General features: G+C 38.8%; 12 protein-coding genes, 2 non-coding genes and 1 pseudogene across 32 annotated transcripts in view; 7 read left to right on the top strand and 8 right to left on the bottom strand.

Moving 5' to 3' along the window:
* The first annotated feature begins 14,396 nt into the window (after positions 1-14,396).
* Positions 14,397-21,823, top strand: LOC104427976 (mitochondrial import inner membrane translocase subunit TIM44-2). Its single transcript, XM_039307617.1, is given in 15 exon segments — positions 14,397-14,978; positions 15,062-15,168; positions 15,917-16,000; positions 16,143-16,218; positions 16,566-16,610; positions 16,701-16,815; positions 16,847-17,118; positions 17,224-17,292; positions 18,170-18,234; positions 18,499-18,567; positions 18,665-18,737; positions 18,857-18,961; positions 19,875-19,946; positions 20,048-20,110; positions 21,283-21,823. Coding segments are annotated over 15 exon segments (1,485 nt in total). The 5' UTR covers positions 14,397-14,840; the 3' UTR covers positions 21,415-21,823.
* Positions 21,824-25,593: 3,770 nt separating this feature from the next.
* On the bottom strand, positions 25,594-27,670 carry LOC104434839 (11S globulin seed storage protein 2). The gene is made up of 4 exons (XM_010047698.2): positions 27,370-27,670; positions 26,876-27,165; positions 26,103-26,585; positions 25,594-25,983 (listed from the first exon to the last, which is right to left on the bottom strand). Exons 1-4 carry the CDS (start codon positions 27,668-27,670, stop codon positions 25,594-25,596), a joined length of 1,464 nt encoding a protein of 487 aa, XP_010046000.2.
* A 2,279-nt stretch (positions 27,671-29,949) lies between these two features.
* On the top strand, positions 29,950-30,735 carry LOC104427987. Its single transcript, XM_010040992.3, has one exon. It carries the CDS (start codon positions 30,017-30,019, stop codon positions 30,602-30,604), a length of 588 nt encoding a protein of 195 aa, XP_010039294.1. The 5' UTR covers positions 29,950-30,016; the 3' UTR covers positions 30,605-30,735.
* A 1,381-nt stretch (positions 30,736-32,116) lies between these two features.
* Positions 32,117-36,506, bottom strand: LOC104427996 (pre-mRNA-splicing factor SLU7-A). The gene is made up of 10 exons (XM_010040999.3): positions 36,314-36,506; positions 35,645-35,808; positions 35,432-35,544; positions 34,524-34,955; positions 34,198-34,333; positions 33,803-34,102; positions 33,394-33,610; positions 33,041-33,144; positions 32,590-32,658; positions 32,117-32,490 (listed from the first exon to the last, which is right to left on the bottom strand). The coding sequence occupies exons 1-10, from the start codon at positions 36,327-36,329 to the stop codon at positions 32,413-32,415; spliced, it is 1,629 nt and encodes a 542-aa protein (XP_010039301.1). The 5' UTR covers positions 36,330-36,506; the 3' UTR covers positions 32,117-32,412.
* Positions 36,507-36,527: 21 nt separating this feature from the next.
* Positions 36,528-37,276, bottom strand: LOC120290572 (annotated as a pseudogene).
* Positions 37,277-44,857: 7,581 nt separating this feature from the next.
* On the bottom strand, positions 44,858-44,929 carry TRNAQ-CUG. The gene has a single exon. It is a non-coding gene; the product is annotated as a tRNA-Gln (tRNA).
* Positions 44,930-47,508: 2,579 nt separating this feature from the next.
* LOC104427999 (protein root UVB sensitive 2, chloroplastic) lies at positions 47,509-51,729 on the bottom strand. Its single transcript, XM_010041000.3, has 10 exons — positions 51,595-51,729; positions 51,351-51,503; positions 51,165-51,253; positions 50,978-51,062; positions 50,754-50,813; positions 50,577-50,670; positions 50,350-50,447; positions 49,969-50,148; positions 48,137-48,259; positions 47,509-48,002 (listed from the first exon to the last, which is right to left on the bottom strand). The coding sequence occupies exons 1-10, from the start codon at positions 51,604-51,606 to the stop codon at positions 47,577-47,579; spliced, it is 1,320 nt and encodes a 439-aa protein (XP_010039302.2). The 5' UTR covers positions 51,607-51,729; the 3' UTR covers positions 47,509-47,576.
* A 5,291-nt stretch (positions 51,730-57,020) lies between these two features.
* Positions 57,021-59,079, bottom strand: LOC104428000 (inorganic phosphate transporter 1-4). The gene has a single exon (XM_010041001.3). The coding sequence runs from the start codon at positions 58,906-58,908 to the stop codon at positions 57,322-57,324; it is 1,587 nt and encodes a 528-aa protein (XP_010039303.1). The 5' UTR covers positions 58,909-59,079; the 3' UTR covers positions 57,021-57,321.
* Positions 59,080-67,816: 8,737 nt separating this feature from the next.
* On the top strand, positions 67,817-78,722 carry LOC104428007 (putative lysine-specific demethylase JMJ16). Of its 11 annotated transcripts, none has more exons than XR_005548404.1 (10): positions 67,915-68,353; positions 69,386-69,463; positions 69,604-70,062; positions 70,136-70,324; positions 70,593-70,748; positions 74,711-75,079; positions 75,243-76,176; positions 76,478-76,613; positions 77,503-77,543; positions 78,139-78,454. XR_005548404.1 is itself a non-coding variant. In XM_039306620.1 (8 exons), exons 1-7 carry the CDS (start codon positions 68,066-68,068, stop codon positions 75,996-75,998), a joined length of 2,295 nt encoding a protein of 764 aa, XP_039162554.1. In that variant the 5' UTR covers positions 67,915-68,065; the 3' UTR covers positions 75,999-76,042; positions 76,478-78,454. The 11 variants fall into 11 exon arrangements, 2 of the variants coding, with proteins under 2 accessions (XP_039162554.1, XP_039162553.1); XR_005548401.1 differs by having other exon boundaries at positions 77,503-77,561; XR_005548406.1 differs by adding an exon at positions 67,817-67,908 and having other exon boundaries at positions 68,129-68,353; positions 76,478-78,454.
* A 2,406-nt stretch (positions 78,723-81,128) lies between these two features.
* Positions 81,129-81,201, top strand: TRNAA-AGC. Its single transcript has one exon. It is a non-coding gene; the product is annotated as a tRNA-Ala (tRNA).
* A 5,558-nt stretch (positions 81,202-86,759) lies between these two features.
* On the top strand, positions 86,760-92,246 carry LOC104428068 (vacuolar protein sorting-associated protein 2 homolog 3). Its single transcript, XM_010041069.3, has 11 exons — positions 86,760-86,917; positions 87,045-87,089; positions 89,149-89,183; positions 89,281-89,331; positions 89,445-89,549; positions 89,638-89,709; positions 89,862-89,933; positions 90,032-90,112; positions 90,485-90,520; positions 90,611-90,666; positions 91,970-92,246. Exons 1-11 carry the CDS (start codon positions 86,881-86,883, stop codon positions 92,019-92,021), a joined length of 642 nt encoding a protein of 213 aa, XP_010039371.2. The 5' UTR covers positions 86,760-86,880; the 3' UTR covers positions 92,022-92,246.
* A 2,970-nt stretch (positions 92,247-95,216) lies between these two features.
* On the top strand, positions 95,217-97,547 carry LOC104428078 (multiple organellar RNA editing factor 3, mitochondrial). Of its 2 annotated transcripts, XR_721945.3 has the most exons (5): positions 95,217-95,695; positions 95,807-95,904; positions 96,143-96,208; positions 96,320-96,657; positions 96,855-97,547. XR_721945.3 is itself a non-coding variant. In XM_010041077.3 (4 exons), the coding sequence occupies exons 1-4, from the start codon at positions 95,313-95,315 to the stop codon at positions 96,580-96,582; spliced, it is 810 nt and encodes a 269-aa protein (XP_010039379.1). In that variant the 5' UTR covers positions 95,217-95,312; the 3' UTR covers positions 96,583-96,914. The 2 variants fall into 2 exon arrangements, 1 of the variants encoding a protein (XP_010039379.1); XM_010041077.3 differs by having other exon boundaries at positions 96,320-96,914.
* A 14,908-nt stretch (positions 97,548-112,455) lies between these two features.
* LOC104428127 (serine/threonine-protein kinase 38-like) lies at positions 112,456-121,361 on the bottom strand. Of its 5 annotated transcripts, none has more exons than XM_018868193.2 (14): positions 121,123-121,361; positions 120,448-120,896; positions 119,546-119,720; positions 117,771-117,854; positions 117,451-117,692; positions 117,131-117,338; positions 116,851-116,930; positions 116,544-116,628; positions 115,309-115,440; positions 115,102-115,215; positions 114,933-114,983; positions 113,680-113,764; positions 113,185-113,241; positions 112,456-113,039 (listed from the first exon to the last, which is right to left on the bottom strand). In XM_018868193.2, exons 2-14 carry the CDS (start codon positions 120,675-120,677, stop codon positions 112,969-112,971), a joined length of 1,614 nt encoding a protein of 537 aa, XP_018723738.1. In that variant the 5' UTR covers positions 120,678-120,896; positions 121,123-121,361; the 3' UTR covers positions 112,456-112,968. The 5 variants fall into 5 exon arrangements, with proteins under 5 accessions (XP_018723738.1, XP_010039446.1, XP_039163441.1 ...); XM_010041144.3 differs by having other exon boundaries at positions 114,933-114,980; XM_039307507.1 differs by having other exon boundaries at positions 116,544-116,547.
* A 9,753-nt stretch (positions 121,362-131,114) lies between these two features.
* LOC104428152 (urease accessory protein D) lies at positions 131,115-134,170 on the bottom strand. Of its 2 annotated transcripts, none has more exons than XM_010041156.3 (8): positions 133,995-134,170; positions 133,853-133,918; positions 133,512-133,586; positions 133,321-133,365; positions 132,879-133,112; positions 132,512-132,594; positions 132,218-132,386; positions 131,115-131,486 (listed from the first exon to the last, which is right to left on the bottom strand). In XM_010041156.3, the coding sequence occupies exons 1-8, from the start codon at positions 134,109-134,111 to the stop codon at positions 131,364-131,366; spliced, it is 912 nt and encodes a 303-aa protein (XP_010039458.1). In that variant the 5' UTR covers positions 134,112-134,170; the 3' UTR covers positions 131,115-131,363. The 2 variants fall into 2 exon arrangements, with proteins under 2 accessions (XP_010039458.1, XP_010039463.1); XM_010041161.3 differs by having other exon boundaries at positions 131,115-131,477.
* Positions 134,171-135,953: 1,783 nt separating this feature from the next.
* Positions 135,954-141,957, top strand: part of LOC104428172 (serine/threonine-protein kinase 19) — a 7,042-nt gene continuing 1,038 nt past the window's right edge. The window contains exons 1-7 of one of the 3 annotated variants that reach the window (XM_010041178.3): positions 135,955-136,286; positions 136,376-136,449; positions 136,534-136,614; positions 137,521-137,613; positions 137,830-137,949; positions 139,670-139,741; positions 140,587-140,664. In XM_010041178.3, coding sequence (XP_010039480.2) covers positions 136,073-136,286; positions 136,376-136,449; positions 136,534-136,614; positions 137,521-137,613; positions 137,830-137,949; positions 139,670-139,741; positions 140,587-140,664 — 732 coding nt within the window. In that variant the 5' untranslated portion in view covers positions 135,955-136,072. Of the gene's footprint in view, positions 136,287-136,375; positions 136,450-136,533; positions 136,615-137,520; positions 137,614-137,829; positions 137,950-139,669; positions 139,742-140,586; positions 140,665-141,957 lie in introns of all 3 variants that reach the window. The other 2 variants (XR_721960.3, XR_001984259.2) reach the window with 2 other exon arrangements.

Here is a 141,957-nt window from a genome sequence, read left to right as displayed (position 1 = left end):
CACGAACCAGAGCCCATTCGGGATTATGACCAGGCAACAACCATTCATTTTGACCGTAAGTGCCTCAAGCTATTAAGAGAGTAGCCCACCGGCATATAAGTTCGTAAAGGCATGGCAAAAACAAGCGAACTTGGCATGGGCATGTCTACATAAGGTCTTGAAGCATATGAACAAGTGGGCTGATAAGAAACCACAGCATGTGGAGTTTCAAGTTAGGGACCTGAGGCTAGCTAAGTTACACTTGGTCCTCTAGTACTTGGATGTGCACAAGAGCTCATCCATAGCTACAAAAGACCATTCCGTGTGTTGCAACGGGTTAGAAAGGTCGTATACAAGCTGGATTTGCTGTCAAAACTCAAAGTACATCCAGTGTTCCTTGTGAGTATGCTCAAGCCTTTCCACATAGATGAGGAATACTTGGGTTGAGGAGAATCACAACGAGCATCGCTTGGAGCAAAAACCTCGTGCAATCAAGATGTCGAGTGTATTATGGCAGACCGAGTCATACGGAAGAAGTATTACTGCTTAAGAAGGAGTAACTAGTATGATGGAAGGGCCTTTCGAAGAGTGAAGTGAATTGGGAATCGTTCAAGACTCTTTGGCAGTTCAAGAAGCATATCAATGCATTCCATGTCAAAGACACGACGAGAGCGTCGCTCGAATAGGTGGGGGAGATTGACATGGCTCGATAAATAGGCATGATCCAAGATGTCCAAACAACGGGTCGTGATCCATATAAGAGTAAGCCCATGATCAATTCACGATCAATATGAGAATAGTCTCGTGATGTCACAACCCCCTTTACTCAAAGGTTGGGCTACGGGTTATTTTTGTGACATCCCAAGCTGTGTCGCCTTCCTGAATTCATTTATCTTTCGTCTATACACACGCGGAAAGCATGAACTTACAAACAAATCCCGACAACAATCAATATGGGAACATGAGATACAAACATACCAACATACTGGTATATTACATAAGCAGTGATGATTACAAGCCTATCTCACATACAAAAGGGGCTTGGGGTATCCCTATCTCTGCTACGGCAGGTAATAACCAAAATTGGGAACCCTTATCTTACTACGTAGAGCCGGTATATCTAACTTAGTCGGATCCCTCGGATGGATCCATATCATCGTTGTCGCTCAAATTTGGATTCGGGTTGTCAAAGCCTCGGAATGGCCCTATCCAAGTATTTTCATACAACCTACACCATGCTTCGAAATGCATCGGAACGAGCTCATCCAAGCCTTTTTCCATCCATATGATGGATGATATCTTGCGATAAGTAATGTTAGTATTTACGTCGAATACATCTGTCATAATAGTTTCTATTTTTACAGGGCAACCAAAATGCATAGCAAACATAGTTCTAAGTACATGTAAAAGAAATAGGGGTGAGTACTTGGAATACTTAGTAAGTATAGCATCTGGCCTTTGCATAGAACATCGATTCATTGTCAATACTAGTCAATTATTTCATGAAAATCACGGTGAAGGCAAATCAATTGGAAGACGCAACCAAGCTTCAAGCACAAATGAATGACAACTCTTGCAATCATCTGTACATATGATGCATGTCCTGAGCTTATGCACTCTAGCCTTTCTTTCTTGCTCATGCATGCCCTAAGCTTATGCACTCTAGCCTTTCTTTCTTGCTCATGCATGCCCTGAGCTTATGCACTCTAGCCTTTCTTTCTTGCTCATGCATGCCCTGAGCTTTTCTCTTGTGCTCGAGACTCGAACCCAAGTCCTCCCGGAGCCATCTTAGGACTCAAACCCAATTCAATTCGAGCATTTTAATCAGGCTTCTGGCTTTTTGTTGGCTTCTAGGACTAAAACCCAGTTAATATGCTCGGGACTCAAACCCAAGTCTTATGCCAACCTCTAGGACTTGAACCCAGTTCTTGCCAGGAATTTGGGGACTCAAACCCCATTCTTATCTTTTCTTATCTTTGCTTGAGCACAAATCCTTTCTTAACGGTGTACTCAAGTCTTATGCACGTGCCATGAATTATGCATTTTGTACTCAAACATAATGCATGTGCCATGAAATCATGAATTTCTTCATCAATAATATCACGAACGAGCCTAAGCCCAAAGCTCTGCTTGAGTAGCAAGTATGGAGTAACCCTGCACCAATCCAAGACGTGAACTTGGTACGCCTCAATAGCAAATCACATCTTATGGCTATGGGCGAACCTCTTGAAAGCTATGAACTGCAACTTTGTTCTAATCATACAAGAAATTCAAGAACAGGAACAAGTCATAGAATACATCAAACATCCAAGAATTAGTTGACCTACCCTTGGCTTGTTCGCAAGAGGATTTTCTAGAGTCAAAGACGTCTCAAATGTTACTAAAAGAAGGGAGGAACTATACTTACTTGGATGAAATGTCGAACTAAAGCTTGAACTACACAAGATGGGTGGCTTTACTTGGTGGCCGAAAGAGAGAGAGAGCGTGAGGAGGGAGAAGGGGCGTTCTAGAAGGAGGGTGGAGAAAATGGAGGGTAAGTAAAGAAAATGGAAGTGCTTCTCCTATTCATAGCCCTTGGAGCAATCATTACCAAGCCAAGTGGTCCTCTCCAATGTTTCCAAGTGTCCCGCTTACTTTCCTTGGGTGGCAAGCCTATTAGTCCAATAATTGAGGCATAAGGAATGAGTTGGAAGGCTAAAAATGCTTTGCTTGGAAAATCTAGTTCTTAGGCATTATTGATGATGGCCCACTTTTCGCTTTTTCATTGGCCCACATCTACCCCGCATTTAATGAAGTCCAATGATGATACTACTCTAGATTGTCAACTCAACAATTCTAGAATATTTGGTCATTAATAAGGACTCGTGTATCATTCTCCTATTGGTCCATGTGTATATCGCTTTTTCTAGAACTTTCAAGGATATTTTAGACGTAATCATGAAATTTGACTTTTCAAATGACAACTCACCCCTTCATTTATTGAGGGGTTTCTAGAGATTTCCTTATTTTGTCATTTTCTCCATTAAAAAGATATTCTAGAGAATTCTACCATTTAAATTGATTCCGAGGTCGAGAAAGAGATCATTAGGTACACCTCAAAAAACTAAATCACGTACACTCGAGGTTCAGCCGCCACGCCCTGTACTCGCCTAAATTGCCCCCTTGGAGAGTCGGTCGGCCTAAGGGGTCGATTGTCATTTGATTAATTCAAGGCCAATGCTAAGGCTACCCATGGCCTAACACTAAGCCAAGGCGTCCATGGACCTTAGAATAAATAACGGAATAGTTAGGTCTATCCTTGGGCTCATTTTGGTTGGTACTCGATCCACCCGTGCGGTTCATGGCCGATGTATTATTGATCCATGATCGAATATCACCAATTGAGAATCTTTTCGATCACTAAGAATTAAATGGGGAGTGATGCATTTTTTTATTATTGGAAGACAATTGTTTTTGATCGATTACGGATCGTTCGTGTATCGGTGCATAGTTGGGCGGAATCACCCGCGGCCGGGTGCTATGATCGGATGTGACCATCTGCTGATCCAAAATCATCCCATGATCAATTCTCGTGATCCAAAAGTCATCTTATGGGTCGATGATCCGATCCCGCTGGTATGGTCAGTAGGTCAATCATGACCGACACTTGACCAATTCATGGTCGATTAGTCGGTCAGACCATGACTGATCCTTGATTCCTTATCAATCGAATTGATTAATCCCATGACCGATGGCTCATGGTCGATCCTCACGGGGTTAGAATCGAGGGTCTTACACATGATCCATGCGAGAATAAGCCCATGACTCTTGAGCTTCCATGTCAGACATGGCGAGCAACCCCTTGTTTCCCTCTAATGCATGACCCTTGGACTTCCCCAGGTTTAGTGCCTCTTAAGCATCCTAGTGTACAGACTATGTAATAATTATGGGATTCAAATCCCACCATTGGATCAAGATAGAAATCAACGGTTAAGATTAGACTCACACTTGTATAAATAGGGGCCCTTCCCATTACTCGTACTATCTGGTTCAAAAGTTAATACAATTTGAGCTTCATTATCCATACACAATATGTAATGACCCGGGCCCCATTGTATAATATTGTCCGCTTTGGACACTGAGTCCTCATGACTTTGAAATGCGTCACATAGATTAGAGGGACCTAAGCTTTATAAACTAGCCCTAGGACTCCCCCTAAGCGATGTGGGACAGGAGACGCGCCCCCATGCTTGGGCCGTCACACTCTTCCCCCTTGACAGCACAGCGTCCTCGCTGTGGCCCCACACGCGGTCAGGAGTCGGCTATGATACCATTTGTAATGACCCGGGCCCCACTGTGTAATATTGTCCACTTTGGATACTAAGTCATCACGGCTTTAAAACACGTCACACAAATTAGAGACACCTAAGCCTTATAAACTAGCCCTAGGACTCCCTGCTAAGTGATGTGGGACAAGAGACGCACCCCCGCGCTTGGGCCATCACACAATCCTTATGAGTCGAGTGTGTGTGTAAGGTCTTAAGAGAAATCCTAAGGTCGCATGGGTAGGGAACGTCGGATCGACCGACCTATGACACAAGTCTATCTTGTTTAATCAAGTATATTGAGTAAGACACCATTGACAAACACCTAATGGGGAAACCCCATGGTTTGATTAAGCTTAAAGTGAGCCATTTTTCCAAAGAAGGGGTCAAGAGTAGACTTGGTTCAAAATAAAAATTTAAAGTGGCCAAGTTAGGTTGGAAAAAAAGGCATGAGTTTGTCAGTTGGCCAAATGTTCATTGGCGTACATTTTCCAATAACTTAAACAAGGGCAATTTTGCATAAAATATGCAATTGGGTAAAAAATGAAAATAAAAATAAAAACTCAAACTGGTATACTTATGAAAAATTACTCCAAACTAATTTTTTTACCACAAAAAACTCAAACTAGCACATCTGCGACAATTTTTCTCAAAACTAATCTTTGACCACAAATAAGATAAATTTACTCTTTGTTTGTTTGTTTGTTTTTTTTTTTTTTTTTGGATAAAAGTAAGGAATATATTTGGGAAAAGCCAAAATGTACAAGCGAAATGACTTCAAAAACTTGCACTCAAAATGAACAGGCTCATTATGAGTGGAAGGAAGCTGTGAGAAAGGCCAAACGGCTACAACAAAACACCGAAAAAGAAAGCACCAGGCGGCAAAAACAACCGCCAGTCAAAGGCAACCAACAAAGACTAGTAGCTTAGACAGGCGGTTGAAGTTCTCTAGATGAGAAGATAATGGGGTCTAAATCTCAAGAGCGTTGCAGCCTTCTGTTTCTAATGAAGTCCTCCACATTCCTGAAGGTGAGAACCTTGTCCTTGATGACTCGAAGGAGGTGCTTCTTCATGGTTGTAACAGAAAGTGTCTCCCCCCTGAAGAGAATATTATTCCTATTTTTGCAAATGATATGGCAAAGTGCACTAAAAGCAAATCGAGCAACACACTTAAAAAACTCCTTGCCCAAAAGTAAGGTTATGGCCAAATGGATATTTTCCTCCTAAGATTTGTTCCGCTAGGGAATGTTGCACCTAGCCACCCAAAAGAAAGCCAAACTTGCTGTAACGTGACACTAAAAAAAGAGATGATCTATAGAGTCAGGTATGTCATTGTAAAAGGGGTAGGAAGCAGAATCAATCCTATCATATGACAAAAGGAGAGATTGAGTAGGAAGCCTATGCTTGGTGATGAGCCAAAGGTAGAATTGGTACTGAGGCAAAATGGCCTTATTCCAAATTAAACGATGCTAATTGACACAAGCCTTCTTCCACCTTAAAGCCTCCCAAGCTGAGCCGACCGAGAACACGCCCAATGAGTCCTCAGACCAACAAAAACGATCCTAGCTCCCAGACAAGGAGGGAAAAGGCGAATCCCAAGACTTCAACACTAACCTGAAAGCCTGTCCATCGTTAGAAAAGAGATCTGCCACCGTGGCCTATCGAGAGAGATTGGAATTGTAGATGAGCGAATCTAAGAAATATAAGTTTAAAGGGCCCCAAGGGTGCCAGTTGTCAAACCAGAGTGACACTGATAGGCCATCCCTTATCCTCTAAAAGAAGTTGAGCTGGATTTCTATCTTGAGTTAAAGAAGCTTTTTCTAAGCCCAAGAGCAAATAGTCAGCTTCTTAACAACCTAGAAATTCCTCATTTTTAAGAAGGCCAAGTGGACCCACTTGCATCATAAGGACTTCTTATATGAAAACAAATTCCATATATGTTTGAGCATGGTCGCTTTGTTGCACTCGCGCAGTCTCCGGATACCAAGCATGCCCTCTACTTTAGGGAGACACACATTCTCTCGGGAGACCTTGGCACCCCCTTTGCCCAACTTGGGGCCTCTCCAAAGGAATTGTCTTAGAATACGCTCAATTTGATCCAAAACTGACACAGGAAGAATAAAGACACTTGTCCAATAGGCCTAAATGGCATGAAGAACTAACCTGATCAATTGTAGGCACCCAGCAAAAGACAGAAAATGATGGGTTCGGGATTGTACCCTCGCTGTGATGCATCTGAAAAGAGTAGCACAATCCGACTTTCCCAGCCTTGACGTGATAATCGATACTCCCAGGTAACGGATCGGCAAGTTCCCTTCTGGAAAACCAAGCTCCGGGAGTATTTAATCCCTTAGGGAAGGCAAGCCTCCAGATAGGAACACCTCGCTCTTTCTTGAATTTAGCTGCAAGCCACTCCAAGAAGAGAAGGTTTGGAGTCCTTCCTTGAGGAGCATCACAGAAGGTAGGTGTCCTTCGCAAAAAGGAAAAACATCATCTATAAAGAATAAATGTGAGAGGGAAGTAGGTCTGCACCTCCAAAAAAATCTAAAATCCGGGTGTAGCGAGCATCTCTCAAGTATCCTAAAAAGCACCTCCATAACCAAGGTGAATAAATAAGGAGATATGGATCACCTTGACGCAAGCCATGCCCACTAGGAAAGAAATCATGAAGCTCCCCATTCAATGCAATGGAAAACCGAGGTCTCCGAACACAAGTCATGATGAGATGCACCAGACGATCAGGGAAACGGAAAGTAAGGAGAACACTCTCAAGAAACCGTCAATCCACGGTATCATAGGCCTTTTTGAAGTCTACCTTAATTACACACTTAGGAGTATAAGGCTCCAAATGGAAGTTGGAAAAGAGTTCCTGTGCCAAAAGGATATTATCCCTAATCCACCGTCCTTTAATAAAAGCACTTTGAGATGGGCTCACCAGATCCTTCAGCACTAAAGCAATCCTATTTGCCAACACTTTTGTAATAAGCTTGTAGATAGTGTTGCAACATGCAATAGATCTGTATTCGTCAACGGAAGACGCATTAGGAACCTTTGGCACCAAAACCAAAATGGTTTTGTTGACTTCCTTCAAGAGTCTCCCCGAGGTGAATAAATCCCTGACGGCTGCCGTTACCAACTGACCAACCATCCCCCATTTCTCCCTGAAGAACTCATCTGTGAAACCATCCTATCCCGAGGCCTTACCCCAAGCTAGAGAGAAGAGAGTGTCTCGAATCTCGAGGTCAGAGACAGGTTGAGCAAGAGAAGAAAGATGCTCATTGTTGAGTTGAAAATGAATGACCTCCTGGATCTCCGAAACTAGAGGTGCTTTTGGCTCCAACCGAGGCAAGAGGAGGTCCTGGAAGTATTCCACAAAGTGTTAATGGACTAGCTGCGGCTCAGTAATTTGGTTACCCAAGGTATCCATTACAGAAAGAACTCTGTTTCTCATCTGTCTCTTAATGACATAATGATGGAAGAACTTTGTATTCCAGTTGCCCCCCTTAAGCCATATGATCCTAGCTTTATATTTGAAGAATGACTCCTCCTGAGAGCAAAGCTCCAAGAAGGTACGGCGTTGAGACTTCTCTAGCTCCGCAAGCTCATCACTTGTAGGATCTTGAAGGAGGCCAAGCTGAGTCCGATTAAAAGCCTCCCTCACCTTAAAAGTCTTGACGGAAATGTTACCAAAAGAATTTCTATTTAAGCGCTTGAGCCGACTTTTCAGGGCTTTCAATTTGCACACAAGCCTAAACATAGGTACCCCTACTCCCAGAGCCTCCCAGACTTCCTTCACAATTGCCTCAAAGTTTGGGTGCTTCATCTAAAATCAAAGAATTTGAAAAGCCTCCTCCAAAACACCGGGTTCTCCACTTTGACTACCATAGGAGAGTGGTCCGATATCCCGGGAGCTAGAAAGGAAGCCTCCGAGAAGGAAAAAGTTTGACTCTAGGTAGGGTTTACAAGAACCCTATCAATCTTTCTTGCCTTACTAAAAGCCCCAAAAGAAGTAGACCAAGTGTACCGAAACCCCACATATTTGAGGTTCTCTAGTTCTGCCTAATCAATACACTGACTGGACTCCTCAAAGCACAGCAACCAAAGGTCTGAACCACCTAACCTATCAAAGGGGTCCTTAATAGCATTGAAGTCTCCCATCACAAGCTAAGACATATTCTGATGAGTAGAACTCCTAAACACAAGGTCCTCCCAAAGCGGTCTTCGAGAAGTGAAAGAGTGCTTAGCATAAACAATAGTAATGTAACAAACAGCTCCCAAATCTAAGCACCTGAGGTTCCCATGTATCGCTTGGTCCAACACCGAGAAAACTTCAAAGAAAACCAAGGAGGGATCCCATCCAGCCCAGATCCTTCCCCGATGAGAGTGATCATAATTAGCCAACTAGCACCAATTCATCACCAAATTCCCTTAAATAGAAGAGAAGCAATTCTGGGGTACTTTCATCTCAACTAACCCAAGCAAAGCTAGCCGATTGGATGAAACTAGATTCCGAGCTTCTGCTTGTATAAGAGGGGCAACAAGGCCCCTAATGTTTCAGCAACCTATGTACATATTTACAAAAGAAAAGGGAAGAATGAGATTACCTCCTTTTGGAAGAGCTGTGCCAAGTGGAAGGCGGAGCTGCACGGACCGTTAGAGGTATAGGATCTAGAGCCAAGGTGAGAAGCTTGTCCTGCATAGTCTCAGGTCTTCTGTTAGCAACAGGAGCTTTTGGAGAGGGGCACAGAGATAGAAGGTCCTCATCTAAAGAGAGTCCCTGATTATCCGAACCCTCGTGGTCCTCAACCGGATTGGACAAAGCCGGCACGTCAAGTTCCGTAAGGCTGGCAATGTCCTCCGAAGAGACGCGGGAGTCAACAACCTACCTTTGGGAGATTTTGGGCCCTCTATGAGCTTTACGAGTATAGGTAGAGGCAGGAGACAGCCCCTTCTCCACAGCCACAGCCACAACCTTAAGCTTCAAAGAACGCCATTCATCGCTGGAGCTGACTTGGAAGGTCGAGCTAATGTCCAACCGGGGGGGGAGGCTTCTTTTTCTTCCCCGTAACCTGCTTCCAAGGTTGTTCCGGAATAACAGGACCTCCCGAAACAGGACTGAGAAGCTAGGCTGGGTCTGAGGAAGCAGGGGCAGCTTAAGTCTGTACCTTCGACGCCACCTGAGGAGAATTGGGAGCGATCTCACATTTGTGGCTAAAGACTCCACATTTGAGGCATTGTGCAGGCCTCCATTCGTATTCCACAGCAATTGCCCTCGAGACTCCATCCACATATACTTCAACCGCGAAAACCCTTGGTTGATTTGCATGGATCTCAACACAAACTCTTGCGAAGGAGATCGTCCTCATACCTTCCGTGCGCTGGTCCACATAAAGAGGCGTGCCAACAGAACTAGCTATGGCACTAATCGCCGAGGCAGACCACAAGTCAAGAGGAAAATTCTTGAGTTTTATCCAAATCGGAACGAAAGCTTGCTTGTCCTTTTTCAATTCCAGAAGCGGCTTCCACTGCTGTAAGATGAGGAGTGCCCTAGCCATGGTGAGAGGTCCCTCTTGTAATATCTTTCTACGAAACAATGGGTCTGGAACATGAAAAAAGAAGAAACCTTGGTCATCGGCCAGCACATCAACTAGCTTAGAGCCCCAAGTATTCTTCAAAGCTTGCTCGGTGAGCTGAAATGGGAGTCTTTTCCCTACAAAGTAACCAACCAAGTACTCATTCCACTTGGGGTCCACAGCTTGTAGCACCTCATTGGACAGATTAACAACCGGTCTATCCTCCACAACGGAAGAAGAAATATAGGTCAACTCGTAACCCTTAGCTGCCAGCCGCGCTACATTGGCCTAAGACTGGGCTTGAGGAGGTCTCAAAGAGCTAGCTAGGTTGCTCGAGGGCCTCTTAGTAGTGGCATGTGCACGGCTATAGCCCCTAGACCGTCCTACACGAGATAGCCTGGAGTGCGGGCCACGCTCAACACCATCCCCAATCGAAAGAGGGCCCTTACGGGACAAGAGGGTGGATTGGCTTTCCAACAGGTTGGGAGGCTTCAACACGTGGGGGGGGAGCTAGGCTCCTACCACTACTAGCACCTATGCGAACCTCAGCTGAAGATGATGTGTGATGGGGTGAGTGATTCAAGAACGGAAATGTTTTAGAGGCGATTTTTGTGGTTAAGTGTATGGAGTAGTGTATACGGTGAAGAAACAAAAATGAATAAGAAAAGATAGAGCGATCTCATTCCAAGGTATAAAGGCCACACCACCAACCGAGGATAATGATTGAGATCTACGAAGCTCACCACCAAGGCCTAAAGCTTCCACCAGCCAAGGATAAAGGACTTCGGGATAAGAGAAGCTCACCACCAAGGCCTAAAGATTCCACCAGCCATGGATAAATGGTTTCTTGGCTCACCACCAAGGAGTGATCTACGCTCCAAGGATAAAGAAACCGAAAGGAGTTATCCACTCTCCAAAGGAGTTCACTCAAGTAGAGGAAATCTCACCATTTTCATTTCATCAAATTCGTATCTCCCATACATTGGATAGTTTTCCCTATTTATAGGAGTATTTTAGCCTTAGGAAATATTAAAAACAAACTTTAATGACCTAGGAATTTAAACGTTCGACTCTTGAGCTATATAAAAATAAAACACCTAGGAACTTAATAAAAAGCCATTATTAACACGGGAACTAAATGCCTTTAATCTTCGACCTTCCGCATTCTCGAACCGTTAGCTTTCCGTGTTCTTGAACCTTTGGCTTTCCATATTCTTGAACTGCATTCATGAACCTTTAGCCTTCCCAAAATTCAAGCTCCTTTCTTGATAATAAAATAATTCTCCTGAAACTTCATCAATTGGTCATACAAGACATCTAAAATGGCCTCCTATTAATAGTAATCGATATACCATAAAATACCGATAAGTAATTAACATTATTCATTCAAAATGATCCATCGAAGCACATAATGTCCAACTTCTTTATTAGCTTGGATAAGCATCGATGGTTCTAAGTTAGTCGATAGAGCTACGTTGGATGCTCTCGCATAAGAAAAAGACGCCAACGGTGCAACAAAACTCTCCAACAACCCAACAACAGCCACTACAGTACAACCATAGAGGAGTCCATACTAGGGCTAATGAAGGATGAGGAGAGGAGCTTACGAACCAGCTCTGAACCAACTCGAGCAGAATAGGGCAGCTCGTCAAAAACCAGAGCAGCAATGAATCGGCTCGGGCCATGAGTAGGGCAGCTTCAAGCTGCACTTGGGGGACAAAGCAGAAGAACAGAGCGAATCTGCTCGGGTCGCAAGTAGGGCAGCTTATAGGCCACCACAGCCCTTCGCCCAGCCTTTGAACTTACTCGAGTAGAACAGAGTAGCTCGCGAAGAACTAGAGTAGCAGCAAAACAGGCCGCGAGTAGGGTAGCTTCGAGCTCCGCTTGGGGGACAAATCGGGAGAAGTCGTCAGTGAAAAGATGGAGGGTGGCCAGAAGAAGAGACCCTTCAAAAATTGGAGCGAACGGACAGCTGTAGCACTCGGAGCAAGACGAAGTGCAGTCGTGATGAACAGTGCAAAATCACCCCTTATAGAGAGGGAGATGAATAGTGTATAAATTACTCTTGGTTACTTTCTATTAAATTAATATCAAGAAAAATCCTAAACCAATACATTTATGATAATAAAATCTCAAATTAATATATTTGTTAATTACTAGGCGCCATCCAACTCAGTAATTGGATAATAAAAGTTAATAAAAACTAATGGAGTGTAAATTTGTTACATGTATATCAATTTGATGTTTTTAGTTAATTTATGGTAAATTTGTCAAAAAAATATATCAGTTTGGGGGGGTTTTTTGTGATATTAATCTTATTTGGGACAAAGTCTACTTTTTATCTTTTTTTTTTGAGAAAATCATTTTACTTCGAGTACTTACATGGAATTTTCACTTAGATTGTCTCTATCTTAAGCGGCTTAATTGTATGTTTATTGTTTGTCTGTCCTCTCATCATTTTATCTCTGGTTTCCTTTCATCGTGTGGTTTTATTAGTTGAACAAAGATCCTTGTCTACATATTGGTACAGTGGAAATTAATTACAAAAAGAAGGCAAAACAAGTTTCGAACCCCCAAACAGCTCCTTTTTTTTTCTTATTGATATTTGAAAATTTTATATTTACGTAATCAAGTTCGTCAACTTGCAGAATTTTTCTATTAATTCTACTTCCGATTAATTAGAGGGGACACCTAAACCGATTCTGGCAAGAGTCCAATATGGAAAAAAATTTATCGTAGTGGACTACCAATTAATACGTGGGACTAAAAGTGTTAAAGATGAAAATCACTAAACTAGCGTAATGAGATCTCTTGGCACAAATATAGAACTTCCGATCTTCCAATTACTCCAATAAACGTGTAAGCTTCATTCGACGTAGATTTAGAGCCAGAGATACGTGATTAGGAAATTTAGACAAATTCAATGACTTGGTTAATTACATTAAAAGTTCAAGAATATAATTGAAAAATAAGCACAAATTTAAAGATCAAAATAGAAAGGGATAAGTGTTGGAAGTTACAACTTTGTCACGAAAATGGCATTTAGCCCTAAAACTTGCAAAAAGCGCATTTAAGTCCTAAAACTTGTCAAATTATTTCAAATGAATCCTAAAATTGACTCCGTTAGCATTTTCCGTTAAAAATGCTGACGTGGCATTTTAAATAATTTTTATCTTCCGGGTGTATTTTTTAATTAATTTTTATCCATTTTTAAAAAAATAGATTTAAAAACTAAAAAATTAAATTTATTCTTATCTTATTTTCAACAAAAACTAAAAAGAAAAGTTTAAAAATTTATTTTTAAAATTGTTTAAAAAAAAAATCAGCGCAGCCTTTCTCTCCCCCGTCGCCGCCGCCGTCGCCACCCATCGCCGGGAGGGGCCGGGCGACGTCGCCGGCCCCGGGCGAGGGTGGCCGAGCCTCACCGGCCCTGAGCGAGGGCCGGCGATCGTCGTCCGCCTTGGGCAAGGCCTTGTCAGCCCTCGCTCGGGGCCGGCAAGGATCGCCAGATCTAAGCGAGCCTCGCTGGCCCCCGTGAGGGCGGTGATGACTCGCCCGGGGTTTGACGGCCACGACCCTCGCGAGGGCCAATGGGCCCAAATCGGGGCACCCTCACGTAGCTTTAGCGTGGGTGTCCAGTCCGGGCTCCGCCGACCTCGCGGGGGGGCAAGGATCGTCGGCCCCCGGGCGAGTCATCGCCGCCTCACGAGGGGGCCAACGAGGCCTTGCCCGGGCGGCGAGCGATCCACCGGCCTCGCCCGGGGGCGGCGAGGCCGGCCACCTCGCCCAGGCGCAAGAACCGTCGCCCGACCCCTCTAGCGATAGGTGGCAAAGGCAGGGGAGACGAGCTGCTGTTTTTTTTTTAAAATAAATATTTTAACTTTTTTTAAGTTTTTGGTGAAAATAAGATAAAATGATTAAATTTGATTTTTTTTATTTTTTAAATCTAATTTTTAAAAATGAATAAAAATAATTTAAAAATCCACATGGAAAATGAAAAATTATTTAAAATGTCACGTCAATATTTTTAACGAAAGAGGCTAACGGCGTCGATTTTAGGACTCGTTTGAAATAATTTGATAAGCTTTTTTGACTTAAATGCACCATGAAGTTTGTGACCGAACGCATTTTCGCGATAAGTCAGAGGATTTTAACACTTATCCCAAATAAAAATATAGCCGAAAGAAATAATAAATGACATGCAAAATGGTATGCACGATACTAATTGCTATTATGAATTTTATCTTTAATGAGGAAGAATGAATATTAAATATTGTTTTTTTTTTTTTTTGGTAAAAGGTAAGAATATATATTAAACTTTGGGGAAAAGAACAAGAACAAGAATTCGGCACCGTAACTCACACTTTAACTGTGGGGGCAGGGAGAGTGTGAGATAATGCTTAAGTTGTTCAGTGAAGGATTCAGAAACATATGAACAATCGAATCTTCGTGGTGGGATGGAAAGGACATAAAGATAAGAATTAATTTGCTCACTTATCACCCTTCCACCGTTTTCATTGCCCTGTGTTTCAATATAAGACATCCTAGCGGAAGACCTCATCGGCGAGAAGACAAATTTTTGCCCTCCTCTCCCGAAACACGAAGCACATCCTTCTCGGCTCGTACCTCCGACCTCAGCTCCCTGTCCCCAAATGTCCAAACCCTAACAAACTGCTCCGACCGACCACCTGCCTTCGCCGTTGGATGCCGCCTCGCCACTCCGGCCGCCGCCGCCGCCGCCGCCAATGACGGGGTCCTCTCTCTCGGCTACCCAAGTACCTGTGCCAATCGAATTTCCTTTAAAACTTTGGAGGAGTTAGAAATTTGGGGCAGCGAAATAGCTTCCTATCAAACCGTTCTTGGGCGCTGGTGCGAAAAAATCCGCAAAAGGCTTCTCCGATTCCTTCTTTCGAAGCAAAGCAAAATCACATCACAAGAGAGGAGAGTATAGCTCACAATTCTCGACCAAAGTCTCTTCATTCTAATGGCCGCCAAGAAGCTGGTCCGAGACTTGGTGCTCTCGGGACACCCTCTTCGTCTCCACCTTAGTTCTCAGGCCCAGATTTTTTTCCTTCTCGAGCTCTTTCTTGATTTTTCTCTCTATATTTCTTGCAATAGCCAGGTGAATTTCTGGGCTTTTATTCCCTTTTCTCTGTATTATGTAATTCTTTTGATGTGGGGTTTGTTAATTGAATTGTTGTATAGGCTTCGAGTTCGAGGTTGAGGTTGATTACAGCAGGTGGGCACTCGTGTAATCGTCGATATAGCGTGTTTAATGAGTTCTCTAAGAAAGTTAAAGGCGAAGCAAGCGGGTATGCCGATTTTTAGTACCTTCACTCCTCTTTTTCTGTCTTTTCTTTTTTCTTTTTTTGGTAGTAGAGACGCTAATAATGAAAATGTTCGCAATGCATACCGAAAGGATACCAATGACGCCGACCATTAATGAGTAGTTTGAACGCTAGGAGCGGTCTGATAAGGGACTGCTCGGCTGTGCTTTTCGAGTTCAATGCTCTTTCTACTGTTAAAGACTCTTGCCCCGTTTTTATGCCCTTTGGTTTTATCGTGGTGTTGGTTCACATTTTAGTCTCATTTGCTTCTGGTAGCTTGTAATTGGAGATTTAACATCGCTTACAATCATATGGAATTAATCTGTAAAGTGTCCTTTCTATGGTTTTATAGCTCAAAACACGCGTAAATGTTTGACCTTTTTTCTTTTGGATGAGCTCATGATATATTGATTTGCCACCATGGAGCTATTTCCTTTAATTTGCCGTGAGATTCTACGTTTGGGATATCGAGATGCAGATATACCATTTGAGTGTCATATAGATTGCAAATACAGAAATGGTGAAGCTTCATTATATTGTGCATATGTTTGGGCATATCAGTTAAAATAAAGGAGCAAGAACTAGAGATACTTCTGATGTTGTCTGCTTCATTGTTTTCGGTACTTGGACTTTCAGACAAATGATATTGCTTGCCTTTATAATTTATTGGTGTGTTTGGTTTCCTTGAGAGGCTTATTCATGTTAACGATCTTCTTCAATCCTTTGGTCATAGCAATCCAGAGTTTCAAAAGTCAGTGAAGCAGCTAAAAGAAAAAGCAGAAGAGCTTAAAGGGGTGAAGGAGGAGCTTAAAGTTAGGTAATTTGCAAATCTGTTGGCTGAAAACCTTTCATTAGCGAGATTGTAGCCCTCTTAACTAACCATCTGACTATCCGAGACATACTTCTTGTTTGGTTGAACATCTGGATAAAGAGCTAAGGATGTAAAATGGCTTTTGCAGAACAAAACAGACAACTGGGCAGTTGTGCAAGCATGTCGATGGTGTTTGGACAGAGGCTGAAGCTACAGCAAAGAAGGTCTGAATATTTCTTTCCTTTCCTTTGCTTTTGGGCCAGAAGATGGTCTGAATTGATTCCCTTGGAATATGCCCTGGTCCTGGAAAGGTTATTGAAGCAACAGACTCTCAAAATCTAGTATAGTATTTTCTTGTTCATTAAAGTTGATGTATTTAATAACTATGAACTTGATCGTGTTTTCTTGGTGAGAAATTTAGTATTCACAAAAGTTATACACTTGGGTACCTGGTAGGTAATATTGTGTTTCTGTGCAGCGATTCTTGTTTCTCTTCTGTTATGTCTGCTATGTGGAATTCATTAATATTCTTTGGGGTTTTTGGTTTTCTATAATATTGCATTATCTCCAGGTTTCTGCCAATGTGAGGGAAAAAATATCTTCTGCAACTGAGGAGGTGTGGTTGCTTTATCCATTGTAATCCTGACAATGCTTACTTATATGCAAGTGACTGTTTAGAGATGTTATCTTTTTGTGTTGCGTTTAGGTCAAAGAACAGTTGGGGATTGGGAAGCAAGAGGAATCAGCATCTGCGAGTGGTTCAGCAATACATGATGCTCACGCCAAAGGTGGAAATGAGGGAAAATCAACAGAAGAAAATGCAAGCAGGCTGGTTCTGGTGATAACACAGAATCATTTTTGGCAAATACAGAACAAGCTTCTTTTCCTCTTCTCCTAAGGTCTCGTCAACTTTCCAGAAGCTGAAGGGAGTAAAGGTTGTTGACTTGGCAAAGCAGGGATATGATATTGTCAAGGATGAGTTGAGTGGTAGCCCGAGTAAGAGAAAGCATATGGAACATGCGCCTACTACGTCAACAGTCGAAAGAAGTACAAGAACTGATATAGTTGTTCTACCTTCTAAGCAGTCTCCGTGGAGTAAAAAGTGGGAAGCATTTAAAGCGAAAGTAATGTTATTTTACTAGTTGTTATGCATGAAAGCTGTTTGCAGATTTAAAGAATATTACATGGGAGTAATCATGGTTCTTAAATCTAATGTTTTCTTTTTGTAGGTCAAAGGGCATCCCATGTTCAAGCGTATTGGTAACGTGAGTGAGCCAGTTGTAATGTAAGGTCAGGAGGTACGCGCCAAAACCTTTTGTAAATCTTCCTTGGAAATCTTTACGCTCATTGTCAGATGTCTGTTCCATAGGATTGACTTTTTTGGGCGGAAGCCTGCTTTTAATTGGAAGTTTTTTTCTGGAAAAGCATATGTTGTTTTAATCTGTTGACCTTTTCTTTGTTTGATCCTCCCTCTTCTCATCTGATGCAATATCACCTCACGTGTATGGAGAGAGAAGGAAATTTTTTGCTAATTAGGAGATTTTATATGGTAGTGCTGCATTGATAGACCCCTTAAGTCACTAGGGATTTGTGAATGTGGCTGAACTCCAACAGCTGCTCAAATATTTCATCTGGACATTTGCCCTTCTTTTCTTTATTCAAGGACATCATATATATGCAATTGTTACTACAGAAAGAGTTGATATGGTTAGTCACAAAGCCCCACTGAAGACCTGTGATATTGATACTTTGAAAATTCTTACTCAGGTTAATTTGCATAAATTAGCCTCACCATTAGTGAGTAGTCAAGTGCTTGCTCCAAATCCAATGGATCTTGTATTTGATTCACAATGTCACAAATAACTTTGGAGCCATACCCATGACCTATGGTTGAGTGGTTGAGGGTTACTTGGAGAAGTTTTTCCAAAATGCCCCATGTTAAATTGTCTCACCCATTATATACTGAATTTAATTTTCTGGTTCTCTGGTTACAGAAGAAATAGTATCACATGTTTAACTATGTCCAACTTTGCTTGATTCAATAGATTGTCACATCTAGTCATTATCATGTTGTTGCTCGGTATATGTCTTCTTTATATAAAAGAAAGCAAGTTATTATATTAAACATTATTTGAACTCTCAACCATTTTGTATTATGCCTGTTTGACTTTGCAGATTGCAGAAGATATGCGGGAGAGATGGGAAACTAGTGACAGCCCTGTTGTGCATAAAATTCAGGAGTAAGTTGTTCAAGTCGCTCTGTCTCTCCCCCCCTTTTCTTTTCTCTTTTCTCTTCCTGCGGTTTCTCTGCTTCTTCTTATGCATGTGTGAATGCACACCAATGTGTGTGGACTCATGTGGTGGGTGCACTAACCTGGCCATTACAAGTGCACACTAGACAGCAGCACATAAATACAAGCATACTTCATGTGCAAGTTTGCAGTCCTTGTTTTGCGTGTCATAATTATAGCTGTTATTCTACTGATTTTTATCTTTTTTAACAGTCTCAATGAAACTATCTTTCAAGAAACAGATGCTGCAGCATCTATGAAGGAAATACGCCGGCGAGACCCGTATGGTCACATTCCTATTTTTTTGTGGTTTCAGTTTCACTTGGTTCTCCTGTCAAATCATAGCTCACTGACATCTGGTGCTTTGCTTGTGGGCTAGATCTTTCTCTTTACCAGAGTTTGTGGCTGAAGTCCAGGAAGTAGTAAAGCCTGTGCTTAATGCTTACATTAAGGTGGATAATGAGAAAATTTGATTTTCCATTCTTTTGTATTCCTTGTGATGGATTCTGCTTAGGCCATCTGAACTTCAGCTACTTCTATTCATCATCATGTTTGTGTTTGCTTTGTGCAGGGAGATGTTGAAACTTTAAAAAAATATTGTAGCTCTGAAATCATTGAGAGATGCAAAGCTGAGCATGGTGCTTATCAGAGCCATGGCATTTTTTTCGACAATAGGGTATGATACAAGGCACATCTAATTTTCTAAGTGAAGTGTTTACTCGTTTACTCTAGCCTCTGTGAAAGAGAATATTAGGAGAAGTTGCTGACAAAATTAATTGATTTTTTTTTTTCTCAATAATTTCCTAGTTTCTCTTATGGAGTAGTAACTGTGTAAGTCATAGATGTCAGAAGTTTTGTGAGAACAAAAGGAGAAATGAACACATTGTGTATATGCAAATTAACTGCAATGTGGGTTAGTTATGGAGGCACCCCGCTTTCTATTTAGGTGCCAATACAAGCTATTTTACTTGCACTCGGGTATGGTTGTCTGACAGAGATATATCCTGGTTTCTAACTCATTTATGAATTTAGATGGTTAATATGTTGAATCGGCATATACGTGTAATATATACCGGAATCTTTGTGATTTTCTGGGACATATTGTCATTATTCTTCAAGCTTAATGATAAACATTGCATAATATTATGTGTCTCAAAATGACATGAATGATTCAATAGTTGAATTTTAGATGAAGCATCTCACCACAGGCGTGTCAAGCTCATAGAATAGTCGGAGTATACAAATATAACACACAATCCATGATCATTACATATCTTTATGTGCTTTTTGCTGGTTTTGAATTCTGATAGCCGCATCTTTTGAATTACTGTATCGCTCCATTATCTCTCTTTTGCAGTTTTCTTTTTTCACGTTCTTACTTTTGGTATGGCAGAGCGACTTGATTACTTTGTCCTAGCTCTGTTTTCTGTATAGTTGGAAGCAGTTATTTTTGTGTTTCCTATTTTTACTATTGCTATTAGATATTGCAAGTTCGTTTGCTGGACTATCATGGTTTGTTGGTTCAGATTGTCACATTCTGTTGTAGTATATTTATGCTTGTTCTAACTCTTCAATTCTATCCCGAGCAGATTCTGCATGTGTCTGACGTTGACGTAAGAGAAACAAAAATGATGGGCACTTCACCAATTATCATTGTCGGGGTATGATTGTACTCTGCTACTTGTGCTGTTGCACGCTCGTTATTTATCTGTAGGAGCTTCTTATTTACAAGCAAAATCTGACTGATTCCCCCCAATGGCAGTTTCAAACTCAGCAAATATATTGCGTATGTGACAAAAATGGTGCCATAACTGAAGGTGGCAAGGTAAGCCAAACTTTTGATTGGATGAGGCCAAGTGGTTAAGGAAAACCATTTTTTGTGTTGAATACAAAAAGGAAAGCTAAATCATTCAGTCGGTGCATGCTGTTTTCGCAGTTGCATGTGCCCTCATTTGGACAATGGTTTCCGTCGTGTGTTAGTTTCAACTTTCATGAAAGGGAATTATGGAGCAGCATAGTTTTTACTTATTTCATGAGTTCTGACAAAAGGTTTTGATTCCATAGTCCAAGGTGTAAGAAGTGAATGGAGAAGGAGAAGAGGGAGAACACTTGCTTTAGTATTAGGACTTGTGCCTAAGAATGTATGAAATAAATGGCTGAATGTAGTTTGCCCACATTTATGTCAGGTTTTGCATAAAGATAAGAGATTAATGTGGTTTTAATTTTTCCAGAGTCTACTTCCACTTTCAAACGTCCAAGGAAACTTGATCTTTATTGATTGTCAATCTTCATTCTATGAAGATCAAATCCTTTGTGTGTGCTTTGATTCACTAATCTCTCTTTGAAGGGGAGAAATACGACCTATATGAGAGTACAGAGAGATTAAGCTATTAGGTGATCAGAAAAAATATTGATAGGGATATTATGTTTCACATAAAGTGGCCTATTTGTGGTTAGTCTAACTCAAATCCTCACTGAAATCTAGTGATGCTTTTGTTACTGTTATAGGCTGAATTTTTTAACATGTAAAATGTCTCAATAAACCAGATTGTCTCGATATCCCATGATCCACGATCTTGCTACAACCAGGTTATCTAGTTCTTGGATTGGCCTGTCCTAACTGCAGAATCATTGATTCACTGTTTTCTTCTTTTTGAAATTCTCCTCCCTGTTCCTGATGATGACATGTCAGTCCGACTGGATCAATTCGAATCAAGTTCTGACATGAAGATAATTTTGCAGCATGACTCAATGAACTATGGAGCCACACTTTTTAACAATGACATGCATTCTTTCTGCCAAAAGTGTTGCAAATATTGATGTGCATGGTTTAGGCATAAATCGCTTTGTCACCCTCTTGTTGTGTTTGTCAAGGGTATGTAGCCCTATTGACGTTATGTGCCTGTTCAGTGAGAAAGTACACCACGATGATCTGAAATGTTATGAAGAGTAATTGCATGTCTCAGAATGTAATCTGATATTGGTTTGTGTAAACAGGATACGATACACACCGTCTACTATGCTTGGGCTATGCAACAAGTGGATCCGGAAGAGCTTGGGGAAGGTGCTATCTTTCCCATCTGGAGGTTAAGAGAAATGCAACAAATCGGCGTCCAAGCTCTAATATGATGGTTCTATACTTATTTAATCATTGATTAAGGACAGGCATGATTCCTGCGTCAGAGTAGATTGATCAGTTGCTTATTCGTATGGTAATGAGTTCGATTTATTGCCGAGATCGGGATAGAAGCTCATCCAGTTAGGATATTCCCTTTTTTTCATTTGGGGGGTTTTGATATCGACGGGCTGGTGCCAGTTTTGAGGGATTACCGTTAAAGAAAAGAAAGTGTATTTTTTTAATGTTTCATCTCATGTAAAATAAATCTGGAAACGATCATGAGAATGATCGGAAAGTGGTATGGTACTGTTTCCATTGATTCTAACTGTCGTACCTGCATTGTCACTTCTGATAATGTATCTGTAGCGGCGTGCTGTTAGACTCTATAAATCCTCATTTAAGCAAAATTCAGTTCCAAGACGTTTGGCTCTTGATGTTTGATTTAAGTTGCAGCGTATTATTGTACGGCTCCGGCCTCTGGGCACTTGGCATGCCACAAGCATCGAGCCGTGAGTAGGCTGTTGATCCTGCTTTAAGCGTCTCACAGTACCTCGCATCCAATTTTATGCTATCTGCAAACTCGAATTGCCTCATGCGGTTTCGATGTTTCTTTCCCTGTGCGCTCGTGTTTGGTTTTCTTCATTGAAAGTTAAGTTTAGTTGTCACCCTACATGGTCTCTTCAGTCGGAATTTGGGGAACAATTTGCTCCGCCGCAGCAACTGATGTATAAACAGTTCCTTGCATGCTCTCAGTATAATTTAGGGAGCAATTGGTCTGCTGCAACTGGTGTGTAAACAGAATTTATATTTTCCTACAAATTAAGAGAATTATCTGTAATTTCCCTTAAAAACCGAAATATGTACAAATTGGACTTCCTAATTATTGGTAGAGCAAAAAATTTTAAGGAGTATTAGTGAAAGCCCATCACTTAGGTTTACTGCCTTCGAACAATAAAATGATTAATAAGTGCTTTTAGAGTTGAAAATGATTGATTCTACAACTTGAAATAATAAGTAAAAAAAAGTATATTTTCATTATTGACGATAATTTATAATTTAAATATTTTTGTCAAAGATAGAAATAATTTTCATCATCCAATTTATGTAAAAGATATAAGAGGATTTTCTGTGAAACGGAGTCTTTTGATGAAAATCATCTCTCCACCCCAAGAAATGTTTCTCTTAAAAAAAAAAATTCTCTCATACCATGTTAGTTAGCACTTAATTCTGACTCTGAATTTTTGCATTGGTTTTTGCATGTATGTCAAAGTTGAAATATGGAAGGATCCACGGAGAGGCATGTCCACATATTGCTGGAACTCCACTGGCCGAGATCGGGCCAAGGATCTGAATTAGGTTGGAAAGAAGGCTCGTGATTTCTTTGATCTTAAATTTGTTGATACTAATTGGCTTAACAAGAAAGGAGAATTAAAGTAGAAATAAACCAATCGAAGGAAATTTTAGAGGAACGGACTAAGGAGGAAAACTCCCTTTTGCACTTGGAGTTCTGACATCAAATACGATCTATGCTAGCTTTTGGAGAAAGGATGGATACTTGAAAGATACGAGGAAGTCAGTTGAACGATTTTTTTCATATTAAAAATCGACATATTAAAAGGCACATAAGCATGATTCAATATGTTAACGATGAAAGGGTTTGATTGACTAATCATATATGTCAAAGGACTTGATTGGACAAATTATAACTTGGAGGACCAATTGTGGAGTTATCTTTAAATTAAACCAATTTCTACACCTTAAGGGTAATTTTGTCATTTAAACGATACCAAACAATGAAAAACGAGTTCACACTTTGAAACTGTTGTACTCTACTTGACGGGTATGAAGATTTGAAATTTGTATTGAAATTATTCTTTGAATATGAATCTTCGTGCATTCATCAAATTGAGGGCTAAAATTGAAATTTCATATATGTTTTCATGATTTATCAAATAATGCATGAAGTTTCGTAGGTTTATTTTTTATTTTTTAAATAGGTTTAAAAGTTCATTTGAAAGAAAATTAAGCACATCACAAAAATAGTGACTCTAGGGGGTAAAAAGGGCAATATCTAAATTTTTAGCATCCAAAACATAATTATCTTCTCTTCATATATTAGTGCAATATTCCACGTACATCGATGCGTAAAAGTATACAAAATTCAGATTGTGGCATGGAATGTAATAGAGGTCAAGAATTGATCCAGAAAGCCAAAACTGTAATACAACAATTTTGAATCCATAAACTTTAAGGAAGCATAAATTAATTTTTACAATCCATAATAATTTTGCTTGGATGTATATCACATTTTACCTCAACTTATGCAAATAACCATAAAAGTGATTAATAATTAATGAGTGGACTATATATAGCATTCCATACTATTGCAAAGAATTCAAGTAATTACACCAAATTTATACTAATAAGAATGAACTAATCAAAATCAAAAGAAGGTATTAAAAAGCATTTCATAAAAATTTAAGTTGAACAAACAAAGAGGTCTCATAAATAGTGATATTAGGATTATTAAAAATATTTATTGACATATTTATCAACCTAAAAGTGTTTATAATTAGGTTAACACTCGTGGTTGTGCTTCACCCTAATAGCTTGTATATTAGAAACTAAAAAGCCAATTAAACCAAAAGTAAATGAAATTGTGTCGAGTCATTAGGTCTATAGAAGTTGGATTTATGATGGAAATTTATGGTCTTTATTGATTCATACTCCAGTCTTATGACGTTTTTAATTCTAGGAGTGTGGTTGTTGAATTTCTAATTATGATTAAACTAGATATAATATGGAATGAGATTATAGATTTTATTATATTCATCAACTGTTTAATAAATTGTAGTGATAAAACCTAATATTTCCATATTCTATCTTGTTTATTATTTGGTAGTTGTTGTGTATCAGTGTAAATCACAAATATGCCCTTATATGCTGCTCATGAAAAAAATACCATTCCTCATTTTTATCGTGATCCATATCTAATGAGGAAAAAAAACACAAAACATTTTGTAGAAACTACTAGGTGAGATAAGAGCAAAATCATCCAAGTCCCCATGGTATAATTATTTTGGAAAAAAATATATATCATTGGACATAAAAATCTTATAAAAATCTTTTAGATTTTTTTTTTTTTTTAATATTCTAGTTAGATTCCATTTATATCAAATTTTATCATATCCTAAATAACAACCAAACATAGAGTAAGACATGGCTTTTATCTTAACTACCAAATATAACCTATGAGTAAAGTATAAGTTAGTGGTGGTTGTTAAGTTATGATGATTCTTGACATTCGATTGTTTTGAAATAGTTTTTCTTGATAAGGGTTAAGCATGTGCTTGTGCTTGTTGTGACTTTTAAGTGTCTTTTCAATTTTTGTTCTTTACAATTATTTATCATTTTTTTTAATAACCAAGAGGCACCGCCCCCTTTTTAATTATTGTTCTTCAAAAGTAATTATCACTTTCTTAGTAACCAAGAAGCATAGGTGCAAACGCCCCACATGAGAAACCCTGTAAGTGTCAGACCTTTTAAATTTGTGATATTTGAACAGGTGAATTAAAAAAAAAAAAAAAAAGTGAACTCCTGACCCCTAACCCGACTAAACTAATACAAATTGCTTTACTCCGAGACCAAAATGGGCTAAATTAATGCCCTGGAAATTTTGTTTTAACATAATTTGTTTAGACCAAAATGGGCTTTTTTGAATGCCCTAGAAATTTTCGTTTTAACATAATTTGTTTAGACATGACTCCTTTGACCGCGGGCACGATTGGCACCCGACCCCTCTTACTCTTAGTTCCGTCCTTAAATATATAAATTTGTGAATTCAAAAACAGATATTCGAAACTACAAATTTCTCATCTACTGTGTGCTAGCTCAACTTAGAACAACTTGTCACTAAAGTGCACATTAAATAAGAAACAAACCCTTTTTATCATCGGAGCAAGCACATCTACACATAGAAAAAAGGCCACTTTATTTTTATTTGATTAACCCAAAAGTTTCTCATAAACATGCTCTTAGCTCTCTTCTGAATCCCGCCTACAATTTAACCTTCTCTTACTCTAGAAGAAGGATTTTTTGCATTTCAGTGACCCTTTTTACTACCCTACCATACCATAATTTAACCATAACCTTCGTGCTGCTTAGGCAACGAAATGTACACCGTACTAAAACTAAGACATGGACCGACTCTGGCGGCTCGGCGACAAGAGGAACGTCTGGTGCTCGCGGTTGTACTTAAGCTCCTGAGCGTCCCTTGGCGACATCTGGAAGGAGTTGGTGATGACTTGGATAGGGAGGGCCCTGAACACCGAGGTGTAACCCGCCAGCGGGCTCTTCATGGGCTGGCTCGAGGTCTTGAAGGAGATCCACTCGAACCCGCTGTTGCCTGCCCTGATTATCGAGGTGAAGAACTGCGGGATCACGAACATGCTGCCCTCGCTCGCCTGCTCGTCGAACACGTTCTGCCCGTTCTGCCCCACGATCTGCACGTGCGCGTCGCCACGAGTCACGTACACGATCCTGTGGTCGGTCATCGACCAGTGTGGCGAGTACAGCGCATTCTGCAGCACAAAAGATGGGAGTTAACTGGACTCTAATTGTCACTAGGCAACGTGCTTGATTTAGGACAATGCAGAGAATCTAGTAGTATGAGTCGCATAATCCACACGGGTCTCGTTACCGGAAGAAGACGGCCTCGCTCAGCGCTCATGTCCATATAACGCAGGATTGGGAGCTTGTGCATGTTGACGATGTTGACCCGCCCGGCCTGCCTCGAGAAAACGTCGGCTTCCCTTCGGATGTCAATGTTCTGCTTGATCTTCATGGTACAGAACGTCTCTTCGAACCCGTTTTGCGAAGTCAACGGCCCCCTTCGTCTTCGCATCCTCTCCTCCTGCTCCTCATCGTACTCCTCATCGTACTCCTCATCCTCATCTGGGGCTACCACTCTCATCTTCTCACGGACGTTGATCATGATTCCCCTGTTGCTCTGCTGTTGCAACTTCTGAGCTATTTCGATCGGAACGTTGAAGGACTCGGCGAGGATTTCGGTGTCGAAGGCTTGAAAGATGTTCTGGGAGTTGTACCGCCCGCTCTGGCGGCGGCGGCTCTGCTGGCCCTGTTGGCGGCCCTGCCCGCCTTCGCCTCCAGCGAGGAAGAACGCCTGTTCAGTTTCTAAAGGTCAGCCACATGCTAATTGAACAAGGTAAGTCTGTGACAGGTCGAAGTAGAAGTATTGCCTTATTTCCATTTCTTTTTCAATAAAGTGGATATAAAAACTTTTCCGCCCAACTGATGTCAGGTAAGTCCTGTCCACGTAAGATCATAGATAGTAGTGGCCGTGATTTCGTGTTAATTTCACAATGCGTACATGCATTTCCAAAAATTAGATTCGAATACCTGTGCATGCAATTCAAATGGACATAAAATTTGGGAATGTTCATTAGTCATTACCCTCAGTCTTTGATCGAGCTGGTTACCCTGATTGTTGAGGTCGACAACGGAGACGGCAATGAGTTCTTCGTTCCCGTCGTTGTGGCACCAATGAAGCGCACCTTCAGGGATGGCGATGATGTCGCCCCGGCGGATCCGGTGAACCTTCTGGTGTTGGTCCCTGCTTCCCCCCTCCCCTTGCTGGCCCTCTCCTTGCCATCTCCTCCCTCTTTCGCTGCTGCTGCCAGAGGATTGATCCGAGTGGTATGTCTCGGCACATCCTGGGTAGGTTATCCCCAGCAATCCCCTACCTGCTTTCGACGTCAAATTTCATGACATATAATTATACCAAGGAATAAGGACATGCAATCCCAGATCATGAAAGACAAATGGAAAACATTAATTATTAGTAAAAGGTTCCAATTTTATGATTAAGCACTGCTGTTGGATAAGATGGTGTTTCCTCCTTTGCGGTGGTCATATGTGGGAATGTAATACGTCACTAAATCGATGACCTTGCTCAATGAAGACCAAGCGAGGGGCGTTGATGAACTCGGGCAAAAAGAGCGCGTTGGGGCGCAGGACATTGCGGATGGCGGCAACACCAGCGCACTGGAACTGCTCGTCGTCCTCAGACCAGAGCTCGGTGACGCCGCCCTCGGACTCGATGCGCTCGTCTGGCTGGGTGGCTCTGATCCTCTGGAGCCTGCATTGCTGGGCCTCGCTGAGCCCGGCCGTGGCGTAGCCCTTCCCGAAGGCCACGTGCACGAGCAAGCAGAGGGTCGCGGCCAGGAAAGCTAGTCTTGAATTAGCCATGGACGTCGATGAGCGAGAGAGTTCAAGACGAAGACGAAGAAGAAGCCCAAGAGGGAAATAGTAGTAGTGAGATGAGAGATGGTTGGGGGCGAGAGCGGTGGTTATATAAGGAGTGAAGTGGCAGTGTGGCGAACCGGTTCTGCATGTATTCGCATGGAGGATTGTCGCGATGCCGAGGGAGCGAAGCCACATTGCAATGGGGTTGGAGAGCGTGGGGACTGTGTGTTTATGTGTTGGACATGCATGGCGTTCTTGGTCACGTGTGGTAGCGGCGGCGGCGGCCTGGCCTTTGCGAGAGGAGTGCGAGTGTTGCTGGGGAGAGAGAGAGAGAGAGGGAGAGGTTTTGGTCCTGACATTTGTCTTGGTCACTCTTCGATTTGTCAACTGTCATGCAAGAGACTTTAGGCCTAATTAATGACATTCATATGCGTCACCTAGGCTTTGATTCCATTGATGTTTCAGTATTTCAACCATTTATTGATTAATGTACTCGGTTGCTAGTTTTTTCCAAACGGATCACATCTATATAAATTGACTTTCAAATGGTTGAAACATCATAGGAGGGCAAGAATGGTGGTAGAAGATCCCCAGGGAGTCAGTAGTGTCCCCATGTACTACATCCATCTAGTGGCTTCACTTAATTTAGCTTTTTAATTTGCGCACAACTTGTTCTTATCGAAGGAAATTTCTTTCGACGATACCCCTGATTAGTGGGTTACAACTTATTAGATATCTCGATAATTCACATATACACTAAAAATTATGATGTATGTGATATTCATATTTATAACCATTAATTACAAGACTTGGAAAGAAGGAAAACATGGTGTTGCCCGAAATATACAACCCAAAAAAATCCAAACTCTCTCCTTTCTTTCTCTGTCGCTTTCTCCTTCTCTTTCATACTCCTTATAATCCGTTTGGTTGCAATAATGAAATACAACTACAACGTAAAAGTAATTATTAAACTATAACATAGTGAAATCGTAATAGTTATTACACCGCGTTTGGTTTCATGAATAATATATGTGATAAGAAAGAACAATATTAAAAATCCCAATATACATTTACGATTAAAATTAGAGGGTATATAATAGTAACCACTTCAACAGTCGATCAAGATTCATTAGTATAATACCCCATTTTAATAATGGAGATAAGATGATGCCATATTAAAGGATTATTATTCAAATCGCTATTGACGTATAGATATCCTTTAATAGATAAATGGAGATCTCCGTTTCATTCATTCCCATTACAATTTCCTAACATATGAACAAATCACTATGCCAATTACATTTTCCCAATTATTTTCTTGCAAACGAGAGTCCTCAGTCCATTTTACTCCATCATTGCAGCATTCAGTTCCACCATATCAAGGTCAGAATCATGATAGCAGATGGAGGTTGCCACTCACAATAGGGACAGTGGACCGGAATATAAAATACTCAGAGGCACCATATACATTTAGATAAGGATATTCCAAGGATATTTCATCGGCTGATTCTAAATTCTCCATCTTGATCTTTGCATATGTACAAACAACGATATGAGTAAGCGAGCTTCATTTTACAGATTGGGCATCCTACACATGAATGGTTAAGATCATATGGATCTCACTTCATATGACCAAATCACCCTTATGAAGTGGGTTTACCTAAATCAAGACCACATAATAATTGTACTGAGACGTGCCTCAACCAGCAAAATGCGTGCGTAAATTTCATTCGTGGTCAGTGAAAAATTAGTGACGTTTTTAAACTGCCAAACGCACTAAATTTTCTTCAATTTTCTTTTTGGTAATTGTAGCATATTAATCGGTTTTTGGCCGATTCTTCAGCCAAACAACAATGTGGCATCCAAGTGGCATCCAGAATACTATATACATGTCCATCGCACTGGCAATTCGCTAGAAAAATTGTCGAAATTCGATCAAAATGCATCAATTGCAAAAAGAAGAGTGAGGTTTAGTGGTTCGGCAATTAAAACAAGGTTCTACGATTTCAGTGATCCAAAAGCTATCACTGGAGACAGAATTACAAATTCGAAGCATCTTTGTAATCTAGAAGGAAGGACCAACGGCACTTTAAGTTCGGGATATGAAGCCATGACCAAAGTGGGGTCAGAAATCTAGCGTTAGAATCAAGCTGATCCACGGAATCACACAGCGTAAAACCTAAGCCATCCGCATAAAGTCTGCAGTCCCCCGCCTAACCCAAGAAAAACATTAAAAAAAAAAAAAACCTCATACGTCATACCCAATTTCTCGTTATAAAGAGCCCGTTTCTATGCACTCCCAGTCCCAAAACCAGAGCATCCGCTCTTTTCTTGGCTCTCTCCTTGCTCATGTCTTGCCTGAGTCTGAGTTTTCCGCCTCCCAAGAAGGCGTGGAAGATTCTCACCTCCAAGCTCCAGCGGAAGCTCCCCAAGCTCCACAGGCCAAGGCCCGTCTACAAATTGCCGAAAGCTGAAGTTCTCACCGCTGCTTCTTCAGGAGCCAATGAGCCTGTCATTGTCGTGAAGCAACCCCGTCGACGGCACAGGCAGAGACCTCGGCGCGTCCACGCACCGGGCATTTTCAACGTTCGGCATCGTGTGTTCAAGAAGCAGCAAGCGCACATGTTTGTCGATAAGCTCTTCAAGGAGCCTCTGGAAGGGATCTTAGAGCACCGTTGCCTAGACACTCTTCCTGTGAGGTATATGCCGAGTCCCAACAGCATCGCTACGATCGACTGCTCTGCTCCAGAGGCAGGAAAGAATGACGAGGATCGCGGCGGCGAAAGTGGTGCAAAGACATGTGAAGCGGACGACATGTGGGAGTCGGTAGGGCTGGCGTCTCCGCTGACTCACGGGATTGATGAGAGAGCCGAGGAGTTCATATCCAGCTTCCGAGCTGAAATGGAGCGTCAGGAGAGGGTGGCACGGAGTTTGTAGTTGATAAATTCATATATTTTCTCCTTTTTCTTCTATTTTTTTTCCTCCCCTTCTGGATTTGTGATTACTGTCGTCAAGCTCAGCCTTCTGTTGTGTACATACTTTGCATAATAGAGCCTGGATTTCCAATACACCACAAAATCAAGCATGGCCTGAATTTGGCATGAATTAGCTCGTGAAAATAGCAGGCCTCCGTTCCTCAATTCGAGTGATGTCCAGGAACAATATCCACAGACTGTTCAGAAACTTCTGATCGAAACAACAGCTGCGAGGAAAATTGAAGTGCACAAGCTGTCTGTTTTAGAGGTCAAAAAGGCCCGGCCTGGCCCAACCCAAAATTTTCGGGTATTTTTGGTTTGGGTCTCATTATTATTCAATGTTTTTTTTTTTTCTGATCACATCATTATGATTCAATTGAAAGATTAAAAAATGTGTATTGTAATAGTTTCGGTTCGGTTCTGGTGATAAGCTGAGGCGAGTTGTAACACAATTACTTTATCAAGACTGAGTTGAAACTAAAATATTAATTTGCGACACTCTTCTCTCACCCCGAACAATTCGACTCCTTCCACAAACCTTAGAAGACGAGGGCCGTGACGATTAGAATGGAGTTGCGCTTTCAGGTCGAAAAGCTAGATGATGTTGGGTGCTGGAGGATGTTGGGGTGGCGTCTGCAGCGGAGGATTGAGATCTCGTGCTTCATGTGGGCGATGAGGACGCCCTTCAAGATCTTCTCCTTGTCAAAGATCTTGATGGCAACGCCCTCGCTGGACTTGACGTTGCGGGCGCGGTGGACCTTGGCAAAGGTGCCACGGTCGAGGAGCTTGCCAACTTCATAGCAGCTGAGGAGAAGGGGCTGGTTGTCTTTCCAGGCATTGGACCCGGCTATGGTTGTGGGGGGTGTTGCTGGCGTCCGCCATGGATGAGATCTCGAGGAAGAATGGGGAAGCAAGGGTTTATGCTGGAGAGCACCAGCGATTTGTCATTCGAAGGCGATGGTGATTCGCTGTTGCGGGGTCTTCTTGTTCTCGTTTCTTCTTGTTGGGCCAAAAAAAACTTGAAAGCCCGAATCGATTCGCCCCACCCCGACCTGTGTTTTCAGTTCGAGACGGATGCGATTCAGGTCGCGTTTGGGTCAAAATAAGCACACAGAGCCCCTTTAGTTTGGCTCGGGTCGCGTGAAAACTCAGCTTGAACCGGACTGTTTACATCCCTAGCCCATGCCATATCCATCAGGCTCAATAATGGGGAGACAACATCCAAATGAAACGGGGCACGGACTTAGAAAGGCATTGCCTTTTTCCTTTTACTCCAAATATGACCACTATTCTGTTCGGAGCCACGTAAGTCGATATAGAGGCGGAGAGAGTAGTAAGTGTTCAGGAAAAATGGGTCTCTTAACGCTATGAACTGGACATATTCCTGGTCAGGTTCGGCAAAATATCACCACAAGTCGCGCAGACAAATCAAAGGAGGTGAAATGAGGCACCATCCAAACACAGGAAAACAAAGGAATTGCAACTAAACAAGACTTTATTGAATACATCACCTTTCATTGTATCAATAAACAAACAAAACAACCAAAAAGCATAAGAATTCCCCAATATTCAGCTTTGTATTCATCCTGCAGCAGAAACAATTGCCACAAAACATAACTCCCAACAGATGCCACGAGGCTGGATTCAATACAGAATACTAGGGGAACACACAAGCATATGGTTATTTTGAGGCACCACAAATGATCACATAACATCGATAGCGTATGTGTTCCGGGTAGACCAGCTGACTCTTACATGCTATCTATCTACCTAGCTTAAAAAGGCTTTCATTGGATCATCATGGTGTACCTTCTTCATCCGATACGCCTCCATCTCCTCAGCAGTAACCTGCAAGTAACAAGTGATTGTATCAACACATAAACCACAAAAAATTAGAGTGGAATTCCAGTTCTTCTGTGGTACTCCAAAATAGAGAGAAAGGAATACCTCATCCTCCCATCTGACATTGTACTTGCGCTTCCTTTCATCTTTCTCTTCTCGCTTTCTTATATCCTCCTGTAAAAGTGAATCAAACAAGAATTAGCAGAATTAAACAAGGACTGTCCATGACTGAACCATCGCCTTCCCGCTGCTTCCCAAATTAGATGCGTTTGCCATAAATCAAACTCCTAACGTTCTGTCACCTTTCCCCTATTATTATACTGAGCCTCCCCTCTGCAGTACGTTATACACGACTAAACTAAAAACTAAATTTATTCTGAGCAACAATGACTAGCTACCCTCAATTTCATTGTCAACTTTCAATGGTAGCCAGACTCCAATATTGTATTTGTTGATGATCTATATGAATTCGCACTTCTTTCTTTAATTATCAGTGGGAATAGGTCGGAAAGGAGAAAATAAAGAACAGACAGAGAACTGAAAATGGTCTAGTTACCTTCTTAAGTGCTTCAGCAAGAAGTTTCTGGTCCAACTCCAAATCATCAGGGACATCAGTTCCCCAGGTAGCCAGCCTCTTCTCCTCCACTGGGGCAGCTACATCTGTTTCCACATTTAAGCGGTGCCAGAGCAAAAATCAGCAAAGTGGTTATAGTATCAAAATTCCACTTTAAAAAAAGATATTACAATGGCCATGATCAAAACAAATCAAGCGACCAAGAAGCATCTGATAATTTTTTGATCAAAACAATCAACAAAGCTGACTGAGAAACGTAAAACTGAGGACAAAAAGTTTTTTCCAGCAAATGATCCTCTAAAGGCAGAAAAATTCGGGTGAAAAAGTGGACTGACCTTCTGTGGCCCCTTTCCGAGCAATATTTGATTTCATTAGTTCATTTACTGCCTCGGCGGCTTCAATTCCGGCAGCGCCCGTACAGTAGCTATTTCTGATAGTCTGTTTGCAGCACTTGTAGCCCCATTGATGATCCTTCCACCATGAACCCCAAACACAAGTGTGGTTATTAATAAAAACATCCTCCTCATACTTGCTTCTGGGCAGTGCTAACTCCTGAAATAGCAAAAGAAGCTGATTAAGTACCTCAATACTGTCGCACATATTGGTTATATCCTTATGATTCAGGAAAAGCAACCCCAATATTGTCAAGGAGAATGAAAATGACATAGCCAATTAAGGTGGAAAGTTTTAGCATCTTTCATGATTGAATTTGACAAATAAGAAAACCTTAACTAGAAACCCCACCTGCCCCTTAATGATCCTACCAGCACGATCATATTCCACTTCTCTCTCACTCTGTCCCAAGAGCAGCTCTCTTGGGAGCTCTTCCTCTGCAGCTGCATTGCCATACCTCTCCAGAATGGTATCCTTTGTTTGATACTTCAATTTTTCCTTAATAACTTTATAATTCTTGTAAAGCAACTCAGCTTGAGATGGCGCTGATTGCATGTGGATGTCTTGCCCTTTCTCAAATGCTTCCCAAGCATGTATATTAAGCTGTTTAAATTCAAGAGCTTGACCACTATTCCTGTATTGGTTATCACCCTGAAAGTAAGAATTGATTGATTAGTAAAATATTTATGCCTCAGAAAATAAGGAAATGAGCTAGAGTTACTGCCAAAAAACTTCAAAGAACTTACCCCATAAAACTTCTCATTTGGATCAGCATCTGGGAGGGGATCCTCACGCATGGACCGAGTTTTAGGATCATAGTGAGCTGAATTGACATCTAGATTCAGAAGGTACTTTGCCGTATCCTCCCGAATACGAAGGTTCCTAACAAATAAATCAACTTAGTACTGTCCAGAATATGATAAAGAATTGGGGGGGACTCATTCATGTACACTTCATAAATCTTCAAATAGTCACATAGATACTAACAGTTTAAGAAGTTTTAGTTGTTTACTAATGTTCCTTAAACATTGAAAGAAAGAATGCTAATATCAAAGCAAACTGATCCACCTACCTAACAGTTCCAGTACTTCCACCACCTGTTGTGCGAACACGCTTCTCAACCTTTGCAAAGTCCATCTGCTTGCTTTCATCAACCTTTGCCTCATCCACTCTTAAGTCGTCGTCATCATCTTCCTCCTCATCATCATCTTCCTCACCATCCTCACCATCCTCACCATTTTGGTTATTGTTCTTCTCCTCTAATTTCTTCAGCTGTTGTTCCTTAAGATATTTTCTTCGAGCGTTATCCCTAGCTTCATATCTCTCAATCACAAGAGCATAGCTTGACGCGTCATAGCCATTCCACCGGTCTCTCTTACCATCATAGTCAAGCTCAAAGGTCTCTATCTTTTCATCAGGTGCAATGTGTGTGTTTGTATATTTGGCTCCCACTTTCCGGGGTCTTTCCATGCATGCTTTCGAATCATGAGTCATGGCACCACAGCTGCAGGAGTCAACGAACAATTGCAATTAGCCACCGTTTTCCAGCTAATAAGGGTACAAGACAAGCAAATTACAGTTGACAATATAGAAAAAGGTAAAGGCCATGATCAGATTAAACTAAACACCATGAGGGACCAAAAAACCTCATGATTCTCTTCCCCATTGAAAACCAACAACAAAAGAAAATTGAGAACTAAAATAAGTTTCTGAAGAACCTATATTTGCACTTTGTTAAGCCATAAAAACACAGGAAAAAAACTACAAGCTTGCTTTTTGTAGATCCAAAGAGGAGACGAAGTGCGAATAAAGAACTGAAAATGTCAGCCCATGAACCTCCTCAAACATTATTATAATTAAGTCGAAGAAACAGTTCATGGTTTGTGACTCTATGGACTTAAACAAAAGGAATCCCCTAGACTGGCTAGGGGGGTGTGCACCCACAGAGAGAGAGAGAGAGAGAGAGAGAGTCTTCCTTACTTCTGGCATGCACCTTTCCGGTACTTGTCAGCCTGAAAAATTTTCGCGCCTCTGTCGTACCAAGATTTCGTGTAATTTGGATCTGATTTCCATTTCCTTTGATGTTTCAAGCTCTGACAACATAAGAAACATAAGTCCATTCAGCCTTTTCTATCATACATAGAGTCATAAGAACATCTATAGGAAGCAAGAGGAAACAAAAATTCAACTTACAGGTCTCTCGGCATTGAGATACCATGGCGCAGACGACATGTACTGCGGAATATGAGGATTAATTTCCTTGCCATCTTCATCAACCTCAGCTGGAGCGAGTCCGGCTTTTCGTGCTTCTTCCAATTCAATCTGTTTCCTGTGGTCCTCCCTAGATTTAAAAGCCACTGCAGACACCATAACATAAGAGCTGCCTTTAAAAATCAAAGCAACATACGATTTAATATCTTCTAGCACCAAAAATCCTACATAAACCTACTCCATCATTTGATCAGAATCTGTTCTCTTCATCACATGCTACAGAACTTATTCTATTTAAAAGGCACACGAGTGTCAGAAAAACATCATCCCATCAAAAGCCTGAAGGGCAAACAGTTTGAAGCTTAGCTCGTACAATCGATACACGTATTCTCCAATTTAAACGGGAACGAAAACGCAACCCTGCTGCAATCAAAGGAAAGCCGCCATTGAATTTCAGCGACACGCAAACCAAAACAAGGCGAAATCAACCAACACCACACAAAATAACGCCGGAAAAGCTCCAAAACAAGACGATGATCACGGCGCAGAAGAGCGAAGCGAAATCGAAACAACGAAATGGGGCGACCCCGAAACAAGAAAAGAACGAAATCAGGCATGACGTTAGGAACAATTTAGGGTTTCGAAAGGCACCAGAAGCCGTCGCCATGATTTCTCGGGTGCGAACTCAGCGCAACACCGCCGAGGAAAGCCGCAATCGGTCGAGCTCTTAGCTGGGTAGGAAGGGATTCAGAGAAAATCCAAGTTCCGAGATGGAGCGATCGAGAGAGAGAGAGAGAGAGAGAGGAGCCGATCGTCTTTCTCTTGTTTTTTTTTTTTTGATTGATGAGATACGCGTCTGAGATGGTTAAATACCTTTCTGCCCCTCAGGTATCCGAATTGGCCAAAGAGGCTGACAAAAAAATCTCATGTCATGGAAAAAGGATCGTAATATTTTTATTTTTCAGTTAGATTTTCGTATTATATACTTTTTTAATTGATTTAATTTTTTCGTTAAAAAATCAACAGAAATGTTAGTTTGGACATTAGATTACTCTTAAGTGCCCCAGTGACGTTCGTGTTACTATACGTGACAATTGAAAAAAAATCAAATCCAACCGAAATTGAACCGAACAGAATATGAATCGCACCGATTTCGATTTTTCGGTTTTCAACTTTTGGTTTTCAGACTCAAAATGCGTCACCTGCTCTTCGATCGCCTCGATCTGCCGCACGTACTCGTCGAAGCCCCCGCTCTTGGACTTCAGCTGCTCCACGACACGAACACCCTCAGCCCCGACGCCACATCGCCGAACCCCACGTACTCCTCCGCCACTCTCTGGTTCATCTTCTCCACCAGCTCCAGCTGATTGTTCGCGCCCTGGACCGCCCGATCGGCCGACGCAAGGCACCATCATCCGTCAGATCAGATAACCCCACCGATCGATTGCGGAAATCTCGAGGGAGGATTCATTCGTCGCACGGAGTAGAAAACCTCGAGGAATTTGAGATGAGGACAAGGGAACGAGATCGAGGTACCTGGAGTTTGGATTTGACCATCGTGGAGAGGTTGAGGAAGAGATCGTTCAGCGACTCGGCGAGCGCGTCTCCCTCCATCGCCGTCCCGTCCGCCTTCTTTTTCTTTTAGCTTCTAATCGTCCAACCCACTACCCAGCACTGGAGCTTCCGACGGAAACGGAAGAAAGTGCAGTAACATTGCCATTGTTATTTCAGTTTGTCGCCGTCCCTGTCACCATTGTCGTCGCTGTCGCACCTTCAAGATGAGAGGAGACGGGAGAGAAATAGGGTTGGCCCTTCGCCGGTTTGGTTAAAGATTCTATTTTTCGATTTTTTCGGTTTTTTTTTTAATTTTTGAATTATTTTTTTGCCACAAGTGGACAAGAAGGGGAAGGAAAGCTACCACCGGTGGAGGCGCTGCCACCGTCACCACCGATTAGGGACTGTCGTCTTTTGCCAAGCTTAGGTGAACCCAATGCAAACGCTTGTTGCCACCTTCATGATCACCACGTGGCCACTTTTCTGGCCAAGGATGATCCAACCTTATAGGCAGTCTCCTTGGTGGCAAAGAAATAGCCGAGAAAGCCAATACCAAAGATCGGCATTCTCTCTCTTACACTTCGGTTTCTTTTTTTATTTCTGTATTCCACATCGGCAAAGAGTTGGAATAGCACGATGATGTACCATGACATAGTGTTTCATCGATTTTATTTCACCAAACGTTCTGTTTTGATTTTATTACGGGAGATTCAAGTTCCATATTTAATCCGAAAAGAGAATGTCAAATGAAAGGATAAATTTTATTCTCAACTTGTATGTACAAACTTGATAATTGATTCTCCAATGACCCAAAGACTAATAGCTTCCAAGGACAAATTAACAAGTAGTAGCTAGATACCCTACACTTCAAACCTAAATTATGTCGGAATTTAATTTATGACACAACTTGTTTTAGGCGTATAACTAGAATTTAATCAAAAACGATACCCCTAAATAGAAAACACAACGTCGGAATTTAATCAATCGATGATGCCGAACTGAATAAAGACACATGTCAAAATTTAATCTACGATAGGAATCTTGAAAAGCTACAGCTAAAATGCAATAAAGTAAAGATATTTGTTGTGTTGTTTAGTGGGCTCTTTGTTGAACAAGTTGCAGTATTTATAGGGTGAACTGGTAGCCATTAGTTAGTCACTTTCTTGGCTTGTCGTCATTGCTTGCTTAGGCAGTGAACCTCGAGTTCGTCGATCTCAAGCTCACACTCTACACTCTTGCTTATCATTTTTTTTTTATTTACTCTATCTGCAGGTTGTACATTACTCAAAAAAGGGTTCTTTGTTTTTTTTTTTTTTTTGTTAGTCCTATTCTATTCCTATTCTATACTCACTCTCAGATTTTTGTCCTGCCTTTTGCAGGGCGTGTGTGGCATCCCAAAATTCAAAGTCAAGCCATAAGGTGTGTTAAACTCTCTAATTAAGTAATGAAATTTCCTATGGCTTATGCTTTAGCCATTAGTCTTTTTAAGATTATGTGATTTGTGCTTGTGTTTATGAGAATTTAAATTTGATGGATTAATGATAATAATCTATGATTGGCCATGCACTTTATAAATTAAATTTCAATAAACAAAATGTCACAAGACTTTGGCCATGTTGAAAATTAAAATTTAAAAAAATATTTATAGAAGAAATTCAAAAAAAAAAGGGGGGAAAAGTCAATTTTTAGGTTGGGCCTTAGGCCCATTGGCCTAAGCTTTTAATGGGCCAAGCTAACCAGCCCAATGGAGGCCCAAGAAGGAGTGGTCGACCGGCCACAAAGGAGGCCCAAGCCCAAGCCCAAATTCAAGGCCCATTATGCATGCAATAGGACAAGTGGCACAAAGGAGAATGCCATGCATTGGCTAGTTTAAAGGCATGTGATGATTGCTAATGATGGGAATTAGGGGGGATAAAAGGGAAGAGAGAGAGAGGGGTGACCGGTTTTCCCCATTCGGCCGAGAGAGAGAGTGAGAGAGAGAGAGATTTCGAGAGAAAGGGAGAGTGACCGAGAGAGAGAGGAGGAAGCTGGCCGATCCGTCCGTCCGTGTGCCGCCGTGCTCGCCGCCTTACACCGTTGACCGACCGGTCTAGAGGCAAGTGGGAGTCCTCTAGCTGCTCTTGCATGTGTGTATGTTACTTGCATGTTGAATTTTTGGGTATTTAGGTGAGAAAAACCGAAATATGGATGGTTTGTGTTTGAATGTTTGGCTGTTTTCGCTCGAACAGTGTGAGTCAGGATGTTGTGTGAGCTTGCATGCATGTTTAGAGTCCGATTTTGGCTTCGATTTCTCATGAAAGTTGTAGCTAACATCTTGAACTATAACATACTAAAATTTCGTGGAAAATTATGGATATTTGAGGGGTTAAAGTCTCATCCTACGGAGACCTCAGATCTGGAAAGATTTTACTGACCTTTTGTTGGATTTGTGGTTGCATGTTGGTTTGTGTTAATAATCTCTCTTCAATCTCTTCATGAAAGTTGTAGAGGACATCTTAAAATACAACATACTCAAATTTGAAGTGAAACGAACAAGTATAGCCTAGTAAATCGACTAGATCTTGAAGACGGTAATTCTGGAGATGTATTTTGGGACACCCGAGACTTCATGGACCTAAATGACGACCATAATCTGGTTATTTGACTTAGATCTCTTCATGAAACTTGTATAGGACATCTTTATGTATAACATATCCAAATTTCAGAGGAAACTAAAGAGAATAGGTAGGTTAAAACTCAATATTTCGGAGAAGCTTGCACTGGACGATGCGGTAATAGATCCAGAAGCTTCGTGAGACTGTATAAAATAATCTAAAAATAATATGGCTTGAAGTCTTCATGAAAGTTGTACGAAAATATCTTGGCTATCACTCAGTAAAATTTAGTAATTTTTGGAGGCCGTATGGATATTTTAATCGAATTTCTTCGAAAACCATGCATTCTGGTTTCATCCGAAAATCATATGATGTTTTGTGAAAATTGTGAGATTGTGTAAAATTCTATTTGGCCATGTATTTTGCATGTAATTATCATCCTATTGGCTTGTTTGATAATTGTTTTAATTTTTATAATTTTGGGAATTTATAGATATTAAATTTAATATTTATGAAAGTGGCAAAAGTTGAAATTTAAAAATTAAAAAAATAAATAAAATGGATTATTTTATTGGCCATAAATTCCATTAAATTTATTAATAAATAATTATACATTGTTGCATGTATGATAAGGTCTTGGTGAGTGCATGACATTGAATTGAAATGCATGTGTGAATTCTATGCCAAGTATGACTTGTTTGATGTCACGTCATATGCCATGCTAAATTAAGACTGAAATTGGTAAACATGGATAATGGTAAAATGAGGAGATGGTTGTGGTGGATGATGATTCCCGGATTGTATTGAGATACAAGGCCGGATGATCCTGGGAGATTCAGGATACCCGGAATGTGGGGGGCTGGAAGCCCTGTCGGAGGTCTTTGCCCGAAGGGAATGCCTCGCGATGCTAGGATTGGGGTGCGGGATGCCCGGCCAGGGAGTGTAAATGCCGGAAGCCCTATCGGAGGTTTCTACCCAAGGGGAATGCCTTGTGATGCCGGTTGGGATGCGAGATGCCTAGAATGTGGGGGGCCGGATGCCCAGTGGCCTGGAATGGCTGAATGCCAGAGGTTTTTCTCGCATAGGATGCGAGTGTATAATGTGAGATGAAATTGATGATCCGATGAAGGATGATGTGGTGATCAAATTAAAAATTAAAAGTGGAAATTGAACCATGCATGATATGATATGGCATGATGATGATGATGATGGTATATGATATGGCATGATCATATGCATGATGATGATATATGATATGGCATGGTGACATGTGTGATATGATGATGCCATGATGATGATGACGTGTGTGATATGATGATGCCATGATGATGATGACGTGTGTGATATGATGATGTCATCATGATGATGACATGTATATGATTATGATAATTATGCATGATGGTATGCACATGGCTTCAAGGTAAGTAATGCTTGAAATGCATGTATGACTTGTATGATGTATTGAGTGGTTATTGGATTTCTTTACCTGCTGAGTGGTTGTACTCACCCCTTCTAGGGACCAACATTTCAGATTAGCAGCATGCCGCTCCCTGCCATCACACGGGGTGTATTTTATGGTCTACCATCCGATGTAGAGGTCGAGTGCGCAAAGATTTACTGTCCCTCTGTTCCTAGATTGACTTTTATTCGAGTGCGCTGTCTAGTGATGTACGACGTGGGCCTGGCTGGGGGCCCTGTTATTCAGGAGTTCATATCCGTCTATGTTCGTCGGGATGGAGCAATGCGAGGGATGTTACCATTGCCACCGCCTGATGCACCGGATTGGGTGTGAGGCCCGTGCGTGACGAGTAGGAGCTGTTTCTTTTTGGATAGTTAGCCAACACTTATGATGGGGGTTGTGCACATGTGATGTAGAGGATCGAGGGTTCTTTTTTAGGTTTTAGGCTGGACATGGCTGAGTCCTAGCTTTTCCTTTTTGATGTACCGACCCAAAAAGAAGTCCCATCTTGAAAGTATATGTAAATAAAGTGTCATTGCTTGTCTATAAAATCATAATAATTAGTGGTGTGTATTGGTATCACGGTTGGTAGGGGGAGAGATAGTGATGTTTTATTTTGCTTCCGCTAATGAGTCGCTACTGCCAGGACCGTTTTGTTTTTTAAAAAAAAAAAAAATGTGTCTATGAATTACGACGCTTCTTCTAAGGAGAAAGGTAATAAGGTGTAACATTGGCGCTGGTGGCGACCTACGAAGGGTTCGAGGTGCCACATCGTGGGAATCGAAATCCACTCATGAAACTTACGCGTCCCCACCCCATCCCTCTCTGAGAATGTGGGGATTTGAACCCCTCACCTCCCCCTTCTATATTGGAAGGGTGGCTACTGGGGCGAATCCCAGTGGTTAAGGGTTCTTTTGTTTATTATAACATTAAAAGATGCAAGGGAATTCTTACCTTTTACCCAAAAAAAAAAAAAAACATGTAGGGGAAAGAATATGATAATGGAAAATTCTCATTAGATTGTACATTTTTGCTTATTTTCTCTTTTGCTTCTTTTTAAAATCCATACAAATATTTTTTAGAGTAGATAAGCATTTAGTGACAATGATGGAACAAAAATATGAAGCAAGTTTGCTTAGATTTAAAGGCAAGTTCATATTTAATGGATTTATAGGTTAGTAAGCGATGCATGCTTGAGCGATGAAGTTTTAGAAAATATTTTCCTTATCGAACACCGAAAAATATTTTCCAAAACATTTTCAGGTTTTAATCGAACACTAGAAACTATTGTCATTTTCCTGGAAAATGATTTCTGGGAAAATATTTTTCGGAAATGGTATTTTTTTCGTGAAATGAACGAACCCTTATAAAGGAAGTATTTGGTTTTGATGTTCTGATGTATGCCTTTTACTATCCATATTGTTAGTTAATGGTTGGGAGATGTTTGTTTTGCTTCCGCTTGCATATAATCAAAAGATAAAATTAATGGGTCGGCGACTCATCCTGAGATATCGCAATTCCATGACTAAAGAGATCGAGGGATGCCGCGCGCTTGAGGATTGGGGCATGACAACATTAGCCTCCCAGTATAGACTCATCACTTGTTTATAGGGAGGAACTTATACGTAGCAGAGCGGGGCTCATTGAATTAGTTAAGGGTCTTTAATTATCCATAAACACATGCCTAGGAATGTGGATGCCAAAACTAGGAAGCTTGGTAGAACAAACTAAGAGTAGTTTTGATTTTCATGCACCCTTTTTCTTTCGGGCGTGTCTGCTTATTGTTATATTATCTAGTCTTCTCATGCTTTTTATGCTGCAAGATTGAGGTTCGGCGTGGATGCAATTGTAGCTTTGAACGGGACACTGTTGTTGGAAGAATTAATCCAAGCCAAAAAGGTTATAAGTTTTTCTTATTAAACATTTCCTTTTATTTACATGGTGAATGTAGTACTTTTTTAGGATCACAATACCACAATGACAATTGGATCTAAGTCATATAATGTTGATTCTATTGGACGCGCATTTTCATATCTTCAAGTTGATGTTTGATCTTCAAGTTCATGAATTTTGTGCTCTTTGCACATTGTTGTTTCAGGTTTTTGTTTTTTTTTTTAATTTAATTTTGTTGCTCGATCTTTTGAAGATTTTTTTAGCTGATATTACCAAAGGCAAAAGGAGAAAAATTGTGCTGAAAAAAAAAAAAGAAAAAAGAGGAAAACGTAGAAACCTAACCCTACCCAACCTGACCTGAATCAAATTTTTGATGTGGGTCTAATGTGTTTCAGGTTGGTTCGGGTCGGGTCATAGTATGTTACCCTTATGATTCGGGTCGGGTCGAGTAACATCAAAACTTGACGCAATCCGACCCATTGACACCCCTAAAATTTACCTCAAACTAATCTATTTGACCACTAAAAATCCTAAATTAATATATTCGTAACAAATATACCATATGTTATTTGGATTAATATCACAAAAAATCACAAAAAATTTGTAATTTCTCCAAAACTAATACACCAATCAATTGACACATGTCATTCAACTTAGTTTATACAGAACTTAATATAGGGTAAATTGATCACAAATGCATCAGTTTGGAATAAATTTACCAAAGGTATGCTAGTTTTGGATTTTTGTGATTAAAAAATTAATTTGTGGTAAATTTGTTACGAGCGTACTAATTTGGAATTATTAATTTACATATTTACCCATTGATAAATTATCTATAAAATAACTAATTGACTATGTAATGGAAATTACAAAAGGAGAATAGTCGGTTAAAAGTTGAAGCTCTTCTTTGTTTTATATACTCGTATAGATGTGATTGGACGGTTTAGAGGAAACCCATCGATATGCTAGTGAACTTGTGAAGGATGAATCCGCAAGTGTGCCCGCCGTGATTTAAGCCTGTGAAAGGTGGCTATTACATATTCAACTAAGGTTGTTTCCACGAATTTATTTGATAGATTCAATTTGCATTCGAATTATTACAGAAAAAGATTCTATCAAAATCAATTTATCTCACAGTGGAGAAATTGAATATGCGCCTTATGATATTTTTCTTAAGTGTTGAAAATTTTCACATAAATCTTTCGAAGTGAATGAATGATAATGATGTATAGCGGCCTAGATGCTAATTTCTCGAAGGTGGTGATTTGGACTTGTTATTAGGTCATGTCTTTTGCGTTAGCTTTCTTCAGAGTCTACATAATCGTTTCCTTTGATCTTCTTTACTTGTGTGTAACTTCATACCAACACTCCTCAAAAGAGCAATTTAAAAAAAAAAGAACAGTAAAAACACATCTTCTAAATTTAAATTTTCTGTTCTGCCAAAATAAAAAAAATGTATATGAATTTACGTGTTCTTACTTGTATGCTATGAACATTTAAGCGGAAGCGTGTGAGCACACAAGTAAAACTTTTAGCATCGATTATGTACCTTACTTTCAAAGAGAAGAAAAAATAATTAATAAGAGCTCCAGACGTCTCCTGAGAAACAAAATACACAAAATTATTTTGTTTTTTATGCTAGCTTTACTCCCGGAAAAAAATAAAAAGAATATATCAGTGCGTAGAGCTTGAAAAAGGTTCCACCGAGATTTGAACTCGGGTTACTGGATTCAGAGTCCAATGTCCTGACCACTAGACCATGGAACCAGGCGATGGAGGCTCTTTGGACCAGCTTGTAAATCAATTGATTTAGTTAACGAGAGTTCCGATCCATCCTCGCCAAATCTCACGTTCTCAAATACTAGTCTCTACTTGTTTCCTTCTTCAGATCGAAGCCATGAAAAGATTCTTCACGGTTGCTCTTTTCACCTCGGTTTAATTAAAACTCTTTTTTGCACTCAAGTCCTTCACCTGTTTCTCGGCATGCCCAACTGCCATTTTCTAATCCCCACAACTGAAGTTAATCTAATAGAGCTTTTCCCTTCCTATACGGACTAGTCATATCGCTGACTCAAAACGAATGCGCAGCAGCGCCGCTGATGCATTTTTATAATCCCAAACACACGCAAAGCAACTAAACTATATAACCTCAATTATATCACTAAATTAAAACGCGGGTGAAAATTATTCCACATATCCTTGACGGCTTGTATACGACGGAATTGTGTCCATAGGTTTAATACACTATTATAAAAAACAAACTGGTCTTCTCCTATCTCCTCGAGATGCCACCGAACATGGAAAATAACCCAACTCACAGCATATGGCCCACAGACGAAGCATGATCCAAGACTGATCGGATGGGGTTGTGTCATGCATCGAGGGCAGCCCATGAGCAGCCCACGATAAATCCATGAACGACCCATGATCAACGCACAATCGGCCCATGCGCAATACAGACAAAAGCCTGTGACCGTTCACTTACTCCATGTCAGGAGGCCCCGCTAGTCTTGCCCTTATTTCTGACACACGCCCTAGACTTTCCCAAGGCCTAGAACCATTGAGTAGCCTAATATACAAATTTGTAATGATGATACATGTTCAAACACAATTGTTAGATCAAAGAGAGGATCAACGGATGAGATGAGACCCAAACTTGTATAAATAGAGGTCCCTCCCCCTCATTATGTTTAGCTCGTTTACAAATAAATACACTCGATTCTTGTTCATACGACCCTTGCGTTTGTGCGTGTGTGTGTTTGAGGTTGACTAAAGATAAAAAAAATCCTAAGGCTACACGGGTGTGTGATCAACTGGAAACAACCAACCCGTGACACTATCCTCAACAATTTAGCTATATATGAAAAAACATTATATTATACAGGAATGAGCTAATTAGGCAATAAGTAATCCTCTACCTCTACCGGTGATTAGAAATGCAGATGTATGTAAAAATAGCTTATTCAATAAAAATCAATGATTAATTTAACACAGTAGATATATATATCCACTTAATTCAATAGATAAACAATATATATCCACTTATCATAATAATCGACACACATAAATCATATATAACACATTAATATACCTTGCTGCTGAGCAGATATAATCTTTTGCATAAGACCAGAAATGTATAATGGGACAGGTGCACATGCATAATCCCACCAAAGGAACATCGATATCACAGCACAACTATGAGAAACTATTACTCAATATCATATCGAATACCATAACAAAATCCAATATCACACCATACTTTTTTTTTCTTTTTTCAGGAAATACATGTGTTGAGAGTATGAGGAGGATGAATTTTGAAAGCAGCCATAATAATCGATAGACAACGAGGCGAAGAGGGCTGCTTCTTGCAAGCAACTGGTTTTAGTTGATAGCACACATTTCCTTGATATATTTGTTTTTGCATGTGATTTTGAGCTAGCATTCTTTTTTTAATGTTGTGGTGTAGTATCCAATGTCTTTCTTCTCTAATATCCCAAAGAAATATGGTCTACATACGTTGCACTGTACATTGAAATCTTGCCTCCGGTCATTTTGCTGCTTATGTAAACACTTAAAGCTTAGTCTATAATAAGCGGGTGATTATCTTTTTCAGGCTTCTGCAATTCCATTATGCAAAATATAGAGCTTCGTAGCATCTAATAGGGACTGAATTGGTAAATATCTTTGCTGCTAATCTGAATAAGAGGAATGCCCGTAAGAGGTAAAGGGGTCTTCAGGTATGGAGTTGGACTTTCTAAAATCATAATCTGAATTCTTTATACTCTTCCTCTCTTTCAATAATTAACTTACTCAAGCATCAAAGGACCAATTTGAGCACTAGTCCCTGAATCCTTAACCCAGATTTTGTGTTACAGATTAACCTCTTGGAGCTGAGCTTTGGTTGACAAGGTGGAGCCTAACTTTCATCCTCGAATGGAAAGCACGCTTACTAGTTACTTGGGATGACGATGGTGCAATTATTAAGGAACGAAACTTAATTTCCTTTCAATTTAACAAAAGATGAGACAGCTAGAACTGCTGGCGTGGTTCTATTTTTCTGCCTTTCTCCTTTGGCTAATTTGTCGCTGATGTATTCCTACAATGCCCACGAGACCTACAGAATTTGGAGTCAAGGAATCTTTGTTTTCACCTGTTTCTCTCTCCTTTATATGATTCAAGACAAATTTTCCACGTTTTCGGTCTTCTTTATCTGATAAACACAATTGAATGCACAACCATTTCTTATTTTACTCCATATTTCTCTTGGCTAATTTGGTCAATAGCACGAACGAGCAAAGCAGCTGTAACTCGTTTAAGGGGGAAGACCCAAGAAAAAAGGAAAAAGCTGCACAGTAAAGAGGACGCGGCAATTATGCAAAAGAATATGATGTATACCATCAAAATAACAATAACACTACCATGCAAATCGACTTCCTGTTCCATCATGAAATCGATCAGTATGCCATCCTTTGGCTTGTACTTCAGCTAAAAACGGGGAAAAGATATCACTCATCTTCAAGTAAGCATCTTGCAAGACTTGCGTGCTCATCTCATGAGAAGACTTCTCCATACATCCAACATACGCGGCAACCAACCAACCCCTCAACGCATCTTCACCAGTTGCATTGTGCTCGAGGACCATGTCGATCCATTTACTGCCACGACTTAAAAGAAACTTCTCCTCCGGAAGTTTTTCCTTCCACCCGTTAATCTTTGAAGGCCTAAAAACATCATGTAAGGCTCTTCCAACTTTCACGTTCCCAGCTTCTTCTATGAGTCGCCCAGGAAAGAGGAGATCTTCCCGATACCGTAAATCAGCTGGGCTCAATACTTTTCCCGTCTGTATCAATTCAAGAAATAGAATTCAGGAGAAAAGAATTAAATGGATAGTCTGTAACTTTGGAAATTGAGTGATGTTAATTCATAACAATCTAATGAATTAGCCAGTCCAGACCACATAGCTTAGGATCAAACCTTAAGAAAGTCGGCTACAATCATAGCAGTTCTCTGTGGATTTAATGAGTTCACTGGGGTAGCTCGCATCTCTTCAGTGACACTATATATGTGAATGGCAGAGAGGAGAGGTCCTGCAAGCATCTGCAAGAATTTCGAAATGATTTCACTGATATGAAAAAAAGAAGTTAACGACTGGTAAACTAGATGCATTCATTTGTCTTAAAACTGGTAAGCTAGATGCAGAAACTTAAGTGATTTCTGGAATTGCCTGGGACTTAGGAATTTAATCTGCATGAGAAGCTAAACCTGATAGTCTTCCATTAACTGAAGCAAATAGAGCTCTTTTGGAGATGAAGATACATAAGTACGCTTGACCTTTTCTGTCATTCGTTTTGGATCTACATGTCTGAATGATTGTATGTGCGAAAAACAGAAAGAAGGCAAAGCAAGTTCCTTAATGCACATCAAACCATTTTTATTTGAGTATCAAACTTTACTCAAAGGAGTAGAAGCAGTAGAGATAGCTCCAGGACCCATAATTGAGGTATTCAATTAAGATACAGGCATCGGACACTTACAATTGTCAAGTAGACCTCAAATTTCAAGAGACCCTTCAAAACTTTTTATCAAGTTCATTTAGGAAATGTACCAAATACCAGCAATGCCTAAACCTGACTGATAACAGATGAACTACAGACAATTTATCGGTAGAACACATGAACAGATACTGGAGCACTAATTTAAAATATATTTTGACAGAATTTCACAAGTTCAATAACCCCTTAGTTCAACTTATCGTCTGTATACATGACCTAACCATACATCTTGGGAATTACAATTCAAATCTCCCAACTCTCCAACAAGTCCTATTAAATCTGATCCAAAAGAACCCTTTTGGATGAAATTAAAGATAGAACATTCGTCATTCATCCTAAAGTTCACTTTAGTTCTGTCAAGAAGTTGCTGTTATAGCATACTAGACTTACTGAACTTTTGGTTTCATCAATTCCAGTCTTGATGTAAATAGCATACTAGACTTACTGAACCAATACCTGGCAAATAACACTGTATACAGGGCACCCATTGGTGCCATTTAGAATTAAACTTTTTTCCCTTATTGATGAAAAAGGGCAAGCTGTCCCAGGGATTTGGCAAACATTGTGTTTTTCGAAAAAAAAGTAAAAGGCTGCTTTTTTTTTTTTTTTTTAATAACTGGACAGATATTTGAATATGCAAAAAGCAGCTATTAATAAATGGCTGAGCTACGTCCATTTGTCAGTGGGGGCAATAAGAAGACAGAAGTACTTTTAATGCAAGAGTAACTATGCTCTCAATTACAAACTATGGGTCTGATTTTTTTTTTTTAAATAAAGATTTTGGTCCGTGTTTCACAACTTTCACATGCAAATTGAGCTAAATTACAACATTGTTACATAACCATACATACATTGCAAGCGAACCGACACAATTTGACTTATCTATCAAAGTAGATATTGATAAACTAGAAAGGGCACAATAATCCAATTATTTGGCACATCCAACAGATTCGATAATTTTACAAAAACGAGAATCAACATGAGTTGATTAAGAGGTTCAGGTACCAAAACCTCAATTTTCAATTACTTCTGTTTCTGTTGAAGTAACTAAAAGTTGAGTGGGCTTATAGCTTGAATCTTATTTTTTCTTTTCTTTTATTGCAACTTAATTAAGGGGGGCCAATTGCACCCACTCATTACATGCTGCCAACAAAAGCCTCAGACTGCATCCAATTTGCTCAGAGGATCGATGCAACAATATAAACAATGAAAGAAAAAATATTGTGAAAAATCAAGCTCTTGTAGGCACTATACCTTTCCTTGCATTGACGAACATATTGTTGATGCTAGCTGGATGCCTACACCTAAGCCAACAACGTTAAAAAGAGTTGAGATAGCCTCCCCTTTAGCGAAAAGGTCACTGAGATTGCCTTCTTTAGCAAACGAAGAATAAATTGGTAATCTCGTTGCTCTTGCTGCCACAACTGCCATTCCCTATCAAGTCATGAAGCAGAACCTGAATTTCTGAAAGAAGAACTAGATGCACGAAAACAACTGGAGAAACTAATATTCAGACATTGCTTGACTTGCCATGATAGAGATCATTCAATTCTTTTCTACAGATGCTCGTTAATAAATGATACCAGAACATATAGAGAAGTCTAAGCACTATCTGTTAAAGACAAGTACATGTACCTTCGCGAAGTTACCAAGTCCGGCCATCTCAAGGAAAAGATTAGGACATAGGGGAGAAAGAACTTCCATGCCAGTACCAAAATCATACAGCACATCAGCTGCAGAGACAATTTTACAAATGAGAATATCGATCAAGTTGAAGATGGTATCACCTTGTTTAAAATATAGAAGGCACTAATGTCACAATAGTGACACAGGAGACTGATATATCCTGCCAAAATACAAACCTAAAATCCTCCAACGCTTAGGCTCTGAATCCATTCTAGCACCCAAATTGCTGCATATAAGCTTTCCCACATGCTGCATCCCATCCTTTAGAATCTGTGTCGAGAAAACATATACCAAAATAATCTTCAAACACCCCAACAGGCCAAAACTGGTGCCACTATATGATTATAACTTACCCAACTCACGACAGTCGCTTGAGCCGGGGTAGGCCTCAATCCTGCAGCAAAGAGAAGGGACTGCAGAGGAGTTAGCACATAGAAAATGGCCTCCCACAACATATGTCGGTCCAATGTAAGTATCCATTCTCCAAGTAATGCTAAAACTCGCAAATATGCACAAAATCACCAAAATGGAACATGCCATCAAACTAGGATGGTCTGTTCAGGCATCGCAGATAGACCTGAGTTGATAACACGGAGAGAGCAGCACTCGAGAGGTGTTGCAGAGCCCTGAATTGTGTGTACCTCAAATAACCTTCGTTCACACTGTATAAAATCAGAATCGAGAAAGACATTTTACGATTAGCCCAAGGCAATCTTCCTCTTGAACAGTGAACAGAAACAAAATCAGACCCTTTTTTTTTTTACCTGTAGGGGTATCCTGAAGGAAAGAACTTGTTCAGAAAGGAATCGACCACCCTATGAGCAACGGGCCTCGAGTCATCGAGCAATTTCACCTGACATCCATCCCCACATGTTTCACGCTCCGAATCAGTCGACCGTAAGAACAGGCACCACCACATTCAAGAAGAAATTAGCGTGACCACGACTTACGGAGAGTTGACCATCGGGCTCGAATTGGAAGCGGCGAGAGACGGAATCTGAGGTCTCGGTCCAGTGGACGGGGCCTGCTTCGTGCCATCTGAGCTGAAGCTGGGGCTGAGGCTGGGCCTCCCCCGCCGTCTTCTTCTTCTGCATTATCTTGTCCTGATTGAATTGATTTCAAAAGAATTTGCGACGGATGAACAATGGTTCAGCAGCGTAGATAGAAATGAGAGAGGGGGGCAAGGTTATGTACCAGCAACTTCATGAGTTTTCCCCAAGTTGTTGGGCTCGGGATTAACCTCCCCAATTTGCGGGCAGGCGGTGATTGAAATTGGAAAAACCAACCGAGGAGCCGATGAGGTTTTGAAAGAAGGAATGTCGGAAAATTTCTCGGTAATGAAATATATAGCGGTGGAAAAACGACCGGACCCATAAAAAAAAAAAAAAAAAAAAAAAAAAAAAAAAAAAAAAAACTAACGGGTAAGGTAAACAATCCAACCGGCTTGACCTGGCTCGAGTCATCCAGCCTAAGGTTTTGACGAATGGTTAGGCGGACGCGGATAACCCTCTTTTTTAGCATAGACCCTCTTTAACCTTAATGTTTGCATCTCGGCTTCCTTACTTATTATTTATCGAATTTAATTTAGAATAGCCACTAACTTTATTCTAAGCTAGGTTAGAAGCTGGACAAAGGGCATGCAAGACTACCTTACTTCTAGGAACTAGTAATTTTGAATTGAGGGATTCGATTAAAACTAGTTTTACTTAAAGCCCATTATTAGTACATTTTCTCTTTTAGTAGAACATTGTTTCATGCAATTTTATTTCGATCTTGCGAAAAGTACCAAAAAAGTCATAAACCTATTCAGTTTTAAACTTTTCAATTTGACCAATTCAGTTTTAAATATTTTAATATTGGTGCCAATTCAGTCCATCCCTAATTTTTTTGGCACGTAGATGTCGGCGCTTTGGCCGGACTTGATGTGGCAATTTTTATGATTTTTAATGATTTTTCGAATTTTTAATTAATTTTTATTAATTTTTTTTCTTTTTCCTTTCTTTTCGCTTTCTTCTTTGCGGTTGTCGCCGAGCCTCCGATGAAGCTCGCCGGCCACTGGGCGAGGGCCGCGAAGCCCTTGCCTACCGCCAGCGAGGGTGACGGCCCTCGCCCGGCCTCTCCCAGAGCTTGGCTTAACCTCCACTTTGATGTTATATAACTTTGAAGACGATAGTAGTCTTCTTTTTTTTTCCTTTCTTTTTCCTTTTTTTTTTTTCTCTAAAGACAATAGTAGTCTACAATGAGCACGTATGTACAAATAAACTAAAAATGTCAAAGAAAGTCACAAGGGTGAATGGGCATCATACTTTGTGACTTTCAAAATGGCTGGCACAAAGGAATCTAAGGATGTGTTTGGTAACCATTTTATTCCGGAGAATAATTTTTATGAGAAATGATTTTTTATTTTATTTTTGCTCTCGGGAATAATTTTTTAACAAAAAACGCATTTGGTAACTTACCAAAATTTCTAATCTTGGATAGAAATACATTTGGTAAAATTCTTAGATTCTTTTTTTATTTCTTTTAATTTTTTTTTAATTTTTTATTTTTTTCTTTTTCCTTTTTCTTTTTCTCTTTAGCTAGCTGGGCGACGTCTAGTATGCTCACTGAAGGCTAGCCTAACCCCAGCAAGCCTCAGGCTCACCTTGGCCTAGCAAGGCCCGGCCTTGCGTTGACTAGGGAGGCCGAGCCTCGCCGTGGCCATGTGAGGCTCAACCTTGCCTAGCCAGGTGAGGCCAAGCCTCGCGCAACCATGGTGAGCCACGGCGAGGCTTGAGCTAACAAGCCTCATCGTGACTCGATGTCTCCTGAGGCCGGCGATGCTTCGGTAAGGTCACCGGCCTCGTCGGCTGTCGCCGACGTCGGCCATGGCTAAGGCTAGCGACCGGCAAAAGGAAGAAGAAGAAGAAAATAGAAGAAAAAATAAGAAAAAGAAAAATTGATTCTAGAAACTGTTTCCAAAAACAAGAAGTTACTTTTTTCTATTTCTTGTTTTTATTTCCGAGAATAAAAGTTTTACCAAACACGTTTATATTCTTTTTTTATTCCCCAGAATAAAAGAATAGAAATTTTTGTTCCGAAGAACATAAATTGTTTTTAACAAACAAACACTAATCAGCCTCCTCCATATAATTAGGAGGATGTTAAACGTGCTTCATTTTTGACATGAATGGTCTTGAAAGGCAGGTGCAGTCGATGCTCAAATCACCCGATACGATTGCCCATTGCTTGATCCGCCGCTAGCCTTGAATGTGAATCCGCTGTTGATTTTTGAAATTCACTCTATAGAAGTATGAAAAGAATGAGACAATCTCTTACTCTTTTTTTCTTTTTTTCTTTTTTTTTTGGGACCGTAGCAGACAAGCTCTTACTTGATGGCAGGCAAAAAGAGGGGCCTTTTTTCGGTCATTCACGTCCTTCCAAAAGAGAACGAGCGGAGTGGAGCAAGTAATCGAGTAATAATCCCAATTTCCATCTTGCTTTTCGTGAATTCACAGCTTCTCGCAACAACCTGTCCTCTTTGGCCTAGTTTGGTTGGGCATTTCACTTTCGAACTCTAAAGTCCCTTAGTCAAATACAAACGTGTTTAGTTTGTTTTTTTGGGCAAGATGCAATTGTATCTCCAAAGCTGCGTATGACAAAATTTCTGAAACAGAAATTGATTTCTGACCAGAAATCAATTTCTTAATTTCTATTCCCTAGGACAAGTTTTGAACAAAGAAACCTATTTGATAACGACTCAAAATTTCTATTTATAAAATAGAAATCCATTTGATAATAAAACAAAATTTCTATTCCTAGAAATAGAAATTAATTAGATAACATCATAAGAAATCCTCAAATATAAAATAATAGTCTAAATAATACTAAAACAACATAGGAAATCCTCAAATATAAAATAATAGTCGAAATAATACTAATACATTACAAAAGTTGAAAATACAATTTCATGGAATTTCCGGCATATTATTATTCCTTGCCATTTTATTAGCAATTGTTTTTCTAAGCGTATTTATTTGGTTTCCTTTATCGGTCAATGTATCGTTTGCAAGCTCATCCTACGTAGGTTTAGACAAGTACCGCAGAAGCATGAATATGGGTGCCATCAATGGCACCTACACATCATTGTCATTTGATCAAAAACTAGTATTATACAAGATTATCAACAAAATAAAATTAATGGTGTAAATGAATATATGAGAATTCTACCTTAAAGTAACGTTTATGGTTAGGAATCAATCGGGGGAAGTTCGGTTTATTTTGATTCTCTAATTGAATTAGTTCAATTGCTCATCCCTAATTTCTTTATTATTGCTCAATGAACCTTTAATGATCCTTGCATATCAAAGAGAGAGATTCTCTTGAATCTCTTGCCTTCGAATTAAAATTCAAGATTGTGTAACAATCTAATTATTTTGATTTTGCAAGAATTTTGAATCCATAAAAAAAATAAGGTTAAATTTCTAGACACGTTTTTTATTCATCTATTACGTAAGAACTTTTTCTTCAACTAGCCATGCGCGTGTCTTTTCTAGGAGGAAAAAGCCCCATTGTTTTTAATTAAGCATTTAAGAACTTTGGTCATTTTTTTAAAATTGGGAACCCATTCGATTGCCTTTCATTCTAAAAAGGAAGTTATAAAAAAAAATGAAAAAAAATGCAAAAAAAAAAAAACACGAGCAAAATAAGAAAAGAATTAGCAATAATTTGTGAAGTTGTGGTTATGAGTGAATTAAGTTAGCAAGAAAGCGCAAGGTTCTTTTATATGGTTTGATTTCAGATTCGTGAAACCCGATTTTTAGAAATCTATTTCTAGAATAGAAAGAAATAGAGAAATCAAATGCGTTACCAAACGGTTTTGTTCCAAACCTGTTCAGGGAAGAAGAGAAATAGAGAAATCGAGAAATAGAAATTTTGTCATGCGCGCCCCAAGTGGCTCTAAGGGCCTTTAGCCCAATGTAACTCTAAAGGTACTTTGGGAAGTTGTATCTTCGGAATGCAAATCCCCAGTACTGTTCATCTTCTCCAAAATCATCGCACACCACCGCACGAAGAAGCCGACCGAAGGCCGACGGCTGTTGGCCAAGAGGTTGTGCGTGCCGGCGACCGCCGCCTGAGGGTCACCCGACCTCGGCAACCGTCGCCGGACTTTAGGCGACGCTTGGGTCGCGCGGCCCCAGCAACCATCTAGGGGCCAAATCCAGCGGTATGACCGCTAGATCAAGCAATCCGATGGCGAGACTTCAAAAAAAAAAAAAAATACAATTTTTTGTTTTTGTTTTTGTTTTTTTTTTAATTTAATAAAAGTCGTTTACAAATACAAATTTTATTAAACGGTATTTTGATCAAAGTTATTTCTCAACGCAAATTTTACCAAACATTATTTGCATTTTGGAAAACCTCATTCTCCCAAAGGAAATTGCATTTTTCATTCTCCGAAAGCCAAACCAAGTGGGCCATTTGTCAAGCATTACAAGCTACAATAAAATAAATGAAGACATAGCTTAAAGTTTGTGGAAAATTGTGTAAGTATGGCTTGTAAAATGGTATGTTTGCTTCTACCAAAAAAAAAAAAAATGATGTTTGTTTCATTGAAAATTTTGGAATAATGGAAAATATTTTTATCAACATTTAAAAAAAAAAAAAGAAAAATAGTTAGTTTTCATTTATTTTATATTTTAGGAAATTTTTTCCCTTTTTGTCAGAAAAATAAAATTTCTTCCCATCTAAATTGATTGTTTTCAGTCCATGGACAATATCTTCATAGATCAATTAATTTTTTTTTCATTCAAATACTGAAAACTCGGAAAATAATTTTCCGAGAACAGTTTTTTTTGTCATGAAAGTTATGAGGAGAAAGATGCATCGATCTCCCCGGACCATAAAATCACAAATGTAATTATTGCACAAGAAACTTCTAGAAAATGAATGAATTGACATCGACCAACTTGACAAGATCATAGAGAGTGGGAAGCATTGCCGGTGCTAACTGCTATGTTTGAAATTGGATTGACTGGAACAGGATTTTCATTTGACCTGTTAGGTTAATAAGAGAGTGCTTTGAATGTGATGAACAAAGTCGTTGAATGTAGGGAGGCAAAAACTAGTAAATTATGGTTCATAACTAAATTACGCTAATTGGTTGTGAAGGTAGTATTTTAGTTCAACTTTGATTTTCAACATGGGCACTATTGAAACTTCATGATTATTTTTCACTTGCTGTAACTACATTTTTTCAATTGATAATAAGATTGCATTAGATTTGTAAAGTACCGTGAGGTTCATATATCTCGGATTATAACAATACATATGAGAAGTCACCTCTAACAGTTTTGGCCAAAACTCTGGGAAGTGAAGACCCATTCGAATGCACTTTTGACATTTCCAATATAGATCCCACAAAAATAAACATAGATCAAATTCTTGCACATCTTACCAAAACTAATCAGAATTCACAGCACCGAAGAAGGTACTGACAAAACATTCCTAATTCAAGTTTTGCTCAGAAGTCTTAAGACAAGTTTTATAGAAGTCCATCTCATTGCATAGTTCTACGAAGCCAGTAAAACCCACCAACTCTTTCCACTAATATGAAAGATCATAGGAGATTGAGACTTGAATAGAAAATAATAATGATCAACGAGGGGCCACAACTGAGCCATGGATTGGTTACACAAGATCACGCAACTGGCATCAGAACATACACTTTCTTGACTTACAAATATGTAATACAAAGCTCAACCACTCCAAAACGCAACTCCCCCAAATGAAAAGGCCAAACTTAAAGATGAGGAAAAAAAAAAAGAAAAAAAAACCTCAGCTGCTAAAGGAGATCAGATGTTCAAGACATTAGAAACTTTAAAAGACCTGAAGATTTGCAGGATTATTTCCGACATAAACTTGACTGTGTCCGAACTAGATCTAGGACCTCGCCTCCTCCTCTGCCGCTTCCTCATTCTCTCCAGACATCTCTTCCAATGACTTGCCCTTGGACTCAGGCACCAAGAACGTAAACAGGAGACCCAGGAAGTTGACCACTCCCAACAAGATGAGCGAGTTCCGGACCCCGATGCCTGCCGGGTAGCCTGCATCCACCTTGGTCTTGTCCTGGTTCTGCGCCAGGTACAGGAATCCGAATGCACCCACGATCGCCCCAAGCTTCCCTGCTGCCGCAGATATCCCGTGGCAGGTCGACCGCAGCCTGGCAGGGAAGATCTCTGCCGGGACCACGAAAGTGGTGGCGTTGGGCCCAAAGTTGGCGAAGAAGAAAGTGAGTGAGTACACCACTACAAACCCGATGCGGTTTTCCTTGTGCGTCCAGTGGTCGTATGGGATAGCGAGTGCGAACATGAATATCGTCATGAAAGCGAAGCCCATCAGCTGGATGGCGAAACGCCCCATCCTGTCAATCAAGGCCACGGTGAACCAGTACCCAGGGACGGTGCTGCACAGGGCAATAAGTGTCTGCGCCCGCGCAATCCAAAACACCTCCTCAATTGCGTTCATGGTCTTCGCCCCAGGGATCCACCCAATCGCGCTGAAGATATCCTTCTGGAACAGGTTCTGGCTGTAGAATGCAATGTCGAGCAGGAACCAGGTGGAGGTCGTCCCAAGCAGGTGGAGGCCATGGCGTTGGAGGAACTGCTTGGTGAACAAGCCAAATCCACCGGCCTCACCCTGGGTCAGCTTCTCGATCTTGCTCTGCTCGGCCTCGATGTCAACTTGCAAGACCTTGGACATGTCCGTTGCGGCCTGCTTGGCATTCTTAGCCACGAGGGCAGTGTAGCGGGCGGTCTCCGGCATCTTCATCCTCCAGTAATAGGTGAGCGCCGCCGGGAACGCTCCCACCATCAAGACGATCCTCCAGAGATAGTCTGCCTGTGGAACAGTTGAGCCGAGCGGGTCCACCTCATAAGCCGGGGCGTCATACTTGACCCTGAAGGCCGTCGACGCAATGATCGCGAAGACACCACCGGCGAGGATCCCGAAGCCCTGCATGGCAAAAACGGCAGCGATGAAAGCACCTCGGGTCTTCTTATTTGCATACTCAGACATGATTGTGGCTGACAAAGGGTAATCACCACCGATTCCGAAGCCAAGCCAGAAGCGGAAGAAGCACAAGGTGGCCATCACCGACTTGGCGCTGTGCCCAAATGAGAGGCCCGAGGCGACGGAGCATATGATCATGAGCAACAGGGTCAGGCCATAGACCTTCTTTCGGCCCAACTTGTCACCGAGCCACCCGAAGAAGAGCTGGCCGGCGAGGGTCCCACAGAGCGCCACACCATTGACGGCTGCCGAAACATTAGGAGGCAGAGTGCCAGGCTTTGCCGCGCCATCGACATGGTAATAGAGGCGGCCGAGCAACTTGGTGACAAGGGAGATGCAGAACAGATCGTAGGCATCGGTGAAGAAACCCATCCCGGCGATGATGATCGCGGTGAAGTGGTACCATTGGGTCTTTGCCACATCGAGGGCGTTGAGGACTTGCAACTGTTCCCCCGCCATGGCCTTCGACTCTCTCCGCTCTCTTCCTCTGTGAATAATAATTTCAGGATCGACAAGAAACAACTATGAGCACTTGCACTAACCGGCCACAGATTAATCATGTTTAGTCACAAGCCAAGAAGAGAAAGATCTCATTTCCATATCTTATCCTTACATGCCATCACAAGCCAAGAAGAGAAAGATCTCCTTTCCATATCTTATCCTTAAATGCCATTTATCAAAAGAAGAGAAAGATCTCCTTGCCATATCTTGTCCTTACATGCCATCACAAGCCAAGAAGAGAAAGATCTCCTTTCCATATCTTATCCTTACATGCCATTTACTTCTTTTTTATACGCGAATCCAAATCTGCCCTTTCCATCACGGCAATAAAGGACGAGTTCTTGATCTCCTTTCCGTATCTTTTTTTTATTTTTTCTCCTTTTTAAATATTCTTTCACCGAAGACAAGTACAATCACAGAAATGATCTCTAACGGCGAAGAAAGAATGCCCAGATGACTGAAATATCAAGAATCTCATGTTTCCAGAGTCGTAGGGGAAACGACGACGATACGCAACGACAATGTCATTGAGCTTTTTTCTGGCGATACGAGACAAACCAACCAAAATAAACAAAAAGAAATTATATGCAAGAACAAACGCGACAAAGACCGGCGTACGGAAACGCACGAAGAGGATACACGTGCTTATAAGATAATGATTCGTATTCGATCGAGAGAGAGAGAGAGAGAGAGGCTAACCTTGCTTTCTGTCTGGAGAAATGATAGAAAACGACGGAGGGAGAGAGAGCGAGAGGGAGCGAGAGGGAGATTAAACGTCAAGGTTTTATTCAGGTCGATAGCTTTGGGTGCTTCCTTTTGGGATGAGATGCGATGCATTTATATGCAAAACGAGGTTTTAACAAACTTGGGAATCTCCACAGTATATTCCGGCTCATTTTCCGCTCTACCGTATTGGGGACTTAATTTCTTTTTTTAGATAATAGGATATTCGAACATTCCTATTTAGATTATTTCTTATATAAATTCCGTCTGCACACAACAAGTAAAAGGTAAATCCATATGATATAAAGCTTGACAATAACATCACTTTCAGTAGAAGATGTTGGCCTCAAAATTTCGCCCACTCAAATTAACCGTTTAATCATTTCTAGGATACTAGCAATCGTCGAGAGGCTAGCGCAACAGAGCCATGATCAGGCCAGGGGATTGTTTCCTGAATTGGTTACAATTTCCCCCGCAATTAACTCTTCCGTTTTATTTACATGAAACGGGAGCTCCGATAATCACGGCATTTGTTTAAGGTCCTTAGGCTGGACCAATGGCCAAATGAACTCCGGCGTAATAACTTTATGCCTAGAATATTTGAGAAAAGATTTACTATCAATATTTACAAGGGAATTAATTATTCTCCTTATGATTTTGGATTCGGATTTTGTTGAGAACATTTTAGGAATAAAATCATAAATGGAGATTAAACAATACTAGAGAGCACATCTCCAAAATTGCTCGGAAAGATAGATCAGTGCACAAGAGCTGACACAACCATCATATGACAGTTGAAACAAAGCTAAGAAAAACATATAAAGGTCCCATCCATAAAATGAAGCCTCGACGTTGACTCGTGGGACTTTTCGCTATTTTTCTCCCTTCTTTTGAGACAAACAGGTCAAAGCAAGAGCTGTACTTGTCAAAGGACGGCAACCTGGGCCAACGGAGGTCAAATTTCGATTTATTTTGTCCGGTTGGTGCTACTAAACCTCGGACTCGCAACAAAAAGGAATAGGGGCCACTGGGCTCCGAATTTTTTAAGTTTTTAGGGAATGAATTTGGCATATTCCTACCTTCTGGAATTCCTTAGAGGTCAATTACTATTGAAATGGGAAATGGGAAATGGATGTTTCTTCATTTTGGTTTTCAAGATTATAAAGATACATATCCAAAATTCCCAACATAGTTCCTTGATCACAATAATAACATAGTTCATGAATTATTCTAAGAATTGGCCATGTACTAGTCATGGATTAATCAAGGGAATGGTTGTGGACCAATCCAATGATTATGTTGATGGGCTCGGGCTGTTCGGTCGATGAATGACTGCTCGACTATCAAGGTTGATCAACAAATGGTCACTCTCACCACGAATCAATCGATAATCATGAATCGATCCAAACGGTCATATCCGGTCAAGGGTGATTTTGCTTGGTCATGCACCGATTATGTAGCATCGACATGAATATGCGATATAACATGACACAACACGCTAACACGACACACCGATACATCATTCCTCAAAAAATAGAAAATTTTAATATGTTCCGTCACATTATATATTAAACTTATATTTTTAGGTATAAATGCACAAATAACTAAATAATAATAAAAGGAGCCAATAATTAATTTATACTAAAAACATTAATCCTACATTATTAATATCGTTCATTGTTTTAATTTGACAAATTCAACTACATTCCATCACAAATAATCCATAAAATTTGAAGAAAAAAAATCCACATTTCATTATTAAATTTAAAATTCAACAATAAGAAAAAAAAATCATACGGGCATACCATCACACGATTCATTTCTTATCTTTCTCACTAACCGATGTGATGCCCATGAAATATGCAACAACTTATGCCATATGCCATCACGTCACCCACGTGCCTCATATTATATTATATAAAAGTACCACCCAATTTTACAAGTCCATGGCATATAAGTCACTCATCAAAGTAGGATTAGTCATTGCAATTCAACGTAATTCATGAAATTCACTTATCACATGTCATCATAAACTATCCAATAATTCATCGCTTGTTAACATAACACATCACACTTTACATATCATACTTTAATAACCTATCACATAATTACTTATTGATAAACCGTGATAACCCATCGACTTAAAATATGATAAGCCATCGATGAAAACATGATAAATTATCGACGAAAACATGATAAGCTATCGACCAAAAAATGATAAGCTATCAACAAAAATATGATAAGCTATCGACAAACATATGATAAGCTATCAAGATAACCTATCGGGACCCTATGATAACCTATCATACAAAACCCATTTATCACATTAACAAAACATCATTTAGCCTTAATTTAGCTCTAAACTAACTCCAAAATGCAACAACAACCCTATTCAAGGGCTAGAAAGCCACTCACGCCCAAGTCCTAGCTTTAAAAAGCGTCGGGGAAGGAGCAACAAGATCAGACAGTGGTTGGGGCTGCTGGTCACGCCTCCAAAGCTCCCGTGAGTGGGTTGAACGGCGTCTCGAGCGGTTGCATGGCGGCAACCGGCGGAGGTGGGTGGTGTTCGGTTGTTAGGTGGGTGGTGTTCGGTTGTTGGTGAGGGAAATATGAGGAACAATGAAGAAGATGGCTTGAAAATGAGATGCAAATGGACAAGGGGTGGTTCAGTTATGGCAAGGAGGGAGAGAAAGATGAACTTGAGAGCCAAAGTGTGAAAATGAGAGTGAGGGAGAGGTATGGGTGTATTTGGGGAGAGAGGAAGAGCAACCCACACTTGGGTTATTGGATGGCCAAGATTACATCTTGCCATGTCCCGTCCAAGTTTAAGGGCTTGGATCACTTCTTACTTTATTTTTTGCCCAAGTCTCATTAATGCAATTTAATGAACCACTCATGGCTAGGCTAGAAGATAGGCTAGGTAGGCTTAGACTAGGCCATGGAATGACATCACCTTCCCCATCTTCAGCACATGGCTGCCCCTTCCTAGCTCCTTTCCATCTTGCCATTTTGTTTTAGTTGAATGAAAAGGCAATTTGGTCATTTTGCCAAGATTGGGTATTGTTCATGTACATGGGGTGCATTAAAAGTCAAGATCTTGCATTGAATGCTTGATGGACTTGGAAGACCCATGGCCCCACTATGGCAGCCCACCTCTTGGGCATATGGGCCTTTGGGCCACCCATTTAGGCTTAGGCCCATTTGGGCCATCCGTGATGGGCTTCGGCCCATGGGCTGCCTAATCGTGGGCTTAGGTCCATTGGGTTGCCCAACATGGGCTTAGGCCCTCGCCACGACTTGTTTCCACTTATCCAAACTTTTGCATCCCGCCGATGAAAAATTGAGTTTTCATCTCAATGTGGCATTTTCGGCATTTTCGAGGTCTACCAAACCTTATTGTAATCCTGTTTGAAAATTGGATGCCCATGTAATTCCATTTTGAAAATTGGGGTCGGTTTGTGGATGTCGCAAATAGTGCACATGAACAGTAACTTAGCATCTAAAAGGCTTTGGTTTTTGTGGCAAAATGGAGGGATATGATTTATTCTTGCTCCCCAAGTTGGAATGGAGGGCAAGATGTGTTCTTGCTCCCCAAGTTAGGACGATAAGTCAAAGAGCATTAAAATGCCAACTTCTTCCACAAGTTTTCCTCTTTTTCCATCATTTCTCTCACTTTCTCTCTCTACCCCTCCCTTTGGCTGACTTTTCCTCCATCACTCTCCCTCAGCTCATACCCATTTCTCTCTCTTTTTCCCCCTTGGTGTTGATGGCCGTGAGCCACCGTCCACCGTTAAGCATTGGGCTACCCTTGTCACTAGATCTCGCAGTACCGTCCTTCCCGCGTGTTGGCCGCAAGTCCCAAGCCATTGCCGGACCTCTCTCAAGTCGTGTGCAACTGTTCCTTGGCTATTCTAGCCTTTCCATGGGCTACTGACTGCCGATCAACCACCACCGCGCATTGTGGAGCTTCATTGTGAGCCGCCACCATGTTGTGAGCCTTGCCGCGATCGCCGCCACTTGCCGTGGCCTAGTTTTGGAAGCGAGTAGCTTCCTAACCCTTGATTAGAGCGATAATTGCTCTTAGGAGTAGAGTTAGGATTGGTTTATGGTTAATGGTGATTAGATTATGTGATAAGTAGGTTAAAGAGTAGGTTAAAGTGACAAGTAGTGGTTTAAAAGCTATCGCGACAGCTGATAAGTGGATGCGATAAGTTATAGTTTGATGTGATAAGTTATCATGATAGGTTATCATAAATGTGATAAGCTATAGTTATAAGTTATCATTGGATACAATAACCTATTTTAAAGATGTTACATGCCTAGGCAATTCAAAAGTTGAAAAGGGCAAGCATTCGTAGCATTCTATAATTATAAGTAATGAGAAACTATTTTGAAAGGTTATGCTAAGTTGTTCGATATGATATTGTCATTGGAAGCGACTTGTAATGTTATCTCTTGTTCTATGTGATATTCTTTGTTATTAATGGCAATGTTTTATATGTGTTCATTAGAAGTACTCTTCACACATATGTTCATTATCCATGATCAATCAATGCGTGAGAACATTCCGAGCCTCCAAGACGGGATATACAGTGGTTCTTGGACGTGCATGGAAGCATGTCGGGTCAAGTCTCTCTCTTGGATTGGCGATACTAAGGCATATTGTTCCTAAACCGAGTTTGGCGATACTAGAAGCATGCCATGATGATCATGTCACAACGGGTCGGTCCTTCTTGGCCTTGGTGCGATATTGAGATGTATTGTTCTCGAGCTAAGTTTGGTACTAGCTAGTGATCATGTGATGACGGCTTGGTTCTTTCTTGGTCTTGATGTGATTTCAAGGCGTATCGTTTCCGATTCGAATTGGACTTAGGCAGGTGCTCAATGTATTGTGTCAAACCACGGACTCTCATTTTGTGCTCGGCATATTTTATTGGTATAATTTCAATAGATCATGAGACACACTCCGCCTAGCGCGCCATTAGGGCATTCATACTTGGCTAAGGAGAAATAAAACAATGGGTTTGAGTGATGGTATGCTTGTGTAATCACATAAATGCCCTTATGCGTATGATTATGGGGGGTGATGGTTCCGTCTTGATACGTATGATTATGCGGGATGATGCCTTAAATAAGTTCGGATGCCCCCAAGTCAACAAGACGCTGTTCGCGAATGGATTTCGGAACGAAACTCCTGAATGGAACGCAGTCCTAAGGCGTATGAATACACGGGATGTTGCCGTGCTCAATGGGGCGAGATGATGCCCGGTTACGCCGAATTACTATGAACCTTGAGTTGACCTTGGACCTTGAGCGGCCGTAATAATTTGGACATACTTGTGTGGAAAGTGCATGAGATTTGTATATGATCAGGTCTGGATTATTGCGTGGCACGAGCGCTTGACTATATTATATTGGGCAGCATGGACTTGAGGATAACATGATAGTATGGGATGCCATGATGATCTTGAGACATCAACGTGTGTAAAGTGCATGCATGCTTAATGCATATGATGAGAATCATGCCATAGTCTACACATGTGTAGCATAGATATATATGAGTTACATAAGAAAAGTGCATGAATTAAATGTCATTTCAGTGACCTATGTGGCACATGCATGCTTTGATCGACCCTATTTATGAATTGAGAGACATGAAGAAGTCCCGCATGTCAATATTCGAGTCAGAAAGACACAAATAAGGTTTGTAAGCCTTTGATTATGACTCATGAGATTTTAAGTTGCATAGGGCTTGCTTATCCTAGTAGTCCTTTGGTGCATAGGTAGGCACTTTCCCAAGATGCCACCCATCCTAGTAGTGCACTATTTTAGGCTTGCTTATCCTTCAGGTTCAAGGGCACCAACTAGCTTCGGATGTTCAGTCTTAAACCATCCCAAAATCTCTTTGCCCTATCCATGGAATCTCTCCTGGTCCTTTCTCTTGGTATACTTGGGTTATTCATCTGACGTGTTCACCACGATTCCTAAATAGCCTTTAACAAAAGTGAAGGATGCAAAATTTCTTTATTCTATTTATACTAACTAATATGAAAAAAAATGATTGATTAATATAAAAAGATATGAAGAAAAATGCTGTCCTCAAATCATAAAAAGAAATGACTGACCAATATCTAAGGTGATATGTCTTAAATAATTTCATTAATTATCTTCTTCTTCTTCTTTTTTGCATTAATTAGCCAGTTAAAAACACATGATGTTATTCAATTTTCGTTGTTTAACCTTTTGGTTATTGAGACCTTTCTCAACTGTTATTGATATTTATTTTTCCTAATATTTAAATTTCGGTTGATTTATTTTCTCCATATCCTTTTTCCATTGTGATGATAATATAGATTTACTCCTTAAAAGTAACAGGCATGGTACATGTTGAGGAAAAATGTAATTAAACTAGTTTAGGATTAAGCATATTCTATCCAAAATTTGGGAAGTTCATGCTTTGTTTGTTTTGCGGAAGATAAATGATTTGAAAAATAATTTCCAAAAATGGTTGCTTGTGTTTTTTCCAAAAATTACTAAACAAAAAATATTTTAATTGTTCAAGATAATGTTTCTATATAAATTGTTGTAAAAAATGAAAACATTTTTCATTAACTAAATATTTTAAAAAATGAAAAAAAATTAGAAAAATATTTTTCTGGCACTTGGATAAAAATAGAAATATAGCATGTGTAGATATCATCATGTCATCCTTATAACAGTAGATGTCTCTTTCCAATTTTAGACAATGTTGACCATGTTGATTAGCACTCTTCCTTTGTTTATTCTTTAAGTCTCTATGACGGGTGATGATCTTGATCGCTAAGTTTTGAAAGGATTGTCTAGCTCAACCAAAATGTTTCATATCTTTAAATTTTAAGAAAAATTATAATCCACAGGCTTAGTCAAATTGATTAGAATTTTCGTAAATTTCATGGATCGGAAAAAACGCGAGCTAAGGCTCCGGCCGGCCGTCCAAACATGTCAGGCAAAGGATGATACTTAACGTGTTGGATGTGTCTTTATTTCTTTTTTCCTTCCTTCTTTTTTTTGTCTTTTTTTGCCTTTTTCCGCCGTTTGGCTTCGTCTTCCTCCTTCCTCAACCGGCAGCCCCTCTTCCTTCGTCCATGCTTTACCGTTGCCATCGGCTAGCTTTTGCTGCCGCCAACATCAGGCACGGTTCTCTTAATTGGAATCGGAGCACTCGTGCCATCATTCTAATTATTCAACTGGGTTTTAATGCATGACATTGTAACAAAGGTTTGATTTCCAGGTTCCTCAATCGAAGTTTGTCTCCCTTCATCCTGCAACGAGGATCGCCTCCAATTTCTTCTGCTAGAAATTTGCGTTGATATTGTCCCACTTTCATGCACTGATGGTAGTTATTAATTTACGACTCATGTCGAGAAGGGCGACTCCACTTGCTATGTTGAAGTTTATATTCTAGAAATTGTCATTGATCTAAACATTTTCAGGATAAGTTACGTAGTCTATTATTTGTTTGAGCTCTATTGCATGATAAACTATTGTCTAGAAAGATACATGATTTCGTGCATTCGTTAATCCACAACCATTGGCAATCTCGTGCATTTAAAGTTAATTATTGATTCGGTATGTCCGTATGACTTGATCCTGACCATTAATAAATGGTATGATACATCCATACGACTTGATCTTGACTAATAATTGACAGATATTCGTTAATGGTGATTATGTTTCAACCTAAATTGCCTTCCTTCGCTCGACACAATATCATAATTTGGGATGCTTCATTGAGTTTATAAATAATGTACATGTATGTACACACATTAGAGAATAGAACATGTATTATAACATCAAACTAGTGATGAATTTTTTTTATTAATTAATTATTTCAAAAGATATAAATTATTTTTTTTTAAATAATTTATTTTTTTTCGTAAATCCATCTGGTTAAATAACCCATCCGTAAATAGCTACGTTAATTGAGTGTATCTCTTTTATCGCAAAGATTGAAGGTTCGAAACTCATAGTTGTTAGCGATTTAAGTAGAAGTTCAGCTTGGTGATATCTTTGGGCTAGTCTCTCTCGAGATTTAAGGGTTCGACGCTTTGATGCCATCCGGGGGCACGGGGTTTATAAAAAAAAAAAAAAAAAAAACTGGCTAAGTACGACTCGAGGGTCCCCATTTTGCTACTGTTCTTTTGAAAGTTCTCTTTTAATTTCTGGGACTGCTCAGGCGAAGCCTCCGGACCGGCGGTATGTTCATTTTTCTTCATTCGCAAGCTCGTAATCCCGAGCTGTGTTGCCTCTTTCACTCTTTGTTATTACAATTCGAGCTTCTCATCGTTCGTGTCGTAGGCGAATGTCCCCAATTTTCAAAGTTTTTGAGTAGGGATTTTGGGCTAGTTCGTGAATGAATTTGTGCTGGTTCGTGTGGGATCTGAAATTGAGATCCAACTTCAATGGCAATTGGCAGATGGGAACGAAACGTCCGAAACCTGAAGACCTGTCGGTTCCGCCGGGTTTCGCGTCTCTCACATCCTTCCTTCTCAAGAGGGCCCAAGAGGCGGATGCTGAGCCTGCCGTCGCACACGCCTCCACCAATCGCAGACCTTGGGTGCTTCACCATGAGAGCGGAACCCGTCACGGTGCACGAGATTCCGACTCAGCGAAGCACGAGGCGGAGGCGGAGGCGGTTGTGGTAACTTTTCGTTTCCCCTTAGGCCTCGTGCTCGGAATGGCCTTCGCGTTGTAGTCTGTTGTTTGTTTACTTTCATTAGACCCCTAAATCATGTTATCAAGCATGTGGAGTGCAATGCTCAAGTTAAATAAGCATGTTAGAGAGAGAGAGTATGAGGGCAGGAGCAATGATGGAGACTTGGAAAGAGCTCGTTTGGTGAGGGAGAACAAGTAACGTGGATGATTCCGTGGGAGGTTAATTACTTTAGTAATCTGGTTCCTAGTATAAGAATGTCGCCAAACAGAAGTATGGTTCATCAGGAATTGGATTTCATTTTCGAAGTGAATCAACAAGGCCTTTCTTTCGGTTGAGGCATCATACCAGTCGTCACCTTTGAGTAATTATACTGGGTCTCCTCAACAAAGTAGTACTTGGTGCGGAAAGAAGTTTTTCACATATATTTCTGTGAAGCAAGGTTGCTGTAAAGCTGTCTTGTTGCTATTTTACCTGAATAAGCAACTGCAAGCCCTCATGGACTATGAATTGTCATGTAATTTTGCCAATGTGAATTCCAGAGGTTCACAACTTGTGTGGTTCAAATGAGAAAACTGTTGCTCCCCCGCCTTGAGGACTTTGCTCTGGTCCAGTTCTTTGTTCATTATTAGAAATCCGTAATCTGTTACGGGTTTCAGATTCTGGATGTTCACTGACCTTCACTCGAAGTTCAGACAGCTGAATGTTGAACCTGTTTCTTTTCTCCCAGACTGATTTTCAATTAAAGTGTCAGTTCAAATTTGAACATCAACTTTTTAACAGGCCAGACTCCAGAGAAGTTGATATGATGCTAGCTTGTGAATCTTTTGGGAGTCGATGCACATTTGAATTCAATTGCACGAATAGAAATATTCCCTCTAATTCGCTTGGTTTTTCTACCTGAGAACAATAATGGATATCTGTCTTTATGTTATTTTTCTACATGTTTGCTTATTTTGCACTATTTGACTTGGAGAGTCTGAAACTAGTTTAGTTTCCTATCTTGCTGTTCTAGAACAGGTACAAGCTGGAGGGGATTCTGAAAATGCAATAACTTGTATCTTTGAGGAGGCTCCTGTTTTCCGACCGACTGAAGAGGTAATCCTTCTAATAAACTCTAGGCTGATTCCAGAAAATGTCTGTGTAAACAATTATAGTCAAGGGGACCACTAGGTTCCCCTGTCTAACCCACTGTCAAAATTTGGGTCATTTTAGACTTTTTGGAATTTGATTACCAGGAATTCAGCGACCCCCTTGCGTACCTGACAAGCTTACACCAGAGAGCAGAAGCGTATGGGATCTGTCGTGTTGTTCCTCCCCCTTCTTGGAAGCCTCTGTGCCAATTAACCGAGAAAAACATATGGGGAAGTGCTAGATTCAGGACTCAAGTACAACGACTAGATTTGCTGCTAAATACCCATTTGCCAAGGGAAACAGTTAAATGTAATGGAAATGCTGACTGTAAAAACCAAAATATCTTCACAAGGCACCCTTGTGAAGATGGGTGCCTTTGTACCGAAGGCATTCAATGGGAATGTGGTCCGGAATATACTCTTGAAACTTTCAAGAAATATGCCGATGATTTTCAGGAAAACTATTTCCTGAAAAAGGATTATGATATGAAGTCAGATGATGATGTGCAGAATATTGAGTGTGAATATAGACAGATCTGTGAGAATCCTACCAATAAAATTGAGGTAAAGGAAAGATAGCAATTATATTGACTTCTTTGTTTCACTTGCTACTAACAGGTCTCCTATGCTCTTGTAGGTGTTATGCAGCGATGATTTGGATTCTAGAACTTTTGGCAGTGGATTCTCTTCTACCTTTAATTCTGGGTGGAACCTGAATGATTTACCAAGGCTTTCTGGTTCTCTTCTTTCTTTTGAGAGCTTCAGTACATGTAGTATTTTGGCACCTAAGCTACATGTGGGTATGTGCTTTGCAACAAGTCTCTGGGTAAGATTTCAAAGCTTCTTAATGCATGTTAATTCGTTTTTGTTCATTCTCACTTATGCAATCCTGCTGTTGTTATATTATAGCTTCTAAACTTATATGGGTTTTCCTAGTCCTGGATATTGTTTTCTCGGTGTGCTCCTTGATATTTGCTCGGTTTTGCATGTTCATTTCTTGGCTGTTATTATTGTTGACTCCTCTTTCATGCTAATTTATCCATGTCTTTTATATATTGTTTATGGCCTGACTTTGCCGCCAATGTTGGAAGCAGAAATGTGAAGAACACTGCTTATATTCAGTATGCTATACGCATATTGGTGCTCCAACAATTTGGTACTGCATCCCAGACAGATATCGTGCTAAGTTTGAGGCCATTGTTAAGAAATATTCCATGGAGTTGCTATCCGTACAGCATGGGTTAAACGTGGTAAGTACCTATTGTGTAAAGTATCAGAAATTGGTGGTTATTTCATATGTTTGGTAATGATCACTTGGGTCACTAATACTGTCGCCCAATATATTGAAATGTCGAAATGATTATCAATCAATGCCCTTTGGGTTTCTGGCCAAATGCTGACATGTCCACCTACAAGATATTTTCATTATAGATGACATGCGGTGTTGCTGCCAGCATGAGTTGAACGTGATAAGTACCTATTCGGTATTAGAAATTGGTGGTTATTTCATATGTTTGGTAATGAATATCACTTGGGTCACTAATATCTGTTACTCAATGTATTGGAATATCGAAATGGCAATCAATTGATGCCCTTTGGTTTCGGCCAAATGCTGACATGTCCACCTACAAGATATTTTCTTTATATAGATGACATGTGGTGCTGTTGTCGTTTTGAATTGGCAAGAGAGAGAGAGAGTAGTGATCACTACAATACACAACAGATTGTGACAATTGAATGATTGTTTAATGTTTAGTGGTGATCTTTGCCATACAATTTGAATTCCATGGTGATAATGGAGATTGGTGATAATTGAGAGAGAGAGAGAGAGAGAGAGGTGATCACCACCATATGCAACAGATTGGTGATAATTGAATGATTTTTTAATGTGTAGTGGTGATCTCTGCCATACAATTGAATTCCATGGTGACAATGAAAAATGACCTAAGGTGGAACGACCTTTATGGGAGTTACTGGGTATTTATATTGTAGATACTGTGCTTCTACTTCCACCATCAGCCAAAACCTCTTCACTTTTAGGCTGAACTTTTGTCTCTGAATCAGCAACTGTAATAAGAATGCTTGGCTCCTATATGTTTACCAGTTCGTCAGAATTAGGTTGAAGATCTCGTCTACTCTTCAAGAGTTTTAAGTTCTCTTGATTTTGAATCTTACTCTTCATTTGTTTCACAAAAAATAACTTTTAGGAAAATGTTTCTCGAATTTTCGGATGTTTGTTTCATGGAAAATGAATTAGTTGGTAAAAACATTTTTCATTATGAGAGAAAAGTCTTCTAAGATAGGAGAAAATGTTTCACTTTTGAGAAAGAGGAAAACATCTTCACTCACTTTCTCTTATCTAACACCCATGTTAACCTTTTCATCTTTCTTTATCTTTTTATTTTCTTTTTTCAAAGAATTCAAATTTTTAAGCTTTCTTTTTTTTTTTTATAAGTTTGGTCGCTAATCATGATGACCGGCCACAGGCAAGCCTCAACTTGAGGCTTGCTACTCGCTTGATCGGCGATGAGCTAGGCGAGTTGCGAGCCGGGCTTGAGCTCGCTACTTGCCCGATCAACGGTGACCTAGGGCTCCAGGCTTGTTGCTTGTCGATTTGGCTCACTGCTTGCTAATCTAGCGAGTTGAGGCCGCCACTTGCCAAATCAACGATCCAATTGAGTGGTGAGCTCGAGCTTGCTTGCCGGCATTAGGTGAGCTTGAGCTTGCCTTAGGTTGATTGCTGGCCATTGCCGTGGCTAGCAACCGGCCGGAGAAAGACAAAAAAACAAAGAGAAAAAAAAATTAAATTGATTTTTATAATATAAAAAATAATTAAAAATTATATTTAAAAAAATAAAATTATAAAAATTATTGAAAAGAGTGCATGAATGAAAAATTTTCCTTACCGAAGCAGTTGAAAATACTTCTCACTTCTTTTCATGTTTCGGCCGGACATTAGAAAATAATTATATTTTCTTGGAAAATGGCTTTTTAGAAAACATTTTCAAAAAACATCATATTTTCCATGAAACAAGCCTTAATATTATTCTTTGATCTATTTTTTAATACATCCAACTACACTTCTTGTGCGCTATGTGTATTCTCTCAACACTGTGACATGCTTTTGTCATGAAGATAATTTTCTTGGCTACGGAAGGGCCCGTGCGGTGTCTGACAAGTGGAGTTCGTCAGGTCAGCGTTTCTTCTATAGCTATTCCATGAAGAACAATACGGTGAACACTTCTTCGTGCGAGATTCTACCACGCCCAGCTTCGCTCGGACGTCTAGTCCATCAATTGTGACAATAGATCTCTTTAGGCTCAATAACTGAGTTTCACCTACCATGGCCTCGTCAGGAGAGTAGCATTAGCTCTCAACCAATTTGTGCATGGGAGGCTAATCCCGCATTCAGAGCTCCTAAGTGATATGATCTTTCTATTCTAGAACTCCTAGTACCAACCATCTTGACGCCACTCCCACGGACCAGTTATATTCGTTCTTTTTGCCTCCTCACTCTTTATTCGATAATTTCAAGCACCACTCACAAGTGTCACGAGTACGTAAGGATTCACGGACCGTGATATTCTCCCTCACTCAAATTCGCAATGCCCTTGTTGTAATTTGTTCCGTCGCTTCCTTGTGTCCCTTAATCATTGATGTGCCACTTTTGGGATTTTACATTGAATGGTCATGCTCACCCAACAAAACAAGTTTTGCTTCATTGGTAGCCTCTTTTAATTTTAGCTGCTTGGCCATTCTCGGTCACCTGTGCTTTCTTTGGCAAGTGTGGTATTTTTCGTTAATCGCATCTTTTTGGTAGTACTATTTTTGCCTACTCAACTACTTTGACCTCAACAGACCAAATGGAGGTTCTTTCTTTGTTGAGAATGTGGTAGTATATCTCTTTTTCAAATTCACTGATCCATCCAGAAACGTTATCCCTATTCAAGCGAGAATTCAGTTCTTCTCAATTCCCTATTGGCTCGGCGGGGAGTCGACTCGTCCTAGTACTCTGCCATCCTAGGAGTAGAGAGCCAAGCTTTGTTTGAGCATCTTTTGCCTTGGCCATTTACTTTCCGCCCACTAGGATCGGTACCACTTGTACTTATTAGTTCGACCTGCACTAGAGCAAGAAGTTCGATTCTCCAACTCACTTATTTATTGGAGGGTTTTTTGCTCTGATACCACTTGTTACGGGCCGACAATTTCCTTGGCCACGGAAAGGCCTGTGTGGCGCCTGACGAGCGGAATTCGCTAGGACAACCTTTCTTCTATAGTTGTTCCACAAACAATACGATGAATGCTTCTTTGTGTGAGATTCTACCATGCTCAGCTTTGCTTGAATGTCTAGTCCTTCGAGTGAGACAGCAGATCTTTTTAGGCTCAATAACTAGTTTTGGCTTGCCATAGTCTCGTTAGGAGAGCGGCATTAGCTCCCGACCAGTTTGTGCACGGGAGGCCAACCTTGCCTTCAAAGCCACAAATCCTCAGGAAGACAAGCAGCTGTATTCAACATACACACCCCGCTATGATTAGTCTAAAAGCCAATTCCAACTAGATTTGACCCTAACATCCTAAGAGCTGCAATGGGGGACTTCAACTTCATCAAGGAACAAAGAGATTTGCAAAACAGAAAGCACGATGGAGGATTTCAAAACAATGCTAGCAACCCTCGGTAAGACATAAATCTAGTGGTTTCTTCACATGGACAAAAAGGTGATATATATAATTTTTATCTTAAAACTCTTAGCACCAACCGTTCCTGACGTTATTCCCACGGATAAGTTGTGTTCGTTCCTTCTGCCTCCTTACTCTTTACTCGATAACTCCAAGCACCACTCACAAGTGTCACGAGAACGGAAGTGTCACGAGAACGGAAGAATTCACGGACCGTGACACTTTCATCTACTTAGACAACCTTTTAGCATCAAAACAAGACTTACCAATTAAAAAATTCACGTGCTGTTCGTTCTAATATTGTTATGGAATTGTGAAGAACGTCACAAGAAGAGTGATGTGATTGTCGGCACATTGTTGTGTTAAAGTTTATGTCCTAGCTATGCTTGTGGGAAGTTGAGTGAATTATTTGCTACTTCTTTTAACATTTCTTTCATTCTTCATAAAGTTGGTTATACATCGGAGAGATGTGTATAGTTACAATACTACAACCTAAGTGTTTGATTGATGTGTAAATTTGTAATATTGGATGCAGTTTTCTCATATATCCCCATCAACCCTGAAAAGCCAGGGTATACCTGTCTACCGTTGTGCTCAGAATCCAGGAGAGTTGGTTGTTATTTTTCCAGGGGCGTATAAATCAGGATTTAGCTGTGGATTTAACTGTGTGGAATCCGTTAATGTTGCTCCTCTTGATTGGTTATCTCATGGACAGAATATTGTTGAACTTTATCGTGAGAAACGGAGAAAGACAATGATTTCCCATGATAAGCTGTTGCTTGGAGGAGCTAGGGAAGCTGCAAGGGCGCAATGGGAACTTTTACTGTTGAAAAAGGAGACTGCAGATAACTTAAGGTGGAAACATGCATGTGGAAAAGATGGGATCCTGGTCAAAGCACTCAAGGTATGTAAGTAAGATTATTTTTTAAAGCTTGTGTGGGCATTTGTTTGTGTGGTTAATAACCAACTCCTTTTGTCTTAACTTCTGTGGTGCACTTGATTTATTTTTTAACAAAGTCAATGTGCTTTTAATTTTGCTTATCAGCCTTTTTCTTTTCTTTTTCCAGTCACGAGTAAAATGGGAGAGTCTAAGGAGAAAATATCTTTGCAACTCTTCACAGTCAAAGAAAATGGACCAGAACTTTGATGCTTCAAGTAAGAGAGAATGCGGCATATGTCATTTTGATTTGCATCTTTCTGCAGTGTCCTGCAAATGTTCGAGGGACAAATATTCATGTCTAGATCATGCTACACAAATTTGCTCTTGTGCTTGGACCAATAAAGTTTTCCTGTTCCGCTATGAGGTTGGTGAGCTGAACCTCCTTATTGAAGCTTTGGAAGGGAAGCTCACCGCTGTGTACAAATGGGCCAAAGCTCTTGGGCTTGCTTTTAAGACTTCCACAGAAGATCTACTGGTGAGTTCTGTTCTTGTAAGCAAGTCCACCTCAGACGCTGAACCAACTGATTCGGGACAAAAGGTTAGCACAAGTGCAAGCATCACCTCTAGAGCTCACATCAAGGCTGAACTGAAAGTGCATTCACACAGACATATCATCGGTGTTCTATCTGAAAGTGCAAGTGTATCAGTCTCCTCGGACTCTGAAGATGAGATAACTAATTTTGTATCCCATTCTGGGGTGAAAGCTGCAGAATCAAATAATGATATGGCATCAACCAAACAAAGCATTGTCGACAGTCCTACTTCAACTGTGAAGAAAGCACCTTCTTTTGGCAAACTGGCACCTGGGAAACTAATGGCAAAGGATGCTAGATCTTGTTCACCACTCAATGTCATTGTGTTAAGTGATGATGACAATGACTAACACATCTTTGGTCAATCAACTGTGCTCTTCCAGAAGTATACATGGTCTGCATCTAAATGTTGTGTGTTATAGTAAACTCTTTTGTTATACCAGTGTTGGGTATAGATCATGCCAAAAGAAGTCTTGCAAGAAATGTTTCAGCTAGTCTTGTTTATAGTCTGCAACTAAGTGCAAATCTGTAAGTATAAAATGCTTGAGATTTTTTTTTTTCTAGAGTTTTTATATTGTCACTCTATAATCCTGGAAGAATGCTTATGCCTTACTTTTTTCTTCTTTTGTCTTGAATACTCATGCTTTAGTTATATACTACGTCTGTAGTAGGCACCTTTTGGTAATAGCTTACTCCCAGCTTTGTCTTATTGTTGACAAGTACCTTTAATTGTGTATTCTAAATTTCTGGTAACTTCCACCATCTTATTGCACTATGTTCATCAAATTATATGGTTGATATCATACTTGGGTTGTGGTTTTTGACACAGGAATTCTAGATATGATAAAGGTTGAGGAAGTTCATGCCAAGAAACTCCTACTACACCTACCAATTTAATTGCTGCGATATTGGATGATTTGCATGTGAAGATTCGCTCATGAATCTTTGGAGAAGCATATCAAAAGGTATGAGATGTTATGGAAGTAAAGTGAGGAAGAAATTATTATGAAATTGATGAAGGAAGATGAGATGGTGTATTATTGAGGAGTGCTTAATAAAGTGGAGAATTAAAAATTTGACGATAGATAGAATTGATCAGATCTGTCCAAGAATCGCTAAGAGTATGGCATGAGAGATGGTACCTTACAAATGGAAAAGGTTTGGTTGAGTAGTCTGACATTTAATTTGGACCCGACAGGTTTCATGCTTAAACAGAACATCTCTTAATAAATGTAATCTTAGATACCCTGTGATGATAGGAGTCTTAACTGATGAACAGGACAGGGAGGCTTCATGCATTGATGGAATTAGTTTAGTCAAAAGTGTGGTTATCCCATGTGATAAAAAGTTGGGACCCTGGGATTACAGGATATAGTGTTCGAAGTTATGCCAATCATTGAAGTTTCTTGAATTTGGTCAGTATTTCTGGCTATCCATTATTGCACATCAATCGCTTATGCAATTAATAAGTTCAAATTGCCTTTTCTTTGGCAGCATGAATTGCAGTAGTTAATAAGTTTTTTGCTTCAACTATATCAAGAAATTATTGCATTAACTATTTAGGCTATCCTACTTTAGTTTGGTTACTGATGGGCCACTTTCAGATTGTGTGGCTGTTTTTCCCATAATCCTTCTCTCTGTCACTGCTTCATCACACTAATGAATAACTGATATGTTTCTTTGGCCCAAGAATTTCTCCTATTTTGGCAACATGACCCAGAGTTATTTTCTTTTGTGAAGAATTTTCTTCTCTTGTAGTCAGTTCTTCATAGGATGCTTTAGAGAATGCATGAATTGAAATCTTCATTGAATTTTATTTTTCTCTCATGCTCTGTGTTACCTTATGATGTACAGGAGTAGCTGTGATATTGAATGTTCAAGAATCAGTCCTACATGTACAAATACTGACTGAAGTAATGGTTTTGCAAATTATTATTATTATTATCAGTAGTTTATTTTAATTTTTTTCCATTTGCTTAGCAGCTTCTGTTAGTCTTTACTCTCATCTCAAATCAAGTTTGGGTTGGCTGGTCTGCATGTGCATAGTGATGCAGCCAACAAAATCATTGATGATTTTTTTTTCAAATATTGCTGTTTCTACCAATATCGTTTTGTTTATGATAGACTTTGCAACTCAAATAAGAGCCCTAGAAGGATTAAAATTGGGAGTACGATTTAGAAGAGTCGATAAATATTGTCATAATTCTCTCTCCAAAAAGTTGAAAAAATGCCAAATTTTGCAAGTATTTGCTTTGGGATCGTGTGATGCAATTTTTCTTTTCATGTGATGCTTAGGAAACTTTGGGTGTGAAGCCTCATTATTCTTTATCAGGCAACTCAGCGGTCCTACATCATAAAATATCCGGCTAATCCACAGAACACTTGCTTCTTCATTTTGGTTTTGCTCAACATTCTAGCATCTCATTCTCAATTCTTCTGGTATATATAAATTCTGCTGAAGCCTGTTTTAAGTTTGCTTCAATGATGCAGATTATGTTCTTCTCTCCCCAAATTAGCTTGGACTGTTGCTCCTCTTTGCCTCATATGGTGCATTCGGAAGGATTATAATACAAGACTCTTTGATGGATTCAAACCTTCTCTTGACTCCATCCTTGCTAATTAAGTGTTAATGACCTTCATGTTCCAATCCTTTGGGAATAGGGTTAGCCTTATTACTTTTTCTTACTGTTCTTGTATATTCCTGACGTACTCAAAACAGTTTTTTTCTCTCAATAGAAAAATTATCACTTTACCAAAGAAACAAGAGCAAACATTTTGACTTTCGACTGGTTGAACGTTTCCAGAATTTTTTTGATCTTGTGCTTTACATCTTAAAAGGCAGCTGTAGTTATACCTGGTTTTTCTGGGTAAAATTGTAGGAAAGATTGTGTTAGCAAAAGGCATCAATTTGTGCAGGATACAAACTTCATTGGATTGTCAAGATTTCTAGGCTTGTAGGCCTTCCTTTGGAGTGACATTAATGATTATTGTAAGTTCTCATCCAGAGTTTATTTATGTATGTTTATGTACATCACTTCTCTCTTGAATCCAATGAGTATATTGACCTTTGTTTACTGGTCATAGTCATTTCGCCTTTCCTTCACTTCAATATCTCTCCCGTCTTGCAATCTAGGAGTTCACATAATTTGATACATTCAGTTGAGGCCTTGTGATACCGTTTTTCTTGCATTTTGATTTTTTCTTGTCACGCCCTTTGAATGAATACAAAACATGCAACTGCTTGAAAAATGGTTGCCGCTATTCTTTCCTCCAATTAGTATGCGTTTGGCTTCAAAAGGGTGTGAACGCCTTGTGAAAAGCGAAATCCTTGTTATGAAAAGTGAAATCGTATTCTTTTCAAATATTTTTCAAATATTCCTAAATGGAATGCTTCATGGATAATAGGCAAATTCGATTGTTCTTTTTCCAAACAGAAAATCCTATTTTCACTACTTAAAGTTTGAATAAGAAAGAACCTCAATAGTTATGGCAATATTAATACAGATAATGTGATTAAAATAATAAACAATATATGTAATTAGCATCATAATGTGAGTATTAGATAACTTGAAGAAACACAAGTACACATTCAAAAAGTACATAATCATCTTTGAGCAAAATATACAACAATTGAGTTGTATATTTTCCACATGATAGCGGCCATGATAATATTTTTCAACCTTCATGAATTCATCAATTTTGGGTGTATGAATCATTAGGATTAGTCATTTCTCCACTATACTATCATGTATCCATCTATGAACTAATATATAATAATTTCTTTTGAGAGTATGACCACGTATTAGAATATGAGACATCTCATCATTATACGAGACTAATATTTCTCAAATCTAATTAAATGTGCCACTTTGGCATTTACAATTCATTTGAATTCTTAAAACTCTGTTCTATCGGGAATATCAAGAATATATACTTTACTTCTCATTTACACTATATACATGTAATTTTAACTTTATTGACAGATGTAATTTATCATTAAAATCACATATCATACCAATTACATTACTTTATTCATTGATACAAGTTAAACTTTATATATATTATCGATAAGTCATACTCTATACAATATTTATGTGATGACATACCTATAAATCTGCACCTATATAATCATAGAAAAATACAAGAAAACATGCAAAAATGCACTAAAAATATACGTATTTAAGGTACCGTAAAATCATTACATGTAAAATAAATACACCATAAGGTATAGCATCATCATATGAGCATGTAACCACCAACCACACATCGATTGGAGCCTCCATACTCTTGCACGCACCACGCATGTTCATGGCACGTGAAGCACACATGTGGGCCAACTTGAAAGCCTTGCTATCCGATTCAATCGGTGGTGATTCAACCAATTCCCGATTTGACCATATGGTCTGACTAATTGATAGGTTCGGTCAACGCTAACCTAGTTTGAGCAGGTCAATGGGTCGGATCTTGAGTCAGGTCATAGGGTCACTAGTTAGGTTGCCGAATCGGGTCGAGTCTCTCAAGTCGCCAGTCGCTGACATCATGATGACGTCAGCCCTGGCACATTTGTTGCACACGCCAACTTTGTGTGAAGGCACGTGGCCATGTGTGCTCAACGTACAATGACACGTGGCCATGTGTGCTCAACGTACAATGACACGTGGCAACACGTGAGGGTGCGAGCAGCCTCCTCCAATGGTGTCACCCATGGTTTTACTTGTCTTAATGAGTTTTTTCCATTTATATGATTAAACTTAATTTTTGCTACACAAAAAATCGCAAAAAAAGGCAAAAACTATACATCCGTGTGATCTATGAAGGCTTTAATACCACATGTAAGGCGCAAAAATGCACTTTATTTGAACCATCGTATAGCAACAATCCAAACTCAAGAATGGAGTCGCCTGTCTGTTTTGCCTCTTTGTAACTCCTTCTTTCTTTAGCTATATTATTATTACCTCTTACAAAAAAAAAACAATCCAAACTCAAGAACATCTTCTCTACTGCCCTCTATGTTACTAGCTTAATGAGATGGCCTCTCATCCTTAGCTCTTAGGAAACGCTTAGAGTTAGAAGAGAGATTTGAACACTATCTATATAGTTTTTAAATAGGCATTCTCATTGTGGGTTGGGCTCAACTCGGCCACACTAACCAATCTCAAATTAGACTACTAATTAAGAAATCTCCTATTTCACATTAGACCAACCTGGTAAAACGATAAATTACAGTATTAATTAATGTAGCTCACATTAACTCTTATATATTTTGCTTCTTAAAGAGCAATTTCTTCATTTGTTAAATGAGCATTCTAAGTGCTATTATTTTGACACGACGTACTATATAGATTAACCTAGATTAATTTGAACAAACAATTCGAGCGACACCGTTATTTTTTAATAGGTTTAGGGTGGAATAAATCTCCGTTAGTTGTGCGGCTTCGTATTGTATGGTCTAAATAAATATTAAACAATGAATCCGTGAAGGGGATGTAGCTCAGATGGTAGAGCGCTCGCTTAGCATGCGAGAGGTACGGGGATCGATACCCCGCATCTCCATTGTCTTCCAAGTTGTTTTTCCCTTTATTTTCTCTTTTCATTTCGGATCCAATTCACATGAGCCAGATCCACCCCTGTGACATTCCCCTGGGCTCGACAAGTCACTGGGAAACGTGTGCCTCCATTCTCTCTCTATCACATACACATTTTCTTTTTGTTTTCTATATTATTTCCTCTCCCAGAAGAGCAGCAAATATATTACATTTACTCCCATGGATGGTCATCAAACTTCGATATACTATCGGTCGGGCTGGGACGACATATTTACTGTTGAGGCTTAAAATCTTTATTTGGATCCATCCATAATTAAAGGAAATAGTAAATCGTGGATGTGAAAAGGAATCAGCCCTCCAATTTAGCTGATTGTAAATTAAATTTGGGTGGTCGGCCCAACACGCCTCAAGGCTAATGATCACCCATATGCACGATTGGCCTTTCGAACCAAGACATATTGGAGAGTTGAAATTAGCTTGTCACATAAAAGCCATCTTGAAATGCTACCCATTTGTCTCAAAGAAAAAATATATAAAAAATGGAAAGGCTAAATGATTTACAAACCCTGTGAAATTCGCCAATGCCTGAATAATTCTAAGTTTAGTTTGTGGACACAAATTGGTTTTTCTTTTTTCTTTTTTTGGGACAAATACACAAATTGGTTTAGCAATTAAAAGTCAACTTATTATCCTCCTTTTGAACCCTCCTAAAAAACTATATATAGAAATTCTCTCATCAAACGTTTTGTTTTTAAGATTTAGTCTCTTCTTATCTACCCTACGAACATTAGAAGAAGTGAATATTTGTGTACACATTGTGCACCAAATAATTAGTCATGTGACTCGAGTTCATCTCTAGATAACGTTATCATTCATTAATAAAAGAAAATGTATATTTATCATATGAAAATAAGGATGATTTAGATTAAATATGACTCATACATTTTATTAATTATGATTCAAAGGCTTCTATATATTATCATAATAGAAAACTCGGATAATTGTCACACCACATTTTTTTGTTTTATTTAGGGTGCATTTGAGAGGGTTTTTGGCAAATGTTTTTGTATATGATAGAATAAACCAGAAAAATGAGTTTCTATATATTTCAGTGTGTGTAATACTGATAATACAATAGCCTATTTATAGGCTGTTCTAGACAACTATCTAAAGTAATAAAATATTACAATATCAAAATGAGATCAATTATAATCAATATGAAATCAATTATAATCAATCAGGAAGATAAATATCTCTAACAATATAAATGTGGAAGATTGTGCATTAAATGATTGTAATAATATTTGATTGATTGTCCAAACATATTTGACATTTGAGTTGATCATGAACTAGATTTGAGCGGGCCACGGATGATCACCTATATTCACAATTGCCCTCTCAAACCTCAACATATTGGAGAGGTAAAATTAGCTTGTTGCACGAAACATTCTTGAAATGCTGCCCGTCCATCTTAAGGGGGAAAAAAAGATGCAAAATAGAAAAGGCTACGAGGATTTATAAACTTTGTGATATTGGCAAATGTCCGAATAATTCCTAGTTTAGTTCGTGGATATAATATCCTCTTTTTCACCCCCCCCAAAAAAAAAAAAAAAAACCGTGTGTACTACTATTCTCTCGTCCAACATTCTAATATTAAGATTCAGCCTCTTATTATCTACCACATGAACAAACAAGTCTAAGGAGTCGAAGAAGTGAATATTTGGGTACACGTTGCTCATTAAATAACTAGATTATTGTTATCATTTCCGGATAATGTTATCATCCATTAATTAAAAAAAAAGTCTAATTTATCATTCAAAAATAAGGATGATTTAGATTAAATATAATTCATACGTTCTCTTACGATTTATTATGATTATTAAGCTTCGATTTATTATAGGAATGAACAAATTTAGATTATTGTCCCACCATATTTTTGTTACATTTAGGTTGCATTTGGGATAGGTTTTGGGAATATACTTAGTATAAATGCTAAAAAATATTTAAATAAAAGGTTCCGACGAAATACAAATGGTAGTCGGTTAAAAAAAAAAGAAGAAAACACAAAAATTACAATAGTGACCCAACTTAGGCGAAGCTGGAAGCACCAACCATGGCCGTCATCGAGTCACTAATTCGAGGCAAGTCACATCTGAGAACATCAACGAGGCAAATCTAAAAAGTGGTGACTCAGGCATTGTATAGTCGAGACCACACAACTTTGGAATAGAGCTGCGATTGATGGCAACCTTATGTAGATTTGGAACATGGCAATCTTATGTAGATTTGGAACAAAGGTGCAATCTTTTTTGCACAATGAATTGAGCCTCGACCTCTGTGACCTTCGCGCAATCTCAACAATCTTTATTTTTTTTTTTAAATGGCCTTTCATTTTGGTTTGTTCCAACATCTTTACTTTTTGCCGAAAGTCTTTAGGGGCTCACTGGCCTTTGGCAAAATTGTGTCAGCCATTATAAAATGATTACCTTGCGGCTTGCATTGCCTAGCCAATTAGTTCATATCTTCATGTGCACACCTTTTAATCAGAATTTTGCTCTGAATTTTTATTTTTCTAAAAAAATTTACAAACTTTAACATAGCTCCAAATCTACCCTTGTGTCTAAAGATGGCCATTGATTTCTTCAAAATTATTGACATTAAGCCTAGTTAAAGGTTCATTGTAAGAATTGCATCTTCACCAAACACCCTTATCTTCGTATAGAACCATAACAACTTCTTGATATTAATAATTTTGAAGAAATCAATGGAATTTTTTGGATAGGAGGTAGATTTGGGATTATGGTGAAAAATGATAATTTTTTCTAGAAAAAAATTGGGGACAAAATTGGCATTGGATATGACAAACGCCATTCTTTCATTGACATGCCAGACTGGAAGCATTCTCACAAAGATAAATGGCAGTAAATCCCCATTTACTCATTTTAATTATTCCAATAAGCTCTTACGACAAACCCACTCAAAAAAGGAAAAAACGAAAAGTAGACCTCATATTCCAATTTGCCTCACACATTACCAACAAAATAGGAGCTAAAGTTCCGCTTGTACAAAGTAAAACTATTTTGGGGGAATTTTTTCTAACTTTTCGATATTTGGATGACGGAAAACTAATCGATCTATAGGAAACGTTTTTCATTGATTGAAAACAACAAACTTAGAGAAAAGTGATTTCCCCTTCTAGTAAAAAAGAAATCATTTTCCATAAATCACAAGACAAATGAAAACTAACAATTTTTCCTAACAATATATTTTCATAGAAAATATTTTTTTTTATCATAAAATTTTCGGCAAAAAAAAAAAACTCATCTTAAATAATAAATACATATCTAGCACAATCTACCACAATCAATGATACCCTCTCCTATCAAACTTACACATTATTAACATAATCAAAGCTCCTATCAATACTAGCATAATTATGATATATGTGTTCTTCACTTGCATTGTTGCGAGTTGGTTGCGTAAGCCATCCTTCAATTGGTTTAGCAGAGATATCTTAACCTCATTCTTTCCTACTATCTCAATTTGGAGAGTGCTCATCTTTTACTCGCTTCTTTACGGTTTTTTTTTTTTTACCCGAGAACCACCATATAACCAGCAGCTGGCGGCGTAAATCCAGAGTGGACTGAGCCACCACCACAGACCCAGCCGCAGGTGAGTCGTGCAAATGCGATGTCTTTGGGATTCGAACTCCTCCCCTTCGATCTTTACGGTTATTCTCCACAATTCGCAAGGTCTCGTTGCCATTCATCAGTTGGCAAAATCACTTCTTTCTCTTGCATTGTCAACTCAAGATCAATCCATTTAGAAAAGCTCACAATCATCGTCCTGTCAAAATAAAAACAATAGATTTTCGACCGAACTCCGGAGTCAGCACATTGTTCAATCTTTTCCCACATACCACAACAGTCAGCAATTCAATGCAAGAAATTTTTCACCAAAGCACAATGGTCAGCAACATTCAACATTTCACAACATCAATTGATGATAAATCATTTTACCTTCCATGTTGAGCAACGCGTATTTCTCAAGGTTCGCGAGGTGCAGAGGGTTGTGCGTGACTAATGCTTGAGGGAAACATTGCCATCCCCGCTCGTGAAATGGCTTAATGCTTCATCGTCCCTGTTCGAACTTCCCCGAAAGGACATTTTTCATTATAATTGAAACGATTTTTCCTTTCCCAAACCCTAAATTCCCATCTCAAGGCTCTTGTAGTTTGGGTGTCCAAACTCTTCACCCAATTTCAAGCGACGTTGCTGGAGTCAGCTGGCTTCGCGTTTTGGTCGAAACATCACTCCAGACATCTTAGTTTCAGGTCAGCAGGCAACATCAAAATAATGTACCTGTGAAACGACACTTTGAATGTCTAATGGTGTCGTTGGATGAAAAGTTAGATTTGAATAAAACAAAAAGATTGCTGTTTTTTTATTAGACAAAAAAACTTTGGGGCTAAAATTGGATCCAAGTAAAAGTTGATAATGCTTTTGGGACTTATGCCAATTTTTCATAATAAATTTGAGGGAATTTTTTTTAAATAAGGGCTTAAATGTTATTATTTTTTAGAACAAGAGCATGAGGTAGACTTATTTTAAATAATGGTCTCAAACGGTCATATTAGTATCAAATGGGGGCCTAATCTCATTGGCTAATCAAAGACATTTTCATTCTTCAATTTCTTTATCTCTTTCCTCTCTTTTTTTTTTTTTTCTTTTTAGTTTTTATTTTCATAAAAAGACAAACTCAAAAAGAAAAAAAGAAGACTAAAACTTAAAAAGAAGAAGAAGGAAAAGCACAGGCCCTTTCACTTATGGCCATCGCCCCATCTCTGACCAATGGCGAATGCCCCACTGGCTATTTGGGTTGTAGCCACAAGTGGCACGGCTAGGTCCTTGCATATATATAATTATATATTAAAAATTTTAATTTTCTTAATTTTTAATATAATTTAACCAAAATTTAGATTAAAAATATTAGATTAAAAATATCTTTGGATGAAAATGCTCTTGACTGATCGGAATTTTTAGCCAATACGTGAGTTTAGCCTTTTTTTTGAAACTACCATAACTATTTTAAAAGTTTGCTTGAAATAAGATTTATTTTGAGTTTTCATTTGAAAAAAAAATGTGAATACTTTATACGCTTATATGGAATATCCTCTAAATTTTAGCCATTCTTGGATCAAGAAATATGAAATATTCATTTTCACCCACCAATAAGTAGCGTAGATGATGTGCATGCTCTCCCTCCCTTATCGCCGAAGTCAAGAGTTCGAACCCTCTCAATATATTCCCTAATTTAAGTGGGTTCTCAAAGATGGATTACTGGGCCAGCACTCGAGATTTTATGTCTAAAAAGTAGCTTGCGACGATAGTGTTCGGAGGGCGGCGTGAACCTGTAAGGGAGCCTCCGGCGATTCCTCGCTTACAGAAAAAGAAGAAAATATATTCATTTTCGCAAGCGAGGGGTGTATGAGTATGTCGCTTTAGAAACATTTTCGGGGACGCTGCTTCTCTCTTCTTCACACGGCTTACGCGGAAGGAAGCTCGAATAAGAAGAGCAGGAAGAGGGGCCCATCGTCCGCTCCCTCCGCCGCGGATTCAGATTTTACACATTCATTCATTCGCTTTGATCCATCGATCCATCGATTTCCGACCCACCATCGCTCGCCATGAAGACCCTCTTCAACCGAAAACCCAACCCCAAAGGTCTCTTCCCCGAACCCCTTCGATTCCGCGATTCGTTTTCGTGTGAATTTTCCGGTGCTTGCTCTCTGGCTTCGGTTCTTGTCGATTGATTTTCGTGTGCTGTGGTGGTTGTTTTTCGATTTTGCAGAGGCTCTTCGAGAGAGCAAGAGAGAGATGAATCAGGCCACCAGAGGTACGATTGCTGTTCTCTCAATGTCCAATTCTCTCTTTTCCACCATCTGATTTCTGAATTTACTCCTTACTGGAGCTGCGCTTTTTCTTTCGGTAGTTTCTGGTTAGTTAGTGTTGCTAGTGGTGATGTTTGTTTTCCTATTCTTGGGTTTTAAGCTTTGATTTCAGATAATTGATGGGTGTTATGGATTTGTATTGCTTTACGATCTTGGGGTTGACAACAGATATCGATAGGTGCAGCGGGTAACTTCTTAAGTTATTGTACTTACGTGACCTTCGCTTGAAGCAACTTGACATATCATGTTGGGATATATCCAAAATTCTACTGGGAATATTGTGAAAAGTGAAAAGTTGTCTGGTTGTTTTTCAAGTCTGATAGTTGTTACCGAAAGTAAGCATGCGTGCTCTCTGGGACAAACCTTGGTTTGATCTTTTCAATGGGTTTTTTCCCGCGGTACATGAAAAAGAATGTGAAAATAACGTCAGACCATGTATTTGTTTTGTTGAACTAGATAAAAAAACATTTTGCAAGCAAGTTATGGAGACACTCCTGGACAGTTATTTTAACCCATAAACTGGAATAAACTGCCACTCTAGATTCATATCGACTAGTAAAAGTAATAGAAGAATGAGTCCTAAACCAGCTTAAATTTTGTTATCTCTTCTTATTTGGGAGAGATGCTCAGAGTATTTAACTTCCTTGGATGATGAAGAATTGGTCAAAAGAATTCTGTTTCCTAGGATTTTAAAGTGACTTGCCTTTCTTCTTTGGCATGCAATTTGAAGTATTTGATGTCCGCCTGTAAGTACTTTCGAAGATGTGTCTGGATTACTTTGCAAGTTCAAGCAGATCATTAAACCCAATTTCCCGATCCTGATATCTGAAATTGTCGATCCTCCAATGGATTTTAGGATCTTTTAGAAGCCACTTGGATAATGTCTTGTTGTTGTTGGTTACTCACATCATGTCTTGTTGGTAAAGCCCAGTTGGACTTGAAAGCTGTAATTTTTGTCCACATATTTAGGTATTGTGAAATCCTTGACATTTTCTCCCTCCAGTGCAAGGAATGAACTTTTTTACCGACTACTTTCCGTCATAAATGCCACTCAGCCTGGATGGATCTTTTTGGAGCTCCTAAGTCCTATTTCTTTTGGGATAAGTTACCTGCTTATTAAAATTAGCAGATTAGCTAACTTTTAGCCAGTTATGACTGCATTTTTTCGTGTAAAGTGGCATGTCCATCAAACATGAGGGTTGTTCCTGCATCATAGGCTTAATTTTCTTTCTGAACTTTGAATACAATTTATGCTTTAAAAGTTGTAGCTTTTCAAATGCTTAATCTACCCAGTTCACTTAAAAAGTTTGTTGATTGAGAAACTTCCTGGATCACTGAGCTAATGGATTAGGTAAACAGCATCATGCCTTCTGTGATAAATATATATATTGATATACTTTTACTGTGGGAGGTATGAATCTGTTCTTGTCTTTATAGAGATACAGACATAAGATTGATTCACACTGAGATGATTGATGGATTTATATGTAGAACCATTCTGATTTCAAGTCCATGATCATCATTATACTCTTGCAGACTTTGTATCTTTGGAAGGAAACCTTTGGCTATTTTAGTTTAACTTTGCTTGTGGACTGTTGTCAGGGCTCTTTCTGCTCAAATTCTTTAGCACAGTTGGTTATCTCTTGTTATTATGCATTATCCCCTCTGTGAATGAACTGGATGACCTTAATAATCGGTGATATTCTTGTGAGAATCAGGTTTGTGCTGCTGGGTATGAATCTTGATATGATAAGGCCCTGCAGCTGCTTCAACAATTTTTAGTCATCTTCATTAGTGGTTTCATGCTTGGTTTGTAGTAAAAAAATAGTTCACCTGTTGGAAGGTGGAAAAATTTTGCCACTCTCTTGTGGTTCATAATGCTAGACATCCTTCTTTCAGATCTTTTAAAAGCCTGAAAATTTTTGTAGATTTTACAGTTGTATTGGAGTATTCAGTATCTTAATAAAATGTAAATTTTGTTACCGTACTTTTGAATTTGTCCAGGCATAGAGAAGGAGATTGGAGCACTTCAGCTAGAAGTATGTTGTGAACTTCCAAATAGTTCCTTTAATATATATATTTATATACACATATATATTATGTGATATAGGATCTTGACATTATACTTTTTTTCAGGAGAAAAAACTAGTTGCTGAGATAAAGAGAACTGCTAAAACGGGAAATGAGGTATCTAATACACTGAATTCACTAGTGTAGCTTGAATCATCATGACGTTACAAATTAAGTTGTTTGAATTCATACTCACAATGTTCTGTACACTTTTGATATTTAAACTGTAGGCAGCTACCAAAATTCTAGCACGCCAGCTGGTTAGGCTAAGACAACAAATAGCAAACTTGCAAGGTAGTCGAGCTCAAATGAGAGGCATCGCAACTCACACACAGGTCAACTGGCCAACCCTTCACCCTCTCTCTCTCTCTCTCTCTCTTACTTATGGGAGCGTGCTCTCAAGAATGTTTGTCTGGTCTGCAGGCAATGCATGCTCAGTCTTCAATTGCTGTCGGCATGAAAGGTGCTAGCAACGCAATGTCAGCTATAAATAAGGTGGGGTTGCTAATGAGCTTTGCACATATGGCATGAACTTTCCTTTTGGGATTATTTTTTGATTTTTGGTAGAATTCACGAGTCTCTACAAGCATCGAGACTCTCTTTTCCTTCCCCTTTCTTCTTGACTAATTAGCATGGTTTCTTTTAAGCAAATGGCCCCAGCAAAGCAAGCAAAGGTTATTCAGGAATTTCAGAAGCAGTCGGCTCAAATGGATATGACTGTAAGATATTGCATTTTGCTCTAAGTCTCATGAAAATTTACTTTTTGGCCTTGTAGTCTTGAAATTCAGATCTCAGCATTCTATATGTTGTTCTGCAGACTGAAATGATGTCAGATGCTATTGACGATGCATTGGACGATGATGAGGCTGAAGATGAAACTGAAGAGTTGACAAACCAGGTAGATTTTTAATTGCCTTTGTTTAGGTGAACTGAGACTAGGATTGCTTTTCTGATAGTATGGCTTATGTGGAATGTTTATCTTGGAAGTCCTTGAAGAGTGAATTGATTCAGCCATCGTGATGCGATTGCTCCTAGTGATGTAAAATTAGGAAAGAACTTTGGTAGAGATTTTGTATATCCAATTTGAGAATCCTTCATGTCTACATATTTCATTGGTCAGTTGAGTTTTCGAGGAGCATGTGATCTTCATTCAGCCTATAAATATCCTGTGATGGCAATTCTTTGTTCACCTTTCATTAGATATATATATATTTTCACAACTTTTCTTGAGATAATCGTCATTGTGTTCTAATTCGCAAACTGTTTCCAGGTGTTGGATGAGATTGGTGTTGATGTTGCCTCGCAGGTTAGTTTTTTGTTGAACTTGTATTGTCACTTGAAATTTAGTAGTCGTAATATATTTGGCTGACTTCCATTGCATTGGAACTTTTCGCAGTTGTCAACGGCTCCAAAAGGAAGAATTGCAACAAAGCAAAGTGAGGATGTTGGCAGGTATGTCACTGAGTTTTTGTTCATGTTGCATCTTGGGTATTATTGAATTGAGTTTAGTCGATCCATGCTTCCATGACGTCATCTACTTGATTATATTGGGAGTTTAGGCCTACAGCTTTGGATGGATAAAAATGTCTTGATTTAATTTTCACATCCAATGGAGACAAGGTGTAGATTTTGCTACCATCCAATCTTTCATTGCTATAGGGATCATTGGCCCCTGAGGAAGAGATTGGTTGTTCTAAATTTTGGTACAATGGTGTTGAATCACTAAATGAGATTGCCTTGATCCTGCCACAGCTCATACAATTAATATATTCATATTAAGATATAATGTTTTGACATCTACTTTAGGGGCATGTTTGCTGTTTGAGAATTTCTGGGCTGCTATTTTCATTCAATTAAATTCATAGACTAGTTCGGTGACCAGCTTTTAGATAGATATTCTTCTGGAAACTGGATAGAAAAAAGTGGTCTTCAAAGTTTTTTTTTTTTTTTTTTTTTTTTTTTTTTTGGTAAAGTGGTATTCAAAGTTTTTTCCCCTTGTAATGAGAAAAAATAGGTTTAATATGTGTTTGTGTGTGTGTGTGTGTAGGATCTTAGCGATTTTCAACAAATGAAGTAAATTATGGAGAGGGTGAATTACATAAAGTCAAACAATTTATGAAGTTTTTTTCCTAGTAAAGTAAAATCTGCTCTGGTTTCCATTCGTTATGATACACATCTAGTCATATATCTAATGATTTTCTTGGGAAACTTGAAATTGACCTGTTATGGAAGATTCTCATTCTTATAGAACTGGAGGTTAATATAGTTATGGTGTTTTTTGAATGTATGTCTTAGACATATCTTTCTTTTTCTCATTTATTTGTTTTGGTTGTTGGGGTTAAATGACAGTTGAAGCACAATGGGTGTTAATTAAGAGCAAAAATAAGTGACAAGCTGATTGTTTCCCCAGAAAGATATTAAATTGTGGATCAATTAACTTAAGATTGTAGTCAGATTATATTATTTGCTTTTTAAATAATTGATCATCTTTTGTTTGCTGAGAAATATGGTATCATTTCTATCTTTGGTGGAAATAATTTTTGTATCCTGAGTTTCTACTCTTGCCTGCTTTATCTTGTATTTGTTCTTGCAAGGTGAGAGTAATGAGATCATGCATTTGTGGATGATTGTTTTGGTCGACCTGGCTTGCACCAAGTGCCAGCATTACAATTGATTGCTTAGTCATCCTTAAAGCCTTACTGAAAAATTCTTCAAATTGTTGGTTGATTTCATTTGGATACTTATTATGCTGCAGTTCGGGCATTGATGAGCTTGAAAAGCGGTTGGCGGCACTGAAAAATCCATGAGCCGAAGATCGAGAAACAAAAATCTGTTGAATTGACTAGTAGAGGATCATTCGTATTTACTCCAAATTGTGGACTGTAGATATCCTTCTTTTTTCATTTTTGTGATCATCATTTCCGTCGTATCAATCTTAGAATTAGGAATTTCCCTGTATGATAGAATGATCTACTTATTTTGGGAAATCCCTGCGCAAGTTCCATTGCTTTATGCTTTATGCTTTATGCGTATCAGATGTCTTCATGCTTACATTAAAGCTTCTTTAGGGTACAAAGCATAAGTTCCCGTAGATGTTCTTAGTCCCCTTGGGGCGGCGCAATTGCTTCGAACTAGAAAATATCAAAATAGAGGTAGCGGATATCTCTTTTCCTTACAAGGGATGGAAGCGGATTGGCTTTAATATTGTTCCCAACCGGCCACCCAACCCTAATAGGACTTAAACTGTGTAGAGGCGCATTTGGTCGTAGTAAGTATATTATCATTCTGATGATCTATCAGATCTGCTAACAAATGTCCTTTGTTTAGGGAGTTACTGCAGGTTTGCTCCGGAGCATTGCTCAATGTGAAAAATAACTTATGACCGATGATAGTATTTGAGGTTATTTTTATTCAATTGGGATGTCTTAGAGAGTTTTGGCTTGGTGGGTTCGAAGCAAGGTTCGTTAGAAATATTCTAACTTTTGTCCTAATCCTTTCTAGTTGGCTCGGTGTTTGTCCATGTTCTCTTAAGGTCTGTTAAGAGATATTCTAACTTTTGTCCTAATTCTTTCTAGTTGGCTTGGTGTTTGTCCATATCCTCCTAACAAGTGATTACCCATCATTGGCTCGCATCCTAATGAGATATGGCAAGCGATCAGTGGCTTGTGTGCTCCGGACATGCGGGCATTCTTTCCACCGTCAATGCCCTACATTAGGGCTGTCACACCGCATGGCTCACTTTATATACACCAGCAATTCACTCGTTCAAGGACTTTTGAATTTGTTCGACAAAAAAGAAAAGGCTTTCGAAATTTTGTCAACGTGGGCTTCTTCTAAATTTGGGACTTCGGTGGCCGATCAATGAGAAATAGAAACTCCCCACGGGAAAGCGCTCCACTCTGCTCGCTTATTACCTGGCCTTTGAGTCCACTTGCCCGCTCAAAAGTCTTAAGGATTCTCAGGAGCAAACCTACTTAACAAAGGATTCTCAGTTTAGTGTCATAGGATGTGTTTGAGATTTATAAAACCATATACGGTTTGCTCGAATTTTACGTAACTTAACATTTTAGAATTATTACGAGTGTTATGATTATTGTTGGACAATGTTGCGATTTTATTCTAGACTTCGATTCTAATTGATTCGGTCAGAGATATTCGGAGATAAAAGTAGGAAATTGTAATCGTGTATATTCTTTCCTCGATTCTCTTTTTTGTACTATACATATGTATACATGTACAAGAATGATATAATGAGATAAAATTACAATTTTCCCTCAAAATACATCCTCATCTTCAGCTTCTATCATGGTTCTTGCGAATAGCCCTCAGTAGCTTTTTCAATTTGTTGTTGCAAATATCATCTTGCAAAACGAGTTGACACGCTGAGTAGGAATTCAATTTCTGATAACATATCCAAAAGTCAAGCATCAGCAAAGATCGAGAGAAGACCCTGCCTACAATGGAGGACTCATCTAACAACTTGCCGCAAAATCAAACCCCAGAGCAGACTGACCCACCGTAAGATGAACACAATTCCAATCAGCGCCCGCTGGTTCCAACTTCCGTCCAACAATCCGACTCAACTCAGTGGCCACCAGTGCCATGGATTCCTGTCCAAAGCCCATGGACCATTGGACATAATCAACAATGGGCACAACACAGTCCATCAGGAGAAAATTCCAGCGTCGGATTGCAACCCAATGGATTGAGATGGCTCCCCTAGGGGCACCAACCTGAAACAAGTCCGGTGGGTCAAGGGGGGAATCCCTACCCGGGACTGCAACTCAGTCTAGAACTCGGAGATCCTAGAACTTGGAGATCCACTTTATACTTCGCCAGCCGACGGACCTGAACTCCGCCTTATCACCTTGTAGCTTGCTGGTCTCGATAACTACAATGCATGGGCTCGGGATTTCAGATGAGCTCTTGTGACCAAAGAGAATGAGGGATTTATTGATGGTACCGTCCCCTTTCCGGCCGACGATCGAATGTGATGAGTTTGGCACAAGTGCAACCAACTTGCATAGCCCCCGATGTCACCGCCAGCCTGCCCCAATTGAAGACTCGAAAAAGATGTGAGAGGACATACGCGAAATGTACAAAAATTAGATTGGGAAAAACTCTTCTTGCTCACTCAAGTCATGACCGAGTTGAAGCAAGGGAACCTCTCGGTTACCACTTGCTTCAACTTGCTCTCGCTCTATGGAATGAGCTCGAGGTGGTTGAGGAGGAGCTCGAGGGGCTTGAAACCACACTCGCACAATATATATGAATTAGAGAAAGAGAGAAAGTTACTCGGTTTCTTTTGATCTTGAATGAAAGTTTTTCGTTGTTCTAATCCTATATTTTAGTGATAGATCCTATCTCCTCCTTAACCATATATACCAACTCACTATTCAAGAGGAAAATCCAAGACTCGCGACTACAGAGTATGTGAATATAGGGGAGGCCATGACCAACCCTGTTCCAGGAGGGTCATCATAGCGAGCATCTAGCGCTAATTTATTTGATTGCAAAAAACCCAAACTGATGTATTATCATCCGTTAAATTAAATTAGTACCACAGAAAATCACAAAAATTGTATAATTATAATAAACGGAAAATAAAATCTTAAATTGATACATCAGTTAAGTGTCATATTAATTCAACTTAGTAATTTGATAGCATGATTCAAATTAAAATTAAAGGAATTTAACATAAGGTAAATTTATCACAACTATACTAAGTTTGATGAAAATTTATCAAAAATATATCAAGTTTAAATTTTTAATGATTAAAAAAATTGATTTGAAGTAAATTTATCATATATATATATTAATTTATGATTTTTCAAAATATTAATCCCATATTTAAATGAATCGAATAAAGCATCCAAAAACATCTAGGGAGGAATAAATAACCAAGGGAGCTATGCCTTGTGATTAACCCTATACAGTTTTACACACGCACAAATCGTCCCTCTAGAATAATCGAGACTTTGTGATTTCAAATGAAAATGCCTTGGACCGCTAGGATTTGTACCTGTCTTAAGCCCCATCCTCTCTAACATCCATTTTAATTTGAGTTTCGCAGCAGGAACTAAGATTTTGGATCCGCAATGGCGTCCACCGCAGCTCGTCGAACCCTAGCTTCTCTCCTCGCTCGAACTCTCTCTTCCCCATCTCCATCTTCATCCTCTCGCTCCCCCCGCCTCTCCATTCCTCTCCTCAACGCCGCCGCCGCCTCCGCCTCGCCCTTGCCCGGACGCGGAGCCGACCCGCTCAACGTCCTGACCCGCCCCAAGACCTCCGGGTCGGGCTACTCCCCCCTGAACGACCCGTCGCCGAACTGGAGCAACCGGCCTCCCAAGGAGACCATCCTCCTCGACGGCTGCGACTACGAGCACTGGCTCATCGTCATGGAGTTCCCCACCGACCCCAAGCCCTCCGAGGAAGAGATGATCAACGCTTACGTCAAAACTCTTGCCTCCGTCGTCGGAAGGTACAGTACAGAGTTGAAGAACCAATCTCGATGCTAGTTCAAGCTGAGTGTCGTCGGTTTATTTGTATTTCTGTTTTTTTTGTGGTAATTTGCATGCGTTCGAGGTTTCAGTGAGGAGGAGGCGAAGAAGAAGATTTACTCGGTTTGCAGCACCACTTATACTGGATTCGGGTGCCTGATCTCCGAGGAGCTCTCCTATAAAGTTAAAGGTAATTCATTTTTATCTGGGTTTAGGATTTAAGGATTATTCAAATGGGTTTTGGATTCTAGTGTCTTCAATTTGCTTGGAAATCCTTGCGCTTCAATCTGTTCATAGGTTTAATTTTTTATTTTTGAGTGATGTTCTTGTTGGAGATTCCAATCGATTCGATGATTGAGGATCGGTGTTGCCTTGGTGTCAGATGGTGTTGGGTCAAGTCTAATTAGTGCTTCGTCTTGGTTGAATAGGATTACCTGGTGTTCTCTGGGTTTTGCCGGATTCGTATCTTGATGTGCCAAACAAAGATTATGGAGGTTGGTATTATAAGCATTTCACCATATTATTGCCAGTTATGAGGGCGTTGCTTCTGTTTAATAATTGTAAACAATGTTGTTTTCTGAATTCTCAGAGCACGTTTTTTTCAGGTGATTTGTTTGTCGATGGTAAAGTCATTCACCGGCCACAATATTGGTACAACGAGAGGCAGCCAACGAGGCGGCCTCGCCCACGGTATGATAGGCGCCGTGAAACAATGCAGGTTGAAAGGAGAGGTCCTGGAAATGGAGCGAGCTGGGCGCAGAGCCAGCCACAAGCTGTCCAGCAGCAAATGACGATTGAGTCCCAGAGTTCCGCTCAGGTTGGAGGGGCAGGCGTTAACATGGGAGAATCAAATACTGGAAGGACATAAGATGTTTTTGGCTCTAATATATAACTGTCTTGCTGAAGCCCTCACGTGGAATTTATGAGAGTGGCGTGAATAGAGGTTTGCTGTTCCTTTGTCTTATTGGAATTTTTCGCTTGTCAAGAGCTTTAGCTGTTTTGCATTAGTCACTGCTCTTCCTTTTTTATACTGAAAAGAAAATCATTTGGTGGACCTATTTTCTGCTAAATCTGCAAAATTGGTGGATAATGTATGAACATCTACTGAAGTTGCATTTGTAAATGTTGCTCTCCTTTCAGACATGTGCTGCTGCCGGTGAAGTCATTTATAAAATTAAGGTCCATCGCTTGTTCCTTTAATGGCATTGCTGGTGACTATCAATTACATTGAAAAGCCAGTTGTTCCTGCACAGAACATTTCAAAAAGGTTTCGCGACTTTCATGAGGATGTTCAATGTAGCTGCTTTGCGAGAAAGACGTGGTTATCATCCAAATTGAGAAAAACTTATTTAACTCATGTTTAATTTGTGGAAGATTTTTGCTGATCATTACGGATTGTAGTTTAAAATAAGGAAATTTTATCAATTTTTAGTAGAATTTTTCCAGTGGCTAGACCTGTGGCCGGAGTGGAGGGTCGCGTGCTGCAGGAAATCTTGGTTGAGTCATTTTCAATGAGTGACACTGCCTCTCCGGTATCGTAGGTTGCCTTTGGTTTGTGGGAAACTCTCTGTAAAGGACTGCCAGCCTTTAACGGGGTGGTTCTAATAGGGTGTCTAGGTCCCGGCTGATTGGTCTTGATCACAGGCAAGCCTGCCTTTCTAAGAATCGTCACAGTGCTTGTATTGTGGAATGTCTCGTTGTGAGACCATACTATGTCTTCCTTTATCTGGGACATCTAGTGTCTCAAGCAAGGCATACATCTCTGTTCAACACAATGATTGGCTTCAATCTATCATGACCATTACTAGAAGAGGGACATCAATTCCCAATCAATATGTGCGTGGTAGCCAAGTCCACCTTCGGATTTTTAGCACATACTTTCTAATATCACCCTTATAATCCAGTTGTATCATCAAACTTGCATTGATCATGCTTTTTTTGATATGGTGGAGTTCACCTCCATGCCTTCATGGAATGAAAAAATGTCAGACAGACGATGACATTCTCTCGCAATGCCCTCGTTAGGGAATATTTGGTTGCTTATTTGCATTCCTTTAATTACTATTGCTTATCCCTAGGTCTTGGATAAAAGGTCAATGCTTGTGTGACAGGTCGATAGTTTCTTGGCTACGAAATAGCTTGTATGGTGCTTAATGAGTTGAGAGCACTAGACTAGCCTTCTTCTTATAGTTTTTCCTAAAAGTAGTACAACAAATAACATCTCTCTATTGGAGGTATCACGAATAGCTTATTTTGAGCGAGAGACGTAGAATACTTTAACAATTGGTTTCAGCCTGCTATAGCCTTATCGAGAGAGCGATATTAGCTCTTGATCAATTTATGCATGGGAGGCTAATTTTGCCTTCAGAACTTTATAAAGGTTTAAATGTTTGCTTCTAGAACCCCTAATACCAATCATTCTAATACTACTCTCACGAATCAGTTGTATCGTCCCTTTTATATCTCTCACTCTTCACCCAACAACCTCAAGTTCCACTCACAAAGATATGTGAGTACAAGTAATTCCCGCATCACTCTAGTTTATGACATTTTTCCCCACTCAATTTTGCAATGCCCTTGTCATGAGTTGTATTGTCCTCGCCTACATTCTTCAACTATTAAGTAATCACTCTAGGTCATATATCGAATAGTCTTTAACCATCAAATGGCAACACTTGGCAACATTGGCCCAAGAGAACAGACCACCGCACTCCATTGGTAGCTTTCTCTAATCAAAGCTGTTTGTGAATTTCCAGTCACTTGTTCTCTAATAACTATAGTATTTGTAGCCAACTATGCTCCCTTAACAATACCTTATTTCGCCTACTAAACTTCTCTTGATCTCAATAGACCAATGGAGGGTTCTCTCGTTGTTGGAAACATGAGAGCAGACCTCCTATTGAGGTTCGCCAATTGATCCAGGATTGCTATCCATATTCAATGAGCAATTTAGTTCCTTCATATAGCCACATGGTCATCCTAGAAGTTAGATGAGAGCTGCACGTTGTCTAAGCCCTCATAGCCTCAACAATTACTCTCTACCCTTATAAGATTGGCTAGACCACAAGTTTTCCCCCACCTATTGGAGGAATCCTACTCTGATACCACTTGTCACAGACTTGCAGTTCTTTGCCCATGCAATGCCTGGTGAGTCCAAAGAACATCAAGGCCAAAACCTTCCTTCTATAGTTGTTGTAAGAAATAGCATAATGAATAACATCTTCGTATCGGATGATACCATGCCCTAATACTATGCCTAGCTTAATTCGGGCATTTAGTAATTCGAGCGAAATATGAGGAATATTTTAGGCACAACAATTGATTTCGGCCTGTCATTACCTTATTAGGAAAACGGCATCAACTTCTGACTAATTTGTGCACGGAAGACTAATCCCATCTTTAGAGCTCCATAGAGATATAATCGTTCTATTTTAGAATTCCTAGCCCCAATAGCCCTAAACCTACTCCCACAAATTAATTGTATCATCTCCTCTACATCACTCACACTTCACTCCATAACCTCCAATTCCACTTACAAAGGTATGCAAATACAAGAGAGTCTCTACATCTTTTGATTCATGACGCTTGCCAAACAGAATGCGTCACTCACTATCATTTCCTTGCATATTGTATATCAATGCCTATCCATAGGCATTACATGAATGTTGCTTACCTAATCGAAACATGTCTTCCATCTCTGCTACTACTTATGCTTGAAATATGGTGATAGATGGCTCCACATATACAATTCAAGAATTTGCTTTAATACCATTTGTCATGTTTAAGATAGATTTGCCTTAATTATGGAACTATAAAACACTCGGTGAGCCAATTCCCTATGCTAGCCTTTCTTTTCAAAGATCATTCTAATGGCCTGTATCACGTAATGTCTTATTGTGATCAATCGTACCATGACTTCCTTTAATTGAGGCATCTCACATCTAGAGCAAAGCATGCATTTCGATTAAGCACAATAATTGGTTTCGGCTTATCGCGGTCTTCATCAAAAGAGTGGCAACATTACCTCCAATTTATGCATGTATACCCAACTCTACCTTCAGACATTTTCCACATGATATTTCTTTCATGGGCAGATTCCTAACATTAGTTTTTAACATTACTCTTGCAATCCATTCCTATCATTCATCTCGCATCCCTCATGCTTCTCCTAGCATAATAGAGTTTACTTCATTCTTAGTTTTCTATGCAATTACATTCTAAATAAAAAGGTCAAAATTTAGGTGTCAATATCAATCTTTTTCATTCCATGGAAGATTATTCTAAGAGGAAGAAGAACATAGGAATATTTGCATTATTAGTATTAATTGTTAATTTTTTTTTTGGAAAATTTTTACTAATTTTTTTTTTATTATATTTAAAAAAAGAAGAAGAAGAAAAGCGAGATCGGGTTGGGGCCAGGCCAACCCAGCTTTTTTTCTTTTCCCTTCTTCTTCATCCTTCCCATTTGGGCCAAGCCCATTTCCTCCGTTCTTTCATCAACCTAGCTCACGGGCCTATTTTCTTCCTCCTTCCTCCTTCATGTGATGCACACTCCTCTGTGGTGGTAGAGGACGTATAGGAGTAGAAAGCAAAAGCAGCCATGATCCGCAAGTCAAAGATCAAGCTAGCCAGCAAGCTGGTAGTGGCAGAAGCTATGCACAATTGCCGAAAGCCTTTAAGGGGAATGGAGAGGGAGCTTGAGAGGGCTGTTAACTATATACCCTAAAACAATAATGTAATAGTTATATGTTATGGATTATTTAATGGCAAATAAGTTTTCATTCATCGTCTTATTTATATATGAATGAGTTTATAAGATCAATTATGACTGAACCTATTTTTAAAATGTTAAGAATATGTGTGACAAATTTATAGTTATATTGAATTTTTAAATAGTTCCCGATCGATGGATCATTAAGAGGATATTGATAATTCTATTAAGATCAGTGTGTTATCAAGCTTTACCATTTATTATTGGATACTTAAGGGGATGATGAATCACAAGTCATTGGGTATTATGATATCCGAGCTAGAATATAGGTACTTATCTTAGACAAGTTCACTAAACATGACATACATAGAATGATTAGCGACATACAAGCTTTTAGCGGGTTCAATGTTTGATCATTCACGCTTTGGTCTAGTACTTAGACCTGAGACATGATGCTGACTTTTATGTTGGATGGCTCTAGTTCACAAGTGCACATATTGACACTTCGTTGAATCGTCTCTATACTTGATGGTCCTAGTTTATTTACGTACAAAGGCACATGTGTGTGCAATGTGGAATCTATCTTCTTGTTACATATAAATAAATAACATTGATGTTCTATAGATCTAATCATGACATTGTTTTGAAATTTTCAGCCGAGGTTATAATCGAGAATGAATGGTTTATGTCTCGTAGAATACATGTCAATTAGATATGGACATATAATAGAATCGGTGGCTTGATCAATAATTCAATAGCCTTTGTTCAATCAGGACATAGTGAGATAGAAATGATTGAAATATTTCACTGTTTGAATAGTTATAACATATTGCTAGATGTCACTTATGGTTTACAAGAACAAGAGATTAATCTAGACAATCAGTTCTCTTGGTTGTGCTAATGTGTTAGTGCAAGTCCTACTATTAACTCAGTAATGAACCTATGGATGTCACATATAATAACTAATTAGAATGACGTTTGAATGAGAGAGAATATTGCAAATGTGTTTACAAGTTGAGTTAATCAGATTGAGTTGGGCTAAAAAATAAAAGATCCGAGAAGTGGGTTTAAGACTTTACAAAGTCTGAAGCGGATTTTAGACTTTATGGCCGAATCAAAAATCTGAAGCACTTTCAGAGTCAATGATCGAACTAATAATCTGAAGTGCGTTCATAATTAATAGATGCATTAATGATTTGAAATGAGTTTAGAATCAATAGCCAAATCAATGATCGAAACGGTTTTAGACTTAATAGCTAAATTAAATATCTGAAATGGTTTTAGATTTAATGGTCACATTAATAATCTGAAATAGTTTCAAAATTAATGGACAGTTTAATGATTTGTGACAGTTTCATATTAAATAACCAATCAATGCTCTAAAGCAATTTCAGATGTAATAGTCAAATTAAACATTTTTAACAGTTATAAAGTTAATATCTATAATAAAGACTTGTAATGGTTATAAATAAATGTCTGGAATAATGCTCTATAACAGTTATGAGTTAATGCTCGAATTAATGTCTAAAATGATATCAAAACTTACATTCGTCAGAAGTTACAACCAAATTAATTCTGAAATGGTTTTAGAGTTAATGAGCCGATTTAAATGTGATTTGCACTGGCTACAAAAGATAATACAAAAAGTATATCGCAAGATGATCAACGATTGACATTTGATAATTGGTAGTGTTGATAGTTATAAACTAAATTATTCACACAAGATCACTTGTTAACACAATCGTAGTTTTGAGATCTCTCAATTTCTCTCTCTTGTTCAACATGAGATTGGTGGTGTGTCTGAATTAGACGCTCGACACTTATGGGGCTAGATTTGAAAAACGTCGAAACCTGTTGTACGAAGAGATCAAATGTTCTACATCTGAAGAACGTCATAACCGGTGTTACCAGAAGGCGTCAAACATTCATGGTCAAAGTTTGAAGAAGCTTAGAACCACTGCTGCGAGGACATCAGACTTTCGTGCTCGAAACCCAAAGAACATTAGAACCAAATTTGGAGCATAGTACAATGTCAATATGATTAGCTCATTTATCTCTTCTATATGTTTTTATTAAAATGAATGAAAATACTTTGGAAATACATGTATAAGTGTTTTTACTTCAGCTACGACCAAACTTTGATCTTAATTTACTTATATATGTATGCTTGTTTATTGAAACAAACACCAATAGTGGTATCAAAGCTAATCCTTAGACATGTTCGTGCTTTTAATTATTGATTGATTCATGTTGTTTGTATGATCTAATGACTGATTCTCATTTGTGATGAGAATTCTTTTTCATATTTTTATTCGATATGCATATTAATCGGTTAATATGCATGGCGAAACCATTAATAATTAAGAAAACCTCATTATTATTATTATTTTTTTATGTTAAGTTGTAACAAGTGCTTAAACTCGTGACCTATCATCGTCGTGGTTTATTCTTACGTTTTGATGGTTGATTGGTTGATTCTGGATAAGTTGGAGTCAATTACTATTCAAGAACATGGAACCACTCTATTATACATCTAATGATGCAAGGTTTAGGCCAAATGATTTCCAATAACTATTAGGTGAGGAATCAATTGTGTCTAAAATACTTGCATGAGATGATGTTGTAGACTTAACTATAATTATGAGGCCAATAACTATAAAGTGATGATTTCAAGATCTAGAGGCCAAAGTATGATTGTGACTCGCATGTGATTTGTTGAATATGTGATCCACTCACTAAGTTCAAAGGACATTAATAACTCAGGCGAGAAAAATTATGGACTAGTAGGACTCCAATCCCCACTAGTGATCTTTTCCCAACAATGATTACCATTTCCCATCCTAAGAAGTGTGTGATTCAAAAAGAATGGTGGGATATAATGTTTCATTCAAATGCTAAAATCAAAGGCTAAAATGAAATATTTGTTGAAAGTCAATGGTTAACAATTTATTTTTTTTATAAATTTTTTTTTTATTGCTCTAAAAGTGGTTATGACAAACCCACTTACTTCAATTCTTGACAAAAATTGTTTGACGGGATCCAACTATACTGATTGGATAAGAAATTTAAGAATTATTTTCAATTCTGAGAATATTGGGTTTGTGCTTGATTAGAACTTGCCAAAAGACTTTCCGAGTGGTACCGGAGAAGAACGCAAAACTTATGAGAAGTGGCATGAAAATGATCTAAAAGTTAGGCCATGCATGTTTGCTTCTATGAATAATGAGTTTCAAAAGAAATATGAGACCATAGAAAGTGTTTATTCAATCATCGAACATTTGAAGGATTTTTTAGAGCGGTTGAATTTCTACATATGAGATATCTAAGGGATTGTATTGTATGAGAATCGTTGAAAGATCATCGATGAATGATCATGTTTTGAAAATGATTTGACACATTGAGGAGTTAGTAGGCTAAATCTTATTATGAATAATGAGTTAGTCGTGAATTTGATACTTTAGTTTGCTCGATTCCTTCTTTGGATTTATCCAGAACTTCCACATGCATAAGATGGAGAAAACTCTTGCTGAGTTAAATAACATGCTGGTAATTTATGAGAAGGAAATAAACAACATAAGGCCCACTATAATGGCTGTAGCCAAGGCTTCCTCTTCAAAGAGTAAGACTACTTTGTAGAAAAAGAAATGAAGTCCATAAAGTCTACTACATGTCTAAAGCCCAAGATTGAAAAAGAGAATTATCATTATTGTGCTGTCAAGGGACATTAGAAGAGGAACTACAAAAAGTACCTCGCGAGCTTGAAGGTTAAGCCGAAGAATCAATCTTATGAATGTTTGGTGTCCATGCTTATTGAAACCAACCTTATGATTGGTTCTGAATCTAGCTTATCGATTCTAGATTCTGTTATAACTTCATATATTTGTATGTCTTTGTAGAATTTGGAAATAAGCAAGATGTTTGGGAAAAATGAGATAGTTTTGACATTTGCAAATAGAGCAAGAGTTGCTGCATTAGTTATAAGGAATTATTGTTTACCTTTGCCTTCAGGGCATGTATTGGTTTTGAATAATTGTTTGTATTATAAGAATGCAATTAGGAACCTCATCTCTAAATCTCGTTTGAGTGAAGAGAATTATGATTTTCTTTTTTTTGCTGATACATGTATTCCATTTATTATGATAAAAGATGTGTTGGTTTTGATATGATGACCAATAATTTTTATACCATTACAATGTCTATTAATATGATTACAAATGTTAATAAACAAAGTGATATGAATATTGTGACCAATAAACGACCTAGAGATAGACCAATCCTGAAGTATATTTGGCATCTCCGATTTGGTCATATTGGTAAGGATAAGATCGATAAGTTGAGTAAACATGGATATATTGATCCATTAGACTTTGAACCATACTCAACTAGTGAAGCATGTTTCTTATAGGAAAGATGACAAATGCGCCTTTTGTAGGAAAAAGTGTGAGAGCTACTGATATTCTAGGACTGATACATATTTATGTATGTTGTTCACTTAATAAATCAGCTTGAGATGGTTATTCTTACTTCATTACCTTCACCGATGATTTGTTTAACGAAGCGTAAATCTGAATCATTTGAAAAGTTCAAGAAATTCAAAACTGAAGTTGAGAAACAAACGGGAAAAAGTATTAAGGCTCTTCAATCTAATTAAGGAGGTGAATATCTAAGTACCAAGTTCCTAAAATTGGAAAAATTACAAACAAAGCATAATTGTTGATTCCACCACTGAGGAAGAGTATGTAGTTGTTTTTGAAGCAGCGAAAGAAGTGATCTAGATGAAGAAATTCATTTCAGAATTTGGAGTGGTTCCTTCCATAGAAGAGTCGATTACATTATTTTATTACCACAATGAGGTAACAGTTCAGGCTAAGGAACCAAAATTTTACCAGAAATCTAAGCACATTCAGAGGCACTTCCATCTCATCAGAGAGATCATTGGGAGAGGTGATATCACCTTATAGAAAATAGCACAATGGAAAACGTGGTTCACTCCTTCACTAAAGCATTGTCTCGGTCTTTTTTTTAAAGATATTTGACCAAGATGGGTTTGAGACATGAGATAGGTCAGCTTTAGTGCAAGTAGGAGATTATTAGCTATATGCCCTAAAGCAACCATGTAACTACATGTTAGGAATTATTTAATGGTAAATAAGTTTTCATTCATCGTCCTATTTATATATGAGTGAGTCCATGAGATAAGTTACGATTGAACATATTTTTAAGGTATTAAGAATATATGTGACAAGTTTACAATTATGCTGAATCTTTAAATAATTCACGGTCGATAGATTATTGAGAAGATATTGATGATTTTATTGAGACCGGTATGTTCTCAAGTTTCACCATGCAATATTAGATACTTGAGGAAATGATGAGTCACAAGTTATTAGGTATTATGATATTTGAGCTAGAACACAAGTGCTTGTTTCGGACAAGTTCACTGAACGTGACATGCATAGAACGATTGGCGACATGGAAGCTTTTAACGGGGTTAATGTCTAATCATTCACGCTTTGGTCTAGTGTAAGATCCTTAGACTTGAGGCACGATGCTAACTTTTATGTTGGATGACTATGGTTCACAAGTGCACATATTGACACTTCATTAAACCGTCTTTATACTTAATGATCATAGTTTGTTCACATACGAAGGCACATGTATGTGCAATACGGAATATGTTTTCTTGTTATATATAGATATACAAGATTGATATTTTATGCAATTTAATCATGACATCGTATTGAAATCTTCGGCCATGATTGTAATTGAGAATGAATGGTTCATGTCTCGTAGAATATATATTAATTAGATTTGGGTATATGATTGAATTGGTGGCTTGATCAATAATTCCATGGTCTTTGTTCGATTGAGACATGGTTAGATAGAAGAATCGAATTACACGATCATTAAAGTTGATAAGTTCATTATGTTCTTGAAATATTTCACACTGTTTGGGTAGTCATGATATTCATGATATATTGCTAGATGTCACTTATGGTTTGCAAGAACAGGAGATTGATCTAGACAATTAGTTCTCTTAGTTGTGCTAATATGTTAGTGCAAGTTCTAATGATGAACCTAAGGATATCACACACTATAACCAAATAAAATGATATTTGAAGAGAGAGAGAGAGAGAGAGAGAGAGAGAGAGAGAGAGAGAGAGAGATGTGTTTGCAAGTTGAGTCAATCAAATTGAGTTGGACTAAAATATAAAAGATCTAAGAAGCAGGTTTCGGATTTTACGGCTGAATTAATGATCTGAAGCACGTTCAAATTCAATGAACAAATTAATAATTTGAAGTTATTAATGCATTCATGAGCTGAAGTGAGTTCAGAATCAAGGACATTATTAATGATATGAAATGAGCTCAAAATCAATAGCCAAATCAAAGACTTGAAACGATTTTCGATTTAATGGCTAAATTAAAAATCTGAAATGATTTCAGATTTAATGGTCACATTAATGATTTGAAATGATTTCGGAATTAATGACTAATTAATGCTTTGAAACAATTTTAGATGTAACGGTCAAATTAAATATTTGTAATAGTTACAAAGTGAATATCCAAAATAAAGACTTATAACAGTTACAAATAAATGTCTTGAATAATACCCTATAATAGTTACAAAGTTAATACCAAATTAATGTCTAAAGCTGTATCAAAACTTACGTCTGTTAGAAATTACGACCGAATTAATTCTAAAATGGTTTTAGAATTAATGAGTCAATTTAAATGTGAATTGCACTAGTCTACAAAAGATAATATACGGAGCATATCATAGGATGAATGATGAGTGACAATTGACAATTGAGAGTGTTGATAGTAATCAACTAAATCATTCACGCACGAGAGCAATTGTTAGCACAACTATAATTGTGAGATCTCTCAATTTCTTTCTTCTTTTGTTCAATGTGAGATTAGTGGTGTGTCTAAACTAGAGACCCAACACTTGTGGGTTGGATTTGAAGAACGTAAGAACCTGCTGTACGAAAAGATTAGACGTTCTGCATCTGAAGAACGTCATAACCGGTGTCACCAGAAGGCGTTAGACATTCGTGGTGAGAGTATGAAGAATGTCAAAACCATTGCTGCAAGGATATCGGACGTTCGTGCTCAGAACTCGAAAAACGTCAGAACCAAATTTGGAGTATAGTACGGGATTAATATGATTAACCCATTTATCTCTTTTATGTGTTTTTATTAAAATGCACGAAAATGCTCTGGAAACATGTGTATAAGCGTCTTTACTTTGATTTTAATTTACTTATACACATAAACTTATTTATCAAAACAAATACCAACAAGGGCACTTGAGGGGGAGACAGAGAGAAGGGGGGCAGATTCAAAGGGGTGCTCTATTTTTTATTTTATTTTATTGCTTGCTTGGGTAAGCTTGAGAGAGCAAGAGAGCAAGCTAGAGAGAGAGAGAGGTTGCTAGAGGAAGTGAGTGAGTTCAAGGGCACGAGTGAGCTCGGGAAAAGAGGGATTCTGCTAATTTTTTCCTTTGTCTTGGGCGCTGGACATAACAGAGAGAGGTCCAAGTGCAAGAGAGCGTGGCAGAGAGAGTGAAATTGAATAGGGAGAAGGAGTTCTCCAGCAGATTGGCCATTCCCGAACCCTCTCCGACGACCTCAAGCCAATGCCCTCAAGCACACGATCTTTGGCTTCCTAATCTCTGTGTCACCGGTGAGTTTCTTTACTTGGTTCGAATCTCCCTTGCTCAAGGATCCCGGCTTGAAGATACCAAGTCGGCAGACCATAGCCCGATTTGTCACGAGCTCACCCACTTGCTGCCGTGTCTGAATCAAGTAGGGAACTCCGCGATTAAATGCTCGTTTTTCACGAATCCCTGTTACTCCGTGTTGTTTTGATCCAAGCAAGGCCGAGACTTGGTCTCCTTAAGCCCATACACATGCCAGATTTGAGCTATGTGTTGTTGATTTCGGTTGTCTCATGATGATTTCTTTTGAGTCCAAACTTGAGTTCAGTCCTAAAAGCGGTCATTATTTTCCTCAGCTGCTTGCTGAAATATTTAAACCGACGTTGCGAGCATATTTCTCTTATTTGGGCTAGCGTACCGGTAAATCCAAGCATGCCATGTTCTGTTCTATATATTAGTATTTGTTTGGCGAACTGGTGTCTCGAAGTTTTAGTACGTTTCGTGGCTACCCTAAAAGTTTTCTGCCCACCCTCTTGTTTGTCTTGAATGAGTCCATACCAATTTGTCTATTGAGTTCCTTTAAATGCCATCGTTTGTCCTGAATCACATTGTGACCATATTTTGCGAAATCTCGAATGGGTGGTGGACGGCAATGATGCCTCTGGATATGGTAGCTAATGATGGAAGTTGGGCGAATGAATTTTTTATATTCATTGTGAAGTGTTTTGTTCGTGTTCTAGCTTCTTATTTGTAAGCTTTGTCCAAGGCTTCTTAAACTCCTCGTTTGCTGGTTTGCCTCGTTAGAAGATGAGGACCTGAACGTGAGAGGGCGGGTAACAGTGGAGAGGAGCGTGGAGGACAGAATGAATGAAGAAGGGGAGTAGAGGTTTTGGGCTGAACTCTAGCAATAGGATTAGTCGGCATTGGACTCAACTCAAGTTGAAGCTTGGCATGGGTTTTGATATTTAGTTGAGCTTGGGCTTTGGATAATTACTTCTGAAGGTGGGCTTTGATCATTTTGAAACGGAGCTTTTTAAAAGCCTGGTTCGTATGAATCACCCAAATCCACGAAGTATTAGATGGCAGTCTGTTTTCTGACCGGGCCCTAGGGCCCAGTCAAGTCCCTATTTTCGGAATAATTTTTTTTATTAAAAATTCGAAAATATAAAAAAATTATAAAATATTAAAAGAATTAAAACTGAAAATATCAGAAATAATCCTTAAAAGTTTGTAAAAAATTAGAATTCCTCGAAAAAGTTTTAAAATAGTCTTTCTAGGTAAATTTCCTTTATTTTTTTTTTTAAAATGGAAGTCTCTTGACTTAAAATTGCACAAAAAAAAATTAAACAAGCCCTTAAGGTTTCAATTTTCCTTTAAAAAAATTCCCTTGATTGTGCACTTACATTGATTTTGGCTTCCCTTTAGCCTAGTTTGGATTACCATATATTTTTTTCTTAGTGTTAGGTCTTTGCTATCCCTTGCAATTTACTTAACGCTTTTCTTGATTGCTTGCGCACCTACATGATCGCTTCACGCGTTAAAGAATATGGTAGAAATAATTCAAACTATCTAAAATTATATTTTAAAAATGAATAAGATTAGGTATTGAAAGGATACTAATTAGTTAAATAATGTAATTAAATCCCCGACCTTAAATTCTCTGATTGTGTAGGAAGTGAAGTATGCTCCCATACTTCTTTTGATTTCTAGCCGACTCTAATAAGTTAGTAATGACTCATTTTTGAAAAATTCACATTGTTAATTTGAAAATCCCGATAACATGCGAGGTATAAGCTTGGAAAAGTCTACATCTAAATCATGAGTCAGAGACCCATCCTTTAGGCAATATCCCATAAATCTACTCTCCTCCCTACCGCAGCGGCAGTTGCAAGAATTAAATCACTGCAACAACTCTCTCTCTCTCTCTCTCTCTCTCTCTCTCTCTCTCTCTCTCTACAATTAACGTATAGTTATAGACCATGATTCTAATTAGAACATGATTCTATTCCCATAAGAACTAAATTAAAATTTTATTTTCGGTGTTTATATCTCTCAACTCCTTACGCTATAGATTCATTAAAAATTCATAAATTCTATGAATAATATTTGATTATGAGAGAGTCGGGGATAGAAGTGGTCAAGGAGAGATACCTGAGTCTAATTTTGAGAAACAACTTATGTATGGATTAGCTAACAATTGTGTTTCTATTCAAATTATGATTTGGTCCTTCTCACTAGGATACATATCTTAATGAAGGTCACGGATGTTTCATGATTTTTTCTTTTGGATAATTGCTTGAAGATTAAACCCCCATTGAATTGACTTATACATAGTAGAGATACGTTGCATATATCTAGTATGCGCACAAGTGAATTTTTATTCTACTTTCTTTAAGAGACGACTTTTCAAACTCCTTCCATCATTTGGTCATATCCGAGCAAAATTTTCAAATTATCATAATCTTGCACTTTTCAATTTAGACATTAGGGCGCGTTTGGTAACGATTCTGTTAGGGAGGCGATTTCGATCGTAACCGATTCTTTTTTATTCTCGTTCCCAGAATCGATTCTAAGCATTTTAAGCCGTTTGTAATCGTCCAAAATTTCGATTCGGAATAGAATTGCGTTTGGTACCGTGTTCATTAATTCTGTTCTAAATCAATTTCTTTTAATTTTTAAATAATTTTTTTTTTACTTTTTTCCTTTGTTTTCTTTTCTTTTTTTAATTTTTTAATTTTTTTCTTTTCATTTTCCTTTTCATTTTCCTTTTTTTTCTTTTTTTTTTCTTTTTCTTTTTCTTTTTCCTTTTTTTCTTTTTCTCATCTTCTTCTTCTTCTTGCCGGGCCGCCGGACCGGCGATCGGCCAGACGAGGGCCGACGACCTCACCGGAGCATCGCCGGCCCTCGGCGAGGCCGGCCCTCGTCAGCCAAGCCTCGCCCGGCGGTCGGGCGAGGCTCGCCTAGCCCCGCCGGTGGCCGGCCGACCTCGTCGGGGTTGGGCGAGGCTCGCTGGGCCACCGGCGGGGCGGGCGAGCCTCGCCCGGCCACCGGTGGGCCGGGCGAGGTGGCCGGGCGGGCCTCGCCCGCCCGCCGAGGCCGAGCCCGGCCCGGCGAGGCCCGCCGGCCACCGGCGAGGCTCGGCCTCGCCAGATCTGGGAGGCCGAGCCTCGCCGGTGGCCGGGCAAGCCTCCGGCGAGCTCGCCGGACGGCAGCCGGCGGCGGCGGATGGCGGTGGCGGACGGCGGACGGCGGCGGGCGGTGGTGGACGGCGGTCGCGAGATGACCAAAGGGAAGAAGAAAATTTATTGATTTTGATTCTCAAATTCGTTCCCGGAACAAGAATCAACTTTTTTTTATTCTTGATTCTATTCCCAATGTTCCCAGGGAACAAAAATTTTACCAAACGCGATTCTAGACCGAAACCGATTCCGAGAACAAAGAATCGGAATTTGGCCCTGTTTAGATGGTTACCAAACAGGGCCTAGGTTGTTCAATATGTCTATGTTGTCTTTTTATGATAAAAGTGTTAAGGACGTCGAACCTAGACGCACATTGCTAAAATGCCTCCATAACTACATATGGAGTTCTAGTGTGTGCTTATCATTAATGATAATATGTGACTCAGTGATTGACTATCAATCATTTTGCTTGGATGTGGTCACAAATCTATGTGTGATTATTTATACTTTGATTTCTGATTTTTGGTTTGTTTTAAAGCATTACGGGCTTGCCTTATTATGATGACTTTTGAGATTTTCGATATATTTTTACATGTGTCGTATTGGTAACAAATGAAAATTTTTTTAACCAAAAAAAAATTTCGATGGAATGATAATAGCTCCTGTTGCGATAAAGATTTTGAATTGGTCTTTATATTTTGTTTTGCTATTGCTTTGTAATGTACCTTGTCTGACGAGTAATGGAAAGAACAGTACAATAGATATGCTATCAATGGCTCGATGGAAGAGGCTTTCGATTGATGGGTCAGAATGGACGGCCATTCATGTATTATTAAAAGGCTCACGTGCGCCGTCGATACAAATGCGTTAAGAGTTTGCTCACGTCAAGATCGTAAAGAATTTGCTCCCCTCCGAAAGGTGTCAATTTATAAGATAACTCGAGCAAAAGTCTGTCCTCGTACTTAAATTTTGATCGGACGCGTCATGTTCATATGACCCAAGTCATGTGTTGTTAGATCAGGTACACCCTATTAAGGCCGACATTATCTAATGGTGGATGGTTTGACTTTTCCATCTTTACCTTCACTCTGCCAAACTAGTCTTTACGTGCACGCCGCATCACTTGAAATTCGAAAAATAAGCAATAAACGCAGAAACAGACGTGGAAGGAAAGAGGTCAGATAAAGATGGAGATCGAAACACCCGGCTGACAAGGGTTTTATTTTCAAGCTTCCAACTATGAACAATACGTGAAAATAGACTTATGCACATCCCAAATCCAAGTTTAGATCTTTCCAATGTTTGTAGCTCCCATACTTACAATGCAACTTACACTAATGTTACACTGGAAATGTTACAACAAAATTAAAAAAAAAAACTGCAATTGGACGTGTTGAGGGAAAATTTCAGGTGCCTTGTTAGTTTTTGTTCTGAGACTTGGCTTTGGAGTGTCCTCCGTGAACATCTTGGACCAAATCAAACCCCGAAATGAGATCCTTCACCTATATTAGGAAAAAGAAAATCCATTCGATTCCCCTAGAAGTGAGAGGGATTGGAATCAGAGCAAGTATCATATCCACTGTGAATGTGATCATTGTATAGTAATTTAATTTCTTTCCTAGCTAAAATAGCTTGAGATTTGATCTGACTCTGCGAGCACGCTTGGTTTCACACCTATGAGATATCACAAGTCCTACGTATTCATCTGTAATCGCTTCCTCGACCAGATTGATCGTCAATGCTGCTACCTGAAGACTTCGACTCTTCTTCTTCTGCCAAAGTTTCAAGACCGAGAGGGAAAATGAGTCATCAAGGAGTCTCCAGTTGCACTTAAAATAATTTACAAAAGAGGAAGCAGAAAAGGAGTGCGTTTTTTACTTACTACTGGTACAACTACCGCAGGTGAGGATGACTTACCAAAAAGTGACTTCACGGATGGCCTTGTTGATTTACTGTTTTTCTTCTTTAACTCAGCTGAGATGAAAATCAAAATAAATTACCTTATCTTTCTCTTAGTTCACTAGAGCAAAATATGCCAAGAGAAAGAGAGAGAAGAAGACAAGACTATTTCATCCCAGGGACTGGCTTGTTTTGATGCACCCAACTGTGGTACATCAACAATCCACTTATCGTGAGACCCTTTCCAATTAAATAACCAGAATTTTAAAAACTTCCATCGAATATGTGAATGAAATTTCAAACCACTCATGGTATAGAAATTACAAAAATGAGTGACATGATACAGAAATTTCATTGTCCTTCAAAAACAAAGTGAAACTAACCCTTGAAACTTTTGCTAACCACAATCTTATCAAAGTTTCAATCTGACATATAATACTGTTCTTATATAATTAAATGCAGTTCATGTATCAGAGAGAGAGAGAGAGAGAGAGAGAGAGAGAGAGAGAGTACCCATCCCAGGGACTGGGTATTCATTGACAATTTCAAAGTTCTTGTATGTGTATCCAACAAAATTTATGTCTTTAGAAGAAAGCATCTGCAAAACACAAGAAAAGTTATTGGAAATAAGGTAAGTTTAATATAGACTTTGCTTGTTTGTCATTGGCAGTTCTCAAACTGGAAGGCCAACAACAAAGTGAGAGGCGATCGGCATGAAATCTCAATAATGAACACAGAGTGGAGTAATTGTGATCAACAGATAACAGACCAGCAGCTACAAGATTGTGATATGCTTGCTCTAGCCTCTAGTAGCAGGGGATATGTGTCTCTTATTTCTAGATCTACAGTAACAAACCACAATAAAGTACAAGAACAACAAAAGGTTAACCAGGAAATTAATATATCATTCTGAGAGCATGGACGGTAAGTAATTGCTAAATAAGGGCAACCACATTACTTTTTGAGTGTGTCAATGGCAAACACAAAATTTCTAAAGGAATGATATGCTACACCTCTAATGCTCAACTGCCTAAGTATCTGCTCGGCATCGCAAAGATTTGTTCTAACCGTAGTGATTGATTTTGCATGATGTAGGAATAGCACTGGAGATCCACAGCTATTTAAGCTGTCTCTGAGACCCACATAGGCGCAGACATGCTCTTTGGGGGGGGTGTTGGGGGGTTGAGAGAGATATGCATATAAGATGCATATAGATGCATGTGCCTGTATTGAAGCAAACTTCTACCAAACTAAACATTGAGAGAGAACAAGCAGAGACATAAAAGCAGACTTGCTTCACTCCAAGACTAGAATAAGGGCATTCGTATAGTTTTAGACATGGGGAGTTGAACTATGACAGGTCTTAATTTTCAACCATGCTGCGAAACATTCTTAAACAGAACTCAAGATTAAGCTCAAACCAATATTGGCAAATTATTCAATTGTATGTCCTTACTTTCATGCAAGTCTAATATAAATAGGATGACATAACTTGAAAACTAATTTTTTGAGGTCACACTAACAGCTTGTCTATACATATCTTGAAGGACAGAAACATTAAACTATGTTCAAGTTGGAAGTCCAATAAATTCAGACATTGTTTGTATCAGTATTTTATTTCAAAAAATTGTCAATCATCATAGTATGAGTGAAAAACTTAAGGCAATAATGGCAAATCAGAACATATAATATTAATAGACAAGTGTGATGAGACGATGTGTGTTGATTGAACACCAATCTTGACATTGCTATAGAGTTCGACTCACCTTTCTCCATGGACCTGCTTTGCTCGATGAGTGTTCATGAGTATCAGACTGCTGCCCAAAAGAAAAAGGCAGAAGATCTCATAAGCAATATGAGAAGCCAATGGAGTAGGTAATACGGGAAACATGACTATAAGTATGGAAATCAAGGTAAGATGAAGTAAAAGTTTACCTCTTCAAATTTTTCAAAATTTTGAGTATCCAACTCATCTTTAACCTCGGGAATAAATGCAGCTTCCATTTGATAAAGTTTATCCCATTCAGTACCCGCAAACCATGGATGAGCCTGAAATGGAGAACCAGCTAGATGAATCTCTTACTTATAATTCATTCCATGGTAAGGGTGAGAGAACTTAGAATAGAACACACCATACAACACCTTTATTTCATGTGCTCCTTTTGAACCCAATCTCTGATTTACATTACACAAAAGTTTGCTGATCAAGTCTTTTGCTTCTGACGAAAGCTTTGCTTCTTCAGGAAACTTCAGATTAGTTCTCCAGCTCACAATCTGCTTGAATAGAACACACAAAAATGAAACTTTCGCAAGCAAACAAAAGCCAGATGCAGGCAACCAGACCCAAACAAAGTAACAATAAAAAAATACACACACACAGACGACAAAGCATTAGTATCAGAAGTGTAACCTAAATAGACTAACTGAACAAATGGCAAGAGAAACAGCTCCCCACTACCTTTCCCTTAAATTCCTTTTTCCATAATTTTCATGTGTCAACTGTATATAGTGGGATCGATTGCCATGTTCAATTTGCATGTTATATTTTTACCTTTTGTTAAGAACTTGGATGTTCAAGATGCTAAAATCAAAACCAGTGAAACAATTCACATAAAAAAAAAAAAAAATACTCAAACTGCCAACTGATAATATTATCAGTACAACTTAGTCAAATGCAATAGGTCTACCACCACAGGTTAAAAACGTGCCCCGACAATTTCACAAAAAACCAATTCCAAAATTGTTGATGGTAGGCCTTTCTTGGTACCAATTCCTCATAGATAAGAGTAAAGCAATGGAAGAATTGAAAGTTGCATGAAACAATCCTTCCTACTGTTTGATCATTTGCAAGAAACTGCCAGTGCGTGATCTTAAATTGATTTACTCCTAGTTCTTCTTCATTTACTACTCTGTTGTAGTCCAATTCCATCCTTTGTGATGACCAAGAAACGAAATAGAGATATTCAACCACAATCTACCACTAAGGGCATGGACATTACAGCAAAAGCGTATCGGTGGCCAGTGATCATAGATGTTACAGCAAAAGCGTATCAGTGGCCAGTGATAATTTAAATTTGTAGCACAAGGATATGTAGCCAACTAGACAAGCAACTGTATGTTGTTACACATTCAGAGCAATACAGGCTGATATCAAAAGGATTAAAAGTAGCAACTTCATTGTGCAGAAAAACAAAAGGCTAAAAGATTCATTAAATACTTACAAACACGTTTATGATGATTTTTCAACAAAATAAGTAAAATCACAGTAACATTTTTTAACAAAACTTGTGATAGATGCATAAAAAGGAAAGAAACAAAACTAGGACAAAGTACATGGCATTTTTTTCTTTGAAAACTTGAATGGCTCCGAGGCTTACCTTCCTACAAGTAGACATTGGGTCATCAGAGTAAAATGGCGGATACCCCACAAGCATTTCATACATGATAGCACCAAGAGACCACCTTCAAATTAATAGTGAACAAAGATAGGTAACTCTTTAAAAGATCCAGCAAAATAAAAACCAAGAGTGAATATAAAGTTCTCCAAATGCCAAATGTGCTTTTAGATTATCAAAAGCATGCTGCAGAAACTCAATGGGATCTCCATGGAAAAGATGACATGACAAGCAAGAAACTTCATTTATCTCATATAATAACTTCTATTACACAAATCGGAATACTCACCAATCGCATTCCAACCCATAACCTTTCTTCAACAAAACCTCTGGAGCGATATAGTCAGGTGTACCCACAGTCGAGTAAGCCTACATTATTAGATGATTTAACCTTATAAGCCAAATTACACAACTTCATACCAAGACTGTGAATCAGAGCTACTATTAAAAAAGGCCAAAGGCAAAGCATCAAGATTAGTGCTCAGAATTCTTCTTTTGCTGGAATCATACTACTGTCGTTCAAAGAACAGAGCTGCATCATATTATATTGAGCAATTATGGGATCTTACAAGCATTCTCCTGTTCTTCTGCCAGTGTTGTAATTGTTCTTGTTGTGTACGTCTTGGAGCTGCAGGTTTTGACGATCCATTAATGTTGTTTCCTACTGAGAAATCCTTTTCTTCCAGAGTACTGCAGTCTAATGGTTTGCATAATCCAAAATCTGACAGCCTTAGGTGCCCAAATTTATCTAGTAGTAAATTATCAGGCTTTATGTCTCTGGAACATAGAACACGAAGGGCGTAAATCCACATGTTTGTGCCATATAAAAGGATATTATCTTTCACATATAACATCAGCAAAAATGCAAAATAAGACAACTCACACCGACCTGTGTATATAGTTGTGCTTATGAATTGATTCGATAGCTAAAACTGTTTCCCCAACATAAAACTTGGCTTCATCTTCAGTCAAGGTATCCTTTCGCATAAGTAAAGTCATCATGTCCCCACCCGGTAAATATTCCATTATAAGATAAAGAAACTCGTCATCTTGGAAGGAGCAATATAGTTTGACGATGCAATTGCTGTCAACCTCTGCAAGCAGATTTCTTTCGGCTTTCACATGCTCAACCTAGAATAACAGAATTCAACAACAATAAGAATGAAAGTACAAGCTAAACCAAGAGTAGGACATAAGTTCCAACATTACTTGGCCTCTACGAAGCATCTCTGATTTCTTGAGCTTCTTCATTGCGTATACTTGACCTGTTGTCTTCTCCCTGCAAATTCTAACCTGAAATCCAAAGCAGAAAATACTGTTTTCTATCATCTCTCCGAAGCGCTAAGAATGACATACAAGGTGAAGGGAAACAGTAAACAAAACATAACATGTAATAGCTGTATATTAAATATATTGACTTCTTTCTAATATGAATAGTAAAGTCAATAAAGTTCAGCATAATTTACCAGTAAAATTTACCCTAATGTTGATGATTATGGGATTCACATAGAGTGATAAACTATCATAACCTATTATATCAAAGTTGATTTTATAACTATTTAGCAGTGCTTTTATCATTTTTTGCTTTCAAAAATCTACAGTAACCAGAAGCAAATGAAAGATGGAGGGGTTAAAAGCTGATTTTCAAGCAGCTGGTCAATGCAGCTTTTGCAGTTGCACCTTTTCTTCATTATTATAAATTCTTAATGATACAAAATATTCTAATAAAATCAACTCATCATAATGATGGAATATTCTACTTTTATAATCAATTCAACATATTAAAAACTTCCAGCCAAACAACTGCTAGCATCTGCTGCTATTGGACACCACAACACTAGAAAGAACCAAATCTACAACATTAAGAGTGACAGCAATGCCTGATGAACATTGAATTACAATCTTTTCTTCGTTAATGAATTAACTAATTTATTATCCACAGTCAGTTGAGTAATTAACTTTTTGTTATTGCCTGTTAATTCCATAATATACCATTGAATATAAATTGCCAAAAATGTATAACTAAAGCATGATTATAATTCATAACTTCAGACTAACAAGAGTTTGGACACACATTCAGTTGATCAGATTACTTTCAAATCAGATTGTTTCTGTGCAAGTTTAAAGCTGCTCATTTAAATCCCACTTTTGTCGGGAATTCTTTATGATTGGGAGCAAATTCTATTTGCTCCTTTTTCTTATTTCTCTACAATGCTATGTCCTATAAGTTTTCTGTGCCAAATCTAATAACTTACCTTTTGGGACACTCCTTATATGATCATCTACTTATATCCTTGGTAATGCCATTTGGCTCTCCAATTTGCTCTATCTTTGTTTTAGTGCTGCTGGTATCAGAATCTCACCATCGAGCATCTCAGAGTGGAGTTTCCATCCATATTGTCCAAGCAGCTTGGGTAAATTTATCAAGGAAATCCACCAATCATTTGTTTCTTTCTGCTAGGTTCATCATTGTTCTGTGCTGTCTTAGCGTTCATCATTTCTCATATTTCATTCTTGCCTCTTGTCAAGAAACTTGAGGTACTTCTTATTTTATCCTATTCTTTCTAGTAAAAATTTCAGACTACCAAACACATCCTAATAAGTTTCTAGCGATAATGTTCCCTTCTTGATTATGGAGAAATAAAATCGATGAACTTAATGCTACTACTCCATTTGTCCTCCAGAGAACATATTCTATTCAATTTGTTTCCTAAGTTGCACATTCAATACACATTTGTAAGTAAAAAGTGAAATCAAAAGAACTATCGCAAGAACATTCATTCAATGGTAAATAACTGTGCTTGATTTAGGGATAAGCGAAGCTACAAAACACCGTAAATGATCTCTGGTTAGTAGTCACTGAAATTAGCATGTTCGATTGAAAATAAATAGATGGGGCAAAAGTTGCTAACGACACTGAGAAAGGAAATAGTTGAAGGAGTCATCGCAATCCGTAAATCAGAACAGAAGAATAGAAGAATTACCTCTCCAAATGCACCTTTTCCAATCATTGTCAACAATATGAAATCATCAACACCCATTTTATGTCTTTGAATACGCATGTACTCTGTTTCTTTCTTCTCCAAGTATTTGAGGAGGTTGTATTGATCTTCTTGAGAGACATCAGCATCAGCCAACTTCTTTTCCAAAAAAATTCGTCTAGAGGAAAAAGTGAAGATTACTAATAAGCAACTTGAGGGAGAATCGAGAGTAAAGAAAGAATCAGATCGCTCCCAAGTATCAGAACCCTCTCAGTGACTTGATTGGTAAACTCCTCAAGAGATACTATTCATATAATGATTTTAGACACAGCAAGAAAAACTAGAATATATTTAGAAAAATCTATTCTTCGTAATGAATTAAGTAGTTGCTAAAGTCAATGACACTACTCCTAAGACTTGAGAAACATCAGTATTGCCAATTCAAGAAATCTACAATGAAAAGAGAACAATGTCCAGACAAGCTCCATAGCTCAGGTCAAGCATAACTTCAACCCCCACAAATTTTTCTTTTGTAACATGGTCCCCTCGAGCTTTTCCGAGATGGACTAACCCTAAGTCTATTAGCTATCAGGTAGAATCAAGAAGCGTCACCCTCATACTTCGAGGAAAAAACAAAATAATTCCTCACAATGTGGAGAAATTGAAAATCAACATCTGTACTTTGAAAACCCTTGTAAAGAAGCCCCATATACATATGAGTGAAATGGCTGGTGACATAACAAGATACGGATAAAGCAGGAATGGACCCTTCCCGAGACGGATATTGTTACCATCTATCAATAAAGGACCACCGCATCCATTCATCTGTTCTAACAATTCCAAATTCTTTTCAATCTCTGAGCAAAGAAGTTATTTTCTATTTCTATTCGAGATTCGGTCAATACCTTTCCTTCCTCTCCTGCAGATTCTTCATTTGCTCCTTGTAATGGTTCTCGATGTACTGCTTGGCAGCTGCAACCCTCTGCTTGGTGACATTAGAGGGCGCTTCATCTCCCGAAGCCGAGTGCACGCTCGAATCCTCTCTCCCGGACCCGCCCGGCTCCTTCTTCTTCGTATTCGGTCTCAACTTATCCCTGGGCTGGAATTTCTGGAGCCAACTCCTGGCTGAATCCATTCCCTCAACTTCAATCCGCCCCGCCAAAAGAGATTCAGTTTTTATGGTCACGCAATCTACCAACCATCCGTCACGATACCCCCGATGAACAAATGCATATTATATGATGTCCCCTGGAGACTAAAATATAATAATGCCAAATTACATAAGCCGGCCCTGCCTGCCAACAATATCTAAATTGATTCAGTCAAAGCCGCTTTCATTTGTACACCTGCACACCTTGTAGAGAGAAACACGGCCAGAATTTTAATAATTCCATACGCATCCAGCACAAACAAAGCAGAAACATCTGCCAATCAATAAGGGGGAAGGGGGGGGCAATGAAAAATCAGACACGGAGGATCAAACCCATGATTGAATACGGAGAGAAACGAACAGGGTTGATGACCCACCGACGAACAGACAAGAGATTAAGTCGAAGGAGCCAAAAAGGATATCGACTTACGGGGGAGTCAAGGGCGAGACGGATCGGACCCAAGAATTTCTGGGGAATAAATTTTAACCAGACAGAGACAGGGAAGCGTGGAAACGCGGACAACGACGAATTCGGTGGATTGGGAGAAGAGAGAGAGAGAGAGAGAGAAGCTCTCCGATGACTCCGATGACGCCTCCTCGCTTTTGTCTTCTTTCCTTTCCCTTGCGTTCCCGCGAGAATCTCTCTCCTTCTCTCTCTCTCTCTCTCTCTCTAACTTGCATGCACGTCGCATTTATAGGTTCTCCACCATGTTCTCGCTCAAAATTCTTCCCTTCATTTATTTAATGACTTTCCTTTTCTTTTCGGGCATGGGCATGGGCATGATTGATTTGTTTAATACTCTCGTGGTAGATTTATGGACGTGGAATGATTTCCTTGGCTTATTTGTAGATTGTGGGCAAGCAAAGTTTGAATCGGTCTTTCAATTAGACCCAACCTTGACTTTAATTTATATTAATCATTGAAATCATATACTTGATCATGTACTTTAAGGACATATTAGTCAGGAGGGATGGGGAAAGGTTCTAAAACCGCAATGATGTTTTTAGAGAAAGAGATGGAGAAAGGATTGATTGGCTTGAATTTGAAGAGACTAGAGGGATTGGTCCAATTAATTTTAAATACGTTTTAAATCTTTCTGAATACCTCGAGTATGGAGAGATTCGGTGTAATTTGAAAGGATTCATGTAGTAATAGTTAAATTTATTCTTTTTTCTCACTTATATTCTTAATTTCAATCTAATTATAAATACATAGATATTTATGTCATGAGTGTTGCTAAGTCAATGGTACTGTCATTCACAAGAACTGATGGTGGCTTATCTATCGCAATATGCCATCGAAGATTAATTGGTGATCCGAGACTATTTTAGCCAGCTTTTTCTGCTTAAAAATTCAGCGTGGGTTGTGTCCAATAATTTTGCAACACTCACTTTAAATAAAAAAAATATAAAAACTCAGACATGCCACGTATAAATATTATATGTTCATACGAAAGAACTCCCTTGCCCAAAACACGAAATGTTAAAAAATAGGCCTGTTAAAGCGTGCCTATGTCAATCAATCACGTCCAAATGATCAATTATAGCATAACACGTTAATCATCTAGTATATAATGTAGCTCAATTCAAAAGTTTTATCTCACTATTGACATCCAAAAATATCCCTGTCACTACATGCTGATTACAAGGAATAAAAATATTTGAAATCATCGTTACTATCACTTGTAGGTTGTGACTCTCATTAGCCTAGCCCATGGTGATCATGAAAACAAAAGATGGCCAAGGATTTCAAGAGCCTTTGGGCTAGATTTTGATGAACCTATAATAGAGATACTCGATTTGATGATGAAGTAGTTGATTGCTACGTATCCAAGTTAAGAGACACTATTGAATCCATAGCATTATGGCAAAATTTGGGCGAGAACGGTTGATACTTAAAAAAGCGCCAAAATCAAAAGAGACGGTTAATACTTGTTGAACAAGCCATGAGAAACTGACCACCGATAGTTATCAAGTTAACCTATAAATACCACAAGCAATCCAATAAAGAAGCCCTCGAACAACATACAAAACTACTTTATCTTACCTTTTATCTTAGTCTAATCTAGTTTAGTTGTAACTTAAGATTCTCGTCGTGGAATCAATTCCAATGAGTGTCTATATCTTGGGTAGTATAGTATTGTTATTAGATTTCAGTATTGACCTACCGATTAACGTCGTCAATTAGATTCCGATGTTGTGTCCTTATACTCATTGTTGACACCTATTTTTAGCATATCTAGGAAAATAAAGAAAATAAAAATTGCATTGGAACAAATAAAAGGAAAAAATGAAAAAAATGAGGGAAATTAATTTGATTGATTATGCATGGAAATTTGAAATTCTGATGAGCATTCGGATTTCGTTAAATGCAAAAACAATTTAAAAATCAAGTGAATAAGAGGTAAGAATTTTGCAAAATGGAAGAAATCTGAGTAGGATCGAGTTGATTACAAAATCATGCTCTGATTTACAGCTCTGATTTAATGCGACAGAAGATGGAAATTCGAAAAATGTCATACAAAGCAGCCGTTCGGAATTAGTATAAAAGAGAGCTTCATTTTTTCGTAACTGGGGGCGAAAAAAATTGGGGGAGAATCTGCTAAAAAAATTTCGTGCAAGAGGAGGAGAATTCGTGAGAGAGAGAGGCGACTGTGAGAGAATTTGAAAAAAAGGAAGAAAAAATGTGAAAAGAAGAAGAAGAAGAAGAAATCTCTATTGTTCATTCAATGTAAAAGGAGCCAAAATTAGTTTTTTCTTTCTTTCTTTCTTCTGACATGCTGACATGCTGCAGAGAAAAGAAGAAGAAGTCAGCAAGGTACAGTGAGAAAAGAAGAGACGTGGGCCAGCAGAAGTGAGAAAAAAAAAAAAAAAAAGAATACTGTTCTTCTTCTCCAGCGATCGTGCCTTCCGCCTGCCCTCTCTCCGCCCTCTGCCCGCCGGAGGCCGCGTCACTGTCACACCAACGCCAGCCGCCGAGACTCCGCCATCCGACACCGCTGCCCTCTGCCTGAGCGTCCCTGCCGTCGCCGCTCGTCATCCCCGACGCCCGCGCCAGCAGCCCGCCGCTGCAGATCGCGACTCCAGCACCACCTCGCCGCCTTACCCTCCCCGCGCCTGGACCCGCGCCGTCTGCGACCCGGAGCCGCCACAGCGAGACCACTGCGACACCGCAGCCCCGACCCGCACAGCCGCCGCTCCGACGCTCGCTGATCCGCCTCCGCCCGCACCGGACCGCGATCACCCTCGCCCGCCGCTGCAGATTGCGACTCCAGCATCACCGGAGCCCGTGCATCACCGACGACCAGCAGTCCCGGCGCTGTTCAGCCCTCGCCGGAGTCCCAGCGCCGCCAGCCGACCGCTTGCCTCCCTCCGACGTCACCCTCTGTCTCCTTTACTTACCTTGGTAGTTTTTATTATTTTTTACTTTTTACTTTTTACTTTTACTTTTTACTTTCTTTATAATTTAGTTTATTTTATTTGTTATGTTATTTTTGTTTATTTCATTTGATAGCATTTTCAATTTAGGTATTTAATTTGTAATATTGGATGTTAATATTTGTAATTTTTGTAGGCATTATCTATAGGGATTTTGTCCGGAATTATTATAATTATTAATTTGATCCGAGAGACATTGGATTATTTTTTTAATTATTTTAATTGTTGGGCTTTTTAGTGAGATTTTAATCGTTAAATCACAATAATTATTTAATTTGGTCCGTAAAACTTCGGATCAGATTTGTAATTATTTTGATCTCTTAATGATGATAATTATGGTTAGAATAACCGTTAACTTGACTTGTGGGACAACATGTTATTTTTTCGATTATTTTAATCCTTCTTTGCTTGATTTTGTTGATAGTTTAGATTTAATAATTACTCATCTTCAAAATAAAAAACTAAAAAAAAAATCAAAATCAAAAATAAAAAAAATCAAAATCTTGATTGAGCATATAGGACATATAGGTTTAATAAATTAGACACGTAGGTTTAATTAATCAAATTTTTAGGATTATATTTCTAGGATTGCATTTTTAGATAATATTTTTAGGACTGCATTTTTAGATAGTTTTAAAAAATAAGTTAGGGTTAGACTTAAATAGCCTTTTTAGAGTCTTAGATATAATTGACACATTTTTATATTCTCATCCGCTTTTTAAAATAAAAAAAATTAAAAAAAAATTAAACAATAGTTTTCTAAGATATGATAGGGTTTAAGTCAAATTAATCCCTAGAATAAATTAGAAAATTATCCCTTTTAGATAGATTAATTAGGATCTTTATAAATTCTGAATTTCAATAAAAAAAAATCCAAAAATCTAGGTGCATTTAATTAGTTTGCATAATATGATCATTAATTAGAATTTGTTAGTAAAGTTAGGTCATAAGGTGCATAATAATTAGTTTGCATAATAGACCCATTTAATTAGAATTTGCACATAAATAAGATTAAGTCATTTAGTTTGAAAATGCATTTTATAAGAGAATTTTAATTTTTAAGAAAATCCAAAAAAATGATTGTTTGCTTTGTGTGATGCAATTTATTATTTTATTTGAATGTTTTAATAATGGATGAGCACCCGTGTGGTCACCACTTGCATGATAGTAATTTAGCTTAAAATAAATCCAAACGGGCATTAGAAAATTCTAGTGTAACCAAGTCCCCGTACCCTTAGTCTCTGGTTCGTATGAATAAAATAAATCTCCATTTATTTTACTTAGGTGTCTAATCGACCTACCATAAATCGATTAGTGGCGACTCCTAGTTATTAATCATTTGCATATTAGATAATTGAACCTTAAGTCGCGAATTGGTATGAACTTGTGAGAGCCCGAGTTAAGTATAAAAACTTAGCAATCCATTAACCTAGTTTTAGGTGGTGCACCCGAAATTTAGGTCGCAACACTCATTTAGGGGCAGTGTTTACTAGGTGTCCATTTATTGTCCAATGTCATTGATTAGATTCCAACGTTATGTCCTCAAACTCATTTGGGAGTAAAGTTTACTAGGAAACAAGGCAAATAGGTGGAGGAACCGTAAAGATTAGTGGAAATAACTCGTGTCATGCTTTCGTCAATGAGAAGGACCATTGAGGAAACTCAAAATGAACTTGCTAATTATATGGTGAGACAAATAACTAATGTCATCAGGCCGTTGAAAATTAACACGTATCATGAATGTGCTCAAGGGCAACATGGAATCCCAATAAGACCAGCTCGGCCACAAATTGGGAATGTTCCCATAACAAGAAGGTACGCCCCTTTGTCATTAGCTCTTGCGATAAGTTTTGGTACCGTCGGATAGAATTCACCACCTTTAGACTATAAGGATTCTGCAAAGGGGGGAAACAGTTTGGACAACTCAAGCTAGTGGGTTTAATCCCTAAGGCATCTTTGATCCTAATGGTATAGGCGGACAACAACCTTGTCAAGATGCATTGCTCACTCTTAATGAGAATGCCTAGCATGCCACAAATGTCTCCAATGTTATGCCTACAATACATTCTAGCATGCCACTCGCACCACTTGCACACATAGTTGTGCCAATTGGGGATCGCACTTTCAATGATTACCTAAGTACCAAAAATGCCAGACCATATTGTGGAACTCATCACCAAGATGAGATTATTTGTGTAGAAAATGTTCTTCCTCGCCGAAATCCTAATAAATCATTCAAACAAAGATATGAAGAAGCGGATCCTACCATATGCACACTAAGAAATCTAGTGAGAAGTCGGAATATTATGTAAGTTATGCGCCTCCTCTTTATCCCCATAAAGTCCTTCCTTCCAGATGGGGGGAAGAATTTCAAGATAATAATGCTAGGGAGTATGGCCATACAGTACAATCACATCAACAAGGACTCTAAAAGTGCCTTATAATCCACCAGAAGTCAGTGGTACGAAGCAGAGGAGGTCCAAAGTGGTAATATGACACGAACCCAGAAAAGAATGGTTCAAAGGAAAAGAAGAATGCGCCAATTGTAATAACAAGTTAATCAAATCCATATTACCCAAATTAAGCTAGCATCAATTGGGGCAAACAAACCAAAATCGTATAAAACTAAAAACCTAGTTTGGAAAAGAAAGCCGAACATAGACGGAGCAACAATAGAATCAGTCTAGGGAAAGTACATTATGACTATACAGGCCAAAGACAAGAATAAAGAATTAGGCAAGATATAAGGTTTTGATTGTCGGTCTCAATATCTTGATCGATATGAAGGTCCAATTTGTTAGAATCAAAAGTGATTCACAATTGATTATAAAGCAACTGACTGAGGAATATTAGTGCTTAAATGAAAATATAATATCACATCATGTCCTAGCAAAAGAATTATTGAGCAATTTCGTTGAATGTGAAATAATTCATGTAAAGAGAAATGAGAATTCAGAAGCTAATGAATTAACTCAAATGGCATGTGGGTATAGAATATCGAAGGAGCTTGTAGAACATTTTATTACACAGGTGAAAGTCTTACCTTCGATAGATAATAGAGTAATGATGGTACAAAACTGCTTGGTTGAAAACAAAGACAATTAAGATGAACAACAGGATTGGAGAATTATATTCATAAATTACTTGGAAAAACCAATTCCAATAACAAGTATTAACAAGAAATTCAAGAGAAGGGCAATGAAATACTTGTTAATTGGTGACGAGTTGTATCGAAGGACGGCGGATGGACTGTTGTTGATATGTTAAGGAAAGAAAGAATATATACTTGTAATGGTTGAATTACACGGAGGAGTTTGTGGCACACACCAAGTAGGGATAAAAATAAAATAGTTATTGCCTCGATACGGTTACTTTTGATTGACTATTATGAAGGATTACATTGATTATGCTAAAGGATGTGAGCCTTGCCAAGAACATAGTCTACTCCACCATGTTCTAGCTACATTAGTGAAACCCATCATTAAATCGTGGCCATTTCGAGGTTGGGCCATATATATAATAGGAAAGATTTACCCTCCATCATATATATATATATAGATATATAAAACATAGCTTCATCCTAGTGGCAACTAAGTATTTCACGAAGTGGGTTGAAGTAGCTTCATGTAAGAACGTAACACAGAAGGTTGTTAGGGAGTTCATCGAAGAACGAATTATCCATCAATACGGAAATCTTGAATCTATAACGGTCGACAAAGGGATAGTATTCACTGGACAAGAGTTAGGATTTTTAAATCTAGAGATATCAAGGTGATTTATTCGACACCTTCTTATGTTCAGGCTAATAGTCAAACCAAAGCTTCCAATGAAATTATCATTAATCTTATTAAGAAACATTTAGAAGAAAATCCAAAGAGAATATGATTCCTCACTATCAACTATTTTATGAGCTTATCAAAAATTGAAGAGGTTAAGTACTGGAGTTAGCCCATATATGTTAACATACGGACAAGAAATCGTCCTCCCATTTGAAATCACAGTATAGTCGCTTAGGATGAAACTACATAACAACTTATCCAAGGAAGAATATGATGAGTTAATATATGCCAATGTCGATGAACTTAGTGAAACTATGGCTTCGACGCTGGAAAAATTAGTCGCCCAAAAGCAAAGGTTTGCCAAAACATACAGCAAGCAAGTGATGCCTAAGCACTTTGATATTGGTGATTTAGTCAACCTAGGAAGGTCCATACTTAGTCAGTGATGTTCTTACTATAAATGCATATCCATTGATGGAATTATATGGAAAAGAGTTTCAATGATTGATTAATGGAAAATTCTTAAAAATATATTACCTGACTACGTGGGAAATGCAAGAGATTAAGCAAGCAACCCAAGCCACGGACCAAGAATCGTTTCCGATATATTTTATAATATGATGTTGAGGATCATGGCACATGCACTTGAATGAGCACGCTGTTGGGCCTTGCATATGTTGGCTAAGATAAGAGATAAAAAAAACCAGCTTGTGTGATGCACTTGTGTGTGCACTTAAAAGAGGAAAAAGTGCTCGTTGCCACATAGCGTTGGCAGCGTTGGCGGCAATGCCTCGTTCATTGAACATGATGCCCTGGTTGAGCTAAGATGCTTGGGTTTGAGCCCAAATGCCTCGAGTAAACTAGCCCCGGGATGTCATGGTTGAGCCAAGATGCTTAGGTTGAGCCCGTATGCCTCGGTTGAGCCGGGAGGGCTTGGTTGAGCCAAGACTAAGATAAATGAATTTGCATTAGTGTGGGTACATGCATAAGTATGATATGTTGATATGTTCATTGACAAGCTAAAAGTAAGCATGCATTGAAGTATGTTGCGATGGACATTTACATGTGGTTGAGGTGTAAAAATAATTTTGCTAATGATTTGCCCTCGATTTTGCATTATGAGTGTTGTACCTACTAGATTTTGATGATGAGATGTCTTTCCAGTAGAATTAAGGGTTTTACCTACTGAGTTTCCCTATAACTCATCCTTCATTCTTTTAGTCTTGTAGGCATGGAAGACTCACGTCAATTTTGAGAGTTGTAATCTCATTAGAGGAGCTAAGGTTTACTCCGACCTTTCGAAGATGTGATAGTTGTAAACATAATAGCCCGTGATAATGGGGCTTGTAGATGTAACCGATATAATTATATATTTGCAAGTATTATTTTCTTAGCTGTTTATTGTTGTTTGGGTGTTGTTTGTAATGCTTCCGCATATGCTTGGGACGTCACAAAAATAACCCGTCTTTCATGACCCTGGAGATGGAGTTGGGGTCGTGACACACTCTCTCTCTCTCACCTTTATTCTCCCATAGATCGCCCTCCCTCCAATGTGAGATGCAGCTCCTGCTCTCATCCCGGGCCACTGTCATCCCTTCAAGGCAAGCACTCGTCGGTAAATAAGCTCGACTCCTATTCTTTTTTGCCTGTGAAAAGGAAAAACAAATTGGAATGCCCTCTTTAACACGTATGAAGGTTTTTACCAACATGGTGCAGGCCATGCATTTTGTTTACCACGTCATCGGGAAAGTAGTCCTGTGGCCGAGCAAGGTGGGGCCGGGCGGGATAATAAGGATTAGAGCGATTTTTTTTTTTTTTATATTCTTTTTTATGGTTTGGTTCACGGTTATATTAGAATTTCGATATAGTGATTAATCGCAAGCATATTTATATTGTGATAATATTGTTATAATGTTCAACCCAAAAAGTTCAACTAATAGAATGAGGGAGGCTATAAAATTATAAAATCCATATACAAGTGATGATGTGAGATACTTTATGATTAATAATTTTTCACAAAGCAAAAACACTTGTCAAGAACATAATACAACCTATGATATCGCTATTTAAGATTAGTGATGGAGATGATAATTATCTCGGGTGAATAACCTAAAAAATATTATTATCTTTTAATTGGTAAGTCTCCCCATCCTTTTCTCACCAATCCGAGTTTTTTTTTTCCCACAAAACCCCCCATTCATCACAAACCTTTTCTCCTCAATACGGCACTAACCTTATTTTTTTACCTATTAAAAGCATTTTGTGTTGTAAAAATCCAAGAATCACAAAATGGAAATGCAAAATTCACGATTGTCTTATTGAGGATGTGATTCATACTATTCATTGATAAGAAACATTGTGTTTTGATTTTTTTCCTTGGTTTTACTCTCTATTTTGTAGTGTTTGTGCGTTGAAACCTAACACGCTAGAGGCATGCAACGTGCAAGTACTATCCTCAACAACTCTCCAACTTTTAGTGAATAAAGAGGGGAAAACACAGCTATTCTTCAAGATACAACAGACACTCCAGATAGTGTGAACTGTATTTAGACAAAACAAGGCAAAATAACATCTATAGTGTCAAAACTTGATGTGATGGGACACTTAAGTGCTAAAGATTACAAAAGTGTCGAAATCAAAATAAAGTGGATCAGTTTAGTGTCAACGGCGAGAAAATCCGAACAAAATGCCTTACACGTTGACATGGCTAGATAAGTACAAAAACGACGTCGTTTTACAGATGTTGCTAGATAATTAATATTAATATTAATTAAATTAAATTCACACTAAATTTATTTCTATATTGATTAAATATTTAAATATTTAAATTGCAGAAGAATAGGAAGAAGACGAAGATTGTAGGGGGCTGAGGGCTCAACCCTCACCATCGCTTGCCTACCGTCACCAGAAGGGCTAACGACAGTGGGGGGAGGGTCAATCGGAGTCACCGGGCCCTAGCCAAGGATCGACGACCCCGGCCGATCGCTAGCAAGGGTCTACGAGCCCTCATTGAGATCTAGCGTGAGGGTTGCCGCAACCCTCGCCAACTTAACTCGCAAGCTGAATCACAAACTTAGAGTTCAATCGATGTGAAAAACATGAGCTTCGCCTATCCAATGGTGTCTAGACGAACCTATGTAAATGGTACTGGCGCTGGACATGCTTCTTGTTCGGGACTGGTGGCAATTGGCGAGTGTTCTCCATGTTCAGCAATGACGATTGATGACATGTATCAAAGACTTGAACTCGGAAAAATTAGCAAATTTTGAACTCTTGAAACACAATTTCAATGGAGCTGGGACGATATACAAGTACGACAACAGTCACAGCCTCTATCACCAAGACAGCAACCATTTTAACACATACCTAAGTCAAGAACGTCGGTCAACCTTTCTGACAACTTATCGTGTGGACCCAAAAAGGCTGGGTGAGAGCTCCTGTTACCCGCCGTTCTTCAAGAATAAGGCAAAACCCCCAGCAATGCCTCCAAGCCAGCTAGTTGATGCTTCAGGAATTGATATACTGATTCGGTTGTCATGGAAGCTACTCGAACAATGATACCTCCTCCCTGTACAAACTGAACCATCAGGCTTTAAACATTTCATTATCAGAGGCACCTTGAAAAACACCTAAGCTAGTGGCACCTGTGTCTACAAATTTGGTTCAGATTTGCTTCTACCATATGATATCAAAACGACTAACTAGGAAATGATCGAGCCACGAGGACATTGATCCAGTTTTACTTGTTAAGGACCAGTAAAGGCAACAAAAAAACAGTATAAGTTGGCAATAAAAGATCAAGACGGCAAAGAATAACTTGTACAAAAAGCTTATTAGTTCTCTTGGAATAATGACCTAATTGCAGAAGTAAGAACTGAAAAGTGAACAAGCTGAAGCTTAAAGATCTCAGACAAGATACTGAAAAGCACAACAAGCAACTAAAACAAATATTATATGTCAATCAAACCAACTGAGACAGCATTGCGGAATGCAGCTCCCGAAAGTGACATCTATTATCTTTTCTGGAAGTTCAAACTCAGACGCCTACTGAAGGGTTCAATGATCGCATATCTAATGCCAAGCTTTTATTTTTCTCAAAACAAATTTCAGGAAAACAGCAAGAATGTCAACTTATTTCAGTGTAGAACTACATTACTTTTTCAATGGTTGTTAGGTTCGTCTCAGGAATGGTGTTGAAAAACTTGGGTCCAAAACAACCTAACAAATAAATTAGCAGTGTATAGTTCCTAAAACCTGTTCCCATGAAGCACCCTGATTTTCCATTTGTCAATTAAAGAAAAATGGTACCTTATGGCCAAAGGCACTGCAAGACACTATTAAGGATGGTTTAGTGGCAAAATCATGCATATTGGATGTCATCTTGCGATCCCATCGAGCAGGAGAACCTTGTAGTTGCTCAGCCATCATCCTCTTCACATCTTCTTGAATTTGGCCTTGAATATGCCTCAACAAAGGCCTGCAAAGGAGCAAAGGTTCAATGGTATATATACAAATAGGTATCTTGTGCAGTCAATAAACATGATATGAGCAGTACAACTTGAAAGACTGTTTAATGGGGACTTTAAAGCCCACTATACTTACCCTAAAAGTACAACCATTGCAATGACTTGATAATCCTGCATGCGCTCTGCGAGAGGAACAATACTTCCATGCTCTAGCAATACCTGTTCAAATATTTGATTATTCAGATGAAGTCACAGAAGAGCAATCTTCATATGCATAAGCCGTAAAGGGAGGCTGTAAATTCATATTGCTTCTTTCACAACCTATCCATAACACCAATTGCAATTATCATAACATCATTCATTGGAATTCACATGTTTCTATCTATCCTCCTTTTTCTTTTTGCATACTGACAGGATAGGGTCAAAAGTATTAGAAACAGAAAGTACTCCTGATACAAAATTTTGAAACAGATTTTGAACTATGGAAGAAACAAAGCCATTACCGTATCGAGAAATAAAGGCTCATCACCCTCTAAGAAAATGTTGTTGGTGCTCTTATAAAGCGCAAAATCCCATTTTTCTCCACTTTCATGCCGTCCGCTTGTAATCCAGTCAACTAGGACCAAATTTGAATCCGAACGCACCCTAAAAACCTGCTTTTGGAAGTACCTCGCAGTGGAAAAACAAGTCACTGGATCTGGAATAAGGACCAACATGGAGCCACTCCCGATGTCTGCCTACTGCATTGCAGAATATAGCCGTTGTCACATAGGAATGTAACACCATTTGAAAGTTACCCTTAATTTAACAAATTCACCGTCACTTCAGCTGACAAAGGAGGATAAGATCGCACTGCCATGTGACAACTGGGAAACCAAGATAGTAATAACAAGAAAGCCTAGAAATAGGAGTATGCCACATCAATGAGTGCGAAATCATAATTACCTCAAGGTACTGTTCAGAGCATTTTGATCCCAGAGACTTATAAACCTGCAACAACTTTAACTCTCAAGCATTGGAAGAAAATTGGCATCACCGAAATCCACAGAGACTGCACTACTACATCCTAAAGCTGTATAGCTTCAAGATTCCACTAACATATTATTACCAAAAAAAGAGAAGCTGAAAGAACCAACCTTAGTGGAAGATTGAGTTGTTAAGACAGCTGTGCAACCATCTCCAATCTCAAGCTTAAAAGAAATAGCATCTCCCTAAATCAACAACAGATCAATTCCAATCAAACATACAGTGTTCCCCAACCCTTTGCCCTCCATCAAATAATCATCATGACACCGCAACATGAAACCGTTGAAGAGATGCCAAACACGACACGACATGACTAACTCAAACCTCACACTAATCAATATGCTCTCACACATTTCTTAATAAAGAATTGAAATTCTTGAATTGCCACTATAAAAGATGGGAATGGCTTTGAATGTAGTAGGAAGGAAAAGGGTGAGAAGTGAAAACGCACGGAGACGATGCCGCCGCCATAGGTGAGAGCATAGATCCAAATGGCATCGACTCGCGAAGGACCCACCTGAAGAAAACAAGCGATTCAGTCTTAAATTTTGGCGTGAACAAGACCATTAGACCAGGAAGAAAAGACTTGAGACCTTGCGAGGGATGATGAACTTGAGTGGGTATTTGGAGAATGAACTGGTGACCGTCGACTTGCCCCTCACTTTCTCGATCACTATCTTCCCCGTTTCCATCTCCGCCTCCTTGTTCATGCCTCCCACTCTCCAAACCAAGAGAAAACGAAGCAGACATACGGCATGTCAAGTGGGTACCAGTGGGTACCGATGCGTTTGACTTTTATTATTATTTTTTTTCATTTAATTTATCGAAAATGGGCCTGGCCTGCTCTTCAGTTTTGGGCTCATTTTCCCTTTAGCAATAGTCCTCACAAATAGTAATGAACAATGCGATTTTTTTTTTTTTTTTTTTTTGTGACCGATGAAATCACTCTTCGGGATTGCATGACCCTTCAATGCCTGGTGACACCGTTGGGCCTCGTAGCTTGGGGATCAAGCGACTCCAGTACTCGGTGGCATCGTTAGATCTCGCCGCAAGCCGCTATTTAGACGTAAACTTCGAATGAGGCTAGTCTAAGAACCCAACACCAAAACCCCCGCTTAAGACACTTCAACAACGAGAATGTTCGAACCCTCAATCTTGACGATGAGGAAGAGAACACACATTAATTGTGCTGCTCGTGATTGGGTGAATAAGCGGATGTTTCCCTCCTTTCGAAGGACTTTTGCTCTAGCGAAGAGAAAAAAAGCTTATACACTATGCATGACAAACACTCACGAAAGATTCGTACGTGATGATATCGTATTGAACAGGAAATAAGAGATAATCTTAGAAGGGTCGTGTATTTCAAGAATAATCCTAGAGGTACTAGATAGGTATATTAGATCGATTTCCAAAATGAGAAAACAAGCTGTAATTGGTTATTTAAGTTTATTGGCTCATTGTGCCATCCACCGTAACAGCTTATAAGAAACAACACTTTCAACAAAATTATGTGTAGCTATGGAACTGCGAGTTCAACTTCTCTCTTGTTTGATGCTCCTATTATTCAAGTGGTAATGAAATCTTTGCATCAATTTGATTTGGATTATTTTTTTAATATGTAACTCATTTAAGAGCTTTAGCAAAAAAAAAAAAAAAAAAAACTTTAAAGTAAAATTAGATTAGGTCTTAATGGGTTTTTGGAGAACCCGTTTGTGACCACGACGAGAAGGCTGTAGCTCGGGCTTTAAAGTAATTGCATTTTTGACTGGTTGATGGGAAGAATTTTCAAGACACGTGGAGAGAGAGAGAAAAGGCTTTGATGTAACATCCCAACTAATAGATGATTCTTTCCGGATTTGGGTTGTTGGTGCAAAGTCCAGATCAAGGAGGTCCATTAGGATAATATTGAAAATAAAGTAATTTGTGAATATTGAGTTAGTATTTATTAATATTTGGATGTTAAAAAAAAAAATGGCATTTTCATTTTCATTCAAAATTAAATCCTGATTATTTGCAGAATTTTTTTATTTAAAATTAAAAGTATGATAGCCTACTATCACGAAACTAGAAATTCTTTTTTTTTTTTATTGCTATTGTTTTCACGTTTAATTTGTTTTTCATTGAGTTTTTTTTTTCCATTATGTTATCATTCATATTTAAGGAAAAATTACTAAAAATTAGAATATAAGTATGGATTTTTAAATTTATATTGTACATAAATGGATTAATAGTGTCGGATTATTTTCGGTCCGATGGACCTGTTTGAGAGAGCATAGGCTTAAGGGAGCAAAGAATACTTATTTAGTTCAGCATTTTTAATGGATTTTGAATCCTTAAAATTCGATTGGAAAAAAATATTAAGTATTTGGTTCAAAGATTTGAGGTGTCATTTACCTAACATTAGTATTTGGAATATTGAAAGCTCAAAGCGCTTTTAGTATTTTTGGAATGTTAAGGTCTTGTTTGGTTCGGCTTTGGTTGTGGGGGCCAAAGAGAAAATATTTAATGTTGAGAGATAATTTTGAAAGCAAATTTGCCAAAGGTGGAATGTTGAATGAGGGTTTTCTTGCAAAAACAAGAAAAAGGTGAAAATTTCAGGATAGAACAGGGCCTTCACTTCTCTTCTGTTTCCTGCACAATTTAGCGCGAACTGCGATCCGCGAAGACTCCGATGAATTCTCTCAGCTCGAGACTGAATAGCGAGCAAGCTCCGGAAACCCAACACCAAAACCGCATGTCCATGCAAGATCCCTCCTCCTCTTCGTCGCCATCGAAGGGAACGAAACGGCGACGGGACGAAGAGGATGCGGCGGCGGCGGCGGCGGCGGCGGCGGCGGCGGCGGCAGCTGATGACGCTGAAACTGCCGCCGCATCTGAATCTCTAGGTGAGCTACAATCTCCCATCATTCTGCGCTGTTTTTCGTTTCCACTTTTTGGTTGATGATTCTTAGTGAATTCGATATTTGATTGGCAGAGCAGAGTCTCACTTTCAGCGACACGCTAGTGGCGCTCCGCATGATGCGAGCTCAATTCCCTCGCATCGATAAGGTTGCGGATTCGTCCCGATCGTGTTACGTGCGCAAGTCATGACAATTATGTGTGTTTTTTAGCAGTTGCTTTTGCGTTTTTCAGGTCTCGATTCGGCCTTTTGTTCTGCGGTCGCAGTTGTATAGCAGCGTACTGGACAGAACTCAGGTGGATAGAGAGTTAGAGGTACACTTGCATCTCTCTCTCCCTCCCCCTCTCTCTATCTGGGACCAGTGAAGTGTCCCACAATTAAGTTCTTTTTGTACATTCATCTGTAATTCTTCGATTCTTCGTGTCTTGCCTTTTAGTAATAACTTTGGGTTATTAGATTCAATTACATTGGGAAGCTTCTGCATGATGAGTTCTCTTCACAGATGTTAGTAATTTGAGGTCAGAGAGGGTTGAATTGAAACTGAAAATGTCAAATAGGGCAATACGTCATGCTAATTTGATAATCACAGATAAGATCATTGTGCAATTATGTAGGACAGAAACAGAGGCTCTCTGGGATTGACCTTTCCTCCTATCTTGATTATAAACATAGCGATATTCAGTAATTAAGATTTTGACCCGGACACATTTGAAGGTGTTGTAATCTGTATTTGTGGAACATGGAGTTATTATATGTGGACTCTCTATTATTCCTGCCTCAGACACATTTCCATCCTCACATTGTTATCCAGAATGAGGTAATGTCTGTTGATCTCGTCATTTAATAAGCATGTCTTTGGTGGCATAACAGATGAAGATTATGCTAAGGCATATTTATGTGGTGGGAAAAGAAAGTCGCAAAGAACCAATTAGGTGTTTTACATTGTGGAATTGTGGTTAGAAACTGCCATTTATAAAAGAGTTGCCTTTTTTTAAGACCGCACATGTGGGTGGATCTTGTTGATAAGTTTCCTTAAGACATTTTCCAGCTAAACTATAGAAGAAACTTTTAATTTTCAATGCACTCAATTTTCTTGTGACGTGTGTAGTCAATACCTTGACCAAATTGTACTTTGCATTCATTATGTCCCTTCACTTTAACCGTTTTCTGCCTTCCAAAGTTTTGTTCAATTGATATTTGATATAAATTACTTCTTGTAGTCTCTGAGAAGAACAAACGTTTTGCGCATATTCAAACTGAATACTGGACAAGATGATCATGCCATAATGTTCTTAGATGATTACTTAAATCAGGTGAGTTGCACAGGATTCTGCTTTTACTCGTATAACTCAAAGGGACACTCTCTGTCATTTATGTTGTTGAAAGCACCTAGCTGGTGGATTTGGATTGTTCGAGTGTTATATTATGCAGGTGGAATTTGAGCGTGCTGCACTTCGAATTTAGTCACGTGTAAGCTACATATTAATATATTCTCTTTGGTTCTGCTTTTTATCTTTGGCTTTCTGTAGATAGAAAGGGTTGTGAAAAGAATGGAGGAAAAGAATGGACATGATCTTGAAGTTTTTGAGTGGTTCAAGATACATGTACTTGACACGAGGCTGGAACCAAACATTTCACACCTAGACCTTGTGAGTCAATCAATTTTCAGTCATTTCATTTCTGGTTTTAGATCTTTTAATCTTGGGAGTTGTTGAATTGGACATAGGCCAGCTGTACCTATGATGAGCCTGAACAAGAAGTTGGGAAGGGGAACTGGCAATTTTAGCTTTAGTTTGTTTGAGTTGTCTCATGCATATCATTGTTTAGCTTCTCTTCTTCCCTGCTCATCATTTTCCTCCTTCTTTATGTAATTACTTTCATGTATAGATCTTCAGGAAAATTAAGAGATATGTCTGTCACCTTTAGTTTTCTCGAAAATGTGAATAAGAGATTGGTGAAACCAAATGTTAGTGGTTGTTTCAGTGTTGATCTTGACGTTATAGATCCTGCCAAAACACACAGCTTCCATTGTTGATCCTAATGTTAGAGAACTTGTCAAATTTCCATAATGGATCCGAGGACTGGTTCCATCAGGTCCACCAATCTTTTTAGCGTTCTTAGTTGTCAAAATGGAATGAAAAGTTTTTTGAAAACAGGTGGTAGGTGCAGTCTCTGGCTTTGATTTCTGCACCAGGTGTCAAGTTGAAACTTCACCCAGTTTCCATCTTAGGCGTCATTTTAGAGACCTTATCTCATTTTTTTGATGAATTCCAAGACCAGTCCCATTAGTTCCATAAATTATTCTAATTCATTAAATACTTAGTCCATGCCGTGCTGTATGATAATTTTTATTGATGTGGCATGTTCTATGTTTTATTTTGTAACAGAGCACTTTATTAGGTGTGAACTCACCAGAACTTGTATCTCTACTGAACTAATAGGGTTCTCCTTTGTCACAAGTCCTTTGTGAGTCCTTGGTTCATACACATCAACATAGGGTAGGGTTGTTTTAGACTTTGTATACTTTCTTATCTCTTATAATTTCTAGATGATGCGATCTCTAGCACTTGTAACATTTACTCTTGTGAGAATAGATAATGTCTGAAGTTCTTAAGGGGGTTCAACTACTCAAACTCTCCTACCCGATAATTAGTACTGTTGACTAATATAATTGAGATGGCTCGTTTTCATTTTTGCTCACTACAAATGATCCTGCAAAGTGTGCGTGCGCCTCAGCTTTGAGGCATTACACAATTGAGTCACCTGGTTTATTGCTCATGGCTGATGATCATAGGTATCGCCCCAGTCCTTGGAGCTGGGCCACCAGCCCAGACCATGACACCCTTGTATTTAATGGCTTCCAAAGTCCAAACACAGCTGGAAACTTGTCAACATCGTACTTGGTTGTCCACAGCTGCAATTTCAATGCAAAGAAGTTCCATGAACATGTGAAACCTATTTTAAAGCGGTGCTTATAAATACATATCATGCTTTTTAGCACGTTAAATTTGATTCTTTAATGATAGTAAAATTTCCCCCTCCATTATCTATAAGTGAAGGGAGATGACTAGCTAGGTATGATGCATGACAGCAGACTCAAATTTTGCCCCAGTTAGCTGCCTGGTGTGGAGTTGCTGTGGTTCTCATTTTGCTTGAATTTTATTGAATTCTGGTGCTTGGTAAAACATGTGAGTCCAACTGTATATGTGCATTAGCATTTTTTCATTGTGAAAAGATAATTGGATGGCTTAGATTGTTGAAACTAAGATTAAGATAGCCCTGACCAAGCTGTTGTAACCCTGATTTTTGTCAAATTTTGGTTTATGCACCCTGCACACATGATCATAATTCTAAAATCACTTGTGGCAGTGTTCGCTTCTGTCGCTTGGAGGGAAGGTGAAAGACAATCACATCTCTGTTCTCATTAATGGAGGAGTTATTGTAAGTAGATATGTGGTGATTATTTCATCGTCATAAAGTCCCCTTTGTCTGATAAATGCTTTTAAAGTTCTTACTTTTGTCATAAAAAATAAGGTCTGAACTTTTGATGGTTTCCCGTCAGCAATATGCTAATAGTTGCATTTTTCAGATGGGGATCATCTCTTTACAATTGCAAACTCTTTTGTTGGTTTATGTTATATCGACGTGAAAATAAGTGAAGTGATCAGTAAACAGAACCGATCTAGCTAGAAATGCTGTGTATCCTTCTCAATTATTTCTCTGCGTTTTATCCCTTTTCAATTTTTTTGGAAGGTCCTTGGTTCTATGGTAAACTATTTCAGCAGCTGAGGGTAGCTTATGCTGAATGAACAATGTCTGACTATTCTCTATGTATGTCTTATTCACAAATTATTGTAATCAAGTAATTCTCTTTTGACACATTCCACACAAAAGGAAAAAAATAAAGGAAGAAAGCACAGTTCCTTGTTCTTCTTGTTTCTTTGTTTGCATCATGGCATTCCAAACCAGAATGCATAAGATTGGGTAGTCTTTGGAAAGACACCGTCAAGAAAAATTGATTTCATTTTTGGGATAAATTTGGTTGAATATTACACTTTCTTAGATTTAGAAATATGAGGTCCCTTGTAGATGACTTTGTCAAGCACAAATGTCTACTGTTCCTGTACATATCTCCATAGTGAATGCATCATGCATGTAACACTGCCAAATTCAGCAAAATATGAAATGATAAAGCAATCCCACCATCTGGATTTATTTTTGTAATCTCAAACAATGTCCAACTTTCTTGAGTATGTTTCCTTCTGACGCTATTGGTCACTTTTCAGATTCGCCAACTTATTGATCCAAGCATGTACTGGTTTGCAATTCCAAATGTGGGTTCAATACTTAAAGGGCTCTCCCAGGTACACAGGGGAAACATGTCATTCCTTCATTGTTGGCATTTTTAAAGTTTAATTAATAGCCTAATGGAGAAGGCTAAAAATGAGTAAAGGCACCCATAACCAAACTATATTGATTACATGTATTGATAATTAAATGTAGAAAATCGAAAGGATTATGCTTTTATTTTCATGAAATAGTTAATAATCAATCTTTTATAAGTACAGCAAGCTCCATCCTTGCACTCTAAGAACTTCCATTGCTAGCCCCTCTGAACACAAATAATCTACAGTTTCATCAAGTATATTCCCACTAAGTTTGGGTTGCTACTTGGATTTTCTTATGCTGTTCTGCTTTGTCGAGTTCTATAAGACTACACAATATTCAAGCTGTGGAGATCTTTTCTCCAGATACCTTCCCATGTCTTCTCCCTGCAATTTACTTTCTTTTGGCCCAACCCCTGCTCTTTACTAAAAATCTTCACCATAATGTCACATCTTCTCAACTCCTCTGTTAGTTTCACTTCACAGCTGGTTCCAATCGGCGGACATAGGTGCAGTTGACAGCATTCTGGTGCCAACATGTTGCAACACTGATCATGATCACACATAACTTATGATCACGTGTATTTAGATTCCGTGGTACCTGATAACAGAATGAGGGTGGAAAAGTAACTTAAGCATATTATATTCTCTTGTTCACAGTAAAAAGAGAAGTGCTTATAGTTGAAGATTTCTTTGTGAAACAAAGTAGAGTGCAGATATTATATTCCACATGCATGATCCATTCCATTTTACACGTTGACATGCAAAACAAGCATGACCATGTCAGTTTTCTATGGTATATTAAGCGATGTTGTACACCGTACTAGTAAACTAATCTAAGGACATCTGGCATTACTTTTTTTTCCTATTAAATAGAATAGGTGTTACATGTTGAGACTCAAAACAAGCATGACCATGTCAGTTTTCTATGGTATATTAAGTGATGCCGTACACCATATCAGTAAACTAATCTAAGGACATCTAGCATTACTCTTTTTCCTATTTGATAGAATAGGTGATGATTTTTTTTCCTTTGGGTCAGGGTAGGTATACAATTAACTGCACAAATAACAACCAAATCTTAATCTGAATTCTTCCAAGTATTCCAACGCAAGCCCGAAGTGTATTTAATACATGGTTTCTCCATGGTCAAATAATGCCGAAATACTTTTGAGTATGTTGACTGCTTTCTCTCTTTTATGCTTTTTTTTGAGTAATTCCCATCAGTTAGATGAACATAATGGCTATCCTCTAGGTAATTGGTGACCCAGA

This window comes from Eucalyptus grandis, chromosome 2 (assembly GCF_016545825.1).
Source record: "Eucalyptus grandis isolate ANBG69807.140 chromosome 2, ASM1654582v1, whole genome shotgun sequence".
NCBI lineage: Eukaryota > Viridiplantae > Streptophyta > Magnoliopsida > Myrtales > Myrtaceae > Eucalyptus > Eucalyptus grandis.
Note: the sequence above shows the minus strand (reverse complement) of the source record. Positions and strands in the feature narration are given on the sequence as shown.

Coding starts and splice junctions, on each gene's coding strand:
- LOC104427987 (XM_010040992.3), top strand. CDS start 30,017: ATGTCTTGCCTGAGTCTGAGTTTTCCGCCTCCCAAGAAGGCGTGGAAG.
- LOC104427999 (XM_010041000.3), bottom strand. Junction 48,260..49,968: donor GTTCGTCAATGCAAGGAAAG/GTATAGTGCCTA, acceptor AAATTCTTGCAG/ATGCTTGCAGGACCTCTCCT. Junction 48,003..48,136: donor TTGTAGCCGACTTTCTTAAG/GTTTGATCCTAA, acceptor GAATTGATACAG/ACGGGAAAAGTATTGAGCCC.
- LOC104428007 (XM_039306620.1), top strand. CDS start 68,066: ATGAATTTGTGCTGGTTCGTGTGGGATCTGAAATTGAGATCCAACTTC. Junction 70,063..70,135: donor ATCCTACCAATAAAATTGAG/GTAAAGGAAAGA, acceptor ATGCTCTTGTAG/GTGTTATGCAGCGATGATTT. Junction 70,325..70,592: donor GCTTTGCAACAAGTCTCTGG/GTAAGATTTCAA, acceptor TGTTGGAAGCAG/AAATGTGAAGAACACTGCTT.
- LOC104427996 (XM_010040999.3), bottom strand. Junction 34,103..34,197: donor CAAATGAGAAGTTTTATGGG/GTAAGTTCTTTG, acceptor TCTTACTTTCAG/GGTGATAACCAATACAGGAA. Junction 32,491..32,589: donor ATGTCAGATGGGAGGATGAG/GTATTCCTTTCT, acceptor TGTTACTTGCAG/GTTACTGCTGAGGAGATGGA.
- LOC104428152 (XM_010041156.3), bottom strand. CDS start 134,111: ATGAACAAGGAGGCGGAGATGGAAACGGGGAAGATAGTGATCGAGAAA. Junction 133,587..133,852: donor ATGGCGGCGGCATCGTCTCC/GTGCGTTTTCAC, acceptor TTGTTGATTTAG/GGAGATGCTATTTCTTTTAA. Junction 132,595..132,878: donor AGCCTTTATTTCTCGATACG/GTAATGGCTTTG, acceptor ATATTTGAACAG/GTATTGCTAGAGCATGGAAG.
- LOC104428068 (XM_010041069.3), top strand. CDS start 86,881: ATGAAGACCCTCTTCAACCGAAAACCCAACCCCAAAG. Junction 89,710..89,861: donor CAATGTCAGCTATAAATAAG/GTGGGGTTGCTA, acceptor GTTTCTTTTAAG/CAAATGGCCCCAGCAAAGCA. Junction 90,667..91,969: donor CAAAGTGAGGATGTTGGCAG/GTATGTCACTGA, acceptor ATTATGCTGCAG/TTCGGGCATTGATGAGCTTG.
- LOC104428000 (XM_010041001.3), bottom strand. CDS start 58,908: ATGGCGGGGGAACAGTTGCAAGTCCTCAACGCCCTCGATGTGGCAAAG.
- LOC104428127 (XM_018868193.2), bottom strand. CDS start 120,677: ATGGATTCAGCCAGGAGTTGGCTCCAGAAATTCCAGCCCAGGGATAAG. Junction 116,629..116,850: donor TATGGGTTGGAATGCGATTG/GTGAGTATTCCG, acceptor ATTAATTTGAAG/GTGGTCTCTTGGTGCTATCA. Junction 113,040..113,184: donor ATCCGTGAAGTCACTTTTTG/GTAAGTCATCCT, acceptor AAACTTTGGCAG/AAGAAGAAGAGTCGAAGTCT.
- LOC104434839 (XM_010047698.2), bottom strand. CDS start 27,670: ATGGCTAATTCAAGACTAGCTTTCCTGGCCGCGACCCTCTGCTTGCTC. Junction 27,166..27,369: donor CTTGGTCTTCATTGAGCAAG/GTCATCGATTTA, acceptor CGTCGAAAGCAG/GTAGGGGATTGCTGGGGATA. Junction 25,984..26,102: donor AGCGAGGCCGTCTTCTTCCG/GTAACGAGACCC, acceptor TTTGTGCTGCAG/AATGCGCTGTACTCGCCACA.
- LOC104428078 (XM_010041077.3), top strand. CDS start 95,313: ATGGCGTCCACCGCAGCTCGTCGAACCCTAGCTTCTCTCCTCGCTCGA. Junction 95,905..96,142: donor GCTCTCCTATAAAGTTAAAG/GTAATTCATTTT, acceptor TTGGTTGAATAG/GATTACCTGGTGTTCTCTGG. Junction 96,209..96,319: donor GCCAAACAAAGATTATGGAG/GTTGGTATTATA, acceptor CGTTTTTTTCAG/GTGATTTGTTTGTCGATGGT.